At 37.1% G+C, this 120633-nt stretch overlaps 5 protein-coding genes and 2 long non-coding RNA genes across 16 annotated transcripts; 2 read left to right on the top strand and 5 right to left on the bottom strand.

The window, feature by feature from the left end:
- Window positions 1–383: 383 nt before the first annotated feature.
- LOC136266210 (receptor-type tyrosine-protein phosphatase S-like) lies at window positions 384–10990 on the top strand. 4 transcript variants are annotated; one of them, XM_066061215.1, is made up of 14 exons: window positions 384–552; window positions 1373–1602; window positions 3609–3691; window positions 3976–4275; window positions 4740–5021; window positions 5742–5818; window positions 7465–7678; window positions 7894–8193; window positions 8411–8533; window positions 8861–8930; window positions 9257–9310; window positions 10345–10383; window positions 10438–10461; window positions 10937–10990. In XM_066061215.1, the coding sequence occupies exons 2-11, from the start codon at window positions 1505–1507 to the stop codon at window positions 9270–9272; spliced, it is 1563 nt and encodes a 520-aa protein (XP_065917287.1). In that variant the 5' UTR covers window positions 384–552; window positions 1373–1504; the 3' UTR covers window positions 9273–9310; window positions 10345–10383; window positions 10438–10461; window positions 10937–10990. The 4 variants fall into 4 exon arrangements, with proteins under 4 accessions (XP_065917287.1, XP_065917305.1, XP_065917294.1 ...); XM_066061233.1 differs by lacking the exon at window positions 1373–1602; XM_066061224.1 differs by lacking the exons at window positions 384–552; window positions 1373–1602 and adding an exon at window positions 2079–3152.
- A 5867-nt stretch (window positions 10991–16857) lies between these two features.
- On the bottom strand, window positions 16858–19294 carry LOC136266564 (uncharacterized). Its single transcript, XR_010706170.1, has 3 exons — window positions 18470–19294; window positions 18321–18412; window positions 16858–17907 (listed from the first exon to the last, which is right to left on the bottom strand). It is a non-coding gene; the product is annotated as an uncharacterized lncRNA (long non-coding RNA).
- A 1410-nt stretch (window positions 19295–20704) lies between these two features.
- LOC136266542 (uncharacterized) lies at window positions 20705–26240 on the top strand. 6 transcript variants are annotated; one of them, XR_010706167.1, is made up of 5 exons: window positions 20705–20833; window positions 21653–21754; window positions 24940–25064; window positions 25457–25504; window positions 26014–26240. It is a non-coding gene; the product is annotated as an uncharacterized lncRNA (long non-coding RNA). The 6 variants fall into 6 exon arrangements; XR_010706163.1 differs by having other exon boundaries at window positions 24940–25504; XR_010706169.1 differs by lacking the exon at window positions 25457–25504.
- Window positions 26241–26269: 29 nt separating this feature from the next.
- Window positions 26270–37841, bottom strand: LOC136266404 (collagen alpha-1(XII) chain-like). The gene is made up of 13 exons (XM_066061422.1): window positions 37662–37841; window positions 36360–36432; window positions 35678–35977; window positions 35308–35589; window positions 34746–34822; window positions 34095–34317; window positions 33530–33841; window positions 32739–32852; window positions 32664–32688; window positions 31383–31443; window positions 28340–28381; window positions 27408–27508; window positions 26270–26453 (listed from the first exon to the last, which is right to left on the bottom strand). The coding sequence occupies exons 2-12, from the start codon at window positions 36421–36423 to the stop codon at window positions 27431–27433; spliced, it is 1578 nt and encodes a 525-aa protein (XP_065917494.1). The 5' UTR covers window positions 36424–36432; window positions 37662–37841; the 3' UTR covers window positions 26270–26453; window positions 27408–27430.
- A 15008-nt stretch (window positions 37842–52849) lies between these two features.
- On the bottom strand, window positions 52850–64284 carry LOC136247154 (uncharacterized). The gene is made up of 7 exons (XM_066038791.1): window positions 64281–64284; window positions 63916–64224; window positions 62735–63016; window positions 59361–59437; window positions 55792–56014; window positions 55079–55384; window positions 52850–53365 (listed from the first exon to the last, which is right to left on the bottom strand). The coding sequence occupies exons 1-7, from the start codon at window positions 64282–64284 to the stop codon at window positions 53289–53291; spliced, it is 1278 nt and encodes a 425-aa protein (XP_065894863.1). The 3' UTR covers window positions 52850–53288.
- Window positions 64285–76416: 12132 nt separating this feature from the next.
- Window positions 76417–99326, bottom strand: LOC136266240 (fibronectin type III domain-containing protein 7-like). Of its 2 annotated transcripts, XM_066061256.1 has the most exons (9): window positions 99175–99326; window positions 96765–96844; window positions 95806–96105; window positions 95400–95681; window positions 94131–94207; window positions 79237–79459; window positions 78524–78829; window positions 76723–76844; window positions 76417–76670 (listed from the first exon to the last, which is right to left on the bottom strand). In XM_066061256.1, the coding sequence occupies exons 2-8, from the start codon at window positions 96835–96837 to the stop codon at window positions 76768–76770; spliced, it is 1338 nt and encodes a 445-aa protein (XP_065917328.1). In that variant the 5' UTR covers window positions 96838–96844; window positions 99175–99326; the 3' UTR covers window positions 76417–76670; window positions 76723–76767. The 2 variants fall into 2 exon arrangements, with proteins under 2 accessions (XP_065917328.1, XP_065917326.1); XM_066061254.1 differs by having other exon boundaries at window positions 76417–76844.
- A 1697-nt stretch (window positions 99327–101023) lies between these two features.
- LOC136250712 (uncharacterized) lies at window positions 101024–105692 on the bottom strand. The gene is made up of 4 exons (XM_066042943.1): window positions 105485–105692; window positions 104934–105077; window positions 104831–104880; window positions 101024–101086 (listed from the first exon to the last, which is right to left on the bottom strand). Exons 1-4 carry the CDS (start codon window positions 105549–105551, stop codon window positions 101030–101032), a joined length of 318 nt encoding a protein of 105 aa, XP_065899015.1. The 5' UTR covers window positions 105552–105692; the 3' UTR covers window positions 101024–101029.
- Window positions 105693–120633: the final 14941 nt, after the last annotated feature.

Here is a 120633-nt window from a genome sequence, read left to right on the forward strand (position 1 = left end):
AATTTTTGGTCCAGATTTACACCAGATTTAACCTTAGTGGATGGGTAACTTAATTCTCAAAAAATCTTCTGTGGGAGACCCCCCTAGACGAGAGCATGCTCTAGGTTTTGCACTGTGTACGTGCATATATGCTCAAAACTCCTTAGTTTAAAAAAGAACACCCATCATAATCTGCTGATTTTATTACAAGCATTTTCTAGTTCGATGTACGTGATTTTAATATACCCTGAAAAGTAGACTATATATCTCATTTGGCGCCGGTTTCAGCTAGCTACTACTTTCGTAGTTTACGTGCTGGAGAAAACAGAACACCTATAATTAGTTGGATTGAGCTTTCTAAGTAAGGTCAGTGCTGGATTTGCCTATTAATGACGATGACGTAGGCAATACGTCAAAGACTGAAGCAGTTTCTAATTTGTTGGAGCATCGCTGGACATTTATGGACGGCCTGGAACCACAAGTAGATGGCTGTATTTAGCGAAGGTTTTAGCCTACGCGTTAATAATAAGGTGAAAATGATTGGTTACATACAGATTCAACCTACTTCGTAGGGTGAGTGAGTTTATTGTATGTTAAACTTATCTAAATTTGTACGGTTATATCATGATAAATTTAGTTGATTGTATCTGTGTAGTTTTGTGTACTGTTCTTTGTATACCCTTTTGTGTTGTATGTTTATGTATGTATGTATGTATGTATATATGTATTTGTGTATGTATGTATGTATGCTTGTTTCGCAGGGCTCCACTGAAAATCAGTGTTTTTCACTGAGTGGAATCCCTGTTTAAATATTACAATTACAATTACAATTACAAAACTATGGTTAAACCCATACATTTGGGCCTACTGAACCATAGTCTGTATTGCCACATGTAGACGGACTTCAGTCCTACCAAATGGGTCATTTAGCCTCTATTTATACATATTTCATTACCTTCACTACAGAGCGGACATTGTACACCGCTATTTGAGATGTATTGCCAATCCAACACTGTATGTCAATTTAATTTTTAATCAGTAGGCCCATGACCTCAAATTTCTGGTATTGATTGCAGTTTGAGTCAACAAAATGAATGCTCTGAACAAAGTCAACCAGAAAGCACTTTAAACTAGTTAAAGCACTGCCACGCTTGTGCAGTATGGGAAAAATTGCACCAGGGTGTGGTCTTGAGCTGAATACAGTACTCAGCATGCTATATTAGTCTCTTGCCCATGCCCTTGTGCTGTTTTTTACATATTGCATTTGTGGCAGTGCTTTAACTTTACTGTTAAACTGTATGGGTACTCATTTAAGGCTAATGCTTCCATTTTATTGGTTTAGCATGGTTCAATATGCATGCCTGCTAGATAGATTATGTATGATTTCTTTCAGGTATGTTTGCAAAGCACTATTCTTGTGTCACTTTCCTCTATTCAAATGATGATATCATCCTTCATGGGATGGTTGTTCACAGCAATGAATATGATACAAGTATTGATTATCTGGCTTCTTTAAAAGGTGTTTATGCTAGCAATGTCTTGCCTACAATTGGTACAACCACAAGCCTTGATATTCATGTGGTCAGGGGATGGCTTTTTGGTGGTTATTTTGTCAGCAGCAAGGTAAACAGTTATTATAGCAACTCATCAAATTGTAGTTAAAATTAATTTTATGCAATTGTCAATAAACTGTACTATTGGTGGCAGTGCTTGTGATCTTTCATGTATTGCATAGCTATAGTTGTATTGTAATACTCACTGTCCAAGAGAGTCACATTATTGTCTCATGGTATCATTCATAATCTACAGTACTTCATGGTCATTAGTAAAGATGTATACTGAGAAAGGAAGTACCATTCAGTTATTTTTTTATAAATAAATAAATAGGTGATTGTTTTATTCATGATATATGTTAGCTGAATGCAACATTGCCACATTGTTGATGTTCACAGTATGGCAAGGTGCCATATGGGAGAGCGGTTGCTTGTGGTTGAAGGAGCATGTTCGGTTGGACCACCACTCTAACACAACTTGAGCACAACTAATAAAAGTACAACTGTACAACATATTTATACACAAACATGAAAATGACCTAAGGTACTGTGTGTGCATGTGCTCATGTAGCTATGAGATGAGTCAAAGCTGAGGTAGTTGCTGAGTGTAGTGAGCTGGTTGCTGACTGTACTTAGCTAGTTGCTGATGCAACTGCTATGTTAGGGTTGATAGTTCAATGAGCTGCTGAGTGAGCTGGGTCAATCACTGGCTTCTGCTGGTGCAGCTACATTAGGAACTACACTGAATTTTCCCTTTTAATTCTAGTCTATAAGACATTATTTTGTTTAGGTGGTGCTTTTCTGTGGGTATGTATTTTTGTTGCTCATGCACAAGCACCAAAGGATTTAATTGTTTACCTGGTGATGCTATTCGAAATACCGTAATACATAATTTGAAAGCTTTGAGTTTAGTGAACAATCATGACTCGAAACACTTCTCTACCAAGAATTGTCAGCCAAAAACTAGCTTCACTTTCCTTCATGAGGTCCATAATCTACTAAATCAAACTGGAACGTGTCTTCAGAGCAACCTAAACTTTTGCATCTAAGGTATAGCTTTCATCTTCAGAAAACAATGAAAATATCTAATTTTAAGCAATAAGGCTTTGAGCAATCCTTAGAATCATTGCCACACAGTATGTACCAAGAGTTAATAATAGTGGTTAACTTTTGCTAGTACTGTATGACAGTATAGTAGGAATCATGAAAGTGAACGTTTTCTTAAAATATCTATCTAAAACCAGCCTGACCTTTTCCTTTGTGTCGACTAGTATTGAATCACACCCAAACATCCCTTTGGAGTGACCAGAAACATATCCAATAAGATTCTATGGAATTTAAGTGTAACGGAAGTTTCTAATGGCTGACTGAGTAGCTACATATGTAACTGATATCTTTTATAGGCTTTTATACTGCTTTGTGTTCTTTTGCATGTTTTACACAATTGATAAAATAAATGCATCTTCATGAACTTACCTTTGTCTTCCTGTGTTTCCCATTTCCATGTACAAAGTGTTGATTCATCAGTAGCACATCAATGAATTCTTCTGTTGTCTATCACGTAAGAATGGACCAGCATCTGTCTTCAAAAAGTTGAATATATGTAGGACTGTGTAAAAGGTAGAACATAGCTAAAAATGGCTGCTTTGGTTGCCAGTACTGTAATATGTAGCAGTATATGTTTTGTAGCCTTGTTCCTACATTGTACTGTTTTTACAAAATTAGAATTAATTAAGTTTAAGAAATTCAAAAAGTTGAGAGCTTTATGAGTTAAGGGGGATTATTTTAAAAAGGTTAAACAAGGGCCTAATTAAAGTGTGGCTTGCTTCTTGGTTTCTTCTGTAATGTCAAAATTTATCAATATGGCTGTTTGTGAAATCATAAATTAAAGTTTGGCCTGTGTGTAGTCTTAAGTTTTCTTTACAAGTACTTTTAAATCCTATGGTTAAGCTGTATACCACATTACATAATAATGCATCCTGTGTCAGTAAACTGCTGAGTACACATTATATTATTAGCTATATAAGTTCCAGCATATAGTTTAGTTCTATTATTGTGTGTCATCTATCTATACAGCATCATCATCATGTTCAAGGAAAATTATTGCCAACTTGTTTTGATGTTACTGCTGATCTCATTTCCAGACTCTGATCAACAAGGTATTGCTACCTGTATGTAACTCCATTGCTGACAATGAATTTATTTTAACATTGAAAGACTTAGGCACTGTTATGCACACTGGTTAATGTATTTTGGGAAGGCTATATACTGCAGTACACAATTATTTCATTGCAACTGTACTTGTGTAGCTTGTAAGAGTAAACCTGTCTTACCTGCTAATCCAAGCATGTTAGTGATCTAACATGATGGTTTGGTGAAATTATTTCCTTCAACAGAAACAAACAATTTTAAAGTATTTAGTATTCAACATGTTTATATACAGATCTTGATATTACCATTCCACCACAAGATAATGTAGTGTGTGTCGGAGATGAAGTTAACATCACTTGTGGGTATATTCACATTGCTAATCTATCACCAACCTGGATAATTGGTGGAGTATCACATTCTCCTAGTGAAATTGTGGATAGCAATATGTATCACTTACCAGTGGTCTCCAATAGTGAAGACACTATATTAACTATTAATTCTGTTAGTGAAGAAATGAATGAAACAACTATCCAGTGTGAATTACCCATATCACCACCAGTGTATAGCTCAAATGGCACACTTACAGTAATGGGTAAGATCCAGTAGCAGTGTATGTAGGTGTATAACAAAATGCACTTACTCTGCACCCATATACATATAAACCTTTTGATAATATAGCCATGCAGCATGCAAGGTACAGGTACTAAGCGGCACCACATGGCACATGTAAGGGTTAAAGTAGTTGGTGTAACAATTAAAAGCATGAGCATGTATGCCATAGTGATTTAGCCATTAGAACACCACATCATGATCACTGAGCTTGTTACATCAGACTTAAAATGTGCATGACAATAAAGTCCAAGAATTACTTGCACATACTGTAGTCACATGTTCAGGCCATAATAAAAACATGAGGTTGTCTATAGTTGATTTATTTTAATACTCTACAGTAGATTTACAGAATTTTTGTTCTGCATAGTAGAGTTCAAGTTACATACTTACGTATTAGATTCAACAGGGAAATGGGATTTTATTTTCACATTTCACTCCTTACAGGTCCCCCAACCCTACCAATTATCAAGGCGTTAGAAAGGAGACTGACCTCACTGGTAATATCATGGGACACATTCAGCCATACCTCATGTGGTGATGTGACATACAATGTGACCTTATCTGATGGGACAACAGAATTGGTGGAGGAGAGAACCACTACTAGTAATACTATCAGTTTCACTGATCTTGATAGTAATACTCAATATGAAGTGACAGTGTTGGCTATTAACAATGCTGGACCAGCAACTGTTGTTACTTCTAATGTAACTACCTTAACTCCTTCAGGTTAGTGTACACTGTATGTGCTGAGCTTTATACTATTGATATCAAGCATGATTTTGTGGTGTATATAGTTGTGCTGAGCTGTTTGACCATTAAAACTTTTTTCCAACTCAGTGTTTGGCCACTCATTTGATTTTTATCAAACAAATTTACTGTACATTTCTCCCAATGGAGAAACCACAGCCTATCAACTTGGCTAATGTATCGTATGAAGACTGTGCAGTTCACTTCACTAAGTGGCTATGCATATATTCTTACTGTTTTTTTAGTGCTTATACTTATACAGTAGCTTTTACTAATTTGTCTGGTCACCACAAAACTGCTAACATTGTAAACTAGTGATTACCAAGTCCTTCCTATGGGCTGTACACTATACCATAACAAATCTCAGATCTGTCACACATCATCAGCAGATGTTGTTGCACATATTGTGTTTGGCTAAGCAGCAAGCAGTTGTAATGATATTGTAGGCTGGCCTTGTATGCTATGATGCATGTGTGATACATTTCTAAGTAATTATGTATGTGTATGTATGGTACAAGTTTCTGTATTAATCTGGTTTTCATGTATTAGTATATATTATAGAAACCAGGTATGTGTGTACTGATAAATGACTGATTTAATTTCTGATCACTTCTATGAAGTACATGATATGCATGATTATCCTGATAACATATGTTCTACACATGTACACTGTGAATTGTTTGTTGTTTGACGTTTTAGTGCCTTCTCCTCCAAGAGACTTGATAGTCACCTCAAAGTTTGTTGATTACAAGCCTGTTGTTACCCTAACTTGGAATGTGAGTGTGTGTGTGTGTGTGTGTGTGTGTGTGTGTGTGTGTGTGTGTGTGTGTGTGTGTGTGTGTGTGTGTGTGTGTGTGTGTGTGTGTGTGTGTGTGTGTGTGTGTGTGTGTGTGTGTGTGTGTGTGTGTGTGTGTGTGTGTGTGTGTGTGTGTGTGTGTGTGTGTGTGTGTGTGTGTGTGTGTGTGTGTGTGTGTGTGTGTGTGTGTGTGTGTGTGTGTGTGTGTGTGTGTGTGTGTGTGTGTGTGTGTGTGTGTGTGTGTGTGTGTGTGTGTGTGTGTGTGTGTGTGTGTGTGTGTGTGTGTGTGTGTGTGTGTGTGTGTGTGTGTGTGTGTGTGTGTGTGTGTGTGTGTGTGTGTGTGTGTGTGTGTGTGTGTGTGTGTGTGTGTGTGTGTGTGTGTGTGTGTGTGTGTGTGTGTGTGTGTGTGTGTGTGTGTGTGTGTGTGTGTGTGTGTGTGTGTGTGTGTGTGTGTGTGTGTGTGTGTGTGTGTGTGTGTGTGTGTGTGTGTGTGTGTGTGTGTGTGTGTGTGTGTGTGTGTGTGTGTGTGTGTGTGTGTGTGTGTGTGTGTGTGTGTGTGTGTGTGTGTGTGTGTGTGTGTGTGTGTGTGTGTGTGTGTGTGTGTGTGTGTGTGTGTGTGTGTGTGTGTGTGTGTGTGTGTGTGTGTGTGTGTGTGTGTGTGTGTGTGTGTGTGTGTGTGTGTGTGTGTGTGTGTGTGTGTGTGTGTGTGTGTGTGTGTGTGTGTGTGTGTGTGTGTGTGTGTGTGTGTGTGTGTGTGTGTGTGTGTGTGTGTGTGTGTGTGTGTGTGTGTGTGTGTGTGTGTGTGTGTGTGTGTGTGTGTGTGTGTGTGTGTGTGTGTGTGTGTGTGTGTGTGTGTGTGTGTGTGTGTGTGTGTGTGTGTGTGTGTGTGTGTGTGTGTGTGTGTGTGTGTGTGTGTGTGTGTGTGTGTGTGTGTGTGTGTGTGTGTGTGTGTGTGTGTGTGTGTGTGTGTGTGTGTGTGTGTGTGTGTGTGTGTGTGTGTGCATGCCTGAATGCATGCGTGTGTGCATGTGGTATAGGTGTGTGTACATGTGGTATAGGTGTGTGTACATCTGTGCATGTGTGTGTGCATGTGTGTGTGGTGATAGGAACCTATGTCGCTGACACTAGTTATAGAAAGGCCACTTCTCCAACCAGCTATTTGATGATAGTATTCCATTGCCTATATAGCACTTTTGGTCCAAAGGTGACCAGTGCTAATAATTGCAATTGCTATGTAATACTGTGGTATAGTGAGATATGAAGAAGTAGCTTCTAATGTTTCCATTAAAGGCAAAATTGTGTTGGCAGCATATCATGTCCTTCATACAGATGTTTTGGATATATTAGCTTTAAAAGACTGTGTAAGTACTGTATTACTGTGGTCAAGACTGATGGTGTGAAAACCAAATACTGTAGTTTAAAATCAGCAGCACCCTATTAGACTGTATGTAAAGCACAACAGTCTATGTATATATAATACAGAAACTACAGACTTCACCCATACCAAACAGAAATCATAGCACAGTATACACATTGTATACATTGCATTGTAGTGACTGATTATCATTGCACATAGTACATTTCAATATGATGTATACAATACTGAAACCTGTTCTGTCTGTGCAGCCTTCACCATTGACAGACAATATGCCTGCTTTATATGGATATGTAGTGATCTTATCTGGCAAAGACAGAATGAGAACTTTTCACCAAGTATTGTCTAATGTAACAAACCTTAGTTTGGATGATCAAGTTGAGTTAAGAATTAGAGAGTTTTACACTGTCTCTGTCCTTAGTTTAAACAGTATTGGATTCAGTGATGCAATCAAGACTTATTTTGGTAAGGTAAATTGTGACCACTGTTACATCCCAATGATACACGTAATGTATAGTTTACCAAGTATATTTGTTTTTCTTTATTTGTACCTTTCTGCTTCCTTTTATTAAATGTAAACAAGATATAACTGTCAATGCCTGAGAAGATTTTGTGGCAATAATTTGTAGTACTGTAGTTGCTTATCGTTATCGTGTAACTAACTATATATACCCACACAGTTGTTGAATGGCTCAAGTCAGTTAGAATCACACTACTCCCTAAAAACAAAGTTGTCTTTGTGTCATGTGATGTGACTGAGTCCATTCCACCAGTTGATTGTAGTGTTACTATAAACTGTACAACATGCAAGGACACCACTTCTAAAGTGTTCAATGGTCATAGTGAACTAAGAATCTCACCTGATACTGATTATCACATTTCTGTACGAGTGGTCAGAGCAGATACTGGTGAGGCCCTGGAAGATTACAGCTTTGAACAAACACTATCAGTCCCACCAAGGTCAAATTCTGAAAGTTCCTGTAAGTGTATTACGTGTGTGTTGTCATTTCATTAGTGCAAGAGTGCATTTTGTATCCAGGGAAAACACATTCGTCATGCATAGGTCACTCTAATACAAGCTGTTCAAAGCTCACTTTATCATCTTTGGCCACCCTTTTCTGTGTGACATAATATTTTGTGTAATGTGCCTTAAAAAGTACTTGTCTGTATTTAACTGTTGCATCTATCCTCCTTTAGCTTCAAGTTCCTCCGATGACTACACCATAATATACATCATTGTGGTAGTTAATGCTGTTGCGATAGTTGGTGTGATAGTTGGTGTGTTAGTGATGATTGTGTCGTGTGCCTTGAAGAGGAGAAGTGAGTGTAGTGCATAGATTTATAACTGCTATAGATAAATTTTTTTTTGTATAGAAAAGCGGTTGGTGACATCTCACTATGAGACTTTATTTAAATCGTGCTGTGCTCATACACTTGTCCCATAATTGCAAAATACTGTATGTATAGAATTCTCATTTACTACACACATTATGTATGCGTATACATACACAAGTATGTAAAGGGTATGTGTACTATTGTGCATTGTACTTTGTCTTGAATGCAACAAAAAAGGTGTCTACTTTAGCAGCCACCCTAACACCTTTTCATAATACCAGAATGTTAGTAATGTGTGTTTTATTAACACAGATCTAATGGCAACAATCACACCATACCCATGTCTACCACTGAAACTATCAAGGATCAGACTGACTACCCAGTATGTTATAGTATGTAGTAACAATGTGTCAGTGATATAGTATCTACTGCATATATAGTAGTATAGATTAGCTTAGCAGAATTACAAGAAAATATCATGTCATTGTGGCAGTCATCTAGATAAAAACATGTTTAGATGCCTTCTAGCTATGGCAAATTTTCTGAAAAGTTTCTCTATGGTAGCATTGCAATATACAACACAATATATTCATGGTTAGATGTTTGTGATGTATACTTTAACTGTGTTTGGCTTCTGTTTATTACTAGATGTGTACATCTAATGGTTTATCAAGTGCACAACATTTACATATAACTTCCTACCTGCAGGACACACCTGTGGTAACCGTACAATACACTAAACTTGACTCATCACCAAATAAGGTACAGCATGTACACTTGATGTAGTACACTAGTAAATATTTGTGTTTATAATTTAATCGGTTGTTAGTATCAGAGGTATTGGAGCAAGCCATAAGTGAGGGGGCCAATTTTGACCATAAAACGTCATACGTTCAGCTTACAACAGATCTTGAGGGGTAGCCCCCAGAAATTTAAAAGCTCTAAGATAGATTATTTTCACCGTTAATAAAAATAATTAACAGCTCCTTCCAAGTGACTGTTTAATTAGATTGATTTTACTTCCAAACACTGTAACAGTCCTTACATACAATGTCACAATCCTCTCCACGTTTGTGCACTCCACCTATAAAATGCTATGTTGGAACGTTTGCCAACAAATCAGAGGCTTGTTTATGTACATGCGTAATGACTGGATAATTGTTTACAGCTACTAAAAATTGCTGATACAAGCTTCATGACAAAAAAAAAAATCAAATACATCACTACGTATTTTAATAATTTTTTTATTGTGAGATTAAACTGCTATACAGCATTACAATCACACACAGGGGGTTTACCTCTTTACTGCATGATCCATTGCTCTACACAAACAAAAAAAGCAACAATAAACAAACATTTTTACAAGTATGCCAATTATATACATACCTGCTTATCAAACTCTGAAATTTCACAATAACCTCCTGGTGACTGTAATAGAGTAAACAAGAGTAGTTATGTAAAACAACCACTCTTGCTTCTTGAACCTCAGTATAAATTAATTGTGGATATTATACAAGGAAACACATCTATTTGAGACCTCAACTTCATGCTTTGCATCTTGTACGTGAACAATTATTAGAACTTGCAATGAATTCGTGTGACCTTTGTTACCTCACAAAATTAGGTATCGCATGTTTTATTTTTCAAATAAATTTTCTGCAAGAGAAACACACTATACGGTAACGTATGTTCAATACTGTTTTATATCTTAACTTTTGATTTTGTTGTCTCACTTATCTGTAAAGTTTACTATTGTGTAAGTGCATCTAATAGTGATATTGTTTGTTATTATATAGACTCAAGGATATAGCGAAGTTGCCGACATCAAAAAGCCGGTATGTAATTGATTATGTTCTTGTGAAGATTTAAATTATTTTTCTATTTTACAGAACAAGGAGTCTGATAGTACAGAGGTAAAATTAAGTACCTATTACATCATTAAGTATTTGTATTATGACGTAAAGTACCATAGATCAGGAATTACTGATTATTGTTGCATGAACAATGCTGTGGAAGTACCATATTAAATTTAGGGTTAAGGTAGTAGCAGCTGAGATATTACACATTCTTAGTTGAATAGTTACATCATAAATGGTTAGCATGGAATACCTTGCTCAGTCCTTTCAATAGGCATATATCCCTGTTTTTGCTTGCCACTGTGACAAGTATAAACACATTGAACATTAACCATTTCTTGATGTACAGTATTGCATTGAGTTGTTAACTGATTTACTACCACACCAAGGTATCAATTTTTTTGGCCGATTGCAACCATTATATTACTAAACTATTTTTGATAGTACATTGCCAGTGAAACATTTAGTGGAATATACACAACATTATGTGTGTTATGCATAGTGTGTGTTATTGTCCTGTTTTGTATTGTAGGAAGACAAGTTAGCACTCACAACGACTTTAACTGAATCAACGGAGCTTGAAATGGTAATTGTGTAGTATGTATCCATCTTGATACAGTGGAATATATTACGGCAACATGTATTGTCTGTTGCGTTTGACTGACCATTGGAGTTTTTCTGCTACAACTGATCTTTACTATACAGCAACCGTAATAGGTAGACAACATAATTACAGGGTTTAGGTCAAGGAGTTAGTTGTACAGTATGGTAACACATACGTATGTGCAAATATGCCAGCATTATATGCCAGCTGAGCAGGCCTGAGTTTTGGCACCCTGAATTTTTTACTACTAGACAGCATTACTGTACCACACATAATAGAATCTATGGCTGTAGTAAGTAGGGCCGGAGCCCACAGTGATACAGTCCGGCATTGGCTGGACAACTTTTCAGCTACTTGAATTTGTATGAAAAGATCGAGATACTCTAATAGAGCAGTCATCGTAATATTATTGCACAAAATAATTCGAGCGTTGTAGGCTATTGAAAACATCAAGTATATGCCAGCATAGTAGGATGATTTTTTGTGCAATACATTTACCCAAGTGAAAGCAAATAATGTACTCATTTTTCTTGGCTGTCTATATGCTGTACACAAAATAATATCAAAATACTCTAATAGAGCAGTCACTTACTCCAATACAAAAAATGCTGATGAATTCTAATAATAGTCAGTTCTTGAGCATAATCTTGATTTGTAAAGCATGAATTTAGCATAGTTGAGCACTGCTCAACAAAGGGGCACACCAGGGGGGGGGGTTTCTAGGGGTTTCAGGAAACACCTTTGGATTTTACACGGAACATGGAGAACATGGTACTTTAGGTTTCCAAAATTTTGGATTCATCGTTAAACAGAACCTTTTATAAATCTTTATGTTAGTTAAGCAGTGGTGTCTCACACAATAGCAATAACACTTTAGTGCAGTAATTGTATTATAACAACAAGTTTATTGCAAAAGATCAATATACCCTAATAAGGCAGTCAGTCAAATTAACTACTCTAATATAACAGTCACTTAGCTGTGGAAACCCCTTTTCAGAATTCTTGTGTACACTTCTGCAATGTTGTGTCAAAGCATAATTGGTTCAAGCCTAGTTTAAGCAATGCATGTAGAACTGAATTTGCACATGTGGTATTGCGTTCAAGTTTTACATGAGATCTATGTTAAACACATTTGCCTTTTATTACCATTCTTCTCTGTTTATTTTCATTTAGTCAACAAAGTCAGAAGCCTATGCAGTTGTCGACATGAAGAAGGTCAGTGGTAGCTAAGAATGATTGTGGATAATGCACTCATAACCAATTATAAAAATTCAAAATTAACTTTAGACCACAGCAAGTTGAAATACTTCATTGACTACTTACAGGTATCTAAATCCTGTAGATCCCTTGTTCATGTTTCAATAGATCCCTGTCTCTGGGGTGATACAAAACAAAGCAATTACACACCTGTAACATTGGCAATACATGGGCATTAAGTACCGTTACAAGTTACAGGGGGCTTGTTCTACTCACAAACATGGTCTAAATTAGTTAGACATCGAAACACATGACTCTATGGGATTTAGAAACCCTCAGGCACTGTAGTAGCGCCCTTCCTTCACTTGTGCTCCACAACACAGGGCCTTTCAAGTTTCTAGATTCCATAGAAACCTGTGTTTCAATGTCCAACTATTATTTAATGCTCATGTCAAAATTGAATTAGTTGATACTTTAAAGTTTAAATGGTATATGGTATATCCAATGGTGGTACCAAAATACAATGCTTTTATTCTACAGTAAAACCCCACAATCTATAATGGACACAATGGTAATTTCTGTTACTCTATGTGTAAGAAACACTAACCATTACTTAGTAAAAATACTGTGTAGTAAAATGAAACTACTTGAATAAAACGTCTTCATTTCATTGCAACAAATACATGTATTTAATGTTGTTTTACAAATGCAATGTGACACTTATGATGGCATCAATATTTTTTTTTGTTTTTCACTCACAGAAACACAACAAAACCAATTACGTGGAATTGGCTGACTTTGATGACAAGAGACTTACAGTCATGCCCGTACCAGTACCACCAGTTAACTATTCTGATGTGAAGATTGACTCAAGGTACATGGAACTGTGTTACTACTATCATACAGTTTTATCACAATATTTCATGATCTTGCATGACAATGTGATAATTTTGCAACATGTACAAAACTTTTGTATTGTTTATAAGTTTATTGGCCTGTGTTAAGGTAGGCAAAAAGTGTTCGTAAGCCTAGAATTCCACTTAAAGAATAACTATTTTTAAGTAGATGGAAAGCCTTGATTTATAAGGAGTGATTTCCTCAGTGTCATGTGACTACTTTCTATTATGTTGCAAACTCTATAATGCTACGTAGAGGCTTCGTCAACACTTCAAACCACTTGTGTAGCTTACCGCAGGGCCTTGTGTAAAAACAAGTGTATGGCTGGTATTAACAGTGAAAATTCAATAGTGTACTTGTTTGCTCATGTAGCTATAATATGTCTATTTATTGAGAGAGAAAAAATCAGGTCTCTTGTCAATAGTAATAAAATTTGTCTTTCCAGTGACCACATTAATAATATGTATAGTGTATATGCAATTAATTTGTAAACGTAGTATATTCATATTTCTTTCTTTTATAGCAGACAAGAAAACTCCTCATAGAAAGTAGCAGACATATATGGAGAAGTTGACATATTGATTTCTAGACATTGCTTTATACCAATCAACTTTGTACAGTACACAAATTTTAATTACAGTCTCTTCTGCATTTCACTCAATCCTGTTTTAATTTTTATGTGCATAGCTATATGCGTAATTTTTTTTGTAAAAATTAACAAAACATTGTTTTGTGTACAATTGGAGAACGAAATTAAAGGTGACATTTAACAGCAAGGTTTTTTATATGTACGTAGCTGTTAGCTAATTACATTAGTCAGAGCTGCAACCAAGGGTCGGTTGACGTTTCTTGAATAATGCATAAATAGTATGACAAACCCTTGACTTGGTTGATTGCTTGGACTGTATGTGTCATCCCCTTCAAAGAGATGTAGCCAATAAAGTGTAAATCAACTTATGTTACAACCATTAAGTCACTATGCAATAATACTATCATGGCTTCATTATACAATTGTCGTATCCTTGTAACCTGGTATTAGCATTAACATCATTGCAGCTACCATCAATGCACACCCTTTTTATATACATCTAAGCAACCCAGAGTTGTATCTCTTTTTACTGCACATAGCCACTGAGGTACTGTACTACATGTTCATTGATTTTCTTTAACATGATTCATTATTGAATTCATTAGCTCATGTAGTGCACATAACTTGAAGGTAAACCCTTCAATTTTGTTATTGATCAATACTAGCTATAGCAAGCATTGAGAGTCTATATACAATGATTTATGTTGCCAGCAAAATCAGCCTATTATTGATTATTGTACCCTATCTACAGCTGTTACTAACACTTGACAGCATACGCCATAAAGAAATTCACCATCATTATACTCAAACTCAGTAATGAAAAAATCGTCACAATAATTCTCACAACAGTCATTGGTGTGTTCAATCAATCATTAAAAGTATATGTATCACAGTGTGTGTCTGTATGTAGACCTGCGTCAAATATGCAGCGTAATAGGCTGAAGTGCTATGCCAGCATAATGCTAGCATATTTATTAGATGGCCTATTTCAAGCTCTAAAAAAACAGATTGGTACTCCCTAATAGAACAGTCAGTAAAGCTGTGACTCAAACAGTAACAAACAACATAAATAATTACTGTGTGCACATTCTTTTCCATATATATATATATATATATATATATACATAAGGTACACTGGAATGTCAGTTTAGTGAGGGGAGTGAGGGGAGGGTCATCACGGCATACAGTGATACACTAGTATAGTGAGGGGAGGGTCGTCATGGCATACAGTGATACACTAGTATAGTGAGGGGAGGGTCATCACGGCATACAGTGATACACTAGTATAGTGAGGGGAGGGTCGTCATGGCATACAGTGATACACTAGTATAGTGAGGGGAGGGTCGTCACGGCATACAGTGATACACTAGTATAGTGAGGAGAGGGTCATCACGGCATACAGTGATACACTAGTATAGTGAGGGGAGGGTCATCACGGCATACAGTGATACAACACTATAGTGAGGGGAGGGTCATCATGGCATACAGTGATACAATAGTACAGCGAGGGGAGGGTTGTCACGGCATACAGTGGTACAATAGTACAGTGAGGGGAGGGTCGTCATGGCATACAGTGATACACTAGTATAGTGAGGGGAGGGTCGTCACGGCATACAGTGATACACTAGTATAGTGAGGGGAGGGTCGTCATGGCATACAGTGATACACTAGTATAGTGAGGGGAGGGTCATCACGGCATACAGTGATACACTAGTATAGTGAGAGGAGGGTCGTCATGGCATACAGTGATACAACACTATAGTGAGGGGAGGGTCATCACGGCATACAGTGATACACTAGTATAGTGAGGGGAGGGTCGTCATGGCATACAGTGATACACTAGTATAGTGAGGGGAGGGTCGTCACGGCATACAGTGGTACACTAGTATAGTGAGGAGAGGGTCATCACGGCATACAGTGATACACTAGTATAGTGAGGGGAGGGTCGTCACGGCATACAGTGATACACTAGTATAGTGAGGGGAGGGTCATCACGGCATACAGTGATACAACACTATAGTGAGGGGAGGGTCATCACGGCATACAGTGATACAATAGTACAGCGAGGGGAGGGTTGTCACGGCATACAGTGGTACAATAGTACAGTGAGGGGAGGGTCGTCATGGCATACAGTGATACACTAGTATAGTGAGGGGAGGGTCATCATGGCATACGGTGATACAACACTATAGTGAGGGGAGGGTCATCACGGCATACAGTGATACAATAGTACAGCGAGGGGAGGGTTGTCACGGCATACAGTGGTACAATAGTACAGTGAGGGGAGGGTCGTCATGGCATACAGTGATACACTAGTATAGTGAGGGGAGGGTCGTCATGGCATACAGTGATACACTAGTATAGTGAGGGGAGGGTCGTCATGGCATACAGTGATACAATAGTATAGTGAGGGGAGGGTCGTCATGGCATACAGTGATACAATAGTACAGCGAGGGGAGGGTTGTCACGGCATACAGTGGTACAATAGTACAGTGAGGGGAGGGTCGTCACGGCATACAGTGATACACTAGTATAGTGAGGGGAGGGTCATCACGGCATATAGTGATACAACACTGTAGTGAGGGGAGGGTCGTCACGGCATACAGTGATAGAATACTATAGTGAGGGGAGGGTCGTCATGGCATACAGTGATACAATAGTAAGGGCATGTGGGCACATACTGAACCCAGCCACACAACAGATCATAATATTCGATTTTGTAACTTGTATTATATATGTAGCAAATTAAATGTTTAACAAGGGCTGACAGTAGCATGGCAATAGCATGATAATGTAAAAGTTAGCGTCATGAAAGTTTATACAAATTCTAAGTGGTCTCTATTTTCACAGGCCCAATCACATATGCATGTGTATAAACATTGCATGCAGGGATGTGCCCAGGTTTAGAATAGTGGTGGCTATAAAACAGACTTGAGGTTTAGGATGGCTATAATTACAAAAGTTAGTGGTGCATTTGTACTGAATGGTGAGTAATAGTGGTGGTTATTTTTGGTTGAGTGGTGGCTATTTTATCTGAGTGGTGGTTGGTCCCGACCACTGCCGACCATTGTGGGCACATCCCTGCTGCATGCATGCATATATATATATATATATATATATATATATATATATATATATATATATACAAGGTAAATTCATTATTTAGAGTGGATCACAAATTGTATAGAATTTAAGTGTCAACATTTATAGCTATTTAATTCAGATTAGTACCATCTTATTTAGTTCAATATAACAACATCCAGGGATATCAAATTATGTTAAGACCCATTCACATTTGCCTGTATAATCTACCAGCTATAGATACTTGAAGTGATTGTCAGCATGATAGCCTTATCCATACTTATTATTTTAAAGCTGCTTAAGTATATACAGTATGTGACATCAAGAGTACACACAGACACACAGACATATATACATAGACACGCACAGCCATTTTGGCTACCATGCTAGGACAGTGACGCTTACCCAGTGAGCCAGCACTGGGACACTTGCGCGCAACCCAAGTGCTAGGAGTCAGTGCAAGCAAATCATCCTGGGGCAGGACTAGTAACCCACAGGAGACTGTACCATGTCTCACAGATGAATGTGACCACTTGCACATAGCATTTTGGTATTGATTTATTGCCTACATAGCTTTACTAATATTTATTAGAACATATGTGTGAAACTTTTTTAATATATGGGGATTTTCCATGAATAATGATCTTTTCATAATGGCTCTTTTGCTCACAAATTTCACATCATTGAAAACTACAGTCATAGTATATATCAAACCCTCTTCACTGATAATTTGTACAGTACCATTAGTTCACCACACCACACAACACACTTCCTATTTGGCCATCATTTTATGGTGGCTATAAAAGATACAAAAAGTTAAAAAATAGCTTGGCCGGCAGAACTGTACATTAGATAAGTGATATTGTTGCTGCCAAACAAGCCTTTAAGTGATCAGCATTGCCTGAACAGGGATATCCAACAGTTACTTTTAAAGCAGGCCCTGCCATATGTGATTGTGGGTTATAATTATTGAGAAGCCTGTTAATTTAACCAGAGAGGTGGTCTCTTTGTAATTATCACTGGTTAGTAAATGAAAATTCGATAAGATGGTCTAATCACAAACACACAGACACAGTACCTTTCCTGCTGCACCACGGTGAGCACACTCAGGTCCAGCCTTACCTCACATCTTTACCTGCACAGACACTTTACTTATTAACATGTAGAATGTTAAAATGAAGCAATTTCAATTTAAAAAAATTAAATATGAGTAGGCTATGCTTCTTGTACAAGGTAACAACAACAAAACCAATTTTGCATGACCAGGCATCAAACCTGGAACCTACACCAGGGTTTTTGATAAGAAATTAGACTCTGAGCCAAACCAGCCCATTTTACACATTTACTGCTCCACTAGTGGTATACCACTGGGCCAGTGAATTAGTTATAATGCTGGAGCAGAGGGCATGAGATATGTGGGCCAATTGAGTTCATATTGGGCCAATGGAGCACTATATTGCCTTAGCAAATACTCTGACCTACACACAACACTACTCAATACAACACTAGACACACAACACACAAACACAGAATATAGCTAATTCTTACCTTATGTGGTCCCAGCCTCAAAAAGAAAAGGTGACATCCTTGACCAAAGGCAGGGGTGTACTGGAATATCATTATGACTCCTGGCAGGAATTCTGAGTTTGAGGAGAGGAACTTACCATAGTATGACATGATCACTCCCACCCACTCACCTATACATGATCACTCAGTAGTCACAGCATAGCAGATCATCAGTCGTCAACTGTGGAGTATGCAAATGTGTTAGAATATATGTAGTTGTAGCTAGATTATTTGCTACTGCAACGTTCCAATATTGTGATGACATAATAACTACACACTCAGCTCAAGGGCTGTCAAGAAGACTTTGCGTGCACTTTGCTCACTGTAAACACCTTATTTCATTTTTATGTATGTATCTCTCATCGATTGTGGGTTTGAAAACAACAGAAGCCAATAGCACAATTGTCCAGACTATTACTTTATAATAACTGATCACTAACTTTAGTAAAACTCTCTTTGTAACAAAGAATAAGTGTCATGCAGCCATTTCATTGATTCAATTGTATAACAAGAATTTCAAAAATTTTTGTGAAATAACTAGGAGGAGACTATGAACAAACCATTTTGCAGTTTTATAAATAGCATGCTTCTGGAATACACTACTGATAACATATAGTACATTAACTGTTACCATCGAGAGATGAGCACGTGGGTAGTTGTTTCTCATGACGGTTTTGTAAGTGTCTCTATCATAATTAAACCTAATGCACAGCATTTTGTAATTCTCTACACTACTGTATGTAGACACTATAGTGCATGTATTCACACAGAAAGTAGCCTTCTAGAGCAAGGCATACAAATATATACAAAGAATTTATTTTTTAAGTATCACCCATAATGTACCATCAGTATTGGGACAGTTACTTTTTAACTAGTTACATATTACGTATTGCTTGCAACGGAACTATTTAGTTACAGTTACATATTACCCATAAAATAACGTAACTATAATAATATGTATAGGCCACACCAAGTCAAACCTTAGTTTCTGGTCACCCGCCCGCATGGTAAACCTGGAACCCTAGTTTATGAGGACTATTATTAATATTACAGGTGCTTAAGTGCATGTGACCCAGCAAGACACTTATTTTTTACTGCAAAAGATCGAGATACTCTAATAGAGCAGTCAGGGATTCCAATAGAGCAGTCACACTACTCTTAACTCTAATATTAGGTATATATGCCACACTAATAAAATGTTTCTAACTATAGCTAGTTTTGTCCTTGATTATATAGCTGTTCAGATTATAACTGTTACTAATGCTTCTGTAACCAAAGTAATTTCAGTAGCATTAACTACTAGCCCATGCAGATGGGCCATAGCTTTAACTTTATAATTCAAATGTAGTCCTCTAATGATTAGTCTAGTAACTTCAAATTCCTTATCACTGAACACTACAGGGGTATGGAAAGCTGGCAACATTCGGTGAGCTTAATTAAACTTAAAACTTTTCCATAACTAAAATTAGATTGGCAAGTAGAAACCCTTATAGTTTAAACATTCCCAGATGATCACTAAAAAACACTAGTCTGGAGCACTCAATGACTCAAAACTTTGACAGTTACTTTTCTCAAGGCTTACTGAATAGAAGGCTGGAAACGCATAGCTAGTGGGCTAAGACTTCACATTTGAATGAAGAATTTCTGATGTGAAAATAGAAGTTAAATTTCATTTTGGATCATGATCATTTGAACAACTTAGCTATAAGTCATAGTAATACTTTCCTGACATAGCTAATGAGACATTTATTTCACCTGGAAAGCATAAGTAGCTACATGAGCAAAACATTTCCTATAGTATATTCTCAATAAATAAATAAATATACTTAAATGCTATACATCAGTGTATAGCTAGCCATGATCCATCAACAACTTTCCTAGTGCATTTTTTGCCGAAGCACAACTACTTATGTTGTTGGTTAAGTTTGACTAAAAACAAAATCAATATGAATTTGCTAAATTGAGCAAATAATAATACCATACGGTATATTGTCACAGTAGCGAATCTATAGTCCTGAAGTCCTGATCATCCGCCCGCCCGCATCCATTTGTATGCTTGGGAGTGACCAGAAACTAAGGTATGACTTGGAGTGGCCATATGTTAAAGCATAGCCGTGAGTGATATATGAAAAATAAAGTACGAGGCACGCGGCCAAGATGCTAATAAAGCACGAGGCGGATAGCACGAGCAAGGCTATGCTTTAAATGATTTATGGAACTTTCACTGAGTCGTGTAGCTTCAGCAGACACTAGGACTCGTAATTAACACGTGTTGTATGAACTATTAGCAGCCTGAATGCACAAAGTAACTCACGCGTAGTTCACCATAGTTTGGCATGGAAGACGTTCATCGCGTATTTTGGCAGGTTTTGCTCGCAACCCACAATCGATTCTATTGTGAGTCACATGGTGAAGATATCTCCAGGACTTGTCTGTTTACATTAACAGACGTAACAGCAACGTTACCTTCTCCCACCCATCATCGAAGCATTTAGGTATGTCTATAAAAGCAACCCAGTGGTAGAATTAGTTTTGACTGGGGGATTGATCAATCAGTGCGGCGAGGCTATCAGCCTTCACCGGCGTGGGTGATTAGTCGTACTAGCATGAGCCCCGCAGGCTATTAGCCTGCACTTAAGGCACGTGGGAAACTGTGCTTTATTTCCCACAAAGAGTGCTTTATTGCACCACAGAGTGCTTTATTCGCAGAGTGCTTTATTGAGCGAATAAAGCACTCTTTGTGGTCTGAAGCACTGTTGGCTGGCTGAGATTGTACTTTATGAAATTTAAAGTACACCTTTTCCTTTGATCTCGCCCACACAAAGTTCTATAATACATATTATATTACTTTGTGTCCACAGCCTTAAGCTGTCATGTGTGAAACTACCACCTTATCACATGACATGATTGCGTTATTGAACAATGTGCAAATCTTGGTGATAAGCAAGTAGCTGGTGAATATGCTTAATTCAGTAGGCTTCATTACTTCTTTGCGGCTAGGCATTACTCAGTGGATAACTAATGAGATTAGTATCTTCGTCACTTAAAGTAACAATACTATGTAATATTAGACTCATTACAGTAACTTCATTACTTAGGTAATGCGTTACATTTGCTAGTAAAGTAACTTGAGTTATATTACCTTTTTTACAGCATATTTCATTATATTATTACTTAGTTAATATTATGTAACGCATTACCCCCAACACTGTGTACCATATTCTAAATGTGGCTACGCACTGAAATCTCACTTAAAATTTATCAAACATTAACACTAAACCACATACAATTAATCACCTTACTATTCCAACTAGTAAGATCACCTTACCATTGGCTGACTTTGATGACAAGAGACTTACAGTCATGCCCGTACCAGTACCACCAGTTAACTATTCTGATGTGAAGATTGACTCAAGGTACATGGAATTGTGTTACAACTGTCATACAGTTTTATCACAGTACATTGTATTTCAGTATTTGTTATCATGCATGACAATGATAATTTTACAACATGTACAAAACTTTTGTATTGTTTTATAAGTTCATTGGCCTATGTTAAGGTAGGTGCAAAGTGTCTGTAAGCCTAGAATTCCACTTGAAAGAAGAAATACTTTTAAGTAGATGGAAAGTCTTGATTTATAAAGAATGGTTTCCTCAGTGTTATGTGACTACTTTCCATTACGTTCCCAACTCTATAATGCTATGTAGAGGCTTCATCAACACTTCAAACCACTTGCGTAGTTACCATAGGACCTTGTGTAAAAACAAGTGTATGGTTGGTATTAACAGTGAAAATTCAATAGTGTACTTGTTTGCTCATGTAGCTATAATATGTCTATTTATTGAGAGAAAAATATCAGGTCTCTTGTCAATAGTAATAAAACTTGTCTTGGCAGTAGGACCTGACCACAGAAATAATACATTATAGTTTATATGTAATTAAGTTGTAAACATAAAATACAATGTCTGTAGAATGTTCATATCTCTTTCTGTTATTAGTAGACAAGAAAACTCCTCATAGAAATCAGACCTGGAGAAGTTGACATATTATTTCTAGAAATAGCTTTGTACAAATCAACTTTGTACAGTACACAAATTGTATTTAATTACAGTCTCTTCTACATTTCACTCATTCCTGTTTTAATTTTTAACGACGTATATACACAATTTTTCTAAACATTAACAAAACATTGTTTTGTGTACAATTGGAGAATCAGCAAGGTTTGTTATATGTACATAACTATTAGCTAGTTACATTAGTCAGCGATGCAACCAAGAGTTGGTTGACATTTCTTGAATAATGCATAATAGTATGACAAATGTTTGGCTTGGTTGATTGCTTGGACTATATGTGTCATCCTCTTCAAAGGGGTGTAGCCATCAAAGTGTAAATCAACATACATTACAGCCAATAAGCCACCATGCAATACTATCATGGCAGCACACTTTTAACATGCTACTGCATCCCTTTGTGACCTGGTACTAGCATTAACATCATTGCAGCCGCCATCGATGTACACCCTTTTTGGATATACGTAAGCAATTCAGAGTTCAAGTGACCTACATTATACTTGAGGTTGGCATTATTTTACTTCTTACTGTATGTAGCCACTGAAGTACTCTACTACATATCCATTGATTTTCTTTAACACAATTTATTATTGAAGGGAATTCATTGGCTCATATGTGACCAAATTTTACACACACACACACACACGCACACACACACACACACACACACACAGACAATTTTCTGACTTGACCCAACTGTACTTTGGCCACTCAGTAAGCTGTTGACCTATAATTCTTCCACTAATGGCATACTCCTACATTGAGTTATGGTGCTTTAAAGTCATAAAAGTGGATGTGTGTGGAAGCTGTAATTTGGTTACATATATATAGCCTGGCAAACCCTTCAATATTTTCTACTGATCAACTCAAACTACCACTGAGTCTACATAATATACATTGCCAGCAAAATCATTGATTGTTGTACCATATCTACAGTTCTTGACAACATATGCAATAACTTATATTCAAACCTAATATACCATCATTACTCAAGCTTAAAGAAATCAATCACCACAGTAATTCTCACAACAGTGATCGGTATAATTTTTTTCCCTTTTTCTGCATTTGTTTTTCCTATTTTTTCTTTCCTTTTTTTCTTTTTTCTTCTCTTCTTTTATATATGTTCAATCAATCACAAAAGTATAGCTATGTGTCACAGTGTGTGTGAGTGTATGTGTCTGTGTGTCAAATATGGCAGTATAACAAAAAACATAATAGACTGGAGTGCTATGCCAGCATTATCATATTAGGTGGATGAAAATAGATACTCCTTAATAGAGCAGTCAGTGGAAATTGCACTTGAACAGTCGCATTGTAGTGAAATACTCTAATAGAGCATTCACTGATTAAAAAGAAATGTTGTTAACCAAGGAGTATAATGCAAGTGTAATGGGAACAGTGAAGAATATAATAGGCAATAATAGGAAAAGGAAAATTCCTGAAAGTATTTTGGACAAAATTTTGAGCATATTTGACTCAAGTCTATCTGTGTGTGTGTGTGCGTGCGTGCGTGCATGCGTGAATGAGTGTGTGTGTGTGTTTGTGTGTGTCTATGTGTATAGCATCTGCAGCTTTACAGTACATACTGGTCCTATTTTTACCTATATCAATGTGTAAGACTATTAAATGAAGTTGTTACTTCCCACAATAATGCAGTAGTCACAACATGGGAGTTAAAGATATGTAATAGTTATACCATGGGCAAGAGTGCTTTGCCTGATATATATGCACAAGCCCGAGGGCGAGTGCGTATATACAGGCAAAGCACGAGTGCCCATGGTATAACTAATATGTTCTACTTTAGCATGTAGACTCACCTAATTGGCAAAATCTTTAGTCACTATACCCTTCTCTTATATAGGGAACCAAGTAAGTTGTGATTGTGGGATTGAATTTTGCCAAACACACTGTGATTGTGGGGTTCAGTTTTAATACATCAAACAGTAGTTTGATTTTTATTATTGCTAATATAGCAATTTTAAGAGACTAGTGTTACTTTACTTGCTACATTTACAAAAGTAAAAAACAAACTACTGCTAATGTATTAAAATTGAATCCCACAATCACAGGTTGTTTGGCAGAATTCAATCCCACAATCACAGCTTGCTTGATTCCCTATATAAGAGAAGAGGATAACAGTAAAACATCAAAGAAATCTGATGATTTCTGGATATAGTGTGCACACCTATTAGGTATGCAATGTCTCAAGGTAACGAGATATACGCAGCGCGTATATTTTGTTAAGGCAGTATATTTCGTTAAGGCAGTGTGTAATAAGATATACACACTGCCTTAACGATATGCACTGGCTTTCCTTTGATCTGAGGTGTGAAAGTGGTATATATATATATATATATATATATTCAAAACTTTCATAAGGATACAATAACAATCAATCACACAGCTACGTAGAATATAAAACAATTTAGTTGAAATGTAAATAATGATGAAGATGTGTTGTATTTTTAATGTTCAGCTGTCATCATGTGTCTCTATCATGCCCAGAGCTGCATATATCTCTTGTTTCTAGATGATATGTATGTTGAGTTAATCCTGTGGTAGCTGAAAGCTGTCATTACGTCTACTCAGTAGAAGTTGATGAATAATTATTATTCCTATCACCTGTAATATCAGTATCCAGTAATTTTACATGAGGTGAGCAAATTTACAGCACATATAGAAATCATTATGTACATATACTATCCAGAGAATTTAATTCAGAGTTGGTAGATTGTGGAATTCTCTTCCTGATTATGTTGTAGGAACTGACAATATTAACACTTTTAAATCTTACCTAAGTTTAGCTGCTACTTTATACTCGTTATTGAGGTCTTGTACATTACACAATATAATTATATTCTTTTGTGTACATACAAAGGACTGCTAGACAATGTTAATGAACCTTGCTGTAATTGTTATTGAGGGATGAGCTCTGCCTCAGAGTGACTCTGAGCTAGCGCTATCCCTAGTCTCCTGATTAACTTTGTGCCAGAGATATTTGGTGTTTCCAGTTTGTATACATGTTAGGTGACCTCTTGGTCCAACAGGTTATTGTTTGTCTCTGTGTCAGACACTTATCGTAATGGATGTGAAAAGTAAGTGCAAAGTATAATTGCATGTATACATGTGCGTGTGTGTGCATTGGTAAAGAAAAGCACTACTCTGTCTACATTGCTAGTCAAGAGTAGGTTATGGCTTTTCTGAGCCATACACATAATAAATCATTGTGTATGTGTACTATCCAGCTGCAGAATATTATTTGTGACCGGATTTGCGAAAAGGTACCTTTTTCACACACAAAATTTGACCCATTTTTTGAACTTTAAAGCTTCATAACGTTTTGATCATGGCATATAATTCCTTGAAACTTTCACTGAATGTATTTTGATACTAAGAGCAAGTTAATCAGTATAAGGAGTCAAATGTTACATCGTTTTGTTTGTTAGTAAGTCAAATGTGTGGAAAAGGTACCTTTTCGCAAATCCGGTCACATTTTAATTCTTTAACAATGCTAACGAATACCCTTGTTATATACAGTTATATATGTGTGCATTATGTGATTTGGTGGAGAACTGTTGACTTCACTTAGATTATTATCTCTTAGGGTGTTAAAAGCTTCAAGATCTGTTAAAGTCGTCAGTATACCATTACCACCATTTGAACCTCTGATGCAATGGAGGAGTTCATCGAAATTATTATCTCTCCCTTCTCAACACAGTGATTAGTGCATGTGTTCAATCAATCTATGTGTGCATGTGTGTGTGTATGGTCAGTAACTGAATCTTATATATTACTGTACCAGTCCTATTTCTACCTGTATCAGTGAAAGTATTGATTTCTCTACAATAGTGCAGTAGTGGTGACGTGGAAGTAATACGATTTTCAAAACTTAAATATACAATAACAGTCAATCACACAGCTACATATGTAGGATATGAAACAATTTACAGTTATGTAGTACAATAAAAACGGTATAAAAAACAAGGGGAGGAAATAGTCTTGAAATGACATAAGTAACACACTGTATGATGAGATTCTTGTATACTACAGAAACAAAACAAGTATACAAATAACTTAAATTGTGTACATATACATTATACATAAAGTACATGAATGTAACACTTTCACACCTCAGATCAAAGGAGCTGCCTGGGCTACATTCGCAATGTAGCCCAGTTGGCGACTTACATATTGAGCTTTCGCCTGATATGTATATGCTCTCAGCTCTTGGAAATACAGCTTATGCCCATGTAATAGAAAATTTATGCAGTATTTCCTTTTATGTCTGAGGTAACTAAATCCAATAGAAACCTGTGGAGGGGTTACTAAATAGTTAGTAACCTGTGGTATTGCCGGTGGTTGTTTACTACATTCATCAAATGGGAAATCGGCAAAGCCATAAACAAAATGTCCTTACTGTTAGTTTACGTACTTTCTAGACAAGACAGGCGTCGTTAGCATTTAGCTAGGTGTTCAACACCAATGTCCGGCATGGTGTGGCACTGACACAACAAACGAAGGATAAATCTTGATGCTAGCACTCGTAATTTGCTTCCTAATAACATACTTTCTGGACAAAACAAGCATCTTTCTAGCTGGGCATAGTAACTACTTGATATTGGCACTATAGTCATGCAATGGTTCGATGTCATGCCAATGCAGTGACACTGACACAATCAACTTGTCTGTACATTGATTTAGTGGCTTGCACTCTAGCTGGCACATGATACATAAACAATTTTAATCACTCTCTCTCTCTCTATATATATATATATATATATATATCAGGGCCTGAAATTATGTTTTGGAAATGATCTGACAAATCCTGCTATTTGGTCAGACATACTCAATAGTACTGTACAAAAAAATCCTAAAAGTGCTCAGACATTAGCCAAAAATGGTCGGAAAATGGCAGATGTCTGACCATAATTTCAGGCTCTGATATATATATATATATATATATTATGAACATTACACATATTGATCTGCAGTACCTACCAGAGTCAATGTTTATTTACATCTCAATAGTTAACTGCTCCTACTGGTGCTGCTGTCTTGTCATCAAATTGTAACACTGGTTCATAACTGCTTTTACGTTTCTGTGGGCGAAAATAAGCACATGTCAATGGTAGGGTTGGCAATGAAAAAAATCAACCTCTATAGTTTCTCCTCCAACTCTGGGTGATCAATCCTACCCAAGTCGACATCAAAACCGTAGGATAATAATACGGTGATTCCCCTTGCTGTTTCTGTAGTGCACATTTTAATTTTTCGCAATTTTTCAGGTTTTAAAATAAAAATGGGCAGCAGCATCAGCGATGCTGTTTAGAGCACTTCAGTGTTTCCATGAATGGTGCTTTACATGGTTGTCACTATACTATCGAAAACGGATGCGTATTCTTGGTGAAACAGATGCTGCGAGTTTCTAAACCATAGCGTGAGTGAAGGCATCAGGTTGCGTTGGCATGTAAATCTCCACTTAATAAGGTCCAAAAAGGTGCCTGGAAGTTAATAAACCAACCTTGGACTTCGTTAAGTGAGTTTCAGTTGGTTGATTTTTCATTACAGACCCGTCAAGCGCCGTTTTAGTTTTAAAATTGAAGTACAGCGAATCACCTTTTATTGTATTTTGTAGAGCACCTCACCCAATAGCCCACAACAGCAATGGACAACTTCTAGATGTTCCTGCCCATTTTTATGAATATGAGCCAAAGTCCGTCAAAATTTATGACATGGCTATATCCCAAACAGAAGGCATTTGGTCGCTACCAAACCCAGCATTTAAAACTAGACCATTTGTAGGCTCCATCCCCTGAGCTACAAGTTAATCCAAAGAGGATCAATTTTTTCATTGCCAACCCTATCAATGGTTATCCCTCAGGCCAAAACGTACATACAATACAAGCGCTCTTGTTATTTAAATTACTAACCTTCTGCACATCCATAGCTTCATAAGTGTCCAGCTTTACTGGCTATATAAATGAAAGTAATAATATTAACATTCCAAAGCAATAAAACAAGCAACTTCAGCATCCTAATGTTATTACCATTTTAAAATTAAACTAAATTGTGACTGGCTAAGCAAAACCTTGATTCTACAAAAACTTATTGATTGATGGAAATTCTTTTTAAGATTTAGCTTTTTGTAATTGTTTTCTTGTTACACTATTCTGTAAAAGTGATTTTCGCAGTACATAATATTTCTATGATGATTTTTATTGGCAGCATTTTAAAGAGTGTCATTCATTTTAGGGGAAAACCCTACTAAACAGTATTACCGTACTGCTTGATCAACTGGGTAAAATATGCACGTGACATAAAAAAAATTGGTATGCAGAATGTACCATTTGATTCACCTGATAACAGAGAATAAAAGATCTTTGTTTTGTGTCTTTACAGTACAATGCAGTGCAAATAATGTTTTATCATTGTCATTTCTTCGTAATTATGAAGGAATACTATACTTTGAAGTATTTTGCCTGTTCATTTAGTTTGTTTTAGTCATGAATTATGATTGGCTAATCAAGTGTCTGCCCATATAGTTGCTGTATAAATCGAGTTTCTTGAACTGTCTAGTGCTATAACTCCAAGACTGTTCCACATAAAAGACTGAATCTTTGGCAGCCACTCCTCTGTTACTCTAGATAACAGGGAAGTAATAAAACAAGAAATGTGCAGGTTTCCGCACAGCCAGTCACAACTTTTAAAACTAGGCATGCACACACAGCTGTAGGAAGACTATGGTGCACGCCTGGTTCCTGACATTAGTTTTGGAAAATTGTGCGTCTACGTGTATGCATGTCTGTCCACACATGCGCATGAGCAAACCAGCCTCAAAATGCAAAAAGAAGCCTTTGAAAAGGCTATTTACGTACTGTGTTAAACACCTGTGAAGGCCAACTTTTCTACAAACCACTTTCATTTTGCATGTTTTCAAAGGGTGTGGCTTAACTGAACCACGGAATGTGGGCTTGCCTCTGTGCAACACTGGTGTTTAAGCATGATTATCAGCCCCATGAGGGATAAAAGCATTTGGATTTGGTGTGACTCATTGTGAAATGCTCTGTATAAAATTATAAACACTGGTTCAAGTTAAGAATTTACATAAAAGCTATAGAAAGCTTGAAAGAACCAAGATGAAACTTCATTGTGTATAATTATCATTTATTTGTGTATTCCATGGTAACCAACAATCATGCAGTTAAAACATTGGCCCTGAAGTTAATTTTAAAAAGTGTTGTGTTAACATGAATGCCACTGTAGTGGCTCTCGTTACACAAATGCTTTCAAACACAATATTGTAAATGAAATATTCTATGAATATACAGTTTGAACCACTCTACTCTGTGGTTAATGGATATTACCCTAAACTTTACCAAGCATTGTAGCATAAATGAGCACGATATAAGGCAAATCTGCATTTGAAAGAATTTGCACATTTCTAAGACAATAATTATGATGATACTACCTGTCACAAAGGAGAGATGGAATAAAAACGGTTAGTAAAAGCTCGGTATCATTATTATCCTCAGTATGATAATTATCCTCAGCGGGTAGTTTAATGCAAACCCTGGAGGAATAGGTAGTGCCTACACAGATTATCCCAAATTTTGTATGTTAAAACATGTATTTTACATAAAATAAGTTTAGTTTTTAAGAACCAAAGCCACTATAGTGGCATTCGGGACCAAAGAGTTAGCACAAATAATGTTTATGTAATCAACTGAAATTATGCAATGATTAGTACACAAATTTATACAATCAGCACAAGGTGCCTGGTAGAGAAGGAACAATGGTTTTTCAGTAAAGCCATACAGAGTACACTCAAAGAATTTACAGGAACTGTACCTTACAAACTACCATACAACATGTTCAATCATTGTTTATGACAAAAAGTGTTTTTTTTGCCAGCATTGGCAGCAAAATTAAATAGTCGAAATGTGCAATGTTGGCAATTGAAGCCATATACATCAAAGTATCGTATTCTTTTTCTTGAAATTATATGTAGAATATCTTCAATGTGCAATGTTGGCAAATGAAACCATATACATCAAAGTTTGGATATAAACTAGTTCCTGTATAGAGGAAAACTTTGGAGGAGGAGGAAAAATTTGGCAAATTGTTAGCAGAGTGCACGCCCTGTTTAATTAGTTAGATTATTAATCGCTGTGTCTGAAGCAAGAACTGGGAGTGCCACGCCTCTTCGGCGCCTGGAGAATCAGCTATCAACTAAAAGGTAATACTATATAGACAGTAAATCTACCCCCTCTGGAATAGTGAATGTTGTACTTAATATGGTAGGACTCACTACTTGTCATCTCTATGTTGTCATGCCTGTTTCGAGGTGAGGTTTGAGGATATCACGTGTACAGTAGCTAGCTACCTAGTGAGGTAGTTGAAGCAGGCTTGGCTCTTGCGTGATGCCTGGCCCAGTAGCCCTTGGTTGAGTAGAAAATTGATTAGTTCGAGGTTTGGTTTGCTATTTTCCTCACCAGCAAAATATTTGGATGGGGAAAATTTGGTGAATTCATGGTCATTTGCCAATTTTGCCAAATTTTCACGGTGTCAAAGTTTCCCTCTATACGGTCATTATAAGCACTTGTCTTTGGCTTTGCCTTGGACTCATGTCAGTAGCAAAGACATGAGCATGCACAGGAGTGGTAGAGGAGGCCAAAGAGCGGGAGGGAGGACCATCATTGTCAATGATACAGTTGAGCTTGGAGCATCAGTCTAGAGCCCAAATTTAGAAGATGATAATCTATACTATATCCAATGCACTATTGAAGAAGCCACTCATAATGTGGTTGTTCTATTAGAGTAATTGATTGCTCTATCAAATCTTTTGTTAGTAGTATTGACCAATAAAAGTGGGTGGGAGTCTATGCCCTCCCCTCCCCTGTTTCCACCACCCATGCATGAACATGTTTAATGCAAATACAATGTGCTTATGTAGATACAGTATAAAACCAGTACCTGATCTTTGTTCTGATCCTCAAAAGGTAATAACTTTTGGTTGTTGATATTGCTACGTTCCCTATTGTAATAAAAAATAGCTGCAAACATCAACAGTGTGGCTATGCCTGTTCAAAAAGGTACTCTAGACTACTGGTACATGTAAATATATATCTTTTGTCAGGTTTAAAACCCAGAGACAATTATAACAGTCAGCCATCAGTCATTTGTCGGGCTAATTATGTTTGGCAGTCCATTCATCCATTTGGTCAGTCATTACAGCCTTGAATCCACATGGTATATATATTATGTAGGCAGACCTTCCTAACTCTATTAGCCTAACATCATTATTATGATGCAAGTTTATTCATTGAACTACTTTTGAAAGTAACTGCTACTATTAGCTAATACTATTTTCTTCCTCTCTCACTCTTGCCACATTCTTTTCTACTTGTCATCTCAATAAGACAATTACAAACTGTATACAGAACATATCTCTCTATACATTGAAATTTTTCTTCTAAAATATTAAAATAGTACTATGTTTAAAATCTTGTGAAAAAGATCTTGGTGCCCTCAGACTCCCTAGGTAAGGCATGCTTCACATGCACATGTGCATATTAGTGCTTGGCGGTATTGAAATTTGAATACGCGTGGTATTAGTAACAGGAAATATCACAGTATATCAATATATAGTTAGCTTGTTACTGTAACTATTGCATCATTTTTTGGGCCTAGTATTTATTATAAAGTGTGTTTGAAAAGGTGGAGAAAGGAGAAAAAATCCATGACTGGACCTGGGCAGCCTCGAACCTGCAGCCATCCGATTAATGCTCGAACACTTACAGGAGTCTGCCAGGCGGTCAGGATGTTTTCTCCTTGTCAATTTCAAGTATATATATCCATAGGAACAGTAAGAAGCAGTATGCATCCCAAAAACCAAACATATAGTTCAGTACAAGTAGTAATGTGATAACTTCAAGTTTTTGTTTAGGGTGTGTCTGCTAAACCATCAACAAATTGGGTAATTAAATAAACACCAAAGGCTAGCTGGGTTAAAAGCAATCCTATACTGGTATTCATCGATATACCGGTATTTTGATATATCGGTTATCAAAGGATGTCACCGTATGATAATCGGGTATGATAATTTATCACGATAAACGGTATTACCAGTATATCACAGAGCACTAGTGCATATGATAATAACTTTTGTCAGAACAACTTTTGTATGGCCTTATAATTGTCTCTGGGTTTCCTAAAGAACACATAAAACTCATGCATACACATACAAATACTTACACTATGGATCCAGATGGCAGCTTTCCTGTATGAAACATATACTTTATCACACAACAATGAAAACATGTTACATACTTCTCCTCCTCACAACACACAGGACTATAGTGATCACCAGTATGACAACTACCACACCCACAATAACACACACAGCTACGATCACTGTAGAATTGTCATCATCATTGCTTGAAGCTACAGGAAGGAACAAGCAGTTGCACACACGCACACACCACACACACACACTACACACACACACCACACACACACACACACACACACACACACACACACACACACACACACACACACACACACACACACACACACACACACACACACACGTATAAGCATGCATGCACATGCACATTACATACACAAATTAATGTTGATTAAAAACAATATTCTCACAATTAAGCAAACATATTGGCAAATCATGTCTTTCCTTTTAAGGCTAGCAGAAACAAGTATATCAGCTAGCAACTGGCATTTGTATTTATGTTGCAACAAAAAGTCTTCTGTGACCCTTAATTATACATCGCTAAATACCATAGTTACCATGTCAGCATGTCAAGGGGCCAACCCACCTAAAATCTTGTTTGACATAGTGGATCACACACATCACAGTTTAAGTATACATGTATACTCTACACAAGGTTAGAGACAATACAATGGTAGTCATTGTTTAAAAATTTCAGCTGCAATGGTCTAAACTTGTGTGTACTGGCTAATTTCAAAAACAGCAACACCCTACATATACTAGTGTATGCAGAACCTCCCTTGTTTATAACAGCTCTATTGAATTTACTATTAGAACCTTGTAGGTATAGAAGGTGCTTTAGGTACTAGTTGAGGTACAATAATAAACTTACTTGAACTTCCATTGTTTGGAGTATGAGTTGGTCTTGGGATTGAAAGGGATTTTCTGACACTGTAATCCTCTACGGGCCTTTCAGTATCTGTACTGACTGCTTGCACAGAAATGTAATAATCATTTCCGGGTGTGACTTTTTTTTCAGTGCTTCCAGCAGCAAACACTTTAGAAGTAACTGATTTGCATGTCGTACAGTTCACAATAACAAAACACTTCACGGGAGGACTAGACTTATTTAAATCACACAACACAGAGACAGTCTTGTTATCAGGGAGTAATGTGATCGTCGCTGACTTGAGCCATCTCACGCCTATGAATTAACACATTAATACAGATCAGTACAGGTGTATGTATGTATATAGTACAACATCCAACCATTCCACTGAACAATCATAGCATGATCAAACCATTTCATTTTATAACATAGTACATTTATAAAAGTTTGTTAATACTGTTAAGTGACGTAAAAATACTCATAAAATGCTAATACTTCATGGTATCCTACGCATTATCTGAGTAACATATTCACACACGTGAATTCTAAAAAAAGCTCTTCAACTCACCAAATAAAGTAACACTTGTTTCACTGGCCCCAACACTGTTCACACTTTGAACTGCAACAACATAACTTCTGCCAACATCCACCATTAAACGATCACTCCCATCAACTGTTGATATTGCGGTTGTACTAGATATCAATGTATAGTAAGTTATCATGCCTTCTTCATCAGTAACAGATGCTTTGTATGATAGTACCTCAGTCATGTTGAGTGCCAATTGTGAAGGCTGTACATAGAGATCGAGAAAATTTCAAACATTTTTATGGAAGTTTAACAGCAATAATTGTACAGATCAGTGACATTATACTACAATAAGATATCTGGATTGAACAATATGTAAGTTAGAAAGCCACAGTATGTACATAGTACACATGTTCAATGTTTACTCAACTCTTGAGTAGGAAACCTGTGTAAAGGTTAGGAAGTCATGTATACTTAAATTAAGTGTTATTCATATGAGCTAAAACTGCCATGTCATTTTACTAAGAAAAGAGTACCTTGATAAGATTTCCCTTCTATTCTAAATACTTTATAGTGTGACCTGGATGTACGTATATAGTGTATGTGTGCCAGCACCATTTAACTGTTGGTTGGATGATACATACAAAGAGTCACACAGAAGCACGCACGCATGCACGCATGCTACACACTTACATTCCAAGTTATATTCACAACAGGATTACCATCAACAAACTTCACATTGACAGCCAAATTTCTTGGTGGGAAAGGTTCTAAAATAATTATACAAAGCACAGAATACAAATCAAGTGTTACCAATATGCAGGCACACTATAAGTGACAGTGTAAATCTAATTACAAATCTCTCATTGATGTAACAGGTACTCTGTATCATACAACATCAGTTCTCTAAGTCTACACAGATCTATTCATTTTATTACATACTTATAATCACTTAAACTTCCCACATTAATTATGGTTAAATATTGCTGACAAAGAACATAATGGATATGGTAAGGGACCACAAAAAGTACTTTGTGGTAGCAATCTAAGCAGTTTTGCTGATGATAATATAACCACATGACCAAAACACTGTGCACTTATATGTATACACTTCTAATTCTATACTTAGCATGTAATCATGTGTATAGCTACATGCACAAACAATGGAACATGATCACTTCATGTCAGTACTGGATAGTGCATGTGAAATGCACACTAAAAGAAAGGGCAAAACGTTTCGATGAATACAACCAACCTGAAGGAGTGAGAGTATTTGCATTGACAGTGACAACAGTTGCTGGTCCAGCATTGTTAATAGCCAACACTGTCACTTCATATTGAGTATCATTATCAAGATCAGTGAAACTGATAGTATTACTAGTAGTGGTTCTCTCCTCCACCAGTTCTGCTGTCCCATCAGATAAGGTCACATTGTATGTCACATCACCACATGAGGTATGGCTGAATGTGTCCCATGATATTACCAGTGAGGTCAGTCTCCTTTCTGACACTTTGATAACTGGTCGGGTTGGGGGACCTGTGAGGAGTGAAAACATATTGTAAAAGTTCTATACTATTATGAGCTATCTGTTGAATGTACAAACTACATCCAATACAATCCTTACCCATTACTGTAAGAGTTCCAATTGAACTCATCACAATCGGATGAACTGTAAATTCACACAGAAATGTTGTTCTATTTAGCTGTGCAGTAGCAGCATTAACTGTCACTACAGTATCCGTAGTATTGGTCACTATTGGTGAGTTATACAAACTGCTCCTCATGATATCAGAAACAGAATATGTTCGTCCTCCGATTATCCAAACTGGAGCAAGCTGAACACTAAACTCGTATCCACAAGTAATGTTAACATTGTCCCCTATACAAACTACATCATCTTGTGGTGGGTTAGTGATAATAACACCTGTAAAACGTAACATAACATGGTCACCGCAATGATAAAATAATTCATACCAAACTTGAAAGTCATGCATGACTATGTAGTAAGCAGTAAAAAAATTTATAAAATCCTTTCCGTCACTAACCTAAACACATATGTGTGAGTGTTTGATTATCTGATTGGGTGAAATAAGCTATTGTGACTGCTGGATAGGTGTTGTAGACCATACATACAGTATAGTGGCTTTATATACTGGCTTCTCAGTTGCCTGCATAAAATATATCCTTTTCAAGGATGAATTCACTCAAAAGACTAAAGACGTTCATATAAACACAGCACATATATAGTGAAGGTGTGTGCATTCATGTCTAATACTGTACAACACACTGATGGGATATGTACATACTTTGTCCTTGAAGAGTGACCAAGAGTAATATGAATGTAATAAGGTAATGATGCTCCATCATCATGTGATGAAACTGTATGAGAGAATAACACAAAAATTCAAAAACTGTTGCAGTAGACCATACGCAGGATAACAAAACTTTTCACTCTCCCAATACAAATTTTATGGTGACAAAAGTCACTTTCACTTGTACAGTAAAGCAGCAGCTGCACGCTTGTGGTGTTCCAGGAGCTTATAAGCACAACAATGAGTTGGTGGGTAACTGCACATAGTGAACCACAAACCACATGTCCACTACAAACCAAAACCATAGTTACCATAATTATACTATGCTTGACTGCATGGGACACTGAAAAATTGATGTCATACAATATTACACATGGATAACACATATTACACAATGGTACCACGCATAGCAGTATGCTAGCTAATACCACATAGCTATGCAAACTCTTTATTGTATGCAGTGCATGTCATCTCAGGGAAGCACAGCTAGGGAGAAGGTTGTAGGATAGCACATTTTTGCTCTGCATCAACTGTACCTTGAAAACTGCATTCTGAGTCATTTCAGCTGGCTATTTGGCCAGTAAAAAATATAATAAAAATCTTCCCTCCCGCACTGCTATTTTGAGTACAGGAGGATGAGAAACTAATAATTAAGTTTATGTGGCCTAAAACTTAGAATTTTTACAAATCATTAGATGAGCCAGACGTAACAAGAAAGTCTATCAACAATTAAATGACTTGACAGATTTATGTTCTTTTTACAGATGCATTTCAAAGATTTGGTAACTACCTAACCACACACCACAGACATAATATGTAAATCATGGCTTTGCACGTGAAGCCATACTACTGATACGTCACAATCAAAGGTCAGCAAATCATTCGCGAGCTTGTAAACATAGAGTACTGTTCGTAGCTACTAAGTATCGTCACAGATTTAACTATATAACCATACCTACAAACGCATTGTGTATACATATCTAACGAGTGAACATGCCCTCATCACTCTATCGGGTTTGTATTGTATTAACAGCTGCTGGCAGTATTGTGTCGAGACTGAATTGTGTAAACTACGAACATGTTGCCGTCTATTTTTGGAGCGTTGTAGCTACAACTCCTTTCTTGTACAAACATCAGCGTTTTTATAATGCAAAATACTTGGCTCGAGGGTTTCACGTGCATTAATTGTTATGGCAGCTGCCCTGCATATTTGTTAGCTAATAGCGCCAGGTGAGCGCTGACACTTGTAACATCATGATTCATGACAGTCGATGAGCACATACTGTTCCGGAGTACCTTTAGATATGGCTCCTGTTGAGGCTTTGTAATCAGGATGCTGTCTTCCTACTTTGAGTATACTATGACAGATCGATATCTCCAACGTGCGATAATCCGTTTCTTCAAGTGGTCAGTTTGGTCTTGTAATATAGGCTTTGCGGATCATGCTTATCACATGTTGTTAATTTGCATTTGGGCTCCCCCCACGTAGCTTGCTATTGCTGACATCATGAAAGATTTGATTAATGGTTACCAGTGGCAGAACACGAGTTCTTCTTAACGAATATTTGGTATTGTTTGACAGTCCATGAAAAAAATTAAAGAATGGCAACAATAACAACTATAGCTAGCTACATGCAACCAGTTATGCTTGCATGTATTTTGACCAGTAAGCATAGTACATATTCGATGCCGGATTTTGCTTTCCTGTGTTACATATCATTGTATAAATCGCGTCTGTGAGTGCAACAAATCTCACGATGAGCTCTCCACATGTACGTTCACAAAATAAGCTAGTTAATTGTCAAAAATATCTATGATGATAGCTAACTATGCATATTATCAAGAGTAAAACCGAGATCTAAACCAAAACAGCCAAGCTGTAAAAAAAGAGTGCGGCCCCCAAAAAGGCCAGGATGAAAAAAGATGTGAAATCCAAGGTGGCGGCCAAGAAATGGCTGTTAATGGCAAAAATTTTAATTACGACAATTCAGGTGAATTTGAGTTGCCTCCTCCACTAGGATTCGGCACCAAATTCACCTGAATTGTCGTAATTAAAATTTTTGCCATTAACAGCCATTTCTTGGCCGCCACCTTGGATTTCACACCTTTTTTCATCTTGGCCTTTTTGGGGGCTGCACTCTTTTTTTACAGCTTGGCTGTTTTGGTTTAGATATCACTTCTTTTTGTGTTGCAAACCACAAAGCCGGCCATTAACTGGCTTTGGTGCTTCCTTCTAACTTGTTATTTTTTTCTTTCTTTTCTGCAGGAGTTGTGGAACAAAGGAAGAAATGCTGTGTAAAGTTTTTTGTCTGATTACAAATATTTGTATATTTAACAATGAAAGATAATCATACTGTATAAGGTAACTTCTTATACATAACTCACTCGTAGCTGAAACTCCCATTGTTTGTAGCTGAACTCTTTTCAGAGTGACTTGTTTCTAGCTGAACTCTCTACATGGTGATTTGTTTCCAACACATATTTCTACAGGGTGATTTGTTTGTAGCTGATCCCTATAAGGCAACTTGTATCTAGCTGATATCTCTACAGGGTGACTTGTTTGTAGCTGCATGAATTCTCTACATGATGGTTTCTTTGTAGCTGAACTTTCTACAAGGTAACTTCTTCTAGCTGATCTCTCTACAGGTTGACTTGTTTGTAGCTGAACTTTCAACTTGATGGTTTCTTTGTAGCTGAATTCTCTACAAGGTAACTTCTTCTAGCTGATCTCTCTACAGAGTGACTTGTTTGTAGTCGAACTTTCTACATGATGGTTTCTTTGTAGCTGAACTCTCTAAAAGGTAACTTCTTCTAGCTGATCTTTCTACAGGGTGATTTATTTGCAGCTGAATTCTCTACAGGGTGGTTTGTTTGCAGCTGAACTCTCTACATGGTGGTTTCTTTGTAGCTGAACTCTCTATAAGGTGACTTCTTATAGCTGAACTATCTACACAGTGCATGATCTTTTCGTAGCTGAACTCTCTACAGGGTGATTTGTTTGTAGCTGAACTCTCTACAAGATGATTTGCTTCTAGCTGATCTCTCTATAGGGTAACTTGTTTGTAGCTGAACTCTCTACGGGATGGTTTATTTGTAGCTGATCTCTCTACGTTTATAGCTGAACTCTCTACAAGGTGATTTGTTTGCAGCTGAACTCTCTACAGGGGTGGTTTTTTTTGTAGCTGAACCCTCTACAACAATGGCGGATCCAGGATGGGGCATTTGGGGCAAATGCCCCCCCCCCCCCCCTCCTCTCCACCTTGTGGAGGAGCCAGCCATGCTTCTGATTAAAACAGCTAGTAAATTTTATGTCAGGCCAACCGAGATCAGTTTAAAACTTATGAAAATATGCACATTTTACTAGCATTCATTACAAATTCACCCTGAGACCAAAGCGAACCTAAGTCAAACTATTATAAACTGTAAAATAGTCACTCAGCACCTTCGTGCGTACTAAGCGCCTCTAAAAATAATTATCGTGTTGCTGTTATTTAAGACATTCAGAGCCTTTAAAACAGTTTCAGTTAAGACTTCACAACCAATCTGAAAAGGCCAAAATGGCAAATATCAACAGTGAGACACCACTAAGAGGTGATTATTTGCCGCTTTAAAAAAGCAGCACTGAACTATAGAGAATATGGTTCTCCCCATGCATGCAACCACCTACAACTTACCCTATTTGTGCCCCTCCCCTAGCCAGCTCCTGGATCCGCCCCTGTACAAGGTGACTTCTTCTAGCTGATTTCTCTACAGGACGATTTGTTTGTAGCTGAATTCTCTACAGGGTGATTTGTTCGCAGCTGAACTCTCTACATGATGGTTTTTTTGTAGCGCACTGAGGGTGATGTGGTTGTAGCTGAACTCTCTACAGGTAGCTGAACTCTCTACAGGATGGTTTCTTTGTAGCTGAACTCTCTGCAAGGTGATTTCTTCTAGCATAGGCGGATCTGAGGGGGGGCCAAGGGGTGCTGTGCCCCCCCTGGCCCTTCTCTGGCCCCCCTTGGACCTACAGTACCATATGTATACCAGAAACTAGAATCATGCATTCACACTGCATTTAGAAGTATAGAAAGCCAATTGGCAAATAGAAGACAATGCTTATAAATGTGCCTAACATTTATAGTTAAACTGTACACCTTAAAGAAAGTGAGGCAAATAAATTAGAATTTTGTGCAAAGATCGAGATACTCTAATAGAGCAGTCACTACTCTAATAGAATAGTCGCAATTCTGATGTCATCAATTTACAAATTTTACAAATCGTAACAATGTTAGCTACTCCTTATTTTGATTTGGTATACACTTTACCATCAAACAGGTTATCTCAGATAGGCTAACCAATCTTTGTACGCATTGCAAATCATACACTTTTTAAGCTAAGCATTATCAAAAATGCTCTGAAATTCAAACCTGGGAGGTCTGATTTTTAAAATTTTCTCCAACTACAGTTTTACAAACTGTATGTCCATCGTTCATCCAGCTATATGCTGAATAAGGTTATGCAAATGAATATAACTTGTGTTCTAGAATTTCCCCATAGCTCGTAGTAGAATAAACACTGTTGTGCACTAAAACTTCTTGCCCCCCCTTGGCCCCCCCCTGACAGTGTCTCCTAGATCCGCCTATGTCTTCTAGCTGATCTCTCTACATTGCAACTTCTTGTAGCTGATCTCTCTACTGCGTGACTTGTGTCTAGTTGTACACTCTACAAGGTGATTTGTTTGTAGCTGAATACTCTACAGGGTGATTTTTTGTAGCCAAACTCTCTGCAGGGTGATTTGTAGTCTCGTGCCCAGACCGCTTTTTTTCTTTTTGTGTGGGGGCGGAGAAAAAAAGGGTCTGGTGGATCTCCAATACATTTTTTGTGCAGCCGGATCTACAACTTTTGGGGATCGTTGATTAGTTGTGATGAATAGCAAAGGCTTGTTAACGAAGCGTAAATACGGCGCGCGTACCCAAGGATGCAGCCTTGCCAAGCAAACGCGCGCCGTGTTTCCTATTGTCGCTTCGTTAACAAGCCTTTGCTATTCATCACCACTAATCAACGATCCCCAAAAGTTGTAGATCCGGCTGCACAAAAAATGTATTGGAGATCCACCAGACCCTTTTTTCTCCGCCCCCACACAAAAAGAAAAAAAGCGGTCTGGGCACGAGACTAGGTGATTTGTTTGTAATTGAACTCTCTACAGAATGCTTTCTTTGTAGCTGATGTCGCTACAGGTGACTTGTTTCTAGCTGATCTCTCTACAGGATGCTTTCTTTGTAGCTGAACTCTCTACAGGGTGATTTTTTCTAGCTGAACTCTCTCTAGGGTGATCACTTCACAGCTTAACCCTCTACAAGGTGGCTTCTTCTATCTGATCTCTCTACAGTGTGATTTGTTTGTAGATGAACTCTCTACAAGGTGACGTTTTCTAGCTGAGTCCTCTCTTGTTTCTAGCTGATCTCTCTACAGAGTAACTTTTTAGTAAAACTGAAGTCTTTACATGGTGGATTTTGGTTGTTAAACTCTCTGCATGAAGACTTGTTTGTAGCAGAACTTCTACAGAGTGAATTGTTTGTAGCTGAATTAACTCTCTACAGGGTGCATGACTTGTTTATAGCTGAACTCTCTTCAGTGTGATTTGTAATGTTCTGAATCACTACAGCAATATATTTATAGCTGAACTCTCTATAGGGTGACTTGCTTCTTGCTGAACTGTCTATAAGATTAACTGTTTGTAGCTGAACTCCCTACAGAAAAACTTGTAGAATTCTATGATGGAGTAAATAAATTAGCTGAATGCTCTAGATCTATTAGGGTGACTGTTCTATTAGAGTATCTCGATCTCGCATTTGCTACACGGAGTTGGCTTTCGAATCATAACTCAGTGGTTTGTAATCCGATTCTTCTGATGAAGATTATTCCAGCTATACACCGATTTTCAGCTCATTGCTCTAAGCGGTTTGCCTAGTAGGCTTAAAAACTAATACTTTTTTATTCATAAAAATCGATCGCGTAATTGTGACGCAGGTTGGGTTTTGTGTCATATCTCCATGGTCTTTATCTCGATTCCTTTCAAACCACCACAAGGCACTCCTACGATGGTTGCTTCATCTACATAACAATTTTCAACTCATTCCATGAAGCGGTTTACCCTGTAGGCGTGACAAACAGCGTTGAAACCGGGTCGGGTCATCCGGGTCACATTTTCTCCGGGTCTGACCCGGTTTACAATTTATCCGGGTCTGACCCGGTTTACAATTTATCCGGGTCTGACCCGGTTTACAATTTATCCGGGTCTGACCCGGATTGGATCACGTGAGAAACGGAATTGTTTGTTTGACGACGTGGAAACTTATAAACGCTATCGCGTAGCTCTTTCGTGAGCCACGCCCACTTATCGCATTACCAACATACGCTCAGCCTAGCCCATTTGTTAGTAAGTGTAGTATGTAGCACGAAACTGAGGGTATCTATGGTGAGGGGTAGCTATAGACTCTTTCCAAAACCACGCCCACTTTTCGGCCGCCATTTTGAATGGGGCTACTATGCCATGCGCATGGCGTATTCTCCGGCGTATTCAGTCTTTGCAGTGAAGTTGTTTCGTGTATTTTAAAGAAAAGAAGTAGGAAAAGAAAACCACAGATGCTTCTGACGAAATTTAAGACGATGGCCATGATTCTCGGATTCTAGCAAGTAAATTTCAGTCAAATTTCCACCGGGGCTCTCCATGGCTTTGTTGTGAGCATAAATTGTTACTCGTGACAATCATTGTGAGTAAGGACAAGGAGTGGAATGTACAGACCGTAGATACTACATTTTGTGAAGTTTCAATCTGGCAGATCAATTCAGTGCAACCCATCTGATCTCACTATTAAAGGATAGGGACGGAGACCTGGAGCTCACAAAGTCCGGAGCTCTTGATAAGACAGATGCTGAGTTGTGCTGTAAACTGAATTTCTGAGACAAAGACAACATCATTTGAGGTGAAACTGCTGCCTCAGCAAACAGTATAGTGGGTACATCATTTCAGATAATATGGCTTGTTAAGTAACTAAGGCATTGTAACTAGTGTGCAGTGGTTAACTGTGCATTTGTAACAACACATACAGAACTGGTAATCACTTTTCCATGTACGTAGCTTATATAATGTGGCATGATCACCTTATGTGACATCGTTATACATACAGTAATGTATGTTTGTGAAAGTTTCCTACGTTAGTATGTATCTTCCAGTACAGTGGTGGCTGACTAACTAGACTCAGTTACTAGTGCTACAGACATAAAGTCCGATTAGACTGAACTGTTTATATATCTATTCTCTCTCAGAATGGATACCTGCATTGCACAAATTCTAACCATATAATTATGTTACTCAGTGTTAAGTTTAATCCAAAGAGATATCCAGTGATGTCATCCTTGATACAGTACCATATAGACCTTAAAAACATTTCGATGAGAAAACACTCCACTGGTATTATATTCTTTGATAATATGACTTACTGTTGATAATCAGGGAGCTTACATGAGTCAGTATGACCAGCATTATATACTTATAGCAGATTTGTAAAGTGTAGTATTTGATAGTTGTATAGCACACATTTTAATCGGACATGTATCTAGCAGTCACATGTGAATGTTGTACTATACAGTGAAAATACTTGGATCTCATTGGCCACAATTCTTTTCATATGAAGCACTAGGTGTGATCGCATGAACACCTTGGGATGAACTGAATAGAATACAAATGGGACCATGGAAAGGTATCCTTAGTAGAGGGGTATCCTAATTTGTTGAGAGTTTAAATATGTGTATATACACATGGGAGTACTGGCAAACATTTTTTAGGTGATTGTTACCACTGTAGTAGGTTGTACTTCTGCTTCAACAATTGTCCAGTGGAGTGTGACGCTTGGCCAGTATCCGAGTGGCCTGCAGATCAAAGTCAGGCTAGGGATAGATTTTTTAAAACCCCTTCTATGTATTTGTCCCGTTTCACATTAGTCAACAATTTTCGTCTAGGTTCCCTGTCTCATGGTATACACCTCGTACAGGCTTTGCCTCCAGTGCCTAACTGGTAAAGCAGATAAAAACAAACAATTGTTAAAAGTACTGTATAATAAGAAACCAAAGTTTGTTGATTCTGAAAATGTTGTTGCACACCCCTTATAATACTTCTGAAATGAGTGTGAATTAAAATTTTGCATTTTGACTATATGTTCAATAACCACATTACTATGGTAGCTACTTGTATATCAGTAACTAGCTGAAACAGTATAGCTGAAGACCCAAGTGAATTATATTAACCATTTATACTCCTCACTGACTCTTGTACTGATAATAGTCCAAACAAGATCACCTGACAATTCCACTAGTAACTTTTATTTTAACCGGCTTCCTCGCATCTGGAATGCCCTTCCCATTATCAACTACCAGGACAATCCACTCAAGATAAAGGCCAAACTTTTAGATTATCTGTGGAATCATTTCACTGCCAATTTCACCTCCAACAACACCTGCTCTTTTTCATTTCTATGTCCATGCTCAAAGTGTTCAAAGATCCCTCACCAACCTAACTTCAACTCCCTTTAACTGTTAACTTCCCCCCCTTTTAAGTAATCTTAGACTAGTAAGTAAACTTTGTAGCTAATCACTGCTACAATTTAGCTTCCGGCCACTGACACAGGATGTCAGTGGACCATCAGTGTGCTGCCATATGTCCCAATTGTATCATACCAACATCTGCAACTTGTATGTATGTAGGTATATGTACACTGTAAAGTTTATTATTATTATTATTATAGTGACTGTAGTGGCAGCTGATCATGCAAACTTGATTGTATGGGCTGACAAAGCAATTACTGTTGTTGACTGCTGTCGATGTCTCATGCCTTGTTCAGCCATGATAACCAGCTGCCTTTAACCAGAAACACTAATTCTGCCACCCCAAAGGTATTGATGGGTTGTTCCTCAACAATACGGCTCTGTTCAAGCTGCTGCTAACACCAGATTTCAATAGAGCAGTTTCAAAACCATGGTAACCAAAAATTACGCAATGGACCACACCCAAATCGCCATGTTTTTGTACCAGATTGCTAGATGTTGCAAGTTGAATTCCTCGCTAAATCCATGCCAAGACTTATTAATACGTGAGTAAAATAGATGCCAGTGATAGAATAAAATGTGCAGGTGAGTTATTAGGCATTAAAAGATACGTACTGCCTCCCAACAGGGCAGTTTCGAAGGAAAGAGAAATGCGTAAAAATGGATTTGGCCAAATTACGACCTATTCACCGCCCAAAGGTGGTTAAAACTAGGGAAAACTTACAGTATACGTCTTTACCCAGCACCACAGCAGCGTACAGCCACATCCAGCTATCCCAGGATTAGCCAGAGCTCCTGAAAGGCACGAGACCGGTAATGGCGTACTACCAAACTGTGATAAAACGCCAGAAAAAGAAGACTCTTAGTGGTGAATTTTGCTAGAGTTAAGTTTTATTGTCGAAATCAACCATCAGTTAAAGTTTAGCGGTCTTATTTTGCTGTCTGCTTTTTCACACGAAGTGGGAATCCCAGCACATGAGCGATTCTGGCTAACTCGGGGATAGCTGGATGTGGCTGTACGATGCTGTGGTGCTGGATAAAGACCTATACTGCAGGTTTCCCCTAGTTTTAACCACCTTTGGGCGGTGAATAGGTCGCAATTTGGCCAAATCCATCTTTACGCATTTCTCCTTCCTACGAAACTGCCCTCTTGGGAGGCAGTACGGATCTTTTAATGCGTAATAACTCACCTACATACTTTATTCTATCACTGGCATCTCTTTTCCTTACGTATTAATAATCTTGGCATGAATTTAGCGAGGAATTCAACTTGCAACATGAAACAGTCTGGTACAAAAACATGGCGATTTGGGTGTGTCCATTGCGTAATTTTTGGTTACCATGGTTTTGAAACTGCTCTATGGAGCGCAATCGAGATTATTTACCGTGGCCCCATTCAAAATGGCGGAAAGGTGTTGCCATAGCAATGACGTACTTTTGGAAAGAGTCTATTGTCAGTATAGGTGAAGACTTTTTTTTTTTTTTTGGTCTTCAACCTACAGCTAGGCTGAAGTTGCAATATTTACTCAACACGAATGGAACGCTCAAAATGTAGACTCGTTCGCTCGCTCGAGACTAGCTGAAACACGTCTCGGCTTTAATTAATCCGGGTCACATCCGGGTAAATCCGGGCCTGACCCGGATCCGGGTCAGTGGGTCATCCGGGTCAGCAGTAGTGACCCGGTTTCAACGTTGGTGACAAATAATCAATCTTGTTTTACGCGAATAATCGGTCGTAACTCCCGAATCATTCATCGTATGTGCACCACATTTGATGCTAGAATTCGCCTTTGGACTCCCTTTCTGTGTGCCAAATTTCAAGGCGATCGAAGTACGCGTTTGTGTTTTATAGTTTTTGCAAGTGTGTGAAAACACGAAGAAAAAAAACGAAGAAAAAAATCGAAACTTTGGCAGCTCGTATCGCAGAAATGGCTGGAGCGATTTCCTTCAAATGTGGTATTTAGACTCTCCTGGCTGGCGGGCAACGCTGTAGCAAATTTGGTTCCAATCGGATAAGAGATCACCGAGATACAAAGGTGTGAAAATGACGGTGTGGCTCGCCGGCTTCTTGGGCCGCACGACACACTATCGTGTGTCTTGATAAGAGAGGGTGTCTAATTCCATGCAGTATAAGTGCAGATTACAATTGAGTGAGTTAACACTTAAGGAGGTGGTGGCTTTGAGCTCGGCTTTGAGTAGCCCTTTGTAAGTTAATGTATGTTACTGTATTACTGTATGCAAGCCAAAACATATTAACTCGAGTATTAACTCCCTTCCTGTAAATTAAAGGGAAGCCTGTGTGGACTTGTTGCTGTCATTTTTGATGGCCAATATTCTGGAGTTAGCTCAGACACTCTCTCTTTTGTTATTTACTCTTGATACTACTATACAATTCTAAGAGTGAATTTAATTTCACAAATTTTTTTTACCTCAAAAGTCTATATTATTGCACAACAATCCATCAACACTATAACACCTCAGTACTTTATCGTCAGTTAAGGTGTGAATAGATCAAACATAATATGACTCAGTATATAATTATATAGGCGGTAAGTGGTACACTCGATTGGTTACTTGTAGCCTCTGCCTCCTGAGTTTGCCCTCTTGTGTATACATACAACTGTTGTAGCAAACTGTGGTAATTTTTGACACTTTATTAAGGTTGTATCTCACCAATGTACGGTAGCTCTACAAGACAGGCTGTTGACTATGAAAGTGTGTTATGTACATGATGAAGTGTATGCATAGTATATTATGTTCCCTTTTCCCAGCAACGTGTGATAATCCAGACTGAATTAAAGAAGTCAGGTAATATTAGTTAGGAATTCTCCCATGCAGCATGTCTCAACGTATACTCCTGTCGTGAAGTTGACACACAATTAATATGCAACAAAACCATTATGCACAAACATACGTACAAAGCAACACACAGAACAAGCGTACAAAACCATCAAAATACAAATCAATCCACATACAGCATTGTTGACAATAATTTCACTTCTAATCTCAGTCTTGAATTGATTGAGCCAACCTGCATGTCACCCAAACCAACAGTGACAGTAGCTAGCATGATCATAATATTACTATACAATATAGTTAGTCTATTATTGTCAGGTCGCATGTATGCAGCCAAACATCCTACAGTGTACATACACAACTACGAACTCTTACCAATTGCAATGAGGCATGCAAGTACAACGTGATTAAGATGACCCACACAATAGAGTTAATTATTTTGTGGATCAGCTGGAGCATCATGTCTTGCACTGAGCTCGAGTAAGCTATCAATGTTATGCCCCACCACTACCCCGCTTAGATATGCATAGTTGTATTTATCATATAGAACTCTGGTAGTGGTGGTGGTATTATATATAAATCTTGACTAGTATAGCTTGTCAATTACTATTATTATTACTTTGCCCCCACCTTCTGGTTTGAATGGACACATATTTTCATCAGCATTCTTTGACTAAGAGTACAGTAGCTATTGTTTTTATATGTTCCTATGTTTGGGTGAATAGGCACAATACAAAGTCAGCTAAAGGCTGCAATGTTGGCATAGAAACATATAAAAACAATAGCTGCTGCAATGATGGCAGACATTGCACAGTTGTTTTAAAAGTGGTGATAATATTAAGTGAACATGCAATCCCTCATGATCCTATTTTCTATATACTATCTTGCATACAAATACAAAATAATAAATACGTCACACAAGGGGTAGCTACTAATACATATTAATAAATACAATGGCATTATTAGCATTTACTGGGCAGGTAGAAAATATTATCAGAAAGGTGGTACATAAAATAAATACAGTGAAACCATATAGACCAGCTATAGATGTGACTGGGCCTGCAAAAATAGGGTATGTGGGTGCATGATTTTTGTCTACTTTTTCAAACTTTCATCACACATAACATTTTGTACCATTATGCTATGGCAATGTAGTTTTCAGCTCTTAGTTAGCATTTAATTGCCTTTATCATGCAAGTTACAGAATACAAAGTTTCTGTTCCAATACTGAGATATGACCTGTAGAGTGACAGGGTGTAGTTTGTGCCCACATGCCCTGTTTTTGCAGGCCCGGTCACAAATATTATGATGACTACACCTACAATCTACATACACTGATACTCACTAGAAGTATCTACAGTATACAGCCAGTTTATTATCTATATGGTTTTTCAAAAAAGCGCATTGTCTCGCATGGCCAGACCCTTTCCGCGCAGCCGCTTATCGATTGGAGATTATATAAGCAGCGCGCCACTTTTATAATCTCCAATCGATAAGTGGCTGCGCGGAAAGGGTCTGGCCACGCGAGACTAAAAAGTGCAAGAGCAGGCAGTCATTTTTCATTTTAGAGATTAAAAATACAATATTTAATAAAACAGCTGAGTCATGCAGACTGCATACATTACAATAGACAAATTTCATAATAATGAAAAAATCAACTGTTGCCCCTAGCAACTTAAATTTTACCTTATTTATAGGTGTCAATGTCTTAAGTAACCTCTCCAAGTTTTAAAGGATAGCATATATAAGTCATGAGATATGACATTTTGAAGTTGCAATTTTCCCATACATTGTCAATGAGAGGGGCAACAGTTGCCCCTTCTCGGTAATCACATAAATCATGTGATTCAAAGAATGTCATATCTTATGACCTATATACACTATCCATTTAAAACTTAGTGAGATTATTGTTGACATTCACACCTACAAATTGTATAATATTGAGATATATGTACTTTTGAGATTTTGGTGTTTGCATATGTTGAAATACCTCATTTTTGTGATTGCCCAGAAGGGGCAACTGTAGCCCTCTCACATAGATATGTATGGGAAAACCACAATTTCAAAATGTCATATCTTATGACATATATTTGCTATCCTTTCAAAATGTGGAGAACTTACTTTAAACATTATCACTTAAAAATAATGGGAAATTCAGGTTGCTAGGGGCAACAGTTATTTCTATATGCTATAAAGCCTTATTATGGAATTTGTCTATTACTGTAATTCGCTTTATTTTCGTGCAAATATTTTTCGTGATAAAACATTTTCGTGTAAAAATATTTTCGTATGATTTACGTTAATGACTGCTCTATTAGAGTAGTTCGATCTTGTATAAAAATTTTCGTGCAAGAAATTTTCGTACAAATTTTGCATACCAAAATTATTTTACAACGAAAAAAAGCTAATGACGGTATTATAATAGATGTGTTAAGTCAGGTTAATATAGTCATGCAAACTGTTAACATAGTCCGGTAGTCACCTTGATGTTTGAGTAGGCCACTTCAAGCAAAAATCTCAAGACTATATTATAGGATTGGTAGATTGCAATTTAAATAAAATTACAGGACAAAAGGAACACAAATATAACAAAATATAAGCACTTATTTGTAGCCATGGTGTGTTTCTGAGCTGATGATATTTGCAGATAAACAGCAGCTAAATGCATTGGAAGAATACACGGCTTTTGTTCAGAGTTTCTAGTGGTATTTATCCACTTATGAAAATTCTTTTTTAATTTTCAATTTGAAAAAGGTGGTTCAGTCACGCCCATGAAACAACTCGACTTAGCCTAATCTTCCCCTGCTTTTATAAAGCACACAAAAACAACAGTACAAATCAAGTCACAGCATTGTGTATATATGCAGTATATGTAAGTTAAACCCTTTATACTATGTAATATTGCCGTCTTGATTGTGTCAGCCCTGAAACACAACACATGTGATACAGTAGCGGAACATGACGGGATCTTGTACACATAGCATAAAATTATTACCAGGGCACATACAGCCAAATGCCCTACAGTGTAGTAAGTGTACATACAGTATTATAATGACTGGCCCATACTGATAGGGACCCGCCGATTATGCTCATAATTTTACCTATTATGCTATGCTGCACTGCTCTAAAATTTACCTATTATACTTAAATTTATGCTCAATACTTACCCATTATGCTCAAATTATGCCCAATTATATATGCCTCAGTTCTCATGCTCTAATAATAATTTTCAATTTATGGATAAATAACAAGTGGCTGAAGCACAAACTTACTCTTCAAAATACATATCACAGAAAAGATCGATATACTCTAATAGAACAGTCAGTTATGTGATTGTTCTATTAGAGTATATCGATCTTTCTGTGATAGCTATTTTGATAAGCAAGAATTCATACCGTTACACAAATATTCTACCTATTATGCTAGCATTATGCTCAATGCTTTCAGACACCTATTATACTCATAATTATGCCAGCATAATCGGCGGGTCCCTACATACTGACCAATGGGGATACATGTACAATACACTGGACAGGTATGATGATACACACTAGCGCTGGCCACCTACAAAATTTTTGTCACTGGTTAATTGCCTACCAATAGTTGGCAATAACTGGTTAATTGGTTTGCTTATATATTGGTAGACATAATGTGACTCAACAAGCCTGCTGGAAGGTTTAGGGTGGTACCAAAGTGACCATCAACATCCTGTCTTGCAATAACAGTTATTACAATCACATATTTACACATGCTTTGAGGTCATGTTATGATGTTATCACTTGTCAGCAGGGATAATTCTATGGTTTACCAAGTGGGTGGGCAATAACCGGTTTAAAGGTTTCTTCACTGGTTATTAGGCGTCTGGATTCAGTGGAATGGAATGGTGGACTGGAATGGTGGAATGGAATGAATAGTGGAATGGAATGGAACGGTACTTAGGTAATTTCAATTAGGCTCACCTCTTTAAAAAGACCACCTTCTAACAAAGACCACCTCTTTACAAAGACCGTTTAACTTTAATATCTGAATTGTTGTTTTAGAGCCCTATAAGACAGTCTTATTGATGAATTGTGTGCCACATGTTATGTCTAGAAAGCCAGTGATACCTGATTTATGATACCCCATACAAAAACAGCTTGGCTATACAAAAAAGGATGTGTCCACGAAACTAAAAAGCAACTGGCAACTAAAGGAGCTAAAATCTGGTGAGGCCAAGAAATGAATGTTAATATATACTGGCAACAAAGTATAATCTACAATAACCTTAGTCCTTTATCATTGACTTGTGCAGTCTGACTGTATTCCTAATTAATTCCCTGTAAGTCTAATAGGCTATTAAATTGGTACCTTTCTCAATAGTCCGGCATTGTAGAGGAGAAAAAAAGACGGCTAAATTACTAGCCAATTAGAGTTACAGGGAATTAATTAGGAATGCAGCAAGACTGTACGAGTCAATGATAAAGGACCAAATTTTTATAAATTATAGCAAGTTATTTGCCAGATATTAGCTCCTTTAGTTGTTAGTTACTTTTAGTGTGATGGGGACGTCGTTTTTGTACAGCCAAACTGTTTTTGCATGAGGTATATTGCTGTATTACAAATCAGATATCACTCTAACTTTTCTAGGCATGTGGCACACAACTGATCAATAAGACCATTACATGGGGATACACTCTAAAACAACAAGATAGCAGCAATTTAAACATTAAAGTAAAACGGTCTTTATAAAGAGGTGGTCTTTATAAAGAGGTGACCACCAATTGAAATTACCAAAGTACCGTTCCATTCCACTGAATTCAGACGCCCCTGGTTATTGGCTGACCTAGACAACACTGGTTAATAGGACACTGGTTAATAGGATACCAGTGTACAGCACTAATACACACATTGGTATTTTTTAGTGGATCAGCTAGAGAATCGTGTAACAATCAATATCATTCCCCATAGAACATACGACAGAGTTGGTCCCCTGTATATAGTAGGCAGAGTAATTTGTCAGTTCCTTAATAAGTCCCCACTGGTGTAAATGGCAAAATTCTGCCAGCATGGTGACCAAGAGTATATTTTAATATTTTCCATATTTGTATGTTTGGGTGAAAAGGAGCAATACAATACAAAGCCAACTAAAGGCTGCAATGTCGGCATACGTACATGTAAATTGTATTATTAGACAGTGATGCAAGTGAACATGGGCGCACACACACAATGCTAGAAACTTATTTCAATCTATGATCTCTGTGTACAATACAAAAACAGAATTAATGAACGTACAAAAGAGTAGCTACAATTCTACTGATGAGTACAATATAAATACATGTATATCAGGTATAAAATACAATGGTATTATTAGCATTGTTAAAATTGACTGGGCAGGTAGACAATAGTTGATTAGAAATGTAGCAGTACAAAAATAAATATTGAATCAGTGAAGTCATACAAATGAACTGCAAAATATTATGACGGTTACACTTACAATCTACATACATTGATACTCACTAGAACTACAGTACTACAGTACATATTATTATGGGTATTATCTTGTTACATCATCATCAGCACAGTAGTTAACACACCCACTGCACAAAATGTAGTCATGTACAACGAACTGTGATCATTGTCTGAGGATGGAGGAGGTAGTATGTACATAATATTATTAAGTCACATAAGTCCACAAGTATGGTAGTAACAAGTATGGTATGTACGCTCAGATGCAATGTTGTCTTGCGAGAGTGCGAGCAATTAAGAAACTTGCTAATTAAAGGGTGTGCCACCCATTTCACTTGCAAGCATTCATCTCAAACAAAATAGTATGAATACTTGCAAGTGAAATGGATGCCATGCCCTTTAATTGGTCAGTTTTTTAATCTTCGCACTCTTGTGAGACAATGTTGCATTTGAGCAATATTGTATATAGGTATATAGGTAATAGGTGGAATTCTTAGTGGATGTTAGAACTTCAAATTATAACCTATGTAACTGCAAAATCAATAACAGACCAGCGAAAAACATGAAAATTAAGATATGCAAGAGTCTGGGATTGAAGTCCACATGGGATCCAAATGAGATTGTCAGATATTAATAATCTGTGATTGAATACAAGAATATGATGTGGCAATTTTATTATTATAATAATGGTATTGTCAGTAACGTTCTGTTAGTGTCTACAACTAAATAGAATTTACACTAAGCATTCAGCTATATATCACTGTGTGCATCGCATATATTTTCTCGTCGATCTGTCATCCAAATATATGCCCAATTTGGGCAGGGGTACTCATTCAAGAAGATGTGATATCCAGAGGTCAAATTTGGGGTCTGTTGAAATACATACAGTATGTTGGTCTACTAAGCCAGTAATTCAATTGCGGTAAAAACATGAATTTGATCTTGTGTGTGAGGAAGCTTGGTTATCTCAAATCTGGTCACATTTGCTACAGGTCTGTTGATAGTCAAACAATTTCTGTTATACAAATCACCCAAAAGCTACGTGTGGATGCTCAGCATTTTAATGCTATTTCTATATTACCAGCACTATATTAGTAGGGGTGGTAGATGAGCACATAAATAAGAGAGATTAGGAAGCTGATCTGGAGCTGCTTATGCTTTATACCTCTTCAAACACTACAACACTAGATGTTTGTGCCATCCATTGACCTGTCCACAGTAATGTAAAGATATCAAATGCCATTCTCATGCTTGGCGGCCAAGCAGACCTGGAAAACATGCTGGAGCATTCAAAGTCTATAACAGCAGAACTTCAATTATAGAAATCCAAACACCAGTAATCTAAACTTTCCCGTAGCAGGAAACTAAAACGATTGCTCTATTAGAATAAAGAATGTTTTATAAGAGCAACATGGTTTAAACAGTTTTAAAAGTGATTTTGCACATAACTAAAATGGTTAAGGAATTTTATTTAATTGCACAGTAGGTGGTACTTAGGGGTGAGGACAGCTAATGTTTAAAGTGTAGCATTAATGTAGTTAGTGCTACGTACATGTGCTAAACTTGTAATGAAGCCTAAAAGCTATTCCTATCACTTGGAAGTTGACTTGTAGCAGCTTCAGTCACTAACATATTATCGTGTCCTATTAATTAGCAAACTATCAATGTGTTTTGCTAACTACAAGAACAACTGTGCTAACTTTAAAAGTACCCCTCCCTATAAACTTCATTCACCATAATACATGTGTGTAGATTCAAGTGCATGAATCAAGTTTCAAACACTCTACCCGTGAGCCAGAATGTATAATTGTAGTAGTTTAATGAATTGGTGTTGTATTAGGACACTTGTTAGCCTAAGTTTAAAATTAACAGGATCACAAGCTTACATGAAATAATTCCACTGTTTGTGTTGCGTTCAGGGACTGAGATGGTTTGCAATATATTGCAATCTTCCACAGTTGTACCATTTTCAGCTATGATCACTTGTACACAAATGGAATAACTATTTTGAGGCATAACTCTTTGTTGAATACTTCCAGTAAACTCTCGAGAGATGATCAGCTCACATGTAGTACAGGTTATGATGACACGACATTTTACTGGAGGATTAGATTCATTCACATCACACAACACAGACACAGTCTGGTTATCAGTGGGTATGGTGATCATTGCTGATCTGAGCCATCTCACAGCTGTGAATACATTAACACAGGAATACAGGTATATAAGATACCATAGTAACATACATATAAAATTATGACAAAGTATGTAATTCATACAACTTTAATCATTTTGTTACTAAGAAGATTACAGTGATGCTTAGCTACAAAATATCAATAACTTGTACAATGAAACATTAGCATCATTATATTTGGTAATTTCTCATTGTTGGTATTTAGTATCAAGTACCATTGCAGCCATTTCTTTGTCACCATTGACTTCTACCTGGTAAAATCTATGTGTTAAAAATTGCACTTAGTCATGGCTATCCTGTTGTGGTCTCAACACATTATAGTTTATATACTTGTTCAAAACCATTCCTTAATTTAGCAGGTTTAGCAAAATGATCAATTTGCACATATTATACAGTTCAACTCACCAAACGAAGTACTACTTGTTTCACTGGCCCCAACACTGTTCACACTTTGAACTGCAACCACATAACTCCTACCAACATCCACCACTAAACAATTATCCATATCTTCTGTTGAAACTGTAGTCGTGTCAAACATTAACATATAGCATTGCATCTGATCATCTTCATCAGTCACAGACACATTGTATGCCACTATCTCAGTCATGTTGGGTACCAATTGTGAAGGCTATACACAGACAAAGCATTAAACTTCAGTAAAGTCAATCTAATCTAATACAAAATAGCCAGTTAAGTTGTGAAAAAAGGATATAGCATCATTGCAGCCATTTCTTGGCCGCCACTTTTGATATCATATCCTATTTTTGGAAGGCTGCACCCTTTTCACATATTGGCTGTTTTGGATTAAATATCATTTCTTTTCATATTTGTATATCTGGCTCTTGTCTATCCAGGTTATTCAATTTTCTACATATTAGCTGGTATGTATATGGCTGTTCTACTACGGGATTTTGAAATGCGCTTGTTACATGCATGTTCATGTCAGATGTACATTGATTTACTGACACGTGCACAAAAATTCAATTAGTTTTGCATAAGTTGTTTAGCTGGTAGGTGTTGCAACAAATCGCACTATCACCAACTGCTCTATTAGAGTATCTTGATCGTGTTATTTATGTATAATTATGTGGTATAGCCTATTCTATTTGACTATTTAATAATACTTTTCTTGTATATAGTGCTCTAATGGAGTGCACGGAGCATCTCTAATATAATGTACATAGAATGTTCTATAATAACAATCTAGAATTTCCATTGATAGATTATGAAATTATGAAACTCTACCATTCTGATGTAGTAAACTAGAACTTTAATAAATTAAGTGAAATGAGCAACTGACGGCAGTTGGTAAAGTGGTGAACAGGTTGTGTAAATAAGTGTGGAGGTCCCTGATTTGAACTCTGGACAAATTTTCAACAATTTCCATGCATGTGTAACTGCATTGTGAACTGGATAATGTATATTAGTGTGTATGTGTACGCATACGTAGAGTTGAGTGTACGTGTTAATAAGAAGAGTAGTAAAGAACCACACGGTCCAGTCCTTGTCCCATAATGGGGGCACTCCAGCCCGTTACACATGTTATTATTTTACTTCTCAATGACTGTTCTATTAGGGTATCTCAATTGCACTTGTTTCACATAATTATTTGAGTTTTGCTCTATCTTCTTAGCTAATACTCTCAGTACTTTCAAGTCATAAACAGTCTGCCATGACTAACCAATTTTTAACTTGTTTGTGGCAGTAGTTTAATACATGTATGCTCTTACACCCTCCAAATTGGAAAAGAATCCTATAAGGCTTGCATGAGTTGTGGCAATTTTGGAAGTGGTGTGAAAAGAAAAATAAATAAAAAATGAAGAAGAATATGACAAATTTGAAGGCGTGTATCTCAAAGACAGCTGGACTGATTTAGTTCAAATTTGGTATGATACATAGATGTCCCGCTAAGGGATGTTTCACAGAATAAATTGGCCATTTCAGTTTAGCCCTTTAATGAATGCATGAAAAAAGTGTTTTCTTGGTTCCAATGAGGTATTTTAGCAAAACTTTTGTATCGGTTATTATGGCGATCAATTATAAATTCAGTGCAAAGCTTAAGCTTGCATCATATGGCACACTGGCTCATGATTTATAATCAACATAATACACCAATCTGTAATAGCCACTCTGAAAAGTAATAAAACAATGTCAAAAATGGTGTCTGGATTTACAAATGCAGATCTGGTAACTACCTCACTGCAAAGTAGTGCCATTACAAATAAATAGTATTGTTACTTTATTATGAACAAAAAACCAGCTTTGTAGTGCAACTGCACAATTACCAAAGCTGTTATAAACAGTATGGATATTTGTTTATTAGGGCTATCCCCTAAACTGAAAGACGCCCACCAAAACACCTCCATTAAAAGGTATCATAGTATCATAATATTATGTGATGAAAATCACCTTTATGGAGTAGTCTTAGTCCATATAAAGTCAAATTCAGTGTTGAAAACATTTCCAGAAAGCTGAATACTGAATTTTAATAGAATCGCCAAATTCTGATTTTTAGTCTACCTATGGCCAGGCCCGTAGCTGGGGGGTGGGGGTTCTGAAGAATCACCCTCTTGGCACAATTTTGGTAAAAAAGGTCCACAATTTTAACAAAAAGTAGTGCTGTGCAATAATCGTGAATAATCGATTATCGTGAAAAGTCATTATCATTATTGTGAAAATCTTCATTATTGCATTATCATGATAATAGGAAACTTCCAGATAGTTAGTTCTCTTACTACATGTGGCCAATGTGCAATAAGAAAATTTAAAAAATCTCAGGTATAATTCTAACGAATACTTTAAATTTTTTTTGCAATGATACTGGCTTCCAGATATAGCTATAAAGCATGCACAATGAGTGACACAGTGATAATTTACAGTATCTTATTAGTACTTACATGTGTAGTCAATTATCATAATATTCATGATAATGAGGTACATTATCGCACACCCCTAGCAAAAAGGTCCAGAATTTTAGTATACAAGTCCAAATAATCAGTAGCAAAGGTCCATAGCTAAACGCCACTAATAAGAAGCTAAATTAAGTGCTCATTCTGTAATGCAAGATCGAGATACTCTAATAGAGCAGTCAATCTTCCCCATAGGAAATGTATGGTGGAAATTTAGATTGTCCATAACTATTGTGTTAGACATTTGAACTTTAAGATTTTGAAACATTTTTAGTGGGTCAAGCAGTACAAATGATCCAAATTCCAAGATCATGTGCAATTGCATTCATGAGTTATTAAATGTTTTGACAATCCAGTTCAATGCATACATACTATACATGGTCATCTTCATGTAACAAAATCTATACCAAGGTATCAATTTCAGTATCAACACATTCCTCAGAGGAGCATTTAATACATACATCACAAAACTATTTGAAGTGCTGATGCTACTGCAAGAGGGAGTAAATAGGGATAGAGTTCTACCACCTACGTACTTGCTAGTTACAAGTTACATTATTAAAAGTTTAATGCTATTGTACAGTCTGCTAATGATAGTGGAAACAATACAGTTCATAAGATGACTACTACTCTTACTAATATGCATGTTGCTTGTAGTATTGACACCTGCCTCTTGTACTAGTGCTCTATCTCTGTGTGATACATGGAGGGAGTGTGACAAGCCACAAGAAGTAATGTGTGACCTGCTGAGCAAAAACTGGCCATTTTCACAAAATTCTACTTCGCTATAAAAACATATCGTCATAACAAACTGAGGCAAATAGACTAGTGGCAAATACATGTAGTCGTACTAAGAACAGCTGGACATAAACTGTGGGGGAGGTGGGGCTCTACTTGTTTAGCAAGTATATTCATTATATGTGCATGTGAGTCATTACTTCACTATTTACAGAAATGGAGTCCATTACTTTTCAATAGTATTACTAACTTACGTAGGTAGCTATATATAATATATCATATAAAACACAATACATGCCACACAACATAACACATGTACACACTTACGTTCCAAGATATGTTGACAATAGGATTAAAATCAACAAATTTCACAACAACTGCCAAATTTCTTGGTGGAAAGGGAACTAAACACATTTAAATAAGAAGAGGAATAATATATGTACAGTATATGTACAGTATGAAATGTAGAATAATGTGCCTGTGTACAAACAGGTGTACATACTGTGGTGGATATAATTATATTATTATGTAGATACTGTATGTGCTAAGGCTTTTCCTTTTCTTTCAATACATCTATCATAGTAGCACCATGAAGTTAAAATTAATGTTTGAGGTTTGGTATGAGCAAAAAAAAAACAACATGTGGGCTATTATAAGCTTTAAAACATTATCTCAACTTGAAGTTTGATGAATTCGAACAGGAATGATTGAAATGTATAGTTGTTAACACAAAACTGTAGTTACAGTGGAACATCAGTTATCCAAACACCGATTAACCGAGCTCTCGATTATCCGAACACCAAATTGACTGTTCAATTAGGGTATTTTGTCAACAAGTGTATGTTTTATTAGAGTAGTTGAGCAAAACTCTGTATATAAATGTATGGGTGTTCGATTTTACGTACTTTCGATTATCCGAACACCAATTAGTTTGGATAATCAAGGTTCCACTGTATTACAGAACACAACATTGGAGAACACATGTTCACTTCTTGGATATTGACTTTAATTACACAATTGCAAATAGACTAAAATATGTTTATAATAGGCTTTATATTCATCGTAATACAATGCATATGCTTTTTGGCTTGGCAGCAACAATCAGATTTTTAAACATCATACATTTAAACATATAAATATTTGCAAGGAATGTTAAAATGCTAAGAAGAAACCCACTATGGTCATAAACTTATGGATATGCAGCATGGGTGCATGAAGCCACTGGCAACAGCAACATCAGCTTTGTAACAAGAAGCCATTATCTTTATAATTCACATAACATTAACTCCTCCACAATAAGAAATACTTCATGCATCATAAAACACACATTAGCCTACTATATTATGGTATACCGATACAATTGTGTCTGACAATGTAGTGTAACAAAACATGAAGAGAAGTGTTCTGGTCACATTAATCACAACAAGGTTTTGGTGGTTATCGGTACATACGTGTAGCCCTGTATGTGTACCCTAAGCTATAATCTCACATGATTGTAAAAAAATCACACACATAAAAGTTATTTATTTATAACAGCTTTATGGCAAATGCATCTGTGTATAACTGAGCATATACATAGTTTATATTTTTAAAAACTGTTAATTTAAAAATGAAGTAGGAATCTATGCAATAACAAGTAGTGAAACAAGATGGTATTACAGCATAGCTCGATGGGAAAGTCCCTACTTTAGCATTTAATGTGCCAAAGTAATGTGCCAAAGTAGGGACTTTCCCATTGAGCTATGCTGTAATACCATCATTCATCTCTTGTTTCACTACTTTCTATTGCATAGATCCCTACTTCATTTTTAAATTAACAATTTAAAAAAATACTAATTTGTTTAGTTTTTTGTTGTAGCACAGCTAGCTAGCTACAGTGTAACTTGTGAGCTAGCTATTAAGTTCCTGTACAGCTTATTAAAGTACATACTGCACCAAAATTGGAAGTACATAGGCCGTAGTAGCATGCATAGCTCACATGTACCTTTGATCGTAGCAGCAGTGCATGGCGCTCAGATCTATGACCTGTCTCAGTATATACGATGGTCCGTGTTCTATTCACCCAGCGGAAGTTGTTCGAACGAACAGGCCCTTTCAGTTGTCTGGAGCTTAGTCTCGACTAACAGGATAGAGTAATACAATTTCCACTTGAATATATCCAATCACTTGCTGATCTCGCCATCCAGCACTGTGTGGCTGAGTCAGTGTGTTCAGAGAAACAAGCCGTTGAGTATCAGTCCATCTATTAAGTAACAAATCTCTTCGTCGACTGCAGTCCAGGCATTGACAAAAGTCGAAGTGACAACTCAGCAGCCTTAATGTTTCATGTGCAACACTTGAAATTATAAGCGCCCCACTCTTTCAGCATCATAAGCGCTTTCTGAAATAATTTTGAGAAAAGTGTTGATATGGAAAATTAATGCCTCGTATGGTTTTGATGCTTGAAGAGGAAGACAACCAACCTGATTGAAGATGAAAGGAAAGATAAGGCACACAGGGCGTACACTTGTCGGAACCCCAAAAGGCACATCCCACCAGTGAATTAGTTGTTGTGGCGTAAAATGGTGACCATGCGCTGCTTCGTTTAGGCTCTAGGCTTGTGACTGTGGTCAGTGAGTGAGTGAGTGAGTGAGTGAGTGAATGAGTGAATGAGTGAGTGAGTGAGTGAGTGAGTGAGTGAGTGAGTGAGTGAGTGAGTGAGTGAGTGAGTGAGTGAGTGAGTGAGTGAGTGAGTGAGTGAGTGAGTGAGTGAGTGAGTGAGTGAGTGAGTGAGTGAGTGAGTGAGTGAGTGAGTGAGTGAGTGAGTGAGTGAGTGAGTGAGTGAGACAAAATTTCAAGTTTTGGAGATTTTTTAAAATTCTATATCCAGTCACCAGTAAGTGTTTTCTTGTTTTTAATGCTGTATTTCATGTTAGATGGACTAATATTATTCCATAAAGGTGATTTTTGTGGTGTAAAGCGTTTCTAGGATGATTTTAAAGGTGGAATTTTAGGCAGCGTGTGTCATTTTCGGGGGGAATCCCTACTTAAACAGTACTACCATTCTGTTTAATAATATGGTAACACTTTCATGTTTTAGATCAGAACAAGCATTTGTGTTGTATGCCTTATTCCAGGAATATGTCATAACATGTACACTAGCCCACATATAACTCAGAATGTGTGTAGATAGTTGCTACAAGTGTCACAAAGGTAAGATTGGTGAAACTAAAGTTCGAAAAGTTTAAGATAATTCATCAAACTGTTTATCAGATAACATTTGAATCTGCACAGCTGTGCATACAAAGCTAACCTGATGGCATGAGAGGGTTTGCGTTAGCAGTCCCAATAGGCCCTGGTCCAGCATTGTTAGTAGCCAACACTGTCACTTCATATTGAGTATCATTATCAAGATCAGTGAAACTGATAGTATTACTAGTAGTGGTTCTCTCCTCCACCAGTTCTGCTGTCCCATCAGATAAGGTCACATTGTATGTGACCTTATCTGATGGTGTAAGCAGCTATTACACTTTAGCTGGGGCTGTGGTTTCTCCATTGGGAGAAAGAAATATATTGTAAATTTGTCTGATCAGGATCGAACATGGATGGCCAAATGCAGAAATATGTAAGTCGGAAAATTTTAATGGTCAAACAGCTCAGGACAACTGCACCACAAAATCATGTTTGGTATAAAGCTCAGCACACACAGTGTACATACTAACCTGAAGGAGTTAAGGTGGTTACATTAGTAGTGGCAACAGTTCCTGGTCCAGCATTGTTAATAGCCAACACTGTCACTTCATATTGAGTATCATTATCAAGATCAGTGAAACTGATAGTATTACTAGTAGTGGTTCTCTCCTCCACTAGTTCTGCTGTCCCATCAGATAAGGTCACATTGTATGTCACATCACCACATAAGGTATGGCTGAATGTGTCCCATGATATTACCAGTGAGGTCAGTCTCCTTTCTGAGATCTCAATAACTGGTAGGGTTGGGGGACCTGTGAGGAGTGAAATGTGAATATTTCCCTGCTGAAACTGATCAGTACGTATTTGTCCACTACACAGAACAAAAATGTTGTGAGTACTTGAATAAATCAACTACTGACAACCTTATCTTGGCCTGAACATGTGACAATGTGCAAGCAATTCTTGGACTTCATTGTTATGTATCATGCATTTCAAGCCCCACCGCTGTCAGCTCCTGTTGATAGTGACCAACACGGTCAGTGATGTGTTCTAATGGTTAAATCACCATGGCATACATGCTCATCCTTTTGTTACACCAACGACTTAACCGTTACATGTGCTATGTGGTACTGCTGTACCTCACATGTAACTTGCATGCTGGCTAATTTTATCAATAAGTTTATATATGTGTATGCTAGGGCTGAGCGATACTACCGTTTTAGCGATATATCGTGATATTTTGAAAGTATCAATATCGCGATATTTTGTTATTAACTATCGTGATACCATGCCTGTACATTACTGTCATTAAAAATCCATTTGTTATGCAGTACTAGGTTAAGAATCCTTGTAAATGATAAAGTCCACCCATCTGGTTTCCCCTGCAGAGAGGTGTGAACACCATAAGAACCTCAAAGCATGTGTTACAATAACTGTTACTGTAAACAAGGATGATGGTGGCTAGTTTGCTATCACCTATAAGGACTTCCTGCAGGAATGCTGAGCAATACATCATGTGGCACCAGCTATGATTTGTAAGTATCGTGAACTATTCAGTATTGTGAATAGTGGCTTTAGTATCGATTGTGATACTAAAATGGCAGTATCGCTCAGCCCTAGTGTATGCTGATGTGGGTACAGATGGACATAACATGAATGTATAGGTAAGTGTATTTCATACACACCTACATACACTGCTACTGTATCTTACCGATTACTGTAAGTGTGCCGTTTGAGCTATACACTGGTGGTGATATGGGTATTTCACACTGTATAGTTGTTCCATTCATTTGTTCACTAACAGAATAAATAGTTAATATAGTATCTTCACTATTGGAGACCACTGGTGAGTGATATATACTACTACTCATTATTTCACTAGAGGAATATGATACTCCATCAATTATCCAGGTTAGAGATAGTTTAAAACTGAGGGTGAGGGTATATCCACAAGTGATGTTAACTTCATCTCCAACACACACAATTATGTTATCTTCTGGTGGATCAGTAATATTAAGACCTGTAAATAAACATGCGAATACTTTAAAATTAAAGAAATAATCCCACCAAACTAACACATTACAACAAGCTACATCGATAACATGCTTGGAATAGTAGGTAAACAAGGGTGGCTCTCATGTAAGACTATAGCAACAAATTAGAAATGTTTACATATACAAAACACATGTGCATCAGGTTTACTCTTACAAGCTACACAAGTACAATTGCATTTAAATAAATGTGTAGTGCAGCATATAGCCTTCCCAAAATACATTAAGCACATCTCAATGTGCATAACAGCACCTAATTATTAGTAAGTCTTGCAATTTTGAATGTATTTTTAGTCTGTTATCAGCAATATAGTTACATACAGGTAGCAATATCTTGTTGTTCAGAGTCTCCAAATGAGATCAGCAGTAATACCAAAACAAGTTGACAATTATTTTCCTTCAACATGATGATGATGCTGTATAGACAGATGACACACTCACAATATGGAACTAAACTATATACTAGAACAAACTTAAATAGCATGTGTAGTCAGCAGTTTATACAGAAAATATGCTGAATTGAAATTTTACACAGGATTTAAAAAGTGCTAGTAAAAATTTACATAGCAACCTGTACAGTCCAAACTTGTGATTTCACAAATGGTTTTATTGATAAAATGGAAGAGACCAAGAAGCAATTGAGATTGAATTATTTTCTGCATTCCACACAGTTATATGTAGGTACAAGATTTTTACTCCCTGTATAACAGGGTTAACCTTCTTACACTTTAGGCCCTTGCTTATTGTAATGATATAACTTGTAATTCTCAATTTTTCCTTATATTTAATTTCTTATATAACTAATTTGTGAAAACAGTGCTGGGCATACAAGGCTACAAAACATGTACTGCTACATTAATTACCGGCAACCAAAGCAGTCGTTTTGCCTATGTTCTACCCTCTATATTCAACGTTTGAAGACATGGTATGAAAATTACAGATAATGCTGGTCCATTCTTGTGACAGACAACATAAGAAACCATTGATGTGCTACTGATGAATCAACACTTTGTATATGAAAATGGGAAACACAGGAGGAGGACATTAAAGGTAAGTCCATGATGATGCATGCAGCACGCAAACAAAAACACATGTTGGACCAAAGCAATGCAAAAAGCCTGCATATAGCTACTCAGTCAGTCATTAGAAAATTCCATTAAACTTAACTCCATAAAATGTTATTGGATGTGTTTCTGGTCACTCTGAAGGCATGATTTAATACTACCAACTGCAAGTTGACACAAAGGAAAAGGTGAGGCTGGCTGAAAACATTAACCCTCATGATTCCTGTTATACTACCATACAGTACTATTGTACTGTGTGATAACAATTCTAAGAGTGAATAAAGCCGTATTGCTTAAAATTACAGTTCTATTGTTTTCTAAATACCTTAGAAACACATTGAAAGCATTTCAGGTTGCTCTGAAAGCATGTTTAGGTTTGATTAGAAGGAGAGTGAGACTAGGTTTTGGCTGACAACTTTTGGCAGGGAAGCATAATCTTTCATGACTGGTCACTACAAAAATCAAAGCCTTCATAGTATTACAGTATTTTGCAAACAGGAAGAATAGCATCACCAGGTAAAACAATTAATTAATCCTTTGGTGAATGAGCAACAAAAACGTATACCCACAGAAAAGCACCACCTAAACAAATGTCTTATAGACTAGAATTGTAGACAGGATAAAAGGATTATTCAGTGTAGTTCTGTGAACAACAACAATGTGGCAATGTTGACTGCTTTCAGCTTAAAATGAATGATCAAGACATACGGTAGTGTGTCGTGCAGCCCAAGAAGCCGGTGCGCCACACTGTGAGTATATTGACAGGAAGAAAACGTGATTTTCACACCTTTGTAGCTCCGTGATCCTTCATTCGATTGGAACCAGTTTTGCTGCAGATGTGCCCGCCAGGTAGGCCACCCCACATACCAAATTTGAAGGAAATCGCCTTAGCCATTTGCGAGATATGAGTGGCCAAAATTTCGTTTATTTCTTGGTTTTTTTCTTATTCTTCGTCTTTTCGCATACTTTGAAAAATTGCTATAAAACACAAACATGTAATCACATCACCTTGAAATTTGGCACACATAAAGGCAGTCCAAAGGTGAATTCTAGTATCACATTTGGTGCAAATCCGATTAATGGTTCAGGATTTATGACCGATTATTCGCGTAAAACAAGATCGATTTGTTGTCACGCCTACAGGATAACCGCTTCATGGAATGAGTTGAAAATCGGTTTGTGGATAGATCAACCATTGTAGGAGTGCCTTTTGGTGGTTTGAAAAACAATCGAAATTAAGATCATGGCGAGATGACAGGAAACCAAAGTTGTGTAACAATTGCGCGATAGAGATTTGTGAACAAAATTACCAATACTTTTCACGCCTACCAGGCAAACCGCTTATAGCAATGAGCTGAAAATCGGTATGTGGCTGGAATAATAATCGTAGAAAATCCTTGCAATAGTACAGAAGAATCGGATTACAAACCACTTCGAAAGCCAACTACGTGTAGCGAATGTAAGATCGAAATACTCTAATAGAACAGTCACCCTAATAGAGCACTCAGTTATGTTTATGACTAACTCCATTATAAAATTTTCTATTACATTGCAAGCTATTCTGTAGGGAGTTCAGCTGCAAACAGTTAATTTTTTATAGACAGTTCAGCTACAAGCCAAGTCACCCTGTAGAGAGTTCAGCTACAAATGTATCGCCGTAGAGATTCAGAACAGTACAAGTCATACTGAAGAGAGTTCAGCTATAAACAAGTCAAGCACCCTGTAGAGAGTTCAAAACAAGTCACTCTCTACAGAATTCAGCTACAGACAAGTCACCATGTGGAGAATTCAGCAACCAAAAACCACCCTGTAAAGAATTCACCTATACAAACAAGTTACTCTATAGAGCGATCAGCTAGAAACAAGAGAGAGTTCACAGCTAGAAGACATCACCTTGTAGAGAGTTCAGTTTTAAACAAATCATCTTGCTGTGAGTTCAGCTATAAAGAAATCACCCTGTAGAGAGTTCAGCTAGAAACAAATTACCCTGTAGAGAGATCAGCTAGAAGAAGTTACCTTGTAGGGAGTTCAGCATACAAGAAACCACCCTGTAGAGTTCAGCTGCAAACAAATCACCGTGTAGAGATTTTGACTACAAACAATTCACTTCGTAGAGAGTTCAGCTACAACCAAATCACCCTGTAGAGAGAAACAAGTTACAGAGATCAGCTAAAAGAAGTCACCTTGTAGAGAGTTCAGCTACAAATAATAAACCACCCTGTAGAGAGTTCAGCTACAATGAAACCATTCTGTACAGAGTTCAGCTAGAAACAAGTCACCCTATAGAGAGATCAGCTAGAAACAAGTCATCCTGTAGAGAGCTCAGCTACAAACAGATCACCATGTAGAGAGTTCAAATAGAAACATGTCATGCTGTTGAGAAATCAGCTAGAAGAAGTCACTTTGTAGAGAGTTTAGCTACAAAAAATAACTACCTTGTGGATAGTTCAGCTATGAACAGATCACACTGGAGAGGAAACAAGCTACAAACAAGTCACCCTGTAGAGAGATTAGCTAGAAGAAGTCATGCACCTTGTAAAGAGTTTAGACACAAAGAAACTACCCTTTAAAGAGTTCAGCTACTAACAAATCACACCCTGCAGAGGGTTCAGCTACAAACAAATCACCCTGTAGAGAGTTCAGCTACAAAAAATCACCCTGTAGAGAGTTCGGCGACAAACAAATCACTGAGCAGGGATCTTGACTATAAATAAATCACCTTGTAGAGAGTTCAGCTACAAACCCTAAGAGAGTTCAGCTACAACCAAATCACCCTGTAGAGAGATCAGCTAGAAACAAGTTACAGAGATCAGCTAGAAGAAGTCACCTTGTAGAGAGTTCAGCTACAAATAAACCATCCTGTAGATAGTTCAGCTACATTTCAAGCCACCCAGTAGAGAGATCAGCTGTAAACAAATTATCCTGTGGGGAATAAATGGCGTGCAATAAATATACGTATATAATTTGTATAATTACTAATACAATCAAAAATAGGTGAAGTATTAAAAATCTTCTTTAAGTTCTTTTCTTCTTCCTGTGGTAAAGAAAAAACAGATGGGTTAAAAAATCCCCAAAGCCAGCCATAGGCCAGCTTCGCAGTATGCAAATACAAAAAAGAAGTGATATCTAATCAAGCTGTAAAAAAAGGTGCGGCCCCCAAAAAGGCCATGGTGAAAAAAGATGTGAAATCCAAGGTGGTGGCCAAGAAATGGCTGTGATGGTAGGTTAATGGTAAAAATTTTAATAATGACAATTCTGCTGAATTTGGTGCCGCTTGGTCTTGGCACAAAATTCACCTAAATTGTCGTTATTAAAAGTTTTACTATTAACCTACCATCACAGCCATTTCTTGGCCACCACCTTGGATTTCACATCCATGGCCTTTTGGGGGCCGCATCTTTTTTTACAATTTAATATACGTCATGAATAAAATAATCACCTATTTATTTATTTTTTAAAAAACGTGATACTTCTTTTCTCAGTACACATGTTTACTGGTGACTATAATAGATTGTGAATGATATCATTGTAGAGACATTCATCTAAAATCATCCCACCACAATGAATCTGGTTTGCATGAGTGGACATCTTCTCTTAAACTTCACTGTGAACAGTCACTGTGAGAAATATAATACAACTAGCTAAGCAATTAACATGAAACATCAAAAGAACTGCCACCAGCATAAAATTCATTTTTGATGAGTTGTTATAATAACTGCATACCTTGCTGCAAACTAATGTGAACTGTCATCCCTAGTATCCCATGAAAGATTATATGCATGGAGGAATGTGAAATGTGTTATGCTAACATGAATCATACAGGAAGCTAGCTAGCAAAGAAATATAAGCATACATACCGTACCATGCTAAACCACTAAAACAAATGGAAGTACTAACCTTAAATGAGTAGCCATACAGTTTAACATTAATGCCAAGTTTTAATTCAAAACAACAACAAAATTTTAATACACAAGGGGAAACCTTAGCAACCTCAAGAAATGTTTGAGGAATAACATTGTTGTGTTACTAAGAAGTGGTTATATGTGGCAACAACAACGATACATTTATTTGTGACCTTACTGTACATTACAAGATTATATGGATGGGGAAAAATCACATATTCACAATAATAATTATTATGGTTAGCATTTCAAAACATGCTACACACAAAAAGGAATATGGTTTATTATATTATAACCATCAACACACCATCCCCAACTGCTACACAACCACAGTTGGTATAAACTAGTGCCATCAGCTTTATTGCACATTACTAATACAAACAATCCTTGAAAGTAGTTAAACCAGATGTACTGATTGAGCCATGAACTTCAGTTATTTGAATGCAGGATCCTCCCAGCCATTTGATAGGTATGATTTAACACTATAACTCAATGAACGAAACATTATTATATTGATACATACACAATTAAATTATGTGCATTGTTCAGGTGCCAGTGTGACAGTAAATACACCAACAAAACATAAAATGCAATTACTAGCAACAGCAAGCCACGTATCTGAAACTACTACAAGATATCGTAGTGTATATACCCCTTGAGGAGTCATATTTTATACAAACTTCCATACATCTTATGCAACGATCACGACTAGTTCTTACATGGAGTCATCGTGTCAAAAAGGTAATATGTGTGTGAGCAGCAGTAATTCCAGGCAATACATTATAATTTATACATTTAAAGCATGGGTAAAAATCAAACGAATAAGAGTGCTATTATTTCCATACAGCACTTAATGGAAAATACAGCACTGGGTACAGAAAATACAGTACTGTTGATCACTAGAGTAGTATTTTAATCGCCAGAATGATGCTATCTGTTTGTTTTATGACCAAACTTATACTATATAGTTAGACAATTACCGATTGTTTGGGGTCTGAAAACTGGCATAATTCTAGAACTCTCTGAACAAAGAAAGACGACTAGAAAGCACTATAAACCAGTTAAAGCACCACTGCACTCATGCAATACGAAAAAAAGCACTCTGGTGTGCTCTCAAGCTGAATACAGCACTCAGCTTTGCCTCGTTCTGTATTGGTCTCTAACCCACGCCCTCATGTTACTTTTTCCACATTACACTTGTGGTGGTGCTTTAACTAGTATCAAGAGTATATTTACTAGTATGCAATGTCAACCTCATTTAGTGGCTAAAGGTGTACTTCGTGACCTCATTAACAAGACCACATTATTATTGAGGTCAATTGCCAGAGGTGCTCCTATTAATAAGGTTTCACTGCAAGTGAATATCTTTTAAGTATTACCAAGGGTTAATAATAGTGGTACATACCACTATTATTAACTCTCGGTATTAGTTGATCCATTGCCATGAATACTATACAAAAAAATATAGCACGAAAAGAGACAAATATAGATGCCGAGTGATATATTTCTTCTTGAGACCACTCTATGAGTAGAGGTGTACCGATAATTGGATCGGCTTCAATATCGGCCACCGATATGGTATTTTTTACCAATATTGGTATCGGTACAGAACAGCAGGAGGACTGATATCGCTAACGATATTTATGCAATAGCAATAGTTTGTACATAAACAGATTATTCATTGGTTTTCTACGTTATCCATGTGGCTCTGGCTTATTGTTCACTCTGCAACAAGAGTTACACTACGAGAAGCTTTATAAATACACACGATTCTAGTGTTTGTTGCTGGAAAGCTTATCACAGTCTTTACAAATGAAGCAGTTTTACAGTACATTTGTATTAAAAGAAGTATCACAGGATAACCAAGGAAACTTGCTGTACCAGCTTTCTCACAAGCATTAGAATGCGGAGTAATGCAGAAATATCCGTTTAAGGCTTCATGGGAGTATTCATAAAAATGTTTGTGGGTGCATAATTGTCTGGATTGCACAATAGGAACCCAAGCTGTATACCACCACAGGCAAAGTATAGCAATGAATACATGCACATGTTGTTGTAGGGTAGGTAAATGTACTCTTTCGTTTGCTTAAATATTAATGCAAATATCGGATCGACTATCGGTTATCGGCTTCTTTTGGTTGCATCAATATCGGATATCGGTACATGCCAAAAACCCATATCGGTACACCTCTATCTATGAGTGCTATATTTTTTGTATAGCATGAGCAAGGCAATGCGTTAACTGATGCGTTAACTGATTTAAAGTTTTGAGCTAGAGCTCTTTAGTGAAACAATTGACTTTGCTCTGGATACGGATGTATCCACCCTGAAAACCCTCTGGAGTGTTTTTTCTTCCAACTCTGTGGTGCTTACTTCTCCAGTTAATCATCCTTGTCCTCTTAACCTTAGGGTGGGGCGCTGCATAACTAATTGTCTTCTGACCATGCATGTGCTATAACTACCTCGATATAGCACTGCGGTCACCAATAAAGCACTGCAGTCGCATAAACTGTTCTGTATGGCAAATATAGTGCTATTTTTCGCTTTGATCTTTCACTCTAAAGTTCTTTAACTAAGTTCAAGGGATACACATTCTAAAGAATCAACAAGGAAGAAGCCCGGGGAAACTGTGGTGATCAGATAATAACATGGGAAAAACCATTAGTTGAATTGTTTATACAAAAAAGTGTTTACCACGGGTCAGTATAATTATTTAGGTATGTACCAGTGACATGCCAACTCAACCAATACACAACCTCAGTTTGTATATACCTACACAAACACACACCATAAAGGTAACACAGCCTAATTGATTATACGAACTCTGTACAGTACAAGCAAATGCCTTGTCAGTGTCACACGCAGAAGTTCTGTCTTGTCATAATTTATAATGCATAGCTAACTACAACATGTAGCTATGTATATCAAGAAATGGCATAGCTATAGCTATGATTCTTGGGATATCCACACCAGAGGTCTCAATGTTGTAGCTACATTAGTAACGCTATGAATCAATAAATTAATCTTGTAGCTACACATACCAGCTAATCAAATTCTGGTGAAATAATGCATATTGTTGAGGTGCCAATCAATAAACTGGACAAGATGTACAGTATACACGAGACAGCCGAACACAAAACTTTATCAATAAACATGTCAAGCCTCTAGCTAACTGAAGGATTAACTGTCCGTATTGTTGTTGTTGTTATTATCTACTTTACTAGTTAGGCACTGGAGGGTGTACACAGAAGGCAGAGCCTGTTCGAGGTGTTTTTACCCATAGCCTAAACAATATAGCTTTCCTGAGGCAGAAACGTCTCGAGTGACAATCGAGGAACCACCCGTCTGTGAAATCGTGACTCGGAAATCAACAACCTCAACGTGGTGACCTTTTGTAAACGCTGAGTTAGAAGACAGCAATATTCACGCTGAACAATAAGGACAAATTTAGTTCAAAGATTTTCGCTTAGGCTCCTAGGCTGTTGTTATTGTTATTATCTACTTTACCAGTTAGGCACTGGAGGGTGTACACAGAAGGCAGACCCATAGCCTAGGAGCCTAAGCGAAAATCTTTGAACTAAATTTGTCCTTATTGTTCAGCGTGAATATTGCTGTCTTCTAACTCAGCGTTTACAAAAGGTCACCACGTTGAGGTTGTTGATTTCCGAGTCACGATTTCACAGACGGGTGGTTCCTCGATTGTCACTCGAGACGTTTCTGCCTCAGGAAAGCTATATTGTTTATGCAATGTCAACAACAATTCAAATGGAGTCAGTTGATAAAATACAAATGTGCCAGCGGCAAATAGGGGCGTGCATGCATGGTATTTAATTTTGAATAATTAACATACCTTTGTGTAAGGATCTTCTTGGTTTAGTTGCTTTTTCGTGTGATAGTTATCGTGTAGCGTTACTCTTTTGCTGGGAATCGAAGAAGCACACGCAGTCGCGGATATTGCGGCTAAAACAAACTGTTAGGCGCAATCTGTGAATTTGCGCGTGCGCTGCTCATTTTGTGAATTCATAAAATGCGCAACAATTTATAAATTGCGCATTTTTTTTTTTTGTTTGGTGTATTGTAATGTAATTTAATTTTAGTTAATGTAAGTCTTGCCAGGGTTCCTGTACTGATCCATCAGCACATGGTACCCCTGCATGTGTCTAGCCCCCTGTATACTTGAAATGTATGTTTTGTCTTAATCATTAAGACGTTTATTCTCTCTCTGGCAAGGGGCAACGTGAGATGCGACACATTACAGTTGTATCGGTTGCCGACCTACTGTCGTTCCAAGTGTTGGATCACGAGATTTCCTCGTGGCACTGGCAATGTATGCGAGGTGTGAGTTTCGAATCACTATAATGAGTTTACTGAGAGATACTTCTGTAGAGGAAAATATCTTGATCCCAATCACACTTCCAAAAGCAAAACAGCAACTTTGCATCATTGTGACACCTCCACTGTAGTTGTTTACCTTTATAAGTTGTTAACTTCATGTTTTTGCTTACTTGACATAGCCTCTTGCCTATAGGCATACATCATTGTATTGACAAGTATGCAGTCGGTGAAACATATTTGCTCACCACAAAGCATACAAAGATCACTGAGTTCCAATAAGATCTGAAGTTACTCTCATTACATGTACAAACTTGCAGCTAGAAGCAACTGCAGGTCCAGATTGCTAGATGGCTTCCTGATTCAATTGCGCCATTTTTCCCTTTAAAATGTATGGGGAGCCCCAGAGAAAAAATGTACTTTTTTCAGTTTTTAAGCACTATGCATGCCAAAGTAGCTAATTCCAACCCAACAAACTATATATTTCTGAGATCGGCAATCAATACTCTATCTATTGAGCATATAAAAAGCCCATTTTTCCAACTTTTAAAAATCGGGCTGGAATGACTACCAGTAGTTGTATTATACATCTTCATCCTTCATCTGGCTTGCTAGTGGCTGGAATTATTTTGTACTCGGCTTAACTACTACTCTACTGTGAGTCTATAATAGCTAAACAAGAATCCGATGCAGTGCTACATATATAGGGACCCGCCGATTATGCTCATAATTTTACCTATTATGCTATGCTGCACTGCTAAAAAATTCACCTATTATGCTTAAATTAATGTTCAATATTTACCTATTATGCTCGATTATGCTCAATGTTCATGCCTTAGTTCATATGCTTTGCTACTAGTTTAACACTATATAGAAAGAAAAAAATGAGTGGCTGGAACACAAATAATAAATTCTTGCTGCATGCCTGCATGTAAGAGACAAGATCGATATACTCTAATAGAACAGTCAGTTTGATGATTGTTCTATTAGAGTTACTGACTGCTCTATTAGAGTATATCGATCTTATTTTGCAATTGTCATTTTTCCAGCAAGAATTTACACTATCGTACAAATATTTAACCTATTATGCTGGCATTATGCTCAATGCTTTTAGGTACCTATTATGCTCAAAATTATGCCAGCATAATCGGCGGGTCCCTATACATATACAACAATGTGTAACTATCTCCTGTATGTTGTGCATGGCTGTATGCATAATATTATGGACTGTGATCACTGTGCCAATGCCACACCGCTGATATACTGGCACATCACCAGTGGCTTCTAGTTACAACAGAGTCTGTTGTGCCATATTGGCTTGATTGGGATCAATTATTGTTAATTGTGCCTTCACCATGTCCCTTGTTCTGCATAGCCTCACTTCACTGCTGAGTCAGCTTCAGAGACACATCACACCTACAATATATAGTTACTTTTAATATAGCTAACTTAACTTGGTTTTTGTGTAGGTTGTGTTTTAGTATTGTGGTTTTCTGATGCCAGTTAAACTCCTTTCCTGTGTATGTATGCATATGTATCATTTCCACCAGTACACACATACTGCTCTGAGTGCTGCCTATGGCACTATTTATACTTGCCCAATGGGTAGGTTGCAACGTTGGTGTATGTACTTGGTTGTATGTGATGCGGTCCTAGGTAACAATAATAATAAAATGCGGATACAAAAATTGCTTGACAACTGTTGCTACTCAGCCATAATTGAGGGAAAATTTCAATGGACTAATTGTGATGAATGTACTTGGTTTGCCACCACAAACTAAACACAATGAGTATCACTGCCAGACGCTAGGATAAGGTTATAAATAAATATCAAAACTAGGTTTAACATATACAAGCGTAATATTAATTTTCAGTAGATTTCTCATGAATTAAAGCACTTTGTGGGATTTTGACTACAGCTATCCTAGTTTATACAAGTGACTAACCTAATAAACATGTCCTGTACTTCACCAAACCATTGAGAACAGCTGTAGCATACATTTTGCCCCCAACCATGGCTGACCTAGCAACTGTTGCTAAGCCCATGTTTCGTATGCAAGCTCTCCATAACAAAGTATAAGCAGTCTCAAACACTTATTTGCAGTTTCTGAGCTGATAATATTTGCAGATAAACAGCAGCTAAATGCATTGGAAGAATATACTGATGGCTTTTGCTCAAATTTTCTAGTGTTATTGTATCCACTCACGAAAATTCTTTTTTTTTTAATTTTCAATTTATGAAAAAGGTGGTTATGAATCAACTTATCCTAATCTTCCACTGCTTTTATAAAGCACACAAAAAAATCGGCACAAATCAAGTCACAGCATTGTGCAGTGTACGTACTGCGTAATATTGCCGTCTTGATTGTGTCAGCCCTGAAACACAACATGCACATGTGGTACAGCAGTGGAACATGACAGGAATCTTGTATTGTACATATAATATAAAATTATTACCAGGACACATACAGCCAAACGCCCTACAGTGTAGTAAGTATGCATACGGTATTATAATGACTGGCCTACTGACCAATGGGGGATACATGTACAGTACACTGGTATGATGATACACACATTGGTATTTTTTAGTGGACCAGCCAGAGAATTGTGTAACAATCAATATCATACCCCCTAGAACATATGACAGAATTGGTTCCCTGTATATAGTAGGCAGAGTAGTTTGTCAGTTTCTTAATAAGTCCCCGCTAGTATAAACGGCAATATTCTGCCAGCATTTTGACCAAGAGTATATTTTAATAAAATTATATACGCACTTCTGTATGTTTTGGTGAAAAGGAACAATACAGTCAACCAAAGCTGCAGTGTTGGTATATGAATGTGTAAATTGTGAGTGATGTAAGTGAACATGCGCACACACACAATTCCAGAAACTTATTTCTATGATCTCTGTGTACAATACAAAAACAGAATGAATATAATGTACAAAAGAGTAGCTCCAATTCTACAGATGAGCACAATATAAATACATGTATATCAGGTATAAAATACAATGGTATTATTAGCATTGTTAAAAGTGACTGGGTAGGTAGATAATAGTTGATTAGAAAGGCAGCTGTACAAAAATAAATACTGAATCCGTGAAGTCATGCAAATGAACTGCAAAATATTATGACAGTTACACCTACAATCTACATACATTGATACTCACTAGAACTACAGTACTACAGTACATATTATTATGGGTATTATCTTGTTACATCATCATCAACACAGTAGTTAACACACCCACTGCACAAAATGTAGTCATGTACAATGAACTGTGATCATTGTCTGAGGATGGAGGAGGAAGTATGTACATTATTAAGTCACATATGTACATAAGTATGGTAGTAACAAGTATGGTATGTACCGTTCAAATGTAATGTTGTCTCACGAGAGTGCGGGCAATTAAGAAACTTGCTAATTAAAGGGCGTGGCACCCATTTTGCTTGTAAGCATTCATCCCAAACAAAACAATAAATACATGCAAGTGAAATGAATGTGCCATGCCCTTTAATTGGTGAGTTTTTTGATCTTCACACTCTTGCAAGACAATGTTACATTTGAGCAGTACCGTATATAGGGAATAGGTGGAATGATGTTTAGAACTTCAAATTATAACCTATGTAGCTGCAAAATCAATAACAGACCAGCGAAAAACATGAAAATTAAGATATGCAAGAGCTTGGGATTGAAGTCCACATGAGATTGTCAGATATTAATAATTTGTAACTGAATTACAAGAATATGATGTGGCAATTTTAATATTATAATAATGGTATTGTCAGTAACTTTCTGTTAGTGTCTACAACTAAATAGAATTTACACTAAGCATTCAGCTATATATCACTGTGTGCATGGCATATAAGTTCTTGTCGATTTGTTGTCCAAATATATTCCCAATTTGGGCAGGGGTACTAAGATGTGATATCCAGAGGTCAAATTTGGGGTCCGTTGAAGTACATACAGTATGTTGGTCTACTAAGCCAGTAATTCAATTGTGGGTAAAACATGAATTTGATCTGGTGTGTGAGGAAGCCTGGTTATCTCAAATCTGGTCACATTTGCTACAGGTCTGTTGATATTCAAACAATTTCTATTATACAAATCACCCAAAAGCTACCTGTGGATGCTCAGCATTTTAGTGGTATTTCTATATTACCAGCACTATTATAATAATAGTAGGGGTGGTAGATGAGCACATAAATAAGAGAGATTAGGAAGCTGATCTGGAGCTGCTTATGGTTTACACCTCTTCAAACACTACAACACTGGATGTTTGTGCCATCCATTGACCTGTCCACAGTAATGTAAAGATATCAAATGCCATTCTCATGCTTGGTGGCCAAGCAGACGTGGAAAACATGCTGGAGCATTCAAAGTCTATAACAGCGGAACTTCATTAATAGAAATCCAAACATCAGTAATCTAAACTTTCCTGTAGCAGGAAACTAAAATGATTGCTCTGTTAAAGTAAAGAATGTTTTATTAGAGCAACATAGTTTAAACAATTTTAAAAGCAATTTTGCACACAACTAAAATGGTTAAGGAATTTTAGTTATTTGAACAGTAGGTGGTACTTAAGGGTGAGGACAGCTAATGTTTAAAGTGTAGTATTAATGTAGTTAGTGCTACGTACACGTACTAAACTTGTAATGAAGCCTAAAAGATACTCCTATCACTTGGAAGTTGGCTTGTAGCAGCTTCAGTCACCAACATATTATCGTGTTCTATTAATTAGCAAACTATCAATGTGTTTTACTAACTACAAGAACAACTGTGTTAACTTAAAAAGTACCCCTCCCTATAAACTTCATTCACCATAATACATGTGCGTAGATTCAAGTGCATGAATCAAGTTTCAAACACTCTACCCGTGAGCCAGAATGTATAGTAGTAGTTAAATGAATTGGTGTTGTATTAGGACACTTGTTAGCCTATGTTTAAAATTAACAGGATCACAAGCTTACATGAAATAATTCCACTGTTTGTGTTGCGTTCAGGGACTGAGATGGTTTGCAATATGTTGTAATCGTCCACAGTTGTACCAGTTTCAGCTATGATCACTTGTACACAAATGGAATAACTATTTTGAGGCATAACCCTTTGATGAATACTTCCAGTAAACTCTCTAGAGATGATCAGCTCACATGTAGTACAATTTATGATGACACGACATTTTACTGGAAGATTAGATTCATTCACATCACACGACACAGACACAGTCTGGTTATCAGTGGGTATGGTGATCGTTGCTGATCTGAGCCATCTCACAGCTGTGAATACATTAACACAGGAATACAGGTGTATAAGATATCACAGTAACATACATATAAAATTATCACAAAGTATATAATTCATACAACTTTAATCATTTTGTTACTAAGAAGATTGCAATGATGCTTAGTTACAGAATATCAATAACTTGTACAATGAAACATTGGCATCATTATATTAGGTAATTTCTCATTGTTGGTATTTAGTATCAAGTATCATTGTAGCCATTTCTTTGTCACCATTGACTTCTACTTGGTAAAATCTATGTGTTAAAAATTGCACTTAGTCTTGGCTATCCTGTTGTGGTCTCAACACATTATAGTTTATATACTTGTTCAAAACTATTCCTTAATTTAGCAGGTTTAGCAAAATGATCAATTTGCACATATTATACAGTTCAACTCACCAAACGAAGTACTACTTGTTTCACTGGCCCCAACACTGTTCACACTTTGAACTGCAACCACATAACTTTTGCCAACATCCACCATTAAACGATTATCCATATCTTCGGTTGAAACTGTAGTCGTGTCAAACATTAACATATAGCATTGTATCTGATCATCTTCATCAGTCACAGACACATTGTATGCCACTATCTCAGTCATGTTGGGTGCCAATTGTGAAGGCTATACACAGACAAAGTATTAAACTTCAGTAAAGTCAATCTAATCTAATACAAAATAGCCAGTCAAGTAGCGAAAAAAGGATATAGTATCATTGCAGCCATTTCTTGGCCGCCACTTTTGATATCATATCCTATCTTTGGAAGGCTGCACCCTTTTCACATATTGGCTGGGATTAAATATCATTTCTTTTCATATTTGTATATCTGGCTCTTGTCTATCCAGGTTATTCATTTTTCTACATATTAGCTGGTATGTATATGACTGTTCTACTATGGGATTTTGAAATGCGCTTGTTACATGCATGTTCATGTCAGATGTACATTGATTACTGACACGTGCACAAAAATTCAATTAGTTTTCCATAAGTTGTTTAGCTGGTAGGTGTTGCAACAAATCGCACTATCACCAACTGCTCTATTTGAGCATCTTGATCGTGTTACTTATGCATAATTATGTGGTATAGTCTATTCTATTCGACTATTTAATAATACTTTTCTTGTAAATAGTACTCTAATGGAGTGCACAGTTTTTGGAGCATCTCTAATATAATGTACATAGAATGTTCTATAATAACAACCTAGAATTTCCATTGATAGATTATGAAATTATGAAACTCTACCATTCTGATGTAGTAAACTAGAACTTTAATAAATTAAGTGAAATGAGCAACTGATGGCAGTTGGTAAAGTGGTGAACAGGTTGTGTAAATATGTGTGGAGGTCCCTGATTTGAACTCTGGACAAATTTTCAACAGTTTTCATGCATGTGTAACAGCGTTGTAAACTGGATAATGTATGTCAGTGTGTATGTGTATGCATGCGCGTGTATGTGTATGCATGCGTAGAGTTGAGTAGTACGTGTTAATAAGAAGAGTAGTATAGAACTGCATGGTCCAGTCCTTGTCCCGTAACAGGGGCACCCCAGCCCGTTACACATGTTATTATTTTACTTCTCAATGACTGTTCTATTAGAGTATCTCAATCACATAGTTTTGCTCTATCTTCTTAGCTAATACTCTCAGTACTTTCAAGTCATAAATAGTCTACCATGATAATTAGCCTAACCAATTTTTAACTTGTTTGTGACAGTAGTTTAATACATGTACACTCTTACACTCTCCAAATTGGAAAAGAATCCTATAAGGGTTGCATGAGTTGTGGAAATTTTGGAAGTGGTGCGAAAAGAAAAATAAACAAAAAATGACGACAAATTTTAAGGCGTGTATCTCAAAGACAGCTGGACTGATTTAGTTCAAATTTGGTATGATACATAGGTGTCCCGCCAAGGGATGTTTCACAGAATAAATTAGCTATTTCAGTTTAGCCCTTTAATGAATGCATGAAAAAACTTTTTTCTTGGTGTTTAGCAAAGCTTTTGTATCAGCTATTATGGCGATCAGTTATAACTTCAGTGCAAAGCTTAAGCTTGCATTATATGGCACACTGGCTCATGATTTATAATCAATTTAATACACCAATCTGTAATAGCCACTCTGAAAAATAATAAAACGATGTCAAAAATGGCACCTGGCTTTACAAATGCAGATCTGGTAGCTACTTCACTGCAAAGTAGTGCCATTACAAATAAATAGTATTGTTACTGGATATAGCAATATAATTATTATGAACAAAAACCAGCTTTGTAGTGCAACTGCACAATTACCAAAGCTGTTTTAAACAGTAATAGTTGTTTGTTTATTAGGGTTATCCCCTAAACTGAAAGACGTCCACCAAAACACCTCCATTAAAAAGTATAATAGTATCATATGTGATGAAAATCACCTTTATGGAGTAGTCTTAGTGCATATAAAGTCAAATTCAGTGCTGAAAACATTTCCAGAAAGCTGAATATTGAATTTTAATAGAATTTCCAAATTCTGAATTTTTGTCTGCCTATGGCCAGGCCCGTAGCTGGGGGGGTGGGGGTTCTGAAGAATCACCTTCTTGGCACAATTTTGGTAAAAAGGTCCACAATTTTAACAAAAAGTTGTGCTGTGCAATAATCGTGAATAATTGATTATCGTGAAAAGTCATTATCATTATTGTGAAAATCTTTATTATTGCATTATCGTGATAATAGGAAACTTCCGGATAGTTCTCTATACTACATGTGGCCAACATGAAATAAGAAAATTTTACAATTCCAATATAATTCTAATGAATACTTTTAATTTTATTTGTAACGATACTAGCTTCCAGATATAGCTATAAAGCATGCACAATGAGTGACACAGTGATAATTTACAGTATCTTATTAGCAGTGTTGGGAGTAACGCGTTACTTATGTAACGCGTTACGTAATATTATTACTTTTGTGGTAACAAAGTAATATAACGAAATACGCTATAAAAACAGGTAATATAACGCAAGTTACTTTACTTACAAATGTAACGCGTTACATAAGTAATATAGTTACTGTAACGAGTCTAATATTACGTAATATTATTACTACAAGTAACGAAGTTACTAATCTCGTTAGTTATCCTCTGAGTAACACCTAGCCACAACGAAGTAACGAGGCCTACTGAATGAAGCTTATTCACCAGCTTCTTACTTATAACCAAAATTTGCATATTGTCCAACAATGCAATCATGTCACGTGATAAAGTGGTAGTTTCACACGTGACAACTTAAGGCTGTGGACACAAAGTAATATAATATGTAATATTATTACAGTTACTTTATTTTATGGGTAATATGTAACTGTAACTAAATAGTTCAGTTGCAAGTAATATGTAATATGTAACTAGTTACTTTTACAAAGTAACTTGCCCAACACTGCTTATTAGTACTTACATGTGTAGTCAATTATCATAATAATCATGACAATGAGGTACATTATCGCATTAATAAAATTTCATTATCACACGCCCCTAGCAAAAAGGTCCACAATTTTAGTATACAAGTCCAAATTTTCAGTAGCAAAGGTCCATTAACTAAATACCACTAATAAGAAGCTAAATTAAGTGATCTGAGTAGCTGCAATGCAAGATCGAGATACTCTAATAGAGCAGTCAACCTTCCCCATAGGAAATGTATGGTGGAAATTTAGATTGACCGTAACTATTGTGTTAGACATTTGAACTTTAAGATTTTGAAACATTTTTAGTGGGTCAAGCAGTAGTACAAATGATCCAAATTTCAAGATCGTGTGCAATTGCATTTATTAGTTATTAGATGTTTTGACAATCCAGCTCAATGCATACATACTATACATGGTTATCTTCTTCTTCATGCAACAAAATCTATACCAAGGTATCCATTTCAGTATCAACACTTTCCTTAGAGGAGCATTTAACACATACATCACAAAACTATTTGAAGTGCTGATGCTACTGCAAGAGGGAGTAAATACCTTCAGTAGCCACACTTATAATAAAATGATTGCATGGTCCTCCAACCAAGCCCCTAAATCATCAGTATACGCTGCCACACCCTTAACAATCAGAGCATGCAGTGATCGCACCGGGGGGTCAGCAACAAGCTGAAAATCTCGTAGGAGCTGCCGAAAATCTGAACGAAAATCTTAAAATCTTCACCTATTTTTTTCCGTATTTTATCCGTAAATGTTTGTTTACTATGTATCACGTGATGTTTAATCATGGTGACATGTGCGGGACCACATGTTTCACCTCGAGCTAATCTCGTTATCGAGTTCATTCCGGAGTTCATTAACTATCAACGGGGCTATCAATTTCCCTTAAGATCGGGGTTAAGATGGATATAAATTCAACATCGTCAAGCTTCCCTTCTGAACATGAGGAGGAGCGTGATATCAGCAGTAAGCCAATTAGCACCTCAATTAGCACCCCAGGACCCACTACTACTCAGCGTGGAGCTGCAGTCAGTGAAGCCGGGCCGAATGAAGCAACAATCCAATCAGGACTAATAACTGAACAAAGGTGAGTACGCATGCCATCACTGAGTCGAGCATGCCACTGTCTTGACTGCGAGGTTGCAACTCAATTATCCGCGGAATTATCTGTTTGTAGCTCATCAATTATTCAGTTGAATGCGAGGTTGAATCAAGTCCTGACTCAAAAATGTACTGCAAGTTCGAATAGAGATCACTTGGTACCCCATGAAGCCCCATGTGAAGCTGAATTAAATTCGGATGCTAATGAATCTTTATCTCAAAAGTAAGAGCACAATAGCTAATTTCAAGCTGTAATAATTACATTTTTTGTTGGTTAGACATCAACAAACTAGTAAGCTTTCAACGAACTCCATTTCCTCCAAGATTTCTCATCAAAGACCAAGTGACTCGCAAAGTGAAGTACCTGATTGTGATACACTTGATGACTCGTCCTCCGACTCGTCAGATGAGGTGCAGAGAAATAAAATGAATTTAAGAGTGATGAGACTAATGAAACAGAAGCTTCCACCGTACATCGTAAACTGTGTTGTGTCAGCAGGGTTTGATGAAATAGAAGTTCTCTCTTCAATGGATACTAGTGAAAACCCAGGTAATTCTATTGAGAAGATTGAGAAATACATAGAGCGAAAATTTGCTTCCTCTCCAAACCACAATCCATATTCTTCTAGTCCATTTGAATTTTCACCTGGGCACAGAATCAGGCTTTGCCATTTTATCAGATAAGTGAAAACATTATGCCGAAATAAGAGTGATGTCAAGGTTTACTCAAAAAGAAAAATGGATTCCCAGTTTGCTAAGGTAAACAAGAAAAGGAAAATAACAGAAAAGCAGACTACTTCTGATGACTCAACTGTTACAGTTCCTACACTTGTTGATGTTTCTAAGCAGGTGAGGCATAATTTACGCACATGGACAAAAAGACAAGAAAAGAGCTACTTGCGGGAAATGCAAGAAGGTGAACATTATTCACTGCATATTGTACCAAAAGGTTGCCCTGGAGATTTTGAAGTATCTATTAGGTGTCTCAATTGTGGAAATTCCATTTTGCTGCAAAAAAACCTATCAGTCATTTTCCAATTCCAATTTTTACCGGCATGTTGATTCGTGCATGGATAAAAATAAAGACAAAAGCGAGAAAAAGGATAAGAAAAAGTTCAGTCAAACTTCCTTAGGGGGCTATTTTACAGAGTCTTCAGCTAGCGATGGCAATGGTACTTCTAGCAGTAGAGTAAGCACACATTCAAGTAATGCTGATAATAGCTTAATTGATTTGACAGCTGTAAGTGCCTTGAAAAATTATTATTCTCAAGCTTTAGCCAGCAGTGATCAATCAGAGAACCAGGTTTTTTAGGTAGCCCCTCTTTCCATACGGAAAGAGGGGCTGAAAAAAACGATGCCCCCCAGAATGGTTATGGTCTTCTAGAAAGAAAAGGCATCTTGAAGCAGCTGCTTCTGATCCATCACAATCTCTTATAACAGACTACTGGAAAATCATGAGTACCATAGAGCAATTAGAACACAAAAATGACGCACTGACTGCATTGCTACAACAGGTACGATCTTCGGAGACAACTCCTTGTGTGAATTCAGCCAACACAATATCATTTTCCAATATCTTACAAGAATTGATAAAGAATGCAGAGCGCAATCATCAAGACACACGGTAGTGTGTCGTGCGGCCCAAGAAGCCGGCGCGCCACACCGTGAGTATATTGACAGGAAGAACGAAAACGTCATTTTCACACCTTTGTATCTCGGTGATCACTTATCTGATTGGAACCAAATTTGCTACACAGTTGCCCGCCAGCCAAGGGAGTCTACATTCCAAATTTGAAGGAAATCGCTCCAGCCATTTCCGAGATACGCGCTGCCAAAGTTTCGTTTTTTTTTCTTCGTTTTTTTTTTCTTCTTCGTCTTTTCGCACACTTGCAAAAATTGCTATAACAAGCAAACGCGTACTCCGATCGCCTTGCAATTTGGCACACAGAAAGGGAGTCCAAAGGCGAATCCTAACATCAAATTTGGTACAAATCCGATGAATGGTTCAGGAGTTATGACCGATTATTCGCGTAAAACAAGATCGATTTGTTGTCACGCCTACAGGGTAAACCGCTTCATGGAATGAGTTGAAAATTGCTATGTAGATGGAGTAACCATCGTAGGAGTGCCTTTTGGTGGTTTGAAAGGAATCGAGATAAAGACCACGGAGATATGACACAAAACCCAACCTGTGTCACAATTACGCGATCGATTTTTATGAATTAAAAAAGTATTAGTTTTCACGCCTACTAGGCAAACCGCTTAGAGCAATGAGCTGAAAATCGGTGTATAGCTGGAATAATCTTCATAGAAAGTCCTTGCAGTAGTACAGAAGAATCGGATTACAAACCACTGAGTTATGATTCGAAAGCCAACTCCGTGTAGCAAATGCGAGATCGAGATACTCTAATAGAACAGTCACCCTAATAGAGCATTCGGCTAATTTATTTACTCCATTATAGAATTTTATTACATCACAAGTTATTCTGTAGGGAGTTCAGCTGCAAACAGTTAATCTTATAGACAGTTCAGCAAGAAGACAGTCACCATGTGGAGAGTTAAGCAAATATACCACTATAGAGATTCAGAACATTACAAGTCACACTGAAGAAAGTTCAGCTATAAACAAGTCATGCACTGTGTAGAGAATTCAGCTACAATTAAGTCACTCTCTAGAGAATTCAGTTACACAGAATTCTGCTACACACAAGTCACTGTGGAGAGAGTTCAGCTACAAACAAATTACCCTTTAGAGTGATCAGCTACAAACAAATCACTTTGCAGGGTGTTCAACTGCAACAAATCAATTACCTTTAGAGCGATCAGCAATGAACAAATCAACACAAATCTACCTGTAGAGAGATCAGCTAGAAACAAACCACCCTGAAGAGAGTTCAGCTACAAAAAATCACCCTGTAGAGACATCAGCTAGAAACTAGACACAATGTAAGGAGTTCAGCTACAAGCAATCACCCTGTAGAGAGTTCAGCTAAAACAAATCAACCTGCAGAGAGATCAGCTACAAACAAATCACCTTATAGAGAGTTCAGCTACAAACAGATTACCTGTAGAGAGATCGGCTACAAACAAATCAACCTGCAGAGAGATCAGCTATATACACACAAATCAACTTGTAGAGAGATCAGCTACAAACAAATCACACTGTAGAGAGATCAGCTAGAAACTACACACAATGTAAGGAGTTCAGCTACAAACAAATCACCCTGTAGAGAGATCAGCTACAAACTAGACACAAAGTAAGGAGTTCAGCTACAAGCAAATTACCCTGTAGAGAGTTCATCTACAAACAAATCAACCTGTAGAGCAATCAGCTAGAAACAAATCACCCTGAAGAGAGGTCAGCTACAAAAAATCACCCTGTAGAGAGATCAGCTAGAAACAAATCACCCTGAAGAGAGGTCAGCTACAAAAAAATCACCCTGTAGAGAGATCAGCTACAAACAAATTGCCCTGTAGAGAGATCGGCTACAAACAAATCAACCTGCAGAGAGATCAGCTACACACAAATCAACTTGTAGAGAGTTCAGCTACAAACAAATTACCCTGTAGAGAGATCGGCTACAAACAAATCAGCCTGTAGAGAGTTCAGCTAAAACAAATCAACCTGCAGAGAGATCAACTACAAACAAATCACCTTATAGAGAGTTCAGCTACAAACAAATTACCCTATAGAGAGATCGGCTACAAACAAATCAACCTGCAGAGAGATCAGCTACACACAAATCAACTTGTAGAGAGATCAATTACAAACAAATCACCCTGTAGAGAGATCAGCTAGAAACTACACACAATGTAAGGAGTTCAGCTACAAATAAATCACCTTATAGAGAGTTCAGCTACAAACAAATCACTCTGTAGAGAGATCAGCTAGAAACTGGACACAATGTAAGGAGTTCAGCTACAAGCAAATCACCCTTTAGTGAGTTCAGCTACAAACAAATCAACCTGCAGTGAGATCACCTACAAAAAAGCACCTTGTACAGAGTTCAGCTACAAAAAAATTACCCTGTAGAGAGATCGGCTACAAACAAATCAACCAGTAGAAAGATCAGCTACACACAAATCAACTTGTAGAGAGATCAGCTACAAACAAATCACCCTGTAGAGAGATCAGCTAGAAACTACTCACAATGTAAGGAGTTCAGCTACAAGTAAATCACCCTGTAGAGAGTTCAGCTAAAACAAATCAACCTGCAGAGAGATCAGCTACAAATAAATCACTTTATAGACAGTTCAGCTACAAACAAATTACCTTGTAGAGAGATCGGCTGCAAATTAATCAACCTGCAGAGAGATCAGCTACGCACAAATCAACTTGTAGAGAGATCAGCTACAAACAAATTACCCTGTAGAGAGATCAGCTAGAAACTAGATACAATGCAAGGAGTTCAGCTACAAGCAAAATCACCCTTTAGTGAGTTCAGCTACAAACAAATCAACCTGCAGTGAGATCACCCACAAAAACGCACTTGTACAGAGTTCAGTTACAAACAAATCACCCTGTAGAGAGATCAGGTAGAAGAATTCACCTTGTAGAGAGTTCATTTACAAAGAAACCATCATATAGAGAGTTCAGCTACAAAGAAATTACCCCGTAGAGAGTTCAGCTAGAAGAAGTCACCTTGTAAAGAGTTTAGCTACAAAGAAACCATCATGTACAGAGTTCAGCTACAAAGAAACCACCTGTACAGAATTCAACTACAAACAAATCACCCTGTATAGAGATCAGCTAGAAGAAGTTACCTTGTAGATAGTTCAGCTACAACAATTCACCCTGTAGAAAGATCATGCTAGAAGAAGTCACCTTGTAGAGTGTTCAGTTACAAAGAAACCATCATGTAGAGAGTTCAGCTGCAAACAAATCACTCTGTAGAGAGTTCAGCTACAAAGAAACCGCCATGTAGAGAGTTCAGCCTCATACAAACCACCTAGTAGAGAATTCAACTACAACAAATCACCCTGCATGTAGAGAAGAAGTTACCTTGTAGAGAGTTCAGCTACAAAGAAACCACCATGTAGAGAGTTTAGCTGCAAACAATTCACCTGTAGAGAGTTCAGCTAGAAACAAATCACCCCGTAGAGAGTTCAACTGGACGAAGTCACCTTGTAGAGAGTTCAGCTACAAACAAACCATCATGTAGAGAGTTCAGCTGCAAACAAATCACCCTGCAGAGAGTTCAGCTACAAAAAAATCACCCTGTAGAGAGTTCAGCTAGACGAAGTCACCTTATAGAGAGTTCAGCTACAAAGAAACCATCATGTAGAGAGTTCGGCTATAAAGACACCACCATGTAGGGAGTTTAGCTGCAAACAAATCACCTGTTACAGAGAGTTCAGCTACAAAGAAACCATCCTGTATATAGTTCAGCTACATTTCAAGTCACCCAGTAGAGAGATCAGCTGCAAAAAAAATCCTGTGGGGAATAATGAGCATGTAATAAATATATGTATATAATTTGTATAATTACTAATAAAATCAAAAATAATTGAAGTACTAAAATTCTTCTTTAAGTTCTTTTCTTCTTCCTGTGGTAAAGAAAAAAACACATGGGTTAAAAAAGCCCCAAAGCCAGCCATAGGCCGGCTTTGCAGTATACAAATACAAAAAGAAGTGATATCTAATCAAAAACAGCCAAGCTGTAAAAAAAGGTGCGGCCCCCATAAAGGCCATGGTGAAAAAAGATGTGAAATCCAAGGTGGCGGCCAAGAAATGGCTGTGATGGTAGGTTAATGGTTACATTTTAATAACGGCAATTCAGGTAAATTTTGTGCCGCTTGGTCTTGGCACCAAATTCACCTGAATTGTTGTTATTAAAATGTAACCATTAACCTACCATCACAGCCATTTCTTGGCCGCCACCTTGGATTTCACATCTTTTTTCACCATGGCCTTTATGGGGGCCGCACCTTTTTTTACAGCTTGGCTGTTTTTGATTAGATTATAAATACCCCACACATCGAAGGCATTCAGAAATTATGAGAAAGTTTGCAACTGCACTGTTTCTTTTTGCTGGACCTTTGTCATATGAATTTATTCATCAAAACATTCCACAGGCATTACCATGTGTTCGAACTATTCAAACTGCCATTTATTCTGAGTACCAAGTTAATGATGAAGGCTTATTTAGATTTGATCAACTGAAGGAGCACATTGACCGCTACAAAGCACCCCCATTTGTTTCAATAGGTGAAGATGCCACAAGAGTGGTAGGACGAGTGGAATATGACTGCGCAACTGACAGATGTGTAGGATTTGTGCTACCACTGAATAGTGATGGTTTGCCAGTAATAGATGCTTTTGTGGCAGTGTCATTTCCTGCTATGGAAAACATGTTTCGCAAAACTTCAGTGGCAAAATATGCTTATGTCTATATGGCACAACCATTGTGGCAAAATGTGCCACCATTTTGCCTAGTGTGCTTTGGTACTGATAATAAGTTTGGTGCAGAAGATCTGCTGCCAAGGTGGACATACATCACAAATGAATGTTCCAAGCGTGGCATTATGGTATTAAGCTTTGGGGCTGATGGTGATAGCAGGTTAATGAAATGTATGAAGATATCCTCCTCGTTTGTACCATCATCTCATTCACTGCCAACCAATAACTTGTCTTCAACTATACCCACCGCCTGGGAGAATTGGTTTCATATTCAGCCAATAAATATAGCATTCGTTCAAGACACTGTCCACCTTGCTGTCAAGTTGAAGAGCTGTTTACTGAAGCCAAATATTGCTTTACGGATGGGAGATTATACAGCTACGGGAAGTCACCTACAAGCCTTGACAAGAAAATTCCAGAAAGATCAGCATGGATTGCGATTGAGAGACATTAATCATAAAGACAAGCAGAACTTTCAGGCTGTTATAAACATTACAGCAGCTTCACATTTGTTGTCTGAGGTACCACAGAGTGATGCCACAAAATGCTACGTTGAGCTTATGAGATGTGCCACAAATAGCTTTTTAGATCCCACTTGAATGAATCGAAGATCTGTGGTATGTTGTATTTTTTATGAGATATTGGTGAAAGTGGTTGATATTAAACAAATCATTTACTCTTCGAGATAATTTTATTACATCAAATGCATATATGTGCATTGAGCTGAATGCTCATGCATTGATTGTTTTCCTGATTACCATTCGAGATCATGTCAATAACAGCAAATGTTTTTTACCTTAGCTTCTTGGATCACAATCCTGTGAAGCTACTTTCAGAGCTGCAAGAAGTATGAGTAGCATATTTTCAACGATGATCAATTTCGGTATGCTCGGATTGCTACGAAGGTTACATCGTTTGCATATTCAGTTAGCCCTTCAGGCTAATTCAGATAAAGAAATAATCTTCCCAAGAGTGATTAAGCAACAACGTAAAGCTCAAAGGCTCTCTCATAGTCTTGATTTCACCAATGATGAAATAGATAAAGCAATCGGCAATGCCAAGGACAAAGCAAAATTAATGGTTGAAAAGCTGGGCATGGCTGAGCTGTTTGAGAAGCATACTTTGTGGGGGTCCGATAAAACTATTGTTGGAATAGATGATGGCAAGGAAAATTTTTTGTGCAGTGTTGATGATGATGGTGATGATAGCGATGCTGAAAATGACGATGTTAATGACAACAGAGCAGAAGAGGAGACTGTTGATGACTCTACTAGTGAGGAGTCTATACACATATCAGATGATATAGGAGCATTTATTGAAAGTGGGTGTATTAATAGCACCCTTCAGGAAAGGCTTGAGCAGAAGAAGAAAAGATTAGCATTTCAGCACCTGCCTTCTTCAACAATACCAATGTATCAATGTGTTGAAGTACAGAATGACAATCAAAAGAAATCTGTGCGTGCAGGTCAGAGCAAGTTTAATCGTTTTGTTGAAGTACTGACTCATAATCACAAATCTGTTTAATTCGAAAAACTACTGCCCTTTGGTTGCTCCAAGAAGGGGAGCAACTATCCCCTGATAGAATATTCAGAGTTAGAAGTAAGCAACCTTATTCAGAGAGTTTACCTGGAACTAAAATGGTTGAGCCTTTTGTTATAGGTGATAATGATGTTACCAAAACTCTGGATGTAGTTGTCATAGACCATGAAGGTGAAGATGAAGATAGCAATGTCTCAAATGCATCAAAGGAATGTGTCTGTACAATTCTGACAGAAGAATACTTGCAGATGGCAAATGGCTCTATGGAACACACTTAAGTGCAATGCAGTTTTTTCTGAAAGAGCAGTTTCCGCTAGTCAATGGATTAGAGGACACTGCTTTAGTCTTGAAAAAAGGCAATAAAATTTTACCAGGAAGTGTTCAGGTCTTACATGTGAATGGTAACCATTGGGTTACGGTTTCCACACTTGACTCCAGTGTTGATGTCACCATTTATGATACCCTACATTTCACCATCTCTGAGGACACTAAAGCTCAGCTAGCCAAACTGCTGAAATCACAAAAGAAAACCATCACTGTCAAATTTGCTAGTACAAACAAGCAGGCTGGTACTGATGACTGCGGATTATTTGCAGCTGCTTACTCCACATCTCTGGTTTATGGACAGGATCCAAGCTGCTATGTTTATAACCAAGGAGTGATGAGAAAACACCTAATCAAATGCTTTGACGAACGAATGGTTCAACCCTTTCCAGTTATTAGAGCAAGAAGAGCTGGAAGTTCTAGTCTCATCAACATCGGTGTTTATTGTTATTGCAGATGTGTAGATGATGGAGCTCCTACGGTACGCTGTGACAATGAAGAATGTAAAGAGTGGTTTCATTTTAACTGTATCAATACTCAAGTTCAGAAAGGGAAGAAGTAGTACTGTAAGAGTTGTCAAAATTGATCGATGGGGTATTTATATAGCTATGTACACTAATTTCTGTCAACAAGACTGTATTTTTGAACTATACGCTGTAGCATGCAGAGGCTATGTAGCCTCAAGTTTAATGATCACATCACTTATTCATTTGTTATTTTATTTAACCTCACGGTCACAGTAATCGGCATAGCCGTTCTTATCGGAGCAGTGATGTTATTAAAACAGCTATCATGCATTAATGTTAATCCATGCACAAGTTAAAAATTGTGCTGAATAGCTAGCTACAATCACCTCTAGCTCTATACGTAGCTCTACTTAGAGTTAATATTTATACAGTGGCACGCAAATAGCTATAATAATTATACAACCCAATAGCACAGAATAAGCATGAAGATTTAATTATTACTTAAATATAATAGTCACCAAACCATCGAAGCAGTCTCGGTCTCGCCAGGTCCGCAGACACAGTCGCGGTCCTCCATGGCTTTTCTCGCGGCTTTGGATGTATATAGCTACAGTAGATAGTTAATGATTGATCATTCCAAGCATCATAGTTCACTAGCTGGCTTTGTAGTTAACGTCGGTGAGCTACAACCAGCTGTACAGCTCAGCTTCAGTTTTCATCATAACCGTTGATCACTAGGCTGAGTATACTGAATAGCTTCTCTCTTGAAAACGGCCTCCTGGACCTCGCCCTGTGGCATTAAACAAATATTTAACAATATTGAACAAGATCTTACATACAAGGAGACTTACTGAACATCGCCTCACGCTGAAACAACGAAAAAATCTCGAGAGAAAATCTTCACAAAATCTCGGAATCTATCAAAATCTCCTTAAAATCTCCTTAAAATCTCAAAATCTCCTTAGAATCTCAAAATCTTTAAAAATCTCAAGATTTTAAAATCTCGTAGGCGATTTTACTTTGTTGCTGACCCCTCGGATCGCACCCTTATTGATCTAGCTTTAATCAGCTACGGTTTTAATATGCTGTAGACATGGAAACAATTTTCATAAGGCTTCAACAGAGTTATGTAAGCTATTATGGTTGACCACCAGTTCCTGTCATTTGCAAATGAATAATTTTGATGTCAAGTCGAAGCCCTTCAATCTAGAGAAGCCAAAGTGTATACCTCAAAAATTTCATTTAGTGTACCACATTGCATAATATGGCATAAAAAATAAATGGTGATTGCACCAAGGTTAGATTTTGTGTTTGGTTTTTAGTGCTATTTACCACTAGGATAGTGTAAATGAATTGATAAAAGCTTGTGTGTGTGTGTGTGTGTGTGTGTGTTTGTGTGTGTGTGTGTGTGTGTGTGTGTGTGTGTGTGTGTGTGTGTGTGTGTGTGTGTGTGGTGTGGGTGCGTGTGTGTGTGTTAGGGGAAGAGTTCTACCACTTAGGTACTGCTAGTTACAAGTTACAGTATTCAAAGTTTAATGCTATTGTCAATCTGCTAATGATAGTGGAAACAACACAGTTCATAAGATGACTACTACTCTTACTAATATGCATGTTGCTTGTAGTATTGACACCTGCCTCTTGTACTAGTGCTCTATCTCTGTGTGATACATGGAGGGAGTGTGACAAGCCACAAGAAGTAATGTGTGACCTGCTGAGCAAAAACTGGCCATTTTCACAAAATTCTACTTCGCTATAAAATATATTGTCATAATAAACTGAGGCAAATGGACTAGTGGCAAATACATGTAGTCGTACTAAGAACAGCTGTATGTAGGAGGTGGGACTCTACTTGTTTGGTAAGTATATTCATTATATGTGCATGTGAGTCATTACTTCACTATTTACAGAAATGGAGTCCATTACTTTTCAATAGTACGTATTACTAACTTACGTAGGTAGCTATATATAATATATCATATAAAACACAAATCACACATGCCACACAACATAACATGTACACACTTACGTTCCAAGATATGTTGACAATAGGATTAAAATCAACAAATTTCACAACAACTGCCAAATTTCTTGGTGGAAAGGGCACTAAATAAAGAGGAATAATATACAGACAGTATGAAATGTAGAATAATGTGTCTATGTACAAACAGTGTGCACATACTGTGGTGGGTTATTATATTCTTGATATTGTATATGTGTATGTGCTAAGGTTCTTCCTTTTCTTTCATTACATCTACCATAGTAGCACCATGAAGTTAAAATTAATGTTTGCGGTTTGGTATGAGCAAAAAAACATGTGGGCTATTATAAGCTTTAAAACATTATCTCAACTTGACGTTTGATGAATTTGGACAGGAATGATTGAAATTTGAAGTTGCTAACACAAAACTGTGCAGAACACAACGTTGGAGAACACATGTTCACTTCCTGGATATTGACTTTAATTACATAATTGCAAGTAGACTAAAATACGTTTATACAAGTGTTTATAATAAGCTTAAGTTTCATCGTAATACAGTGCACATGCTTATTGGCTTGGCAGCAACAAGCAGATTTTTAAACTTCATACATTTAAACATATAAATCTTTGCAAGGAATGTTAAAATGTTAAGAAGAAACCCACTATAGTCATAAACGTATGGATATGCAGCACGTGTGTATGTGCATACACAAAGCCACTGGCACCAGCAACGTCAGCTTTGTAAAAGAAGCCACTATCTTTATAATTCACATAACATTAACTCCTCCACAATGAGAAATACTTCATGTATTTTCAAGCACACATTAGCCTACCATATATGGTATACCAATACAATTGTGTAGGAGGATTGCTGTCAATGTGGTGTAACAAAAATTTAATATGGAGAGAAGTGTTCTGGTCACATTCATCACAACAAGGACTTGGTGGCTATCGGTACATACGTGTAGCCCTGTATGCGTACCCTAAGCTATAATCTCACATGATTGTAAAAAGATCACCCACATGTAAAAGCATTATTTATTTATCACAGCTTTATGGTAAATGCATCTGTGTATAACTATAGTTTATAAGTAACACTTTCATGCTTTGGATCAAAACAAGCATTTGTGTTTCATGCCTTATTCTAGGAATACATCATAGCATGTGCACTAGCCTATGTATAACTGGGTAGCTAGTTGCTACAAGTGTCACAGGGGTGAGATTGGTGCAACTAAAGTTTGAAAAATTAAAGATAATTCATCAAACTGTTTATCAGATAACATTTGGATCTGCACGGCTGTGTTATGCTAAGCTAACCTGATGGTGTGAGAGTGTTTGCATTAGCAGTCCCAATAGGCCCTGGTCCAGCATTGTTAGTAGCCAACACTGTCACTTCATATTGAGTATCATTATCAAGATCAGTGAAACTGATATTATTACTAGTAGTGGTTCTCTCCTCCACCAGTTCTGCTGTTCCATCAGATAAGGTCACATTGTATGTCACATCACCACATGAGGCATGGCTGAATGTGTCCCATGATATTACCAGTGAGGTCAGTCTCCTTTCTGGGGTCTCGATAACTGGTTGGGTTGGGGGACCTGTGAGGAGTGGAGTACCTCAAATCACAAACATACAAAGACATCACTCTGTCAGCAACTATACTACAACTACATACAGGTTATTAATGAAGCACATCACATAGATATGTCAACATTACCTTACCAAATACTGTAAGTGTGCCAATTGAACTCATTACAATTGGTTGAACTGTAAATTCACACTGAAATGTTGTTCTATTTCTTAATGCTGTTACATTGTTAACTGTCAGTACAGTATCTGTAGTACTGGTAACTGATGGTGAGTTATACAAACTGCTATTCATGATATCAGTAACAGAAAATGTTTGTCCATCAATCATCCACACTGGAGCAAGTTGAAAATTCAAGGTATATCCACAAGTGATGTTAACTTCATCCTTAACACACACTGTCCCATTTTGTGGAGGATCAGTAATAACAGGAACTGTTAAATTAAACACAAAATGGTTATCAATGGCTGTTTATTAAACTGACACCAAACAGTTAATATGCATGCTACCATGCATATATTAAAGGTCACTATCCTACTGAGGACCTACAAGAAGGCTACAGAAAGTCAAGAAGGCTACTGCGATATTTCTGACTCCTTCTGTAGCAGGGAGTCAGAAATATCACACTAAACACCCTGTTGGATGTGGACAAAATTCCAGACCAGGTGGTGACTTGAGCCACTTTTACATTATATTAGAAGAATTCAGTAGGAATAGCCAACATATTTACATTACTGAATTGAGAGGCTTAAACAACTTTTTACTTAGTTTCTAATGTCTTGCATCATGTTCAGATACAGGCCGAGGGTCTTAGTTCTTAGGACAATAATTCAAGGTTGCACTGTGAGTACTATCCATAGTCAATTATTATGTGAGTAGCTTTACTGTTTCCCTATTGGGTTAACTTGTGGTTGCATGCAAAGTCTAAACAACTTGATGATTGAGATTTTAAGATACTTGGGGAGATTTGTAAAGGCCTATGAATTTGATTAAAATAACCATAAAATTGACATGAATACACTTAAGTATAGATCTACGATACAGCTTCTCATCACATTCAAAAGTATACATACAGCTATAGCTACAAACATACCTTCTTGTTGAGATCCTTGCAGAATGATCAGTATTAACATTAAAGGAAGTAAGTAACAACCCTTGATTGTCATGATGAGACTGGAAATGATAACATAAAGTGTAACTAATCATGTCAAAGCAAGTGTCATGCTTAGAGTCAGCCATACATTTAGGAATGTTAGTTGGCAGTTTGTTACACATAATAATATTTATCTGCTAGAAATAAGGTTGTGAAATTTCTGAAGTTCAGGAATATTATATATAATATGTACAAGTACTGTAGCTAGAAAATTAAGTGACATGATACATCACTAACAGGACAAAGATTTTCCAAATAAATGTATTTTGTAATCATTATTTGTATGTTAATTCAAGACAGGGGTGGATCCAGGAGCTGGCAAGGGGAGGGGCACAAACAGGGTAAGTTGTAGGTAGTTGGGGAGAGCCATATTCTCTAGTTCAGTGCTGCATTTTTGAAGCAGCAAATAATCACCTCTTAGTAGTGTCTCACTGCTGATTTTTGCTATTTTGGCCTTTTCAGATGGTTGTGAAGTCTTAAAAGCTGCTTAGAAGGCTCCAAATGTCTCAAACAATAGCAACACGATAATTATTTTTAGAGGCGCTTAGTACACATGAAGGTGTTGGATGACTATTTTACAGCTAGTTTGACTTTGGTTTGCTGGTGAATTTGTAATAAATGCTAGTAAAATGTGCATATTTTCATGAGTTGATAAACTGATCTTGGCCTGACAAAGTTTAGTAGCTATTTTAATCAGAAGTATGACTGGCTCCACCACAAGATGGGGAGGGTGCCCCATATTCCCCATCCTGGATCCACCATTGCAAGATTGGCTGCGTGCACTAGTATAATCCTCCAAAATGCTTGACATGCTAATGTATTATAATGTCTACTTCATAGTGCCACTGATACCTACCATATAGTCCATGGGTAATGTACACAAATTAATGTCAATGACTAGACTGAATACACACAAATGTCACATGAAACCATACAAATTTATTGGTTTACACTATTATGTACATGATAATGTCACCATAGCAAGGAATATAACATGCAGATTGGACACTATATAGCTACATATGTGCTGACTGAGTAACACCTTATAAGGGATATAATCTGACTAATGTGATGATTAACAAAGTGCCAATTCTCGGTAATCTGATATTGTTATTGGTAACCTAGTGAATCACACCTTACGGTATCTTTTGAAACCTATGAATACTGTAAAAAAAGTACCGCGTTTTAGAAGAGCACTTCAAATTCCTTTTGATACCTCATGATATGAATAGTGATATAAATTCTGATGTGATCTTGTACCATAAAACTCATCCTATACAGAGAGACTCAGTTACAAGATATGTAATTGAGTGGGTTGATGAGATTATTATACTTAGTCTACTGTATTTTATGCAATGTACAATGTCCACAAATTACAGGTGCACAATAGAATAGCTACACTGATCCGTGATCTCTACAGACTCTATAAGCATGACAATTACATGTAAGACTGTAGGTAGACAAGTATCTTAGGTATACCCTAAAGATAGTGATACTGTGAGAGATAGTTACGTAGTTAATTGATAAGGTACTTGTATCATAATTGATGGCTAAGTAATTGGCATATTTGACTGATGATAGTGGACCATATGTGAGCATACATAAGGCTAAGAAATTGGATGTTGAAGAGTCTACATGTCACGTATGTCCTTGTGTGGCATGTGTCATGCACGGTACTGCATTTATAGTAACCAATCACAAATATACTTTCCAGCATACAGTATCATGAAATTGTGGTTTTGTGTCTGTAAATGTACATGTCAAATTTTCTACAAGCTCTTCCAAGAGTATAACAATTTGGTAAGCAGCCACAGAAAAGACTCAGGTATTCGGTGGTTAAAAATAGTCATAATTTCAATGTAATTATTTCTTTCATAGCAATCAATCTTGCCATGGGATGATTCTAAGTGTTTCAAGACGTTTGTCCAACTAAATGATTTATGCAGGCTCTCTTGGCTAGCGGAAAATACTTCGAAAAAGTTCTAGCCTAAAGGTATCATAAAATCAACGCACTGCTACTAGCGATCACGTGATCACGTCAGTTTAGTTTTAGCTTGGTCGATAAATAATTCTGATACACGAAAGAGAAAACCATTTACCAAAGATATCATTGTGCACTACCTTGACAGTAGCCCATCTCTTAAACGACACAGCTTAGGCATATCAATGGCTTCGAACCTTGCGTCGAATGTTTTGGCAGCTGCTCAGTATAAGGTCAGCTGGCGAGTGCCAACAAACTGACGTAATAGTAGCTATAGTTAGTTTGGACAACAATTCTCGCGACACCTCCAACTAAATAGCATACTTTTATGCACCCTGCCCAGACAGCGTATAACCCGTGATTACGTACCTTTAGTTGTTCTCTTTTTGAGCTTCCTGGTGTCCTATAGTTGCAATTGTGTAGTAAGTTTTCGTCTAGTATGGTCCTTCAGCAAATGTAGCTATAGCTACATAAATGGCGGTTCAGATTGTGATACCTACATTAAATATGGCCGACTTCCTACTATGCCGAGCATGTAAAGAATTTAGCTATTAAATAGCTAGAACTCCTCTCACGTGTCAAGTTCGATAGCTAAATATCTTGCAGATCTACTCCATCTTTAAAGTCCCTGGCGCTTGCCTCCATAGAAACTGAAGATAGAGCAGAGCAGTTGATTTAGACGTATGATTTTTATTTTAGCCCAGTAAAATTTTATTTTATTTTATTTTATTTATTAAGGTTTTACAGCACAAGTGCTAATAACACATGGGGTGACCTTGCATCACGTGCATGGGAATGAGCTGCATGTATGTACTTGTATTGGTTGGCTGATATGCAAAGTCTGAGTGTCATAGTAAACAGCTTCAGCTGTGCTGGTATATCCAGAGGAGGGTCCATCCCTCATTAGTGCAGTGAGAAAAGACCGCCAGACTGAATAGACACTGCAGAATACATAGCTAGAATTATTCATAAATAATCAACCAAAGCAACTCATTATCTCACAGGTGAAATGGCGAGAGGGAGTACATGTTCTTTACCCCTCAATTGGATGCTCACCGGCACTAAAGAAATAATTATATTCCATACAAGATTAAGATAGATACTCTACAGTAATATTGCATGTTACATGGACTATTGTCCAACTAAGTTTTTCCCATGTACCAAAACTTTTTTAGAAGATGCTATGACAAAAAGAAGAGAACCATGTATCATTGATGAAATGATGACAACATAAAATTACTGTACATATCATACACTTGTGAGTCTTCAGGCACATATGACCACAAGTATGATCCTATACATATAAGGAATGGCATGGATGTAATAAAATAAACAATCAAGCTGACTAGTTCAGTGGATCTAGCCATTCTTTATAGTGAAATTCTTGCCAAAAATATCCTCTCCGAGGCCATAATAGGAAACTCAATTTGGTGGGCAGCATCATCCAAGCATTTTCTACCAGAAAGTGTTATCGGAAATTTGAGCTGGTTGGTATTAACAAAGTGCTGTAATTTCAATAGTCTCATAATATCTTAAGATGTTCAACTGATCAAATTCTGGCAATCATTGCAGATGTTCAACTTTCTACTGCAAGCTGATTGTATATGATGGACAGAGTCTAAAGAACATGTCAATTCCAACAAATTAAAGTAATAAGTACTAATAATACATCCCATTTCTGTCACATACGTAATAAGCACTTTTCATCACATTCTATGGACCACCATACCTCTGCTGCAGTGGGTAGAATCAAGGCTACAAATGCATCTTTATACTGGGCAGTGGCTGTCTTACAGGATTACGCTGGTCAGAGTCGTATATATTAGCAGTAACTTATATACCACAATTTAGGTATTTCCACGCAGTAATAAAATTTATAAAATATCTAAGGCCAGTAAGAGGTTGCTAGCTCCTCTCCTTATACATGTATACATAATATTATATACCTACAACCTTTTTGGTGCACTTTTCCTTTTCAAACCTTTGGAATGCCCCAATGTAATCATGTAACAACCACTGTAGATATCACTACACATGACCTGGCTCCACGTCCCTCATTCATTCTTATGTTAATATAACATCCTTAAGGAGAATTATTTAAAATATACTGAATCTACAGTTAGCTCAACATTCTGTAGTAAACAATAAACAATAATAAATAAATAAAAAGTACAATTTAAGTGATATTATGCCATATATATATATATATGTATGTACGTATGTATTAGTCAGTCCATCTTTTATATGGCATATGAATGCCATAGTGGTCTCCACCTACAGGCTGAAAAAACAGCAAACAGATTAGACATGTGCATGGCATGTGCAACAACAAAAATACATTACATCAGAAAAAATTCACGTAAGCCTAATGGGCCCCATAGAAACTATGGATGGAAATCAGCACATATAGCATACTATATACACTGGTGTCTCATAAGGAGAAACGTGGTTTACAGCAATGGTAATAGAGGATGGTTATGGATTAACATGAACAATTATCAAACTGAGCCCTCACACGATCATTCATATTAGTATAATGTGCATGTAAGAAATGTACTTCTTAAAATACTGTATTATAATTTCAGTTCCTCGCAAGTGTGCACATCTCACCACACTGAAAATAAAACTGTTAAGGATAACTAAGTATAATTACAGGTCTTCATGAAACATTTTGAGTTATTTTCTTTAAAATATGCCCATCTTAGCAAGTTAGCATGCATTTTAGTGCACCCAACTGAAACCAAAATTATGTTCTATTGACTTGATTAATCGGATTACAAAGTAAATACGTACTAAATACAAGGCGTTCCTAGTTGATAAAATCAGCTTTTCAGTGGCAAAAAAATTTAAATTAGAAGTTGCATTAAAGTCTCAGCCTTGTAACTGACTCTCCAGTAGGTACATTCATGCTGTCATGGCCCCCTGAAAATCAAATCATACTAAAGGTGAACCATTAATGGTGAAATGATGCAATTTTATAGGGTGTATCACGTCAGCAATTGTGCACGTGATACCTGGTGAAAACAGTGGAGATCTGAATTTTGAAAATGGTGCAGATTAGTTGAAGGGGGCAGCAGCAGCAGTTATCGTTTTCAGTTTAGTATAAAGTATTGAATATAATATACATATTAACACCGTAAATGCCTGTTTAGTGTCATGAAGTGAGCACATGATGTCACGAATGTATTGGAGTACAGCCAGTCTAATAACAAGTTGAGAGAAGAGCCAAGAATGATATTAAAGTTTACACTCGGAATAACGCTTTGCCAACAAAAGAAGCTCAGGAGTGGACGGAGAAAGGTGGTGTGCTAGAATGATAAAGTTGGGAATCAGTATGCTATCTGGAAATGAAAAGTTTCATTAATAACATAGTAGGATTATAGTGTTCATAAGCTACACAAACAGCAGTGAAGGTCTCAACTAGATAGATGCACAGATAGCTAATTTTAATGTTATTACCTAAAGGCATATGTGACTGGATCTATGAAAACCGTTCTTATCGCCCAAGACAGGAAGTTTGATTTTTTCACACAAACATAAGGCTTAATGAATGCACTATCAAGTTTCACTGCCACAATCGACCAGAGTAAAGTGGTCTGCTTTTGCTGGCTGCTTTTTTTAGAGCACAATGGCGAGCCGTACAAGTGGTCTGGGGTCTTGATGGAGCCCTGGCCAACAAGGAGATGGCCGTGTGTGGCTGTAAAGCTCCGTGGTGTTGGACAATGACCTGTGCTGTAGATTTCCTTTCATTTTAGCCAGTTCTGAGCCTTGAATGGCCTATAACTTGGCCTAAGTCATCCCAGCATGTTTCTTTTCAATTTTTGAACACCATCTTGCCCACCTTCCAGGACCCCACCTCCCACCCTTCTGGAGCTCGCCTGATACAGACAACCTCAGTTTAAAAACTATCTAAAATGGCGGGAAACTTAGCTGTTGACTACTTCTTCAGTGGATGATCAGGAAGGTAAGAAATTGCTGTGAAATGTGTGAAAATTTGGTATGCGTAGCTACCACCATTGGCCAGCTACAACACACTGAATATTTAAAACCAACGTTTCTCGATACTTTCGAATGAGCGATGAGACCGGTTTTCCCAGACAGTCACATATTTTGTGTATGTATAAATTTCGTCTAGAAACGGAATACTTTGGGAATTTTCACATCCAAATTTGAGCTTCCTTCCAAAATTTCCTGACTAAGCCCCTGAAAATGACATCTATCCACATATTTTCAGTATGTATATAGTTATAGGAAATTTTGCACATATTAGAGATAGCACATATTATTGCTGTGCAACAGTAAAAATCACAATAATACTATTGTCATGATACTATACATAGCTATGCAGCAATTAAAGTGTTGTAAAAATATCCTGCAATTTCACTTTATGCCAGCCAAAATGGGAAGCCCTCATCATATTTATTTTGTGATTAGATTGGGAGAAGACCAATCACATTTCAGATTGGCCTCCTCTAGTTTACAGTATAGTGCACAGAATTTATTACAGTGCAACTTTTATATTTATCATGACTAGAGTCATACCAATTCCCACTTTTTAGGAAAAACCGATATCTGATATTCTTTTACCCTATTTTACTGTTAGTTAACTGATAGCTGATTGTAGGTTTCCACAAGTTACACTTGTGCATACTCCACTAAAAGTAGAGCTATAGCTAGTAAAGCCAGTGCTGTGAGGTTGTACACTTACCTCAACTCAAAGTTTCTAGTCAGACAAGTGGACTAGGGTTCCAACCATCACTATTTATTATTGTGGTTACCACAAAACATAAAAAATTACCTAAGTACATGCCAGAGGGTGTCTGGATTCAGTGGAATGGAATGGTGGACTGGAATGGTGGAATGGACTGGAATGGAATGGTGGAATGGAACGGTGATTAGGTAATTTCAATTAGTACTCACCTCTTTATAATAAGACCACCTTCTAACAAAGAACACCTCTTATAAAGACTTTTTACTTTATTGTTTAAATTGCTGCTATCTTGTTTTAGAGTGTATCCCCATAGGATGGTCTTTAACATGCCTAGAAAAGTCAGAGTGATACATGCAACATCCCATGCAAAAAAGCTTGGTTGTAAAAGAATGACATGTCCATGAAACTAAAAGTAACGGATGACTAAAGGAGTCAATATCTGTTGAGGCCAAGAAATGAATATAATGTTAATACCGGCAACTAACTATAATTTATAAAAATTTGGTCCTTTGTCAATTATCATTGACTCATGCGGTCTTGCTACATTCCTAATTAATTCCCTGTAACTCTAATTGGCTAGTAATTTGGCTGCCTTTTTCTCCTCTACAATGACTATTGGAAAAGGTACCAATTTACTAGCCAATTCGATTTACAGTGAATTAATCAGGAATGCAGTCAAACTGCATGAGTCAATGATAAAGGATCAATGTTATATAGATTATTGTAAATTATAGTTAGTTGCCAGTATTAACATTCATTTCTTGGCCTCACCAGATATTAGCTCCTAGTTTTAGTTGTCAGTTACTTTTAGTTTTATGGACACATGCATGTCTTTATTGTACAGCTAAGCTTTTTTTGTATGGGTGTAGCTATTATTGTATCATAAATCAGATATCACTCTGGCTTTTCTAAGTGTAACATGTGAGCACACAATTCATCGATAAGGCTGGGGTATATACACTCTAAAACAACTATTTAGGTAATTCCACCATTCCATTCCAGTCCATTTCAGTCCACCATTCCAGTCCACTGAATCCAGACACCTCATTCCAGAGCCTTTGACACCAGCCCTCCAGTGGTACTGCAGCTGCTGAAGCTGAATAAGACTAATAATCTGCTGGCCACAGCCCATTACAACTGATTTCTGATTATGGTAAAATCAGCTAATTATCAGCTTCTACCGATTACCGATCTGATTATCAGTACAACTCTAATCATGACTATCGCACATCCCTGCATTGTCATAAAAGGAATACTGGATGTTTTAATTGGCTAATGTTTGTAGTTATATAATAGGTTGAATAATTTACATACTTGGTCATAGTCATCCCTGACTGTCTCTTGTATTGGCTCCCTTACTTCTTCTGAAAAGCAAGAGCAGCAAATTAAGTAGTGTGTAAAGTGTAGTTTTACTTACCCTGTTCATTATTGTGATAGTGTCGTTGATAGTACCTCCAACATTTGGTAATAATATTACAAGTAATCAGAGCCAACATTAACACGAAGGTACACGTGGCATCCAGGAACAGAATTATAAGCACAATGTCCAGTTTGTTACTTCCTGTACAAACACATTAATCTTTACAGCTGTGATACATACTTATCACACAGAATGCTAGTACTACATAGTAAGGATTATATCGAAATATTGACCAAAATCAGCTTTCATGGTATCTGGTCGCATGGGCACAATTTACATGCCTTCAAAGTCATCCAAAATGTTCCCATTGACTTTTAAAGAAAAAAAAATTAAAGCTAATTATAATTACTGTTTGACAGAGTGACTATGTTGATATACACTGACTCTGAACTGCAAAAGTTTAGTGTTTAGTGTGCATGTCCGTACAAAGCTACCAACCCATGAATTTAATCAACAGACTAACAACATTCATAAAAATATAGTGAATGTGTGCTACATGTAAAGTAATGAGCATTTAGTTTATGTACAACATATTAATATGTACGTACCTTGTTGTTCAGATCCTTGAAGGGTGATTAAGAGTAGTACCAGAGCAATTAGGTAACAGTTGTCCATTGTTATGGATGATGCTGAGGATGATATATAGTTATACACTACAAATAGCCAGCTAATTTAATATGTGTATAATTGGACATTTTAATTGTTGCATAATTTTTTTGAGGTGGTACCACAAACCAAAACCACATGCTAACAACCTTACACATTCTCCCTATACTTCACTTAACAGGTGACTTAAAATTGAAAACAGACATCATACAATAATCATTGTTATATTTCTTGCACAGTGGCATAGTATAGCTAACTATGTCATAGCTTCACATTACCATTATGCAGGCCCATCATTAGGGGAAATTAAAATTCAATTTTAACATTTGGTCATCTAGTGCCAATAGGAGTGCAGGTCACTCATAGCAGTAAGAAAGCCATCAACAGTTATCTATCAATAAGAGACAGAGGCCTCTATGGAGCATTATCCAAGGTTAATCATTTGTTGACATACCTAACATATATTATGGATTTATATATGTGTATAGCTACTTAGCACATGCTACTGATCTTCCAGCTGTGTGACACTGGCAAAGCACTATATTTTTGGCACAAAACTTTTATCCATGCAATTACAAGCTGTAAAAAGGGTGTGGCCTTCAAAAGGTTAAATGAAAAATTTGTGAAATCAAAGGTGAGCCATTTCTTGGATGCCACCTTCAATGTCACAATTTTCACCCACGCTTTTTAAAACTACTCCTTTTTCACAGTTTTTACATGGCTTAACTTCTTTTGTATATTAAATACCTTAAAGCTAGTTAAAATGAATTTGGATTCTCTGTTGGTAGACTCGTGAAATTACACATTAAGTTTATTACAGCATAATATTTTCATTGATATTAAATGAGCTGATTAGTGGACAACAGGTAATTAACGTTCCTGGTTTGAGCTCTGGACAAGATTTTCTGATGTTTTTCGAGCAAGTTTTAAATTCTCTGTGACTGTTGTATACAGCAGATTGGTTTCTCATTGTCACTTTGCATTGTAGCTGTCATTGTGATTTCATTTAACCCACAAAAGATTTGAACAACTATATGATATACAGACTGATTCACATAAGCAATTTATCTCGTAGGAGTGACAATTGAAAACATGTTCTTTAATGCAACCATATGAGTCTGTAAAATTTGCAGCAATTTCACTGGAAAAGAAAAGCATACCCATGCAGGCAATGTATGAAAATCCAAGTTTTCTTAGGGTCTGTTGTGACAAATTTTGACAAAATCCTGACATGGTAGATTAAAGCACCAAATCTGATACAGTGATTCCATACAGTGATTTCAGAAGGGGTGCCACCATGATATGGACAGCTAATTTTGACAGTCTGTGAAATTAAAACTCATTACATTTACTATATTGAATAACTTGCTTTCTTAACCACATTCCCATAGGTTAATAGTTCCTTTTTGTGAATGAGTAGTCTATGACATCCATAGGCGGCGGAAAGGGGGGGGCTAGGGGGCTAAAGCCCCCCCTTCAGAATGATATCACACCGAAATTATCTTTCTTGGAGTGGGGCTGAAAACCGTGATAAAGATCGAGATACTCTAATAGAGCAGTCACTCTAATAAAGTAGTCAGTGTTTAGCGAGCTATGTAAGGATTTTTATGTAGTTTATCAGCTAGAAATGGTAGCTGGTGAGGTGGAAAGCTCTTGTCAGTCGGTTGTGACCTTTTTTTTTTTTTTTTTTTTTTTTGGTCTCACCTTACCAAACTATAGAAATAAGTCTGGGTCAGCTCAGCGGAGCCCCCCCTCATATCAACTACTTCCTCCGCCGCTGATGACATCCCATAATAGTTTTAATATTATGTCTCTGTGTTAGACATACATGGCCTAAACAAAGTTCTAAATCTAAAATGTAAACATGTCAATTTGTGAATACTGTAATTTGCTTTATTCACATGCAAAAAACAATTTGCAACAAAAGTTTTGTGTAAAAATATTTTTGCATGATTTACGTGAATGACTGCTCTATTAGAGTAGTTCGATCTTACGTAAAAATTTTTGTGTAAGAAATTTTCATACAAGTTTTACATACGAAAATTATTATACAACGATAAAGAAGCAAATTACAGTAATAGCTAGTTACTTATATATTTTCTGTCAAAAGCAATGTCCATGTTTCCACTACAATGGCCAAGTACTGTGCACAAAACACCGTTTCCTAGATACTTGACCTCCTCAGATTGTTTTATTTATTATTGCTTTACAACACCTGATGCACAAGATTACAGAATTAAAATGATGTACAAAATTAGTGTGATGGTGTTGAGGGTCAGATGGCAACATGTGCCAACTGCCCAAACTGTAATTGTAGTAGTAGAGTTAATTTTGTATTTAGTTACCATTTTGCTTGTAATTAATTTTGTGTTGTGTTGTATTCATTTTATTAATTAGTTCACTGCCCAAACTAATTACTTATAATAATAGTTAATTACTTAACTGCAGTACATGTAGACAACATACAAAAACACAAACTTAGCTATGATAGCTATACATTAATGAAGAAGACAGTGTTGTATGGCCAAGAAGCCGGCGCACAAGAAAATGAAATTTTCCCACCTCTGTAGCTCTGTGCTGCCTTTTTGAACAAGACGATTTTTGCTGTGGACACGCCTGCCAACGTCAGTACTCCACATACCAAATTTGAGCGAAATTGCTTCAAGTATCCCCAAGATATGCAACTTCAAAAATTGGCTTAGTTTGTTCGTTTTTTCTTCCTCTTTTTGCACACTTATAAAAACTGCCACAAAACACGAACGCCATATCCGATTGCCTTGAAATTTGGCATACAGAAAGGAATATAAAGGTGCATCTTGATACCATGATTATCGGTGAAGGAGTTATTAGCGATTATTCATGAAAAATAACACCAATATGTAGCCATGCCTACAAGGTAAACTGCTTACAGGAAGAAGCTGAAAATCGGTGGGTGAATAAGTTAACTATTGAACCTCAAACCTTTTGTGGTTTGAAAGAAATCGATCTAAACACCAGGAAGATATAACAAAAAAAAAACCAACAGTGTAACAATTATGCAATTGAGATTAGCTAATAAAAAATGACTACTTGCCATGCCTACCAGATAAATCGATTGGAGTAATGCTTTGAAAATTGCTGTACAGATGGAGTAATCATCTTAGAAAGGCTCTTCAGTGGTGTAGAAGAATCAGCCACAAAGTTATAATGCACCTATCAATGTCAAGCCCCACCTACCCCAGGTTGGGAAGCGGTAGGGATTGGTGGAGATTTATAAATGTTAGATGACAAATCCCCCACCCTTGGGGACAACTTTGAGTTACAAATCCCTTACTAATTCATATTATTTATCCTGTGAACCACATGGCCAACTATGGCTATTCGTGTTGCAAATGCCCCTGCCCTGGGGATGAGTTTGGGTGACGAATCCCCTGCAAATCCCCACCCGCTGTCTGACCTGGGGTAGGTGGGGCATGACACTGATAGGTGCATAACATAAAATCCAACTTGGTGTAGCAAGTGTGAGATTGAGATGCTCTAATAGAGCAGTCACCCTAATAGAGCAGTCACCTTGAAGAGAGATCAGCTAGAAACAAGTAACCTGTATAGAGATCAGCTACAAAAAAAAATCACCCTGTAGAGAGATCAGTTATAAATAAGTCAGCCTGTAGAGACATCAGCTAAATACGAGTTATCCTATAAAGATCAGCTTCACCCAGATATGTGCTGGAAACAAATCACCATGCATGTAGAGAGATCAGTTAGGAACAAGTCACCCAGTAGAGAGTTCAGCTAGAAACAAATCACCCAGTAGAAACATGTGCTGGAAACAAAACACTATGTAGAAAGATCATTTAGGAACAAGTCATCCAGTAGATAGTTCAGCTAAAAACAAGTTACCCTGTAGAGAGATCAGCTACAAACAAATTAATCTGTAGAAAGATCAGCTGGAAACAAGTCACCCTATAGAGATATCAGCTAGAAACAAGTTACCCTATAGAGAATCAACTAGAAACAAGTCACCCTGAAAGGAGTTCAGCTACAAACAATAAGAGTTTCAGCTACAGTTCAGTTATGTAAGAAGTCACCTTATCAACTGCAGAGTGTGATAATCATTCAGTGTTGAATATACAAATATTTAATCGGGCAAAAAGCTATACACAATTACTTCTTTTGTTCCACAATTCATGCAGTAAAGAAAATAAAAGGAAGCACCAAAGCCAGTTTATGGCTGGCTTTTGGCTTGCAATACAAAAAGAAGTGATATCTAAACCAAAACAGCCAAGCTGTAAATAAAGAGTGTGCCCCTCCAGAAGGCCTGGGTGAAAAAAGATGTAAAATACAAGATGGCAGCCAAGAAATGGCTGTGATGGTAGGTTAATGGTAAAAATTATAATTACGACAATTCAGGTGAATTTGGTGCTGAATCCTAGTGGAGGAGGCAACGAAAATTCACCTGAATTGTTGCAATTAAAATTTTGCCATTAACCTACCATCACAGCCATTTCTTGGCTGCCACCTTGGATTTCACTTTTTTTTCACCATGGCCTCTTTGAGGGCTGCACTCTTTTTTTACAGCTTGGCTGTTTTGGTTTAGATTTCTCTATACGGTGCATTTTCACAAAGTCAAGTGCATGGTCAAAACTTAAATCCATTATTCAGCATTCTACACTACAGTCAGTGCAACTTTGCTAGGAGTGACAATGAACAAGACTGGTTAAAAGCAGCCTTCAAGCATTCTCACTAGTGTTGCATGGCCTCATTCTTTCAGCATGTGATCTCATATTTGTGTACCTCCTGCTGTACGTGATTATACTATAGTGTGATTACTCTGACCCAGTGTCACAACTCAAGTTCTCCTGTCACTGCATCAACAACAGCCTATACTACCATGGCAATAGAGCAACTACTGGACTATCAACATTGTTTTGAAGTTTGGCACTAATCAGATTATGATTCACTGATCAAGAATTATGAATTGAAGTAGCTACTAATGACACATGCATGGCCACATAATATACTATGTAGCTAGCTACATGCATATGACACATGTGCAATCAGTGTAACCTGGTAGTAGCTTGGGTTAGAATGAAATCTCACTAGCCAGCTACTGGTACTCTGTTCCTTCAAATAGAAAATAATGTGTTATATGGACATTTTATTTCTAATACAGTAGAACCTCGGTTATCGAACCCCTATTAAAGATAAGTGAATAGTTTGGACAACTGAAGCCCATACATTTATATACAGAGCTCTGTTGAAATACTCTAATAGAATATAAAAATAAATACTCTAATAGAACAGTCATTTCCAATTTCAGATATGGATAAAGGAGAGTCAGATAACCAAGGGTATACTGTAGACCGAATCGTCTTCCTTCCTTCATCTTCTCTTTGAAATATATTTAAAGTGTATGTAAGAAATTGCATTATATTTTAAAATACATTATTTAAAAAGTAATACTAGTGTGGTACGCACCCAAAGCTTTACTTGTGCAACACTTCGTTTTGCTCCACCTTGCATTTATAGCATTCCTGCTAGCTGTAATAACTCGTTGCTTCATTTGCTTTTGCCTTCGAGACATATTACCCATTATAGAAGTATTATTTAAATAAACTGCCATAACTAACTGTGTTTCTTAGCACACAAGATGACCGCTTTTCGTTCACTTACCTTTCAAACCAACTTGTTGACCTACGTGCTTATTATTATAAGGAGGGTGTGCGCTTTACCTAAGGAACTTTAGCCGCTTGACCACCACCTTAATAGGCAATGTCGAGGGGTCCGCCACTCAGGATTATGATCGACGTGATTCGGAATCACCGCGTAATTCCAGTTGATTCCTAGATTCCGAACGTTGAATCCTCTGATTCCTCTGATTCTGCCAGCGATTCCTAGCGATTCCTTTATTCCGTCTAATTCCAAAAGGGATTCCTATAATTCCATATGATTCTAATAATTCCGGTGATTCCAAGGCTGATTCTGTAATTCCAAGTTGATTCCACGATTCCCTAGAATGGATTCTGTACTATAGGCGAGCCAGAATGGTGACTATCACAGTGTATCACTTTAGCTACCTCTGCTGAACCTACTGGTGAGTATTGAAGTCATGTTAAGTTCCACCCGGCATGGACTCAGTCGAGCCGCTGCGAGCCGCTAGAAATTCGCTGGCAATAGCCTATTTTTATTTATTTATTTTATCATTACTGGGCAGGCAGCTCTATATTTTTGCGTCTGGCAAAAGTGTCAGTGGACACCGTCACAACACTAGCTAACCCTGATGAAAGACCTTAAACTGGATCACATCTTTCCTGACTGGACGTACACAGAGTGTTGTGTGTGGTGGTTGCACTTCCACCCCCTGTGATGTTTTGAGTGGTGTCCCACAAGGTTCTGTACTAGGGCCTCTGCTATTTTTACATACATAAATGATATCAATATGCTACTCGCACTACACAGCTATTTGCACAGCCACCAAGATGTGGCAGTTTCTTTTACTCAAAAGCATTTTAGATCTCAAGCTGCCCACTGGTGGAATGCAGTTCCTAACGACATGTTAACATCTCCGACTTTTCAGGATGATTTATTTTCTTATTTGTGTAAAATTTGTTGATGATTTTTATGTTTGTAAATTGTTTGCTTAATTGTTTTGTATGTGCTATGTGTGTGTTGTAATTTTTTGTTCAGTCTTTGTGTGTGTGCAGTTGTAATTTATATGTGTATATGTATTGCTATTTTTGTGTTTCCTCCTCAGTCAGGGAAGAACGGCATTGCCGACTGACTTGAGGCTAATTTAAAAATCAAATCAATCAATCAAATCGATATCACTAAGGAATTAAGTTCTATTTGTCACTTATATGCTGATGACTGCATTCTATATAGGAGAATTGATGATGTTAAAGATTTGCAAGATGATTTACAGATATTGGAGCTATGGGAGAAAAAGTGGAAAATGTCTTTCAATGTTGACAAATGCGTGGTTGTATCTATAACTCTTAAACGAAACCCTATATACTCCAGTTACCACCTTCATGGAGAACAACTTACTGTGGTTCAGTGTGCCAAGTACCTAGGAGTCTCAATTGATTCAAAATTATCTTTTAACCAACATGTGGACAATGTGTGCAAAAAGGAAAAGTCTGTATTAAGTTTTGTGAGGAGAAAATTTTGCAAACTGCTCCTGTAAAATCAAACAATCGACCTGTTTCTTACTTACGTCAAGCCCACAATGGAATATGCAGCTGCAGCATGGGCTCCTTAGAGCAGACGGTCAAAAAACAAACTTGAGTCTGCAAAGATGTGCAGCTTGCTTTGTAATGAATGATTAATATCAAACCAGCAGTGTATCAAACATGTTATCACATCTTAACTCGAGCACCATTGAAACTCATTTCAAACATTTAAGGCTTCAGATGTTCCATAAAATTATTCATAGCATTGTGGATGTATCACTTCCTGATTATATAGCTCATAGATCAAGGTATACCAGAAGTAGTGAACTTAAATTTATACAGCCAGACACAGCTATTGATTCTTATAAATACAGTTTCTTTCCTGCTTCAATTTGATTGTGGAACACTCTACCTAGTGATATAAATTTTGACAATATAGATACTTTTAAGGAACTTCTGAAACATATTACATTGTAATTTATTTTTATAGCTTATATTTGTAGTCTCATGATTTTACATCTATATTGTAATATACTCACCCATATGAGTTCTGCAATAATTATAGTAAGAATGCATGTATTGCAACTCATTAACAAGCTAGTTAGCTAAGGGTTAGTATAAGTCTCGTTGGGAACACCGGATCCGGGCCCCACTGAGAACTTGTAGGAGCTGTTATTGAAAATTGTTAGATTACAGGATGTTCTGGAATCCGGGAAACCTCGATCCAACAGCCAGCCGACGGAGAATGAATTAGCTAGTGGCTGTAGTTAGCTGCTTCTGCGACGGCTCGCACTCATTCCGGCGCGAAAACTTAAACCTCACTAGAAACGCACAGGAACACTCACTGTAATACACAAAGTGTAAAACCAGGTGAAAAACAAGTGAGAATTAGCGTCTTTAGCTTATGAGTGTGTTATACTGTGTTAAATGGTAATTTACGATATAATTTTCATAACATTTATTTCAAAATATTTCTAATTACAAAGTTGATTCCGCTTCAGATTCCCATAATTCCATGATTCCTTGATTGATTCCAGTGATTCCTGAGGTCTTCGACGTGATTCCGAATCGTGGCGGACCCCTCGGGCAATGTACACTAATTAACCATGTGTGCAGTGCCTAATAACCAGAGTCTACAGTATGATCGTAGAGTACATGGAGAACCATATAAAGTATGAGACAAGGTGTAGCTGCACTGCAGAACCCAGTAGTACCTAAGGAAAGATCTTCATTGCCTTTGGATTGGTCCATTAAGTGCATTTCTGATAGAGCCCATCGAATTTAAGACACATGATCCAGGAGACAAAGGCAGGTGGTACATTGATAGGCTGAAGCCCTGCTTGTCGAGAGTCAAAAGTAGACAGGAAGACTCAGAAGAAAGGACCTCAAATGATAACTCTGCTAGCAGACAGACACACAGGAACAGTGGTTTGCAGGAAAGAAACATACCAAGAACACTACTACCACCTGGGACAGAATTACAGCTTGTTGAACCTGATGAATAACTCACCATAACGGTTGACAAGTGAAATCTGCTCAGACAAGCACAACTTTCAAACAGTGATGTTCATTCGACAAGGAGGTATCCACTCAGTAGCAATCACCAGAAGTCTTTAAGATATTAAGATGATGGAACATGAGACATGTTCCTACATGGAAGGGGGAGTGTACCAACCTAGATAGATGGATATCAACAACTTGTAGCTGTTAATTGTACACAAAACACATCTAGTTTTATAATGTATAGACATAGTTTACACTTTTAGTTTTTGTAGTTAAATGAGCTATACAATTTTGTGTGAAACATATTCTGGAGCTGTGTACTAGTGGAAAGTGGCTAGTTTATGCAGATTGGTTAACCAGAGAAGTATCACATATGTGTCACGGTATCATAGATTAAAGGTTAGATAATGAGAGTACATATAGTCTCGTCCCCAACCATCCTCCACCCACGCACTTGATCACACTAAGATCAAGTGCATGGGAGGCTGGGCACAAGACTAGGGACTACAGAGGAGAGTGGAGGTGGTTCATATCAAGAAATTTGCTATACTTTTTGTCCATGGCAAAAACATGCTAGGCATGTCCAATACATTTCAATTGAAAAACCATTAAAAATTAATTATTGTGTACTGCCTACCTGGAGTCTGTTTAGTAATTTAATACGGATATGATACATGTAGAGCAACTCTCTGCGAGTACAATGATGTCAGAATAAATCCAATCCACAGAAATTTTGGCATGTCAAAATGGTCTAGACTGATTCAGTGTAGCAAATTTCCCCATATATATATACATTGTGTATTGAGCGTTTTGGGAGCATGTAATAAAAGGTGCAATAACCCACAACATGTGATAGATACCTCAGATTCCAGACCAGATTTGGAAAGAGCAGTAGCGATTAAAATGAGCTATAGCAGAGGAAATCAGATGAAATTTAAGTGCAAGGTTGAAAATCACACTTTATACGGTAAATTGAATGGCGGATACTTGGAAGGGAACGCTCTGGAGCTATTTTGACATCATTAACCTTCACTACATCAGTGTTGCAATGAAACAAAAGTGTTGTGAATTAGTTCTGCAGGTTAAGCCGGGCAAACTTGATTAATTGTTTCTCATCCCCACCCGCATTCCATTTTACCCCATTGCCTCTAATTTCATTATTGCTGCTATCAATCACATGCACATGTATTTTGATGCTAAGAAGGCTGGCTATCATTTTACTGTCACTTGCACCTCAGAAACGGTAATAAAATCGTAAATACTAGTTGTTAAAAGGCCTTAGCTAATCTTAATAGTAACATACAGCTTGATTTGGATATTTTTTTTAATAATAAATAATAAAAATTGACTTCCCACCCACATGAAAATCCAAATTGAGTGGATGAGAAACAAGTAATTAAGTTTGCTTGGCCCCAGTTTGTGAAAATTGCAGTGTTTTCCAGTGATGTTTCGTTCCGTGATTAAGTACAATGATGTCAGTCAGTTCCATGTAGTGAACTTCTTCATATGTAAGTGCTGTTAAAATGAATTATGCAAAACCCCTCCATTTGGGATGAATTAAAATGTGTGGATTATGTAACAAAACATGGCACATATGTTATACTTGTCTAGCACCAGAATCTCTACCATACGCGTGAAAGTGTTTGATCAGATTTTTCCTACAAAGCTATAAAACAAAGTACATCATCTGAATCATCACAATCGAAAAAACTAACGATCCCCACCATGTATTGCGACAATTGGGGATCACGTGATAGCTATTCAAAAAAAAATTTCAATGTGCTGTGCCCACAAAAAAAAAATTGACGATTATTGTCTGCAATGACAAAATTTGATCATAATTGGAATAATGGCCATCACAGTGTGAGTAATTAAGAGATTTTGTCGTACACAAGTTGAATAGAATATTGTCTGTAGTTTTTTACTGATGGAACTAAGAACTAAGAAGTAGCTAATACAGGTAAGAGGTAGTTTTTTTTGAGGAGGTAGAGGTAAGAAGTAGTTAACGTAATTTGGCATTGTAAAATGGGCTTATCAGGTGATAGCCATCAGACCATGCAATTTTTTTAATGCATGTTCAAATACGCACTTTTTGTTGCAACATAGTATAGGAATGCCTACCAAAAAATCGATATCTTCAAATCAACTTACAAACTATAGTCATGTGTAGGGGTAGGTCTAATCAAGAAAACACTAGAGTGGCAGCAAATTTTGTCCATCTCTTCTAGTGAAAATAACACGAAATACCTTGAATTCGATCGATTTTTAACCGTTGTAATTTGCAATGTTATTCTTTTGGGCCAAACTCTCTCTTGAGCTTCGAGAGGTTGTCCACTCTTACTATGGAGTATAGGTAGTTTAATATAATTAATTAATATTTGGTGGTTGCGTCATGCATATTGCCAATCGGCGAAAAAAGACGTTTCATGACCTGGAGCACAGCAGACTTGTAGGAAATGCTGCAACATTTACTGCAGTGATCACCTCCAAGTCAAGTACCTGTGTGCAGAATATGGTGTGGATTGAAGTTTGTTGACCATCTGGCTGAGACCAGCGTCGCTTGATTTAGCAAAAATTACTCCACCATCCAACAAATACTGCAGTCTCATGCAAATTAACATCTTCAGGTGTGCTGAAGTATGGAAATGATTGCTCAGAGTAAGTATAAACTTACAGTGATAGCTTGATTACTGACGCAAAATTTTACAGTTGACCGATAACACAATTTATTGAAATTTTGCGGCACTCAGCATAATTATAATATTGCTGGCTTGATATGATTATAAATCACTGTGAGCACAGTAAGATGCATATGATCATTTCTGTAGCAAGGATGGAATCCAGAGGTCTTGAGTGCATGGCCAGATCTATATAGCTATAGCTATGCAGATCATGCAGCATAGTTATAATCATGCACACCTTAAATTTTTGATAGTTAAATCAGAGCTTACAATTATCTGACCATCTATTTTCATGTGATACTCAGGTGCAGTAGCATGCAAGGTCAGATGGTATGCTCCCCAGACAAGTTTTTACATGCCTTGAAATTACATCTGCATGGAAAACTATCATACAAAGCTGTGATATTTCCTGGTAGCTAATTTTGTACTAAAGTACCAATTGTAACTTATTCAGTCTCAATCATGTCTATAGTAGCTATTATCATATCCTGTGCAAGACATTAAAAACATAGTATTACTTCCATGACACAAAACCTCTAAAAATGAAGTTTAGTTATTTGTGATTTGGAAGAAATTTTGATTTTAATTGTTATAATGAGATGCCAATTGGATGATTACTGGAACTTGAAAATTGACATAGCTAATTGAACATTTAATAAGAGCAGTAGTCACATGTCACTGAATTAAGAGTAGTTATTGCAATGACTTTGTTGTACTAATATATTAAGATATTTTTACAAAATTCAAATAGTTGAAAATTTGTCCTGCATGCACTGGGTCCTGATTTTGAAGTTTTTGAGGTAGAATTTTAGTAGTTTGGAAAATTACATGGAATGTATAAGAGTGGCCCACACATATCGGATATACAAAATGTACATACATTAAACTGTTGGCTTGAAGATTGTTTTCAGGCGTATATCTCAACTTTTGATTTTATTTTACTTATCCTCACAGTAGTTGGCAGAGTCACTCTTCCCTACCATCAACTATGGAATTGGAGCAAACCCTTGGTTTCTGCTTTTGATAGCTACTATAATTATTGCTAATACTGCCCCCATGTGTAAGTGGGCTCAGCATATACATACCAAATAGTACATTGCACATCAAAATGAAAATGCAGATACTATGTCTAGACTGTACCTTTTAACTCTGTTGAGTATGAGGAAGAAGATATTTTTCAGAAAAGGCACAATGATTTTACTATAGCATGCAATATGCCACATTAAGTTATATAGGTTAATTTACAATATGTCTAACTTGAAGGAAACTCTCCAATAGAGCAGTCAGATATTCTTATAGAACAGTTAGAAATTAATTTTTAATACATAATGTCTCAACAATCACAAAAAATGATTATTTAACTGCACTCAGAGTAGTTGTCAAGCATATTCCACAATATTTTTTTGCAAATTTATATATTAGCTACGAGAGGCTTGGTTTTGTGCAATAAAAGGTGTTTGTAATTTAGCCTTCACTGGAAGTTTGTACTTGTGCTGAGTAATCATTTCCATAATTCAACACAAAGGCATGCTTATGTGCACAAGACTGTAGTATTTGTTGGATCGTGGAGGAAATTTTGCTAAATCGGATGAGACTGGTCTCAGCCAGATGGTTAACAAACTTCAATCCACACCATATTCTGCACACAGGTACTTGACTTGGAGGTGATCGTTGCAGTAAATGTTGCAGTATTTCCTGCAAGTCTTCTGTGCTCCAGATCACGAAATGTCTTTTTTTTCGCCAATCAGTGATGCACGCGACACCACTACCAAATATTAATTAATTATATTAAACTATACCTATACTCCATAGTAAGAGTGGACACCGCTCAAAGCTTGAGAGATTTTTGGCCTAAAAGAATAACATTGCAAATTACGACGGCAAAAATTGCAAGGTATTTCACATTATTTTCACTAGAAGAGATGGACAAAATTTGCTGCCACTCTCTTGATTAGACCTACCCCTACACATGACTGATATAGTTTGCATATCAAAACATTTGTCAACTTTTACCATACATTATAAAAATCCGTAACGTAAAATATACGTGAAAATGACACCGTCTATTAAATATGGCAGCATGACTTCCACATACTTTGATTTACAGAAATATGGTATGGCTCATAAGAACTCTTGATCAATGGCGAATAGAGTGATATATAGGAGTTTGTGAAATTAGGAAGAGAAAAGGCAGGATAGAGCCTTGTATCGCCAAATTACACATTCAGATATGTTTTTAAACAGCAGGAAAACCCTATTTTTTCATATGTTTTGTAATGTAACTCGGTATAATAATTAGTTAGGAATTTACTTCAGGTGGATTCTTAATCAGCAAGTGTTGACACATAGAATGATACCAAGTTTAGCAAATTTGGTTGAGGGTAACAGGTTGCTTTTTGGGGGTTTCCCACCCGAGTAATTAAATTCTCCAATATAAATTGTATGGGGGCATATACTATGTTGTAATCAATAGTAAATAAATGTTACTATGGTAATGCTAGAGCTTTACTTCGGGCGGAATTGTGTAGAGTCCTTGTGTAGAGCAATTCAAGGGCTTTAATTTTTTGTATAATGTCCTGTAGAGATTATGGGTGCTAATGATTGCTTTTTTGCATTTTTTATATTCAGTACAAAATGCATGTATTTTACATAGGGCAAGAACATAGGCGGTGGAAAGGGGGAGGGCTAGGGGGCTGAAGCCCCCCCCCCCCCCCCCCCCCCCCTCAGAATGGTACCATGCCAAAATTATCCTTCTTGGAGTGCGGCTGAAAGCCGCAATAAAGATCGAGATACTCTAATAGACCTTGTGTGTGCCAAGGCGTGGTCTGGCAAAAACCGGAAAAAAGTTGCTACGACTTCAAGTTTCACGATATTTTACGAGAAAAGTGAGGGAAAAAGTATTGAGCGTTCTATTGCAAAAACCCTCCCTAGGCGGAATAACTCGCCGTGCAGCAAATATGTTATATACTTTACCCAGTAACTTAACAGCACTACTCTATCATTTAGCACAATTCTTTTGTATAGCATTAAAAAATTCATAGGCATAGAATGTGTACGTTTTTTGCCCTCAAAAAATGGTGGATGCGTTATTTTGATGATGTAATAAACTGCCATGCCTTGGCACGCACAAGGTCTATAGAGTAGTCACTCTAATAAAGTATATAGTCACAGTATTAGAGCAGTATTTAGGGAGCTATGTAAGGATTTTTATGTAGTTTACCAGCTATAAATGCGTAGCTGGCAAGTTGGGCAGCTATTGTCAGCTGGTCGTGACCTTTTTTTTGGTCTCACCTTACCAAACCAGAGACAATGTAGTACTTCATTTCCATAAGTCTGGGTCAGCCCAGCCCCCCCTCATATCAACTACTTCTTCTGCCCCTGGGCAAGAAATAATGGCTGTCAACAAGGCTTTTCAATCAACTGGTTTGACTAAGCCAAGACTTCCAAAATGACATGGAGCTGATTTTTAGCTGTTATGATACATAATTTATAAGAACTATTAGTAAAACTTGATGTTATGTAAAATTTTATTTTGACCACTTCGGTAGCATGATGTTTTGATATGGTAAATTGATTTGAAGATATCGATTTTTCGGTTTGTGAACCCTACCTATGCCTCATCTTCGCCCTCAATCAAATTTATAAACACTATCATAGCGAATCGCTACCTCGCCCAATAGGGGAATTTGTGTTTTGGAGCCAGTCGGTGTGTGTCGTAATGATGGTAAGAGGCCAGATGGCATGTCATTGATTCCT

Source organism: Dysidea avara, chromosome 1, assembly GCF_963678975.1.
Source record: "Dysidea avara chromosome 1, odDysAvar1.4, whole genome shotgun sequence".
NCBI lineage: Eukaryota > Metazoa > Porifera > Demospongiae > Dictyoceratida > Dysideidae > Dysidea > Dysidea avara.

Coding starts and splice junctions, on each gene's coding strand:
- LOC136266210 (XM_066061215.1), top strand. CDS start 1,505: ATGCTAGCAATGTCTTGCCTACAATTGGTACAACCACAAGCCTTGATA. Junction 1,603..3,608: donor GTTATTTTGTCAGCAGCAAG/GTAAACAGTTAT, acceptor CTATCTATACAG/CATCATCATCATGTTCAAGG. Junction 4,276..4,739: donor TGGCACACTTACAGTAATGG/GTAAGATCCAGT, acceptor CACTCCTTACAG/GTCCCCCAACCCTACCAATT.
- LOC136266404 (XM_066061422.1), bottom strand. CDS start 36,423: ATGATGATGGAGCATCATTACCTTATTACATTCATATTACTCTTGGTC. Junction 34,823..35,307: donor AAATACTCTCACTCCTTCAG/GTTGGTTGTATT, acceptor TAATTATTTTAG/AACCTTTCCCACCAAGAAAT. Junction 31,444..32,663: donor CTGCCATCTGGATCCATAGT/GTAAGTATTTGT, acceptor TTATTACAATAG/GGAACGTAGCAATATCAACA.
- LOC136247154 (XM_066038791.1), bottom strand. Junction 63,017..63,915: donor CGGCACACTTACAGTAATCG/GTAAGATACAGT, acceptor CACTCCTCACAG/GTCCCCCAACCCTACCAGTT. Junction 59,438..62,734: donor AACCACCTTAACTCCTTCAG/GTTAGTATGTAC, acceptor AAATGTGTTTAG/TTCCCTTTCCACCAAGAAAT.
- LOC136266240 (XM_066061256.1), bottom strand. CDS start 96,837: ATGACAATCAAGGGTTGTTACTTACTTCCTTTAATGTTAATACTGATC. Junction 94,208..95,399: donor AAACACTCTCACACCATCAG/GTTAGCTTAGCA, acceptor CTCTTTATTTAG/TGCCCTTTCCACCAAGAAAT. Junction 79,460..94,130: donor TTGTCAACATATCTTGGAAC/GTAAGTGTGTAC, acceptor GTCTGTGTATAG/CCTTCACAATTGGCACCCAA.
- LOC136250712 (XM_066042943.1), bottom strand. CDS start 105,551: ATGGACAACTGTTACCTAATTGCTCTGGTACTACTCTTAATCACCCTT. Junction 104,881..104,933: donor CTATCACAATAATGAACAGG/GTAAGTAAAACT, acceptor CTTGCTTTTCAG/AAGAAGTAAGGGAGCCAATA. Junction 101,087..104,830: donor TCAGGGATGACTATGACCAA/GTATGTAAATTA, acceptor CTGTTTTTTCAG/CCTGTAGGTGGAGACCACTA.